General features: G+C 47.9%; 3 protein-coding genes across 4 annotated transcripts; 2 read left to right on the forward strand and 1 right to left on the reverse strand.

Moving 5' to 3' along the window:
* The first annotated feature begins 10,345 nt into the window (after positions 1–10,345).
* On the forward strand, positions 10,346–33,827 carry CMBL (carboxymethylenebutenolidase homolog). Its single transcript, XM_080803747.1, has 6 exons — positions 10,346–10,533; positions 23,131–23,364; positions 25,337–25,444; positions 29,642–29,784; positions 31,850–31,941; positions 33,224–33,827. Exons 2-6 carry the CDS (start codon positions 23,150–23,152, stop codon positions 33,401–33,403), a joined length of 738 nt encoding a protein of 245 aa, XP_080659873.1. The 5' UTR covers positions 10,346–10,533; positions 23,131–23,149; the 3' UTR covers positions 33,404–33,827.
* A 3,820-nt stretch (positions 33,828–37,647) lies between these two features.
* On the reverse strand, positions 37,648–51,453 carry CCT5 (chaperonin containing TCP1 subunit 5). Its single transcript, XM_080803748.1, has 11 exons — positions 50,924–51,453; positions 47,966–48,026; positions 47,295–47,459; positions 45,642–45,840; positions 43,867–44,059; positions 43,640–43,789; positions 41,284–41,403; positions 40,332–40,517; positions 39,600–39,737; positions 38,975–39,155; positions 37,648–37,914 (listed from the first exon to the last, which is right to left on the reverse strand). Exons 1-11 carry the CDS (start codon positions 51,026–51,028, stop codon positions 37,787–37,789), a joined length of 1,626 nt encoding a protein of 541 aa, XP_080659874.1. The 5' UTR covers positions 51,029–51,453; the 3' UTR covers positions 37,648–37,786.
* A 27-nt stretch (positions 51,454–51,480) lies between these two features.
* Positions 51,481–69,012, forward strand: ATPSCKMT (ATP synthase c subunit lysine N-methyltransferase). Of its 2 annotated transcripts, XM_080804788.1 has the most exons (6): positions 51,484–51,513; positions 55,245–55,531; positions 59,336–59,473; positions 60,722–60,772; positions 62,832–63,046; positions 63,152–63,456. In XM_080804788.1, exons 1-6 carry the CDS (start codon positions 51,498–51,500, stop codon positions 63,234–63,236), a joined length of 792 nt encoding a protein of 263 aa, XP_080660914.1. In that variant the 5' UTR covers positions 51,484–51,497; the 3' UTR covers positions 63,237–63,456. The 2 variants fall into 2 exon arrangements, with proteins under 2 accessions (XP_080660915.1, XP_080660914.1); XM_080804789.1 differs by lacking the exons at positions 62,832–63,046; positions 63,152–63,456 and adding an exon at positions 67,840–69,012 and having other exon boundaries at positions 51,481–51,513.
* Positions 69,013–142,055: the final 73,043 nt, after the last annotated feature.

Raw genomic sequence — 142,055 nt, forward strand, 5'->3', positions numbered from 1 at the left:
TGCTCCCTCTGCTAGACCAGATAGAGAAGCCGTGAGGAGGATATTAAAGACATAGGGGGAAAGCGGAACAAAGTAGAAATTGCTGTCTACGAGAAAAGTCAGTGTCGTTTATGAAAAACAGAAGTTGCCAGACCTTCAGTGACTCGCTGAGGTAAGGAATAAGGGTGGGGCAGAGGAGGCCTTTGAAACTTGCAGGCCAGGGTTTCAAGGACAACCACCAGGACGTCTCTATCTGTTAGGCACCAAGGACTCCTGGAGGAAATGGAAGCAGGTTCACGGTCAAGAGGAGACCCCAGGATTGTGCTTCTGAAACAAACCCACATTCACAATTTTTAGAGTACCCAATGGGAATCCGATGTGTTTGAATTTGAGGTAACAACAGAGAGAATAAATTAATAAAACATTAGCTCACCATCCTGAAATATTAACTCATTGGCACAAAAACCATCTCATGCATTCAGTGCCGTGTATTATCCTAACAATGAGGTGTTGATTTTAAAATCACAGTCGACTGAAGTACGCTTAGAAGGAAGCAGGTAAAATCAGAATGTGGGAACTTTCTACAGGGTAACAACCTAACGGGGGGACAATTCTAGATTAAAAGAGCATTAAGGAAAAAGGAAAACCTCAGGGCGCCTGGTGGCTCAGTCAGTCATCTGACTCTTGATCTCAGCTCAGGTCTTGATCTCAAGGTTGTGAGTTCAAGTCCCGAACTAGGCTCTATGCCGGACCCGGAGCCTACTTAAGGAAAAAAAATTAAAAAAAAAAAAAAGAAAGAAAAAAAATCTCAAAACTTGGAAATAGGAAATGTATGATTTGCTCTCCTTGCCTTTCAACAACATGCTGGAGCACTAACGCTCTAGGTGGGGGTGGTGGGGGGTGGGTACACCCTCATTTCAGACTGTTTAAGATTCATTAAGATAGTTGATAATTCTGTGAGGGGGAGGATAACATACACAAAACTGAAAGAGGCAAATGATTCTTATCTGACAGAAGTTGAAATTAATTTTGTCTCGTAAGGATGCAAATGGTTTCTTGTCTGGTTGCAAAGATAATCAAAAATGTTTTGATGATTGGTTTTATCTCCTGGGAGATTGTTAACCAGAATTTTAAACACCTATAAGCCATTCTCTGATGCTTTCATCTCTGAAAGTTTCTTTTAACCAGTTTAACCATCCTGCTGCTTCCCTCATTAATGAGTTAATTAAATATTTGGTACTAGTTACTTTGTGTTAATAAGAGACTTGTGGTTTTGTGTTTTTGAAAATTCTACTTTGAAAAGAGACTTGAAAGACTCAACATGGAATAGAATATGTAGACCTTATTCGGATCCTGTTCTCCAATAAACCTGTTGTAAAGGCATTTCTGGGAGATGGAGGACATTTACAAGTAGATCTAGGCATTAGCTGATACATAGATATACATATATACACACATATATGTATATGTATGTATATCTATGTATATATATGTATATGTACATATACATACATATACATATGTATATGTGTATATATATGTATATCTATATATATATATATATTAAGATTTTATTTATTTGTCAGAGAGACAGGCACAGCAAGAGAGGGAACACGAGCAGAGGGAGTGAGAGAGGGAGAAGCAGGCTTCCCACGGAGCAAGCAGCCCGATGTGGGGCTCGATCCCAGGACGATGGGACCATGACCTGAGCTGAAGGCAGACGCTTAACGACTGAGCCACCCAGGCGCCCCTATATATATTTTTAAGTATTTATTTATTTGAGAGAGAGAGAGAGAGAGCACACAAGCAGGCAGAGGGAGAAGCAGATTGTCCGCTGAGCAAGGAGCCCAATATGGGGCTCAACCCCAGGACCGTGGGATCATGACCTGAGCTGAAGGCAGACGCTTAGGCACCCCTAGGTGATATTAAGGTGATATTAAGGAATAATTTTCATTTTCCAAGATGTGAAGACAGCATTGTGGTATGCAGGAAAATGACAGGTGTGTTTAAGTGTATTACTTATCTAGCGTGTGTAACAAATTCCCTAAAACGCAGAATTTTGAATGTGAGTCACCAGATCAGGGGGGTGACTCCCACTGGTTTGTCACACATCCCCAAGAAGGGGAGTACACCGCCTGGGGTGGGGCACACCGGGAAGCACCAGGGTCATCCAGGAGGCAGAGGGAGTGCCGGGAAAATGTGAGCAGGAGCCTTTACTGTGCTTTTCAGGGAAGAATTGGCAAAGCAGGGAAAGCAAGTTTAAGATTGAAAAACTAGTGGGAATCGTTCCGGGGGCCCTAGGGCGTTGGGGCTATCTCCAGTTGCCTGGGACCTGGGTGACTGGTGCAGGTAGATGGGGTCCCAGGGTGGGAGAGCCCCAGGAGAGTCCCATAAGGAAGTGACTGGAGTGTAGGCTGTGGATGGCTTGGTTTGCCTATGAAAGGTCTGCGCTGTCTTGGCTTAGCCCTGCCAGGGACAATCTCTCAAGGTCAGCAAGCCTCCAGATGTCAAAGTATCAGGAACAGATGACTAATACACACAGTGATTTCAAATTATTTTTAGTATTTCATATAGTTTCTGGGGGTCGGGATCCGGGAGGGGCTTAGCCAGGTGGTTCGGGCTCCAGCCCTCTTCGGAGGTTTACTGTCAGGATGCTGGTCAGAACCGTGGTCCTCGAAACTTGCCTGGGGCTGAGGGTCTGTGCCCACGGTGGCCCAGGCCTAGGGCGCTGGAAGGAAGCCTTGGCCCCTTGCTGATTTGGGCCCCAGTCCCGGTTAGTCACCCTGTAGGCCTCTTGATGGGGCTGCTGGCTTCTCTCAGAGACAGAGAGAAACAGAGAAAGAGGGGATGAGGGAAAAGTTAGCCGCACTTACAAAAATAAGTTAACATCAGCGATGTCATCATTTCTGCTGTATGCTGTGGGTCACGCAGGACTAACTGTGGGGCGACTGTGGGGGCACATGAATACTGGAGGTGGGGGACGGTGCCAGCCAGCTTGCAGACCGCCACAGTCCACCAAAGACTCCTATCCTTCCCACGTGCAAATTAAGCCAACCCCTTCCGGAGTGCCGGGAAGTTTCATGCTACTACAGGGGCTGCTCTACGTCCAGAATCTCACGACGTATTTCCCGTCTGGGTGTGATTATACTTCCCTAAATACAGTTCCTCCAGCATGGTTCTTCCTGACGAGTTGTCGGCCCCCCACTCCCTCTGTATTAGTCAGCTCCAGCTGCTGTAACAAGATACCATAGACCGGGGCGGGGGGGGCTTCAACAACAATTCTGGGGCCGGGGGTGTCCCAGATCAGGGGACCGTGATGGTCAGGCGTTGGCGAGGACTCTCTTCCTGGCTTGGAGCTGGCCGCCTTCTTGGTGTATCTTCACGAGGCAGAGAGAGAGAAAGGGCCAGCTCTCGGTGTCTTTCCAATAAGGATACCAATGCTATCACGAAGACCCCATTTCCATGGCCTCATCTAAACCTAATTCCCCCGCAAGGCTCCATCTCCACATACCACCCCGTGGAAGCGTTAGGGTTTCAGTGTTTGAATGTTAAGGAGACACTTTTGGTCCCTAACACCCTTCCCCACTGAATATATAGTGGGACTGACATAGGAAAACCACCCCAGACGCTCTTGCTCAAAAAGGGAGAAAATGAGAGCAAGGGAGAAGTTGCTGCTCCGTGTAGATTCGAGAATCTAGTCCGGGGATACCGTCAACTCGTTAACTCTGTCTCAAGGTTTAGGAGCTGGACTCCCGAGGCTTTGGATTCGGCCCTCTGGGTGGTTGGTTCCTCCCTGTGAGTCATCCTTCCTTTTCTGTGAAAGGTATCCGGTGTTTGCCACTGAGTGACATTCTCAGCCAGCCGCCTGCCAGGAGAAGTTTGAGGGTCCGCAGGCCCCGTTGCATTTTGTACTGTCTCTGCCCCTTCGGTCTGAGCCGGCGATATTCCTGTGCGCGTCTTTCTCTTAAAAGCTATGAATTTTCTGTGACTTTCCTGAGCACGCGCTCCATTAGACAAAGACGACACCCTCAAGTCTCTCAGAGATGGGTCCCCTCTCCATCTCGGGCTCCTGCTCCCAGCTGAGGGTCCGTATGGGGACATGTTCCAGAAGTTCTGCCCTTTGCCAGGGCCTATGCGCGTCCTGGCGCATTCGGACTGCTCTAACAAAACATCGCACACTGTGCAGTTTATCTCGAGGTTCTGGAAGTCTGAGATCAGGGCGTCAGTGTGGCCGTGAGGGGCCTCGTCCAGGGTGTGGACTTCTCTTCACCAGGTGGCTGAGGCTGGGCAGCTCTGTGGGGTCTCTTTCCCAAGGACTCTAACCCCATTCTGAGGGCTCTACCCTCATGACCTCATCACCCCAGCGGCCTCCCCTCCTAACATCCCTGCCCTAGGGATTAGGATTTCCAAACATGGATTTGGAGGGGACACAGGCATTCTGACCGCAGTGCGAGGTACATCTTTAATCTCTTTAAAGGGCTCGTTGTCTGAGAAGGGCACTCTGGGGTCCCTCTGACTTTCCATCTTTCTGAAATCTCTTCAGAGTGGTTCGACAGGCTTGCTCTCGGGTTTCTCTCTGGACCACAGTGTTCCCGGCCGGGCCCTGCCTTGGAAGCCATTCTTTACTTCTAGCGTAATTCACCATCTGGGAAGGCTGAGAATTTTCAAAACCATCCAGTCGTAGCTCCTTTCGATTTTTATTTATCCCTCTTCTCTTGCGTCTTACTGGAAGCCATGAGAAGAGGCCAGAAAGCACTTTCAGTACTCGGGTGCGAAATCTCCTTAACTAGATTGTGAGTCCGCACGTGCGTTTCCTTCTGTCCGCATGTCTACAGGCAGCAGCAAAGCCAGGCCCTCTCTCTCCGGGTTCTAGAAACAGTTACCTCTCTCTCCTGCAAGCTCTTCCCTGAACCTTTAGGCACCATGGCTTTCCTAGGAACAGCCTCTTCAAGGCCCCTCAGGCTCCCTCTAGCACTCTCAGCAAAGCCCGCTGCCCCAGGCGGTTCCCACGTTGTAGGGTTTGGTAACAAGAGCTTCCTCCTTGCAGGTGTATGAATGATATAATGCAGGGAGTGTGCGGGCAAGGTGGCGGCAGAGCAGGAGGACCCCGGGCTCGCTGCTTCACACTACAACTAGATCACTCTGAAATCATCCCCAATACCCCAGAAATCGACCTGAAAACGGGCAGAACAAACCGCACAACTAAAGGTTGAGAAGAGGCCATTTCACAGAAAGGGTTTTAAGAGTTGCCGGGTTGCCTGGGTGGCTCAGTGGGTTAAAGCCTCTGCCTTCGGCTCAGGTCATGACCCCAGGGTCCTAGGATCGAGCCCCGCATCAGGCTCTCTGCTCAGCAGGGAGCCTGCTTCCTCCTCTCTCTCTGCCTGCCTCTCTGCCTACTTGTGATCTCTGTCTGTCAAATAAATAAATAAAATCTTTAAAAAAAAATTGCAACCAACCCATTAGACGGGGAAAGAAAAATTGGCCTGATTTCATCTCTGGCCCTGTCCGGCAAGGTTTCTCTTCTCTGGGGCACCTACCCCTGAACGGCCCTTTCACTGAGGCTCAACCTAGGCTGTGGACCCAGGACAAGCGTCTGTTCTGTACACGGGAAAACATTCAGGAATCATGCAAATCACTTATTAACATATCAGTGCCATTTTAACGAAAAGGTTAATTAAAATCCTGTTAGGTATTTTTCATGGAAGCTGACACTAAGATCCCAGAATTAATACAGCAAAGTAAAGGGTCAGAAAGAGCCAAGATGATTTTGAAGATGGAGAGAAGAACTTGAGTATCCACCAAAAAACTATGATAACTAAAGAACGTGATACGGGTACACCGAACAAAAAACGACGGAAGCTCCCAAAACGAATGTGGGGCAATAGTTTAAAAAAGTATGTATTAACTATTTACTGCTATGTAACAATTTAGCCTCAAGTTTATCAACTTGAAACAATAGAAATTATTATTCTGCTGTGTGTGAGGGTCAGGAGCCCGGGAGTGGCTCAGCCAGCTGGCTCTGGTCCGCGGTCTCTCGGGAGGGAGGTCACCCTCAAGATGCTGGCTGGGGATGTGGTCACCTGAAACTGGACAGGAGCTGGGGGACCCATGTTCTCAATGGTCCAGGCACGTGGCTATCGATCAGGGACCATCTTTGCTCTATGGGCCTCTCCACAGCGCTACCCATGACATGGCTGCCGATTTCCCCCAGAGAAAGTGATCTGAAAGTGCACGGGAGAGAATGCAACATGGAAGTCACCTTTTATAACCTAACACCGGAAGAGACACAGCATCATTGCTGCTGTGTTCTCTGCCCCGCCATCTGTGGGAGGAGCCTGCACGAGGGTGTGAATTCCCAGAAGAAGGAGCACATTATGGGTCATCTAGGAGGCTGACTACCACACATTTTTTTGAGGGACCAAATGTCACGTTGCCCGTAACTTACATACTTGGGCAAAAAAAAAAAAAAAAAGAGATTGATGAAACAAATTTAGCGAAATTTAGGCATTCTCTCTGGGGGTGACAAGATGGCTGACTGGCCGAAGAATCCTCCAGAAGCCAGTTGCTCTCTTTTCTACTCAGCTTTCTGACCCGTCTTCACCGGCAGGGCCTGCTTTCCCAGCCGGCTACCTCCAGCTGCATCGGAGGCTGCGGGGTCGGGGGTGGGAACTGAGTCAGCAGTGCGGCCCCGTAAGTGGTAACAGATGAGCTGGAATATGTTCTCCCTCAGGTATGATTTCGAGATGTTCCGAAACACACCAGCACTTTTTCTGATGGTGTTCCAACATTTCTTGGGAGGAAGAGTTCCACGGAATACTTTCCGTGACCTTGCCTTCAAGGTCAGTGTTAATCATGGGGTTTTAGCGGAGTCAGCGGTCTTGCTGGGCTTTGCCTTTGCCCCGTTTGTTAATTCAGCTTGGGCTCATTCGGTCCCTGGACTTTAGTTCCTCATTTCACAAGGAAAACGAAAACAACTTTGGAAAGATAACCTGCTGTGTGTGCTGAGTCATCGTTCTTCAGCTTATTAAGGAACTCCGTGAAATCCTAGTGTCCGCTTACACCGAGTATTTCTGTAAGAATGTAACTTCAAACACTTTTTTTAAGAGCCTGGGTTAAATGTTAACTTGTGTGATGAATTTTCCAGAGGAATTTGGAACTAAAATTGGGGAATCTGAAAAACTGCCATCTTGGGTGTTGTGGGAAATTTGCGCACTTCAGGATAGAACAAGAATTTATGTGTAAGGCTGCCCCTCCGTGTGTTCTTGGTGATAACATTTTGGTGGCTTCTTGGTGATAATTGAAAAATTACTCAGATATGGGGAAAAAAAAAACCCAAACACCTACCCATTATTTTGGAGAAATTCCAAGGCAGTAAAATAATTTGATTACAGACATTTCAGACCGGGATATAAAGGGATCTGTTTGATGATAAATAAGTGTATCTCCAGCGGATAACAATGGGGAGGACGGGAAGAGTACTCACCATGGTGAGATGGGCTGGCGGTGTGTCCTCTTGGCTAGACCCAGCCATTTTCCCCAGAAATCCCTTTTCTTGCATGTTTCCAGTTTGATTGAGCTACGGGGGATATTCTAGCCTGGGGCTTGCACCTGTCCTCCTTCCGCTGGGCTTTTCTTGCTGAACCCAGGATATAAAACCACGGAAGGTCGACAGCGACATGACTTGTATAGCTTATCTAGTACAATCAGGTCCTAAATTCTGTCCATTATAAGGGTCGTCAGGGAAGCTTTTTTGAAATACGAAATCTCCCTGTGTCACTTACGAAGTTCTGGCTTAGGAGGTCTGAGCCCAGGACATCCGGATTTCCTTTGCAAGTTTCCTAAGTGGTTTTGATGATCAGTTAAGTGGGTTCGCTAGTCCCTAATTCTGGTCTTGGTTCTCAAAGTGTGGTCTTTGGACCAGGAATGGCAGCGTCATCACCCAAAATCTTGTTGGACGGGCAAATTCTTAAAAGTCCATCCTGGACCCCTCTGGATCAGAGGCTCTGGTTGGGGCCCTGCCCTCTGGTTTCCCAAGCCCTCCAGGGGATTTGGAGGCTAAAATTTGAGAACCAGATCTGGTGTCTTCCCTCATTTTATAGTTAAGGAAACCAAATCCAAAGAGAAGGAACATGTCTGGGGGTTAAGGAAAATTGACAGGAATGGGAAGCATTCTTCATTGAGCTCTAGTGTTTTAAGAGTAGAATACTCATAGCATCTGCTCCGAGAAACCTCAGGTCACTACATTTGTGTAAACAAGGTTTTTTTTCCACGAGAACATGATACTTACCCAGTGACCGTGTTTATATAGTACAAAATGCCAAAGGAATAGTTCTTCAGGAATGTAGAGGAGGGAATTGCAAAAGAGTAGCGGGATGGCTCAGTGGGTTAAGTTCTGCCTTTGACTCAGATCATGATCTCATGGTCCTGGGATGGCGCCCACGACAAGCTCCCTGCTCAGTGGGGGGGCTGCTTCTCCCTCTCCCTCTGCTGCTCCTCCCTGGTCATGTTCTCTCTTGCTCACTCTCGCCTTCAAATAAATAAATAAAATAATCCAAAAAAAAAAAAAAAAAGAAGAAGAAGAAGAAGAGTTGTAGCACTCAAGCAAGCTTCATGGAGAAGAATTCTAAAAGCTGAAGATGATTTGTATAAATAGTAAAACAGAGGGCTGCCTTCTCCCCAAGGTGGGAAAGCCGCAGGAAGGAAAGGGCAGGGCAGGAAAGAGTCCAGTCGGGCTCTAGTGAGAGGTACAAGTTAAATGATGAGTAAAACCGTACGAAGGATCTGCTAGATCCTTTTAGGAAACAAGGTGGGAAAATGGTAGGAATTAATTGCTTTTGAATACTGTGGCAGAGGAGTATTTTGTAATAAAGGGCTGCCTTATAACATTTGAATCTATAGCACATTTTGCAAATTGAAACTGATGGGGAGGCAGCTTTCTTTTTTTTTTAAAGTACGTACATAAATTTAACACTGAGCTAGTAAATTGCAGCAAGGCATAGAGTCTTAAGATTATGAACTATTGCGTGTTAACCACTGTGTTATTAAATCAGAAGTTAGTAATAATGCTTAGGGAGCCACATTAGCAAGTAGAGAAAAATGACGTGTCATTAGTCATATCTAGTCTTTCTATGTCAATGGTACTTCCAAGATGCTGGAAGGTGCTTCAAAACAGTCTTATAGAAACAATTCTGTGTATTGATGGAAAACTAGGCTTGTCTAGAGGATGTCTTCCAGGCTGATTGTCATCTTTCAATGTCTTGGAGACACCTGACAATTGTGTAAGTTGTAGGTAAATGGTAGACACCGAGACTGTCCTGTGTCACCCGCCTTCCTTTCCCATCCCCTGGAAGAAAGCCAGTTTGCCTCCTTCTACACTTTCAACAATTTCTTACTCTTTATAAATGTAAATGTGTGATTTTTTTTTTAAATTTTTCTTTTGAGCTGTTCTTTTAAAACATTTCTTTTCTTCTTTTTTTTTTTTTTGAAGATTTTATTTATTTATTTATCTGAGAGAGAGAGAGAGAGAGAGTGCATGTGAGCCCGGGGAGGGGCAGAGGGAGAGAGACTCTCAAGCGGGCTCCAGGCTGAGTGGAACTGGTGGGGGGGCTTGATCTTCCAACCCTGAGATCATGACCTGAGCTGAAATCAAGAGCCCCATGAACTGACTGAGCCACCCCTGCGCCCCTGAACTCGTTCTAACATCTGCCTGGATCCCTCATTAATGAATGAGGAGTGTAAAATCTTTAACACGAGTCATTTTTACACGTGGGCGAGCAGCGTGATTCTACCTTTGCCCGAAGATAACCCTTGAACAGTCCTGCGGTCTATCTTACTGATTTGCCCTCTCTCTGCGTAAAAGATCCCTAGAGGAAAAAGTCATCCTCAGTCTGGATTCAGGCATTTTCCGATTAAAAGCAACTAAATTAACGAGGTTCCCTCTGGGATCCTAAGACCTGCGGCCTCAGAATGCAGCTGTTTTCTCCGCGGTCACTGATTTTCCTAATCCGTGGTTCTTCCTCTTTTCTTAACTTTTGCAGCCAACGGAATTGATTATGACAACTTTCCGTGACCAAAGCATGAAGCGGGGGACAACGATGAATATGGAACTATGTAACAATTTATTTTTAAAAAACGGCCTAATCCAGATTTACAACAGGGAAACCCCAGGTCTCAGGAGCCCCGCACTCATGCAAATTTCACGGGCGGGGCGTCTTCCTGCTTCGGGGCTTCCTCCCGCCTCCGCCTCCCTGCCGCCTCCCCTCCCCGCCCCTCCCTGCTCCCCTCCCCCCCCCCGCCCCGTGCCCTCCAGGCCTCTCCTCCCCTGCCCCTCCCCCTCCCTCCCTCCCTCCCGCCGGGCCTTCGCGGGAGGCTGGGAATCCGGGGCAGCCACTGGCCCGCAGGGATCCGCCGCCCTCCGTCAGCGCGTCCACTTCCGTCCCGGCGGGAGGCGCCTCCGCCCCGCCCGCCCCGACCGTCCCCGGGCTCGGCGGGCCGTCTCCGCGCTCGGCGGGCCGTCTCCGCGCGGGGAGAACGCAGGCTCCGGGCGGCGGACAGGTACGTGCACTGCGCGGGCCCAGGAACGCGCGCAGCCCGCTCTGCTCTCACGCGCGCGCGTTTGCAGGGGGTAGAGCGAGTCCGCCGTGCGCGCGGGTCACGAGCCGATCAAAGCCCTTGTTCGAAACCTGACTTTGTACCAAAGCGGTGCTGTACCTTGTCACCGCGGAAAAGCAGCCCCGGCCAGCCCGCCTTGGTGTGTTGTCCCGCATGGTTTAGCCACATTGTTGGAAAGCGTAGTTGAAATCATACTGTAGTACGGAACCTCGTGTTAAGTTTTTCCATTTATCTGGTGCCTTTCTTTCATGCCGCTGAATGCTCTGGAATTACTGACCTACAGCTGGACCTTTGGTTGTCTAGTTCTTACCGGCATAAGCCTGCGGGGAGAATGAGCGTATCTGCATCAAAATGTAGCCAAACCAAGGGAGAGTTTGCCCACCAGATCTGCAGCAAGCCGGTAAAAATGGACACCGAGCTTTTGCAGAGGAGAGAGCCAGCTGGTGTATTGGTGTGGCGCTACCCGGGAGGGCAGGTAGCCAATGCTCAGAAGTCCAGAATCCTCGATGGCTTGCACATGAGGGCTTTTAGGGGCAAAATTCGGGGAGGGGTTCTCCTGAGAAGGTGGACACTGCTGATTGGAGGCCCATGAGGTCATACCAGCAGGTGACCACTTTGTGCCCTGGAGGTCTTTTCCATCTCAGGAGGTCTGGAATCTGCAAAATATCTATATTCCTTACGTTAGTAATTTAAGCCAGCATTCTTACCCTTGACCCTAGGGCTGTGTGTCCCTTGACTGGGGTGGCTGTACCTGGGGCAAATACAACCTGTTGTTTTCAAAGCCCACTGAAAATAAGGTGGTCAGAAGTGAGCCCCGCAGGTGTGTGGGGGAAGGGCTATCCAGGCCTCAGGAGAACTTGAGAGAAGGCCAAAGGCGGCCACGTGACTGGCATGCGTGCAGGCGGGTGGGCACTCATCGGATCTGCCTTTCTAGTGCCTGCTGCCTAGACCTGTACCCTCCGGAAAATACAGGCAGGATTGCTGACAAATAAATATGTGGAGTTGTTGGCGTGTGTAGGATCCTCGACGAGTGCACAGAGGAGTGGGGCGGTGGTTGAGCCTTCCCAGCTCCAAGAGCGGGAATCAGTGGCCAGGCAAGTTTCTGCTTTGTTTACCCAGTGCTGGGAAAACAGCGAGCCTTCCCTCTCAGCCACGGCCTTCCTGGTACCTTTTAGCCTGTGTTTGGCTTGCTGATGGTTTCCAAATCCCTGAAGCTTCTGGCGATTTATTCCTTGATACCGTTGCTGGTTACAGTCCCATTGACGCCGGTTCCCTTTGCTCATCGAAATCTGTTTTCTCTGTTTCTGTTGGAGAACGTCATTGCATAGGGAAGTCTGACTTACGAATTTTGAAATCCTTGAGGGTATGAGAGCAGGAAAGCCAGACTCGCTGGACCACACTTTACCACCCGTTTCTTGCTTTTTGACTTCCAGTGAGAAAAAGGGAATGTTGTTCCATCGCGTTGTTAAAAGATAATTTTCGGCGAGAGGTAAAATCGTGACTCTCATACAGATATAAAAATGAGCACGTGTTGGGACACCCGGCTGCCTCCATCGGTAGAGACTGTGACTCTTGATCTTGGGGTTGTGAGTTTGAGCCCCATGTTGGGTGTAGAGATTACTTAAAAAAAATTTTTTTTTTAAATGAGCACATTTTAAAAGATTCTATTTCATTCATGAAAGAGGGAACCAGCGGATGTTATAACTGGTTCAAGAGAGGAGTCAGGAAGCATGGAGATATCTGGGGCAAAGGAATGCCTCAGAAAGGTTCCAGTTAGGAGAGGGGACAGGACATGTCAGCCCCTGGGAATTGGCAGATCAGACAGGCACCAGGGATCCCTGTGGGTCTTGACTTGTGATATCGTAGAAACCCTTGGTATGGGAAGCAGGGCTGTAGGGTATGGGAGAACAAATCATTCATTCATGGCATTTGCTAAAGAATGGAAAGCAGACCTTACTCAGGACCATCAGGATAGGGATAGGGACCAGTAAAGTGGGGTTTTACACTGGGGTTTTACAGTGGGGGAGAGAGATTGGGCTCAACTCCGGAAATAACAAAGAAAAGTGGGAATTTAGAGCCAAAGAGTGGAGCAGGAGCCAGTGGGTGGAAAATGGCTGAGAGGAAGGAAGCTTCACAGGGAATGGGTGTTCTGGAAAACTGACCAAATGGGTTCTTGCAGAAGACAAGCCAGCGTGATCAGACCTTACCCCAGGGGTGGGGTGTGGGTGTTGGCGGTGGAGGATGAGCAATCAGATTAGATTTGAAGAGTCAGGGATTCTGTGAAACTGACTTAGAGGGATTCTTACTGGAATGGAACGTGGCAGAGACGTCATCGGAAACCCCCAAATCAGGGTCTGTTTGAGAAGAGAGTTCAGAGGAGCTTGGTGAAGGAAGGAGTCTTGGTTAAGGGACTGTAAGTCACTTTGGGAGAGTGGGCCTTGAGGTCATTCACACTCTTGTTGCCTCTTGTGTGAAGGTCACTGGCGGATCCTGAGATGTTAGCGCTACTAGCCAGTGTGGCGTCGTAAAGAAGGTGCCAGTCAGGGTCTCCTCTGCAGGGGCGCGTCTTGGTTATCCTTGGTGCCATGAGGAGCGTTCTGACTTTCAGAGGCTTCACTAGTGGAGACCACAGATCCGATCTCGAGGTGGCCAGTGAGTGTCGCCAAGCCCACCTGCTAGGAAACAGAAGAGCCCTTCTTCTTCTATTTATTTATTTTTTTTTATAAAGATTTTAAGTAATTTCTGCACCTGACATGGGGCTCAAACTCACAACCCCAAGATCAAGAGTTGCATGCTCTACGGACCAAGCGAGCCAGGTGCTCCAGAAAAGCCCTCCTTGAGGCTTCTTATGAGGCTCCCACTGTCTGCGTCAGACCCACTGTCCCATCCCTGCGGGTTCCCCCAATAGGAGGAAACCTTTTGCTCACTGTGAGTGATCTCACGATGAATGTCACGCAGAAGAAACTTTGTGTTTTTTGGGGACAGCCTCTGTCATCGGTGGCACACCCTTCTGGGTCGTCTGATTCTGGCCCCTTGGTGCCACCACGACTCTTCGTAAAGTCGCTGGTAACTAGTGAGTTAGTAACTTCTGTCCCCTCTGGTGGAGGATCAGTTGGCTTCCTCCCACCTGTGGGAAAATCTGTTTTCTCTCCTTTTGTGATCTCAGTGTGCCTTTACTCTGCGTACGTTTGTGCTCTTTCCTTCTCCCTTCCAACAAGCTGTCACAGCTGCCTCATTCCCTCCTATTATATGAGTACAATAAAATCCTTAATGTGTTCATTTAAAAAAAAAATCTTATGAGAGTCATCTTTTTATTTTTTTCTGAAAAGTCTCCTTTAACCAATGTGTCATTTGGGGAGGGGCGGGGCAAAGCCAAAATCCTGAAAGGGATGCACAGACATTGCGTGTGTCCTCCAGTCAGTAGAGCTGCCCTGAGGCTCTTTCCCTGGGAGCCACAGTGGGGAGAGGTCCCTGGAAAATCTGCTTGACCTAGAACACAGACCAGTGTTGTGCCATTGACCGGTCTGGCTGGAGTCCAGCCTTCCATACCCAGGCTCTCCTGGGCACTGCCCCTTTGTGCAGATCAGTCCAGATGGTGGCTCTCCTGGCCATAAACTTCCCTTCTAGAAAGCGGGTATCAGTTGAAGATAAAAAAGATTCAGGCTCAAGGGCACTTTGAAATGGCCAGGATTTTTTGCAGTCTCCGCAGCCCCATAGGACGAGTCGGGTAAGAAATCAGCCTAAGGACTTGCAAATTGTCAAGGAAGAAGTCAAGCTTTCACGATTTGTAGGTGACATGATACTCTGTAGAAAACCCAAAAGACTCCACCAAAACATCGCTAGAACTGATACATGAATTCAGCAAATTGCAGGATATAAAATTGGTGAACAGAAATCTGTTGCATTCCTGGACACCAATAATGAAGCCACAGAAACTGAAATCAAGGAATCGATCCCATTCACAACTGCACCAAACCCATAAGATACCTAGGAATAAACTTAACCAAAGAGGTAAAAGATCTATACTCTGAAAATCATAAAATACTTAGGAAATTGGGGCACCTGGGTGGCTCAGTGGGTTAAGCCTCTGCCTTTGGCTCAGGTCATGATCTCAGGGTTCTGGGATGGAGCCCTGCATTGGGCGGGGCTCTCTGCTCGACAGGGAGCCTGTTTCCCCACTGTCTGCCTACTTGTGATCTCTCTCTCTGTCAAATAAATCAGATCTTAAAAAAAAAAAAACCAAAACTTAGAAAACAAATGGAAGAGGACTTAAAGAAATGGAAAAACATTCCATGCTCTTGGATTAGAAGAGCAAATGTTATTAAAACGTCTATATTACCCAAAGCAATTTACACTTTTAATACAATCCTTAACACAATACGACCAGCATTTTTTATAGAGCTAGGATAAGCGATCCCAAAATTTGTATGGAACCAAAAAAGACCCCAGATAGCCAAAGCAATCCTGAGAAAGAAAAGCAGAACTGGGTGCATCATGATTCTGGACTTCAAGCTCTATTACAAACCTGTCGTCATCAAGACAGTATGGTACTGGCACAAAAACAGACACATAGGTCAATGGAACAGAATAGAGAGCCCAGAAATGGAGCCTCAACTCTATGGTCAGCTAATCTTCAACAAAGCAGGAAAGAATGTCCAATGGAAAAAAGACAGTCTCTTCAACAAATGGTGTTGGGAAAATTGGACAGCCACATGCAGAAGAACGAACCTGGAGCATTTTCTTAACACCGCACACAAAATAAATTCGAAATGGATGAAAGACCTAAATGTGAGACAGGAAACCATCAAAATCCTAGAGGAGAACAGAGGCAGCAACCTCTTTGATCTTGGCTGTAGCAGTTTCTTCCTAGACATGTCAACAGGGGCAAGGGACACAAAAGCAAAAATGAACTATGGGGACTTCATCAAGATAAAAAGCTTCTGCGCAGCAAAGGAAACTGTCAACAAAACTAAAAGGCAGCTTATAGAATGGGAGAAGATATTTGCAAATGACATATCCGATAAAGGGTTAGTATCCAAAATCTATAAAGAACTTATTAAACTCAACACACTGAAAGCAAATAATCCACTTAAGAAATGAGCAGAAGACATAAATAGACATTTTTCCAAAGAGGACATCCAGATGGCTAACAGACACATGAAAAGATGCTCAACATCACTCATCATCAGGGAAATACAAATCAAAACCACCATGAGATACCACCTCACACCTGTCAGAACGGCTAAAATTAACAACACAGGGGACAACAGGTGTTGGCGAGGATGCAGAGAAAGGGAAACCCTCCTACACTGTTGATGGGAATGCAAACTGGGGCAGCCACTCTGGAAAACAGTATGGCAGTTCCTCAAAAAGTTAAAAATAGAGCTACCCTGCGACCCAGCAATTGCACTACTAGGGATTTAGCCAAAGGATTCTAAAATACACATTCAAAGGAGTACGTACCCCCTGCTGTTTATGAAGCATTATCAACAATCGCCAAAGTATGGAAATAGTTCAAGTGTCCATCGACTGATTAATGGATAAAGAAGTGGTATATATGTATGTGTGTGTGTACGTGTGCGCACACACACACGTGTGCGCACACACACAATGGACGACTACTCAGCCATCAAAAAGAATGAAATCTTGCTATTTGCATGATGCGGAAGGAGCTAGAGTGTATTATGCTAAGTGAAATACGTCAGAGAAAGACAAATACCGTATGATTTCACTCATATGTGGAATTTAAGAAACAAAACGACTATTTGGGAGGGGGGTGAGAGAGAGAGAAACAAATCATGAGAGACTCTTAACTGTGGAGAACAAACTGAGGGTTGCTAGGGGGAGATGGGTGAGGGATGGGCTGGATGGGTAATGGGCATTATGGAGGGCTTGTTGTGATGAGCCCTGGGTGTTGTGTATAAATGATGAACCACTCATCTCCACTCCTGGAACTGATGCTAAACCGTATGTCAACTAAATAGAATTTAAGTTTAAAAAAAAAAAAAAAAAGAAGAAAGAAAGACAGAAATCAGCCTAAGGAACCAGCTGTCCACAAAGAGTGCATTGGCCATAAGATTTGCCACTGTTGGTCCTGGATTGTTGTGACTTCTCTTACTAATAATAGTTTTATAATCGAGCTTGTGAAAACAAAACCATGAGGAATAGTTTCAGATTTTCTTTGCGTAAATGACTAGCTCTGAATTTGTGTTTCTTTTAAAATTTAGTTATTTTCTTTCTAAAGTATCCTGGGAGGTGCAGGAAAGAGTCTAACAGCCACCCATATTTGCATGACCCAAGCTTAAAAAATGTGAACATTTTGTTCTTGATTGGAACTTCCTGAGGTAATAAAATGTAACAAATGCAGCTAAAGCCAGCGGTCTCCACTCTCTCTCCCTCACCAGGAACCACTCTAATGATGGTGTGTTTATTCTCAGGCATTATACTTTTATGACAGTATATTTATTAGTAAAAGAAATGTTATTTCTCTTTTTAGTATTTACTTAGCATCAAAGAGGCTGTTGTCTTTATCTAGCATTCTGTTGCTAAGGTGTATCATATTGGTTCGTGTATATATATACGTGTTCTTTGTTTATGAGTGTATTTGTTTGCTGTTGCTGCCGTAACAAATACGAACCAGCTGGGGCACGTGAGACAACACAAGTGTGGTTCTGGGGGCCGGAGTCTGAAACGAGGATTGTCAGCAGGGCCCTGCTTTCTCTGAAGCCTGCAGAGGGGAATCCTTCCTTGCTTCTCCCCTCGTTTCTGATGGTTGCGAGCACTGCCCCGTCTTCCTCGGCTTGCAGGAGCCTCCCTCCAGTCTCTGCCTGTGTCTTTCCGGGGCCTTCCTCTCCGTGTGTCTCTGTATCTGAATTTCCCTCTTCCTACAAGGATACTAGCTGCCGGGGTAGTGGCCACTCTCATCCAGGGTGACCTCATCTTAACTTTTTTCTTTTCTTTAAGATTTATTTATTTATTTGAGGGGGGAGGGGCAGAGGGAGAGAGAGGGAGTCTCAAGCAGACTCCCCGCTGAGCGTGGAGCCTGATGTGGGGCTCGATCCCAGGACTACGCGAGATCATGACCTGAGCTGAAGTCAAGAGAGTCAGACCCTTAGCTGATTGAGCCACCCAGATGCTGCACCTTGACTTGATTACTTCTGTAAAGATCCTATTTCCAAGTAAGGACGCGTTTATAGGTTCTGGGAGTTAGGACGTGAACATGTCTTTCTGGGGATGTAAGTCAAACCACAGCAACGGATACATCACAGTTTATCCTGTTCTCCTCCTGAAAGTCAGATTGCTTCCTGTTACTGTCATCACATCTGTGCCACCGAAAACATCCCTTCTGTACTCACCACATACGGGAATGAGTGTGTGTGTTTGTGTGTGTGTGTGTGTGTGTGTGTGTGTGCAAGCATGCACACACACAGAGGTCTAAATTTCTCTAGGAAATAGAAGCCCCACACCCACCTGTGGGATTTCTGGGTTGCAGGGTGTCTACATCTTTGACTTTGCTAGACCTTGTCAGAGTACTTTCCAGAGTTTGTTGCTGTTCGTGTTCCCTCCCTTTTCCCTGTGTTGGTACTAACAGACATTTCCCAATCTGCAAGGTGAAAAATAGTATATCTGTGTCATGTACAAAGTAGTCAATTTCTTAAATGCCAGTGAGGTTGCATATCTTTTCATAAGTCTATGTGCCATTCAGGTGTACCCTTTTGTGAGTTGCCTGTTCATATATTTGAAGCATTTTTCTCTTGGGTTGTCTGTTTCTTGTTGATTTGTAAGAATTCTTCCTTTTTATTTACTTTTTTTTTTAAGATTTTATATATTTATTTGGCACAGAGAGAGACAGTGAGAGGGAACAGAAGCAGAGGGAGTGGGAGAGGGAGAAGCAGGTTTCCTGCTAAACAGGGAGTCCAATGCAGGGCTCGATCCCAGGACCCTGGGATCATGACCTGAGCCGAAGGCAGATGCTTAACGACTGAGCCACCGAGGTGCTCCAAGAATTCTTCCTTTTAAAAAAATTTTTAAAAAGATTTTATTTATTTGAGAGCAAGAGAGAGAGAGAGAGTGAGCACGCGAGCACACAGGCAAGGGGATTGGGAGGCAGAGAGAGAGGGAGAAGCAGACTCCCTGCTGAGTAGGGAGCCTGACATGGGGCTTGATCCTAGGATCCTGGGATCATGACCTGAGCTGAAGACAGACATTTAACTGACTGAGCCACCCAGGTGCCCCAAGAATTTTTCCTGTGTCTTATTTAGACATTAAATCTTCTGCTTTGAGAATGATATCTCAAATAATAACTCTTCCCCACCTCTACCACCCCTGGGCTATTTTGAAGCAAATTCCAGACATGTAGTTTTTTTGTCTGTATATACACTAGCATGTAGCCGTAAAAGGTTAAGGATTGTACACACACACACACACACACACACACACACCCATCTCTGTGATAGTATTATCCACCCCCCCAATAACAGTAATGCTCAGTGCCATCAAATATCTAGTCAGTTCGGTTCCCCCAGTTGTCTTACAAGTGGATTTTACAGTTGGCCACTGCTGTGCATGGACTTGTGTCCCCCGCTAAGTCCATAGGTGGGAGCTGTAACCCCCAACGTGTTGGTATTTGGAGGCGGGGCCTTTGCTGATTCTGTTTACAGGAGGTCCTGAGGGTGGAGCTCCAGGATGGGATTAGTGCTCTTGTAAGAAGAGCCGGAAAGCTTGTTCTCTCTGTGGGTGCCTGTGAGGACACAGCAAGAAGGCGGCTGTCACAAGCGAAGAGGAGAGTCCCTCTCAGCACCGAGCTTGTGGGCATCCCGATCTGGGATGTCCAGCCTCTGGAGTGGGGAGAAATACCTTTCTGTCATGTCAGCTGCCCTGCCTGTGCTATTTTGTTATGGAAGCTCGAGCAGCCTAATACACACTTTGTGAACTTTATTAACCCTTTTCCTTCTGGTTTGTGTTTTTTGGGTCTAGTGTAAGGAATGCTGCTTTTTTTTTTTTTTTTAAGATTTTATTTATTTAAAAAAAAAGATTTTTTTTATTTATTTGACAGACAGAGATCACAAGTAGGCAGAGAGGCAGGCAGAGAGAGAGGGGGAAGCAGGATCCCCGCTGAGCAGAGAGCCTGATGCGGGGCTCGATCCCAGGACCCCGAGATCATGACCCAAGCTGAAGGCAGAGGCTCAACCCACTAACCCACCCAGGCGCGCCAGGAATGCTGCTTTACGCCAAGAGTCAAGAAGACGGTGTTCTCTAACAGGTTCCTTCTGCTTTCCTCCTCGGGCTTCTCTCCGTCTGGCCGGGCTGCCCAGCGGTAGGTGGGGCTCCACTGGGACCCGTCCGCTCCCCTGGGTCCCTCAGGGTTGTCGCGTCTTATCTCCCATGTCCACCTTATGCCCGGGACCTCCAGAGCCCGGTCTTGCTCTGCTCCGTCTCTCTGCCCTCTTCGGGCCACCGTCCTGCTGCGGGGCGGGGCTGGAGGGACACAGCCTCAGGGACCGTGTACATTTCCCTGGTCCTTCATTTTCCCTCTTCTCCTGTCCCTTCCGACGTCCCCCGCTCTCCCCCTCACTGCTGACACGGCTCTCGGTTCTCCACGAAGAAGCAGGGAGGGGACATGCACACAGCCTCCTGCCTTCCCTCCCGGACCGTGGAGGACCCGCCCGAGCTTCCGGGGAAGCTGACCTTCTCCCTGGGCTGACCCTGTGCCCCTCGCGTCGTCAGTTTGGTCTGCTTGTGCTTTGTTTTCCGGTGTGAGCTACCATCCTCATCCACATGGAACTGTGCTGACATTTCTTCATTATAAAAACAGGGGCGCCTGGGTGGCTCAGTGGGTTAAGCGTCTGCCTTCGGCTCAGGTCATGATCCCAGGATCGAGCCCCGCATCAGGCTCCCTGCTCAGCGGGGAGTCTGCTTCTCTCTCTCTCTCTCCGCCTCTGCCTCTCCGCCTGCTCAGTTTCTCTCTCACTCCCTCTCTCTTTGAAATAAACACATAAAATCTTAAAAATAAAATATAAATGATAATTAGAATATAATAACAATAAATATAAATAGATATAAATATAAAGCATATAAATATATAATAAAAATATAAAAGTAAATAAAACGACTGTTGCCCTATCTTCCCTCCGTCTTCTGCTCACTCCTTTTGCTCCCGTTTCTGGCAAAAGTCATGACGAGCTTCTGTGTTCACCGGGTCTGGTTCTCTCCTGCCGTCCTCTGCAGCCTGCTGCCGTCTGGCCCACCCCGGCCCTCCAGACCTGTTTTCACGGAGGTCACCCTGACGTCCACCTTGCTTAGCCCTGTGCCTCTCTCAGGGTTTCTTGCAGAAGGTCTCGGTCTGTACTCTGCCTCCTGGAAACCCTGTCTTCACGTGGCTTCAGGCCCATGACTTCGGGTTCCTCCCCCTCACTCGCTGTTTCTTCTCAGACTCACTCGCTTGCACCTTCTTACTCCCTAAAGCCTTTAATGGTGAAGGTCCTAGGGCTGGATCTTCTAGATCCTTCTCTTCTTTATCTACTGTCGTTCCCTTCATGATGCCGTTCACTCTCAAGGTTCTAAATACGATGTGCAGCTGATTCTCATTATTTACACCGTAGCTGGACAACACCGGGGCTGGGAGTGCTGACCGCCGTGCAGTCAGAGATCTGCCTAGAACTTTTGACTCCTCAAAACCTAACTCCTAATAGCCTACTGTTGACCGGAAGCCTTGCGGGTACCATAGACAGATGACTGACACATAGTTTGCATGTTAACATGTGTTAAATACTGTATTCCTGCCATGAAGTAAGCTAGAGAAAAGAAAATGTTGAGAATGTTATAAAAAAGAAAATACATTTACGGTCCTAGAATGTATTTATGGAAAAAAAAGCCACGTGTACGTGGACCCGTGCAGTTAAAACCCGCGTTAAGGGCCAAATGTAGTCATGGTGGATAAAGTCAGGTGGATAGCAGACTAGCAAATCCCGAACCACCGCTCTGAGCCTCTGGTCCCATTTCTGTCCATTGGTCAGTGGGTCACCTTGTTTTATGTGTGTTTCTGCGTAGAGACACCTTACTTAATAATAGAGTTGATTCATTGACATTGAACCTGCCATCAGCGGGTTTGTCTACCGTCCGTATTATCTTTGGGGGCACGTGGAGCCCTTAGGATCACGAGACAGCTCTTCAGCACTACGCCTGGAGTCTGTTCATAAACAATGAAGTTGCCATCGAAAGCACAAAATGCAGAAGGTGTGGGACTCAACAGAAAGCCAGTGGATCCTCGTGTGCAGTGGGGGCTGAATGAGGAGGCAGAGCGTTGCCTTGTTCGACCTTGGCAGGGACCGTGCGTGTCAGTGACTCAGATCTGCCACTGCTCTACAGAAGTCTGTGGATGGTGGCGAAAGCACGACAAATACTGATTTTGGAGTTGCAGTAAATTTTGCAACGAGGCAAATTCGTGTGTATGGAATCTGCAAAAAAAAAAAAAAGAGGCTGGGCTGTGGATTGCTGACTCTTTCCAGCTTGTCGTTTCTGCTTGGACCCCGGCCCTCATCTTCTTGTTAGGAGCTGCCACTCACCTTGTCCGACAGACGTTTCCGACTTACCACCCCACTTTTAAGACCTGATCTCCTCGAACCTGCTCGTCCTGAGTCTCCCCCTTCTCGTTGAAAGACGCGCTACCCTTTTCCAGTTGCTCGGGGGGAAAAAATCCTCTTCGTCACCGACTCCTCTTTGCCTGGTCCTGCCCCTCCCCCTCATGCCGTCTGCCAACAAAACCAGTTGGCGGTCCCTGCACATGGCATCCAGACCCCAGCCACCCTCAGGCTGTCGCCTTTGCCGACCCTCTTCAGGGGTAGCGTCTTTTGTCCTAGATTGTGGAAGTCTTGCTCTAAGGAGGTTTGCATTTGCCTCTGCGGGGTGCCCAGGGATCTCGCTGCCCAGGGTCACTTGTTGGGTTCATTTCACTGTCTACGAATTCCTACTTTGAAGGGAGAGGGGAAATTTCGGGGGATTGGTTTCTTTTTTCCCCTCCCTGGGCTTTCTAACCTTCGTTCTAGTCCTTGTTGGTAGAGTTTTATTTATTTTTTTCTTTTGTTCTTTTTTTTGTTATTATTTTCCCCAATAAATATAAACCTTGGGAGTTCTGACACTGTGTGGGGTCTCAGTCACAAATCCCCATCTCAGGGGGTATTAGCGCTTGTTCCTGGGTCTAGGCTGCTCCCCAGGATCGCTAGGCTCACTTAATATCTGCTCGTTGCCACCGTGACCCTGGCTTCAAGTCTCCTCTCCAATCCTGGCTGGGGATTGTTTCCTTTTCGGGCTCCACCATTTTAATTTTTATCTGTTGGTTACATTCCCTCTGGTATTTCTAGTGTTTGTAATGGAAATGGATTCCTGTTAGCCCCACTCAGAATCACAAGTTACTAGCGATTTCCTCCATGAAATACACAATGCAAATAGTTTTTACACTCTCGATTCTCGTTTACTTACTGTTTATCATCTTTGGATTTGCACCATTCAGAATATAATGCATGTTTCTCTCTCTCTCTGTAGGCCACCTTCAATCTCTCCAATGGCTAATGAGGCTCATCCTTGTCCGTGTGACATTGGGCACAGGCTAGAGTATGGAGGGATGGGACAGGAAGTTCAAGTCGAGCACATCAAGGCTTACGTGACCAAGCCCCCCTTCCACACGGGCAAGGCTGTGATCGTCATTCAAGATATATTTGGCTGGCAGTTGCCCAATACCAGATACATGGCAGACCTGATTGCAGGAAATGGATACACGTACGTAGGAAGTTCTGTTCTTTTAATTAAATTCCTGGAGATTTCTGTGATCTGTTATGGTCCCTTCAGGGAAAACAAAACCAAAGCCAAAAAGCCCCACCTGCATTCTAAGTTAGGTTACTACTTCCTCATCTCATGGTGCCCACCCCACAAAATGGGGAATGTCACGTGAGCCGAACACCACCTGGCGTCCAGAGGCTGCCATTGCACCCAGACAACCCCCACTCCCCCCGCGGCCTCCCCTCCCCCCCCGACCCCCTCGGGGCTTCCGCTCCTCCTTGCCCTGCCTGGGCCTGTAGACCCCTTGGACTTGGAGGGAGTTACTGCCGGATGCGGGGCCTGCCTGGGCAGAGGTGCAGGGCACCTGGGGCAGGCCTCCCTTGCTGGCTCTGTAATGGATCTGCCCCTTGGCCTTGGACACGTCTCAGCTGGGTCAGATTTTACAAGCAGGGCACCCATGGTTAGCCTGGGCGAAACACACGCTAAACACAAGCGATCAGGGTCCTGTCCGAGTTCCCAGGGGTTCCGGAACGGTGCTGTGAGACCTCACTCCTCTCCTGAAGGTTAGGCCTTTGCCGGATTGAGTATTGAGAACACACCTGTCCGCTTCCCATCACGCCAGGTCCTGGCACAGTATCCGTAAACACGAAGGAGAGGGGCCGGTCCTTCCCTCCAGCCTCAGACAGCCTACCACCCACCAGCCCCGAGTGGGGCGCACCGCGATTTCCTTTGTTTTCTCAAAAAGCTGCAAATCCAGTGTGCACCGACCTTGTTTTCCTACCAGAGAAATCGATTTGAAGGTCACACGCCCACTGTTGTGTGACTCAGCGTTAGTGCAGACGGCAAAGAGGATTTGCGCTTGAGTTTTCATTTTTTTCATGCCCCCAGATGTCTGGAACAGGAGGCCACGTGACTTACTAGGGGCAAACCCAGTGAGATGCCCATGGCCAACCCCGGTTGTCCCGAGGCTAGGCTGGATGGATCCCGAGCAGAGGGCGTTACAGGGATGTGTCCTTCATCCTCCCAGTGACCCCGCAGGCTGGCCCTGGCGTGGTGGCTTCCGTTGTCCTACGGTGGGTCCTTAGCTGGAGACGGAACACAAACGATGAGCAAAGGCTCCCGTGACGTACAGAGCTCTCCCACTTATCCAGCCCGCTTTGCCGTCGGAATAACCCGCTGAGGTCGGCCAGGGCCATCTGTTCACCAGACCGAGAAAATGAGGCTAAAAGTGACTTGTTAATAAGGTCACGGTGCAGGCGGGCGCAGTACTGGGGCTTGAACTTGGGTTCTTCTGACCCGGATTCCAGGGTTCCTTCCACCTTGGCAGGAGGAGCCGGGTTCCTCCATCTGTGGCCACGGCCTGTATTCTGGGAAGCGAGTCTCGGGCCGGCGTGGCGTGGACCCAGCCTTGGGGCGGGGGGTGGGGGTGGGCATGACTCGCGTGGAGGAGGGTCACGGACTCGGGGGAACTGGCTTGTTTTCTCTCTGCTGCCTGTTTTAGAACCTGCAGGAGACCTTTCCCTCTGAGCAGGATGTTGTGCCCTGTCGGCATCCTGGGCGGAGGCTGGGGGAAAAGTGCTTGGTCATCGTGACTGGACGAGCGACCCAGGTGTACCCTCTGACCTGGGGCTAACGCAGAAGGCCAGCTGAGCCAGGCGGCGCCTCCCGGGGTGGGGGAGGGGGCTCTGGGGCTCCTTCCCGGGTCATCCGTCCCTTGGGGACTGTGCCCGCGGGATCGCCTTGTCATTTCAGATGGGCTGGGCTCCGAGGAGGCTGGCAGAGGCCGAGCACCTACGGTTGTGAAATCCCCAGTGGTCTGGCCTGGCGCCAGCTGGCCTCTTTGATGCGATCACACTTGGCCTTCGTGGTCCCCACTGTGAATCAGAATCACCATCGTAACAGGCTTCTTCATGAATGTCAGCAAAGCCCTGCAGCTCTGAAATGAAGAGCAATGAATGTCCCTGTTTGACAGGACCATCGTCCCGGACTTCTTCGTAGGTCAGGAGCCATGGCACCCGTCTGGGGACTGGTCCACCTTCCCGGAGTGGTTGAAAACAAGAGATGCCAGGAAGATCGATAAGTAAGTTATCGCCCATGTTTGTGTCTCCCCATCCCCCCTCTGCTCCCATCCCAGGACCCCCCGGGAGAGCGGAGGCTGCAGGGAGAAGCGGGTGCGGCTTCACTGTTCAGACACCCCCCACCCTCCCTCGTGTGGGACTTCCAGGGCCACAGCTAGTGCCTAAGGAAACGGGCTTTCATGGAGCTTGTGTGTGGCCTGGAAGGGGGGACGCCAGCAAGCTCGTCTGCTTCCCTCTCTGAGCAACTCTGTGGCGCTCATGCCAAGGGAACGTTGTGGAAGGGCCACTTTGTGGGTGGCCCGATTTCCCTTGACAAGGGTGCTTTCGAGGTGCATAGGGCCAACACTCCTTCCTTCCTGTCCAGGCTGCAGAACCAGTCGAGGCAGTGGGCAGAGAAAAGCAGCTGGGTCAGGGGCCAGCCCCTTTAGGGCTCAGCTGACAGGAAACCCAAAGGGCTGTCCCCTCCCCCAGCCTAGACCTGACCCCCCCCCCCACCTCCCCTGCTGAGAGACTTCAGGTCTTGACCCCAGGCCCATCAGGCCAGGACTGCCATCTTGCCAGGGTCCAGGGAGCAGTGAGAAGTAAAAGAGGGGGATCCCCCCAGGATTTCAGCTTTTTATTGAATTAGCTGCCGTGGCCCAGAAGCAAGGAACAGAGCACTTAGCTGCCGTCCAGACAGCTCCTTCCGTCTGGGCTAAGTGTGGAGGGGAAAAGGGGCCAGGAAAGTTCTCTGATGCCAAGCTTCTCCTGAACAAGTCAGTGTGAGCCCAGGGCAAGGGAGGTTCCCCCAACACTGGCCCTGAATCACCTTGGCCGTCTGTCCTTCTGAACCCTCTCCTTCCCTGTCACCGGACGTGAGCCTTGGGTTTGATAAGCTGCTCCCCCAGCTGAGGTTGGGGAAACTGCTAAGAATGTGGGGCCCTGCCCATGGGCATGTGGTCCCTGGAACTTTCTTTTCCTTCTCCCACCAGAATGCCCTTCAAGAGCTGCACCCAGGGCTGGTGGACCCCAGGCAGACCCCTGCCCATAGCCCAAAGGGGCCTGGGGCCCTGCTGAGTGCCCCTTTGGGGCTTCTCAGCCCCGTTTTCACGCCCCACACTCACTGGGAACCCCTTCTCGCAGGGGCCTGTGCTGCGGGCCGAGCTTATGGGCGGGAGACCAGGCCAGCAGTGGTCCAGGGGACTGGCTCTGGGACATCAGCTGCCTTGTCTTCCTCTGCCCCACCCTGAGGAGACTTCCTGCAGGGCTGTGTAGGCCTGGCTCCTCGCCTCAAGTCAGGAGGCCCCTCCGTGGCCACCCCGGCTCCAAGCCTCCCTGAGGAGCTGGTTGGGGCCTGTGTGGAGACTGTCACAGCCGGCTGCCCCCCCTGCCTGGCTCTGCGTCCTTCCCTCCCCTTCCTCAGCGTTGGCCCCGAGATTCCTGGGGATAAGCCTCCTGCACACTTAACCTTTTCCTAGTCCCTCCCAGGAGACCTGCACCCCTAACCTGCAACCCCAAGAAAAACAAAAGCCAGATGCGGAGAGAAAAATTAGAAACACAAGAGAACCACAGAGACCGGGATGCGACTGTGGAATTCAGTTTTCCATGCGGGGCTGGGGTCGGGGGAGAATAGTTAGAACCTTTGCGACTTTCTGAGGAAAAACTGTGGGGGGGGGGGTCTGCCTGCCGTTTGTGAGCACAAAGCAGAGTGATCATTTCTGGCAGATGTTGGAGCGGCCCCGCGGTACTGTTCCACAGGGGAAAGGGAGAGCCATGTATTTTAAACAAAAATGAGACAGAGAAACACTGGGGCACCTGGGAGGCTCACTGGGTTAAACGTGTGACTCTTGATTTCAGCTCAGGTCATGATCTCAGGATCGTGAGATCAAGCCCCATGTTGGGCTCCGTGCTTGCTTGAGATTCTCTCTCTCCCTCTTCCTCCGCCCCATCCCACTCCCTGCCCGTGTGTGCTCTCTCTCTCTCAAAAAACAAAGCAAAGCAAAACAAAACAAAAAAAGGCGGGGGGGGGGAGGGGAGATAGAAACACTTTGAAAGGAGACTGAAATCCTTGTATCTGGTCAAGTGTGTTCCTAAGTAACACAAAACCCATCTTGAATGCTTACTGCCTAAGCAGTCATGGGGTCTATTGGTTTATAGAGCTGAAAAGAGGTAGTTTCTGGCTTGAAGCAGGGGTTGGTTCCTAGTACAGAAACTGTCTCCGGGACTTGCCTTCCAATATTTCTCTACTAGGTTGCCTGTACACTGGCTCCATTCTCAGGCAGCCCTTGCCGCTGGGTGACAAGATGGCTGCAGCAGCTCCAGCCTTCCATTGGTCCCTTTTCCGGCAACCCAGCAAAATTCACATTTTGCCCTAATGGCTATGGCTCAGTCATAGGTCTGTCCTGGAATCAGTCATTGTGGCCAGGAAATGGCTATGCTTTCTGCTGGTCAGCCTGCACCACACACTTCACAACTGGTACCTAGTGCAGAATCCCCCAAGGTATATGAACCAAGCACTGGTGGGTGGGAGGAGAGCTTCATCCAAAGCTGAACCCTGGTGCTTCCAGAAAAGTAGGGAACACATGCAGAGCAGCACCAGCAAAGACATGTTCACACGAGCTCAAGTGTTTTTAAAGAAGTAACCTCTTCCTCCTCGTCTCCTCCAATTAAGGCAGTTACTCTTGAGATCAAAGCATCCGAGGAAAAATTAAAACCCCAAATGTCAAGAACTATTGCTCTTTCCATGTTATTTTGCGGAATTACTTAATTACCGCTCACATGAGGACTGTTAAGTGCCCTGTACTTAGCAGTAGAATCCATTTATTTAAAGGTGCTCCAGGATATGCTATGACCAAAAGGGAGAGGAAGTGCGAGAGAATGGCTTGCTCTCTCTTTTTTAAGCTGTAGCATTTCTTCCTTATCCGATCAAACCAGAACTTTCTGGCTGGCCTTACTTCCCTACCTCCGTTTGGGTGTATTGCTTCTAGCTGAAAATACACTGAGTTCCCAACAAGCAATTTGCAAATAAACCGTTTGCAAAGACAGGGCCACTCCTGGTGTTCTCCTGGCTTACATCGTGCTGGCAGCTTTCCAAGTCCCGCTCTGCTCTTTGGGCACGGGAGGAGACCGGCGGTCTGGAGTCGGGGTGTTAGCTGCGGGAGTGAAGTTTGGGGAGCTGCCCGGCTGGGGCTCGTGTTTGTCAGAGGCGAGCAGGCTGGGCTGCTCCGTGCGGGGATGGATCTTGGGCTCAGGTCGTAGGACGCTGTGCTTTGGCCTTTGGCCTTTACTGGGAGGCTGTGGAAGGCCAGGGCTCAGCTCTCAGCTGGGCTGTGGTATGGTGTGATTTGTGGTTTGCAAAGAACCCGCCCGCCGCTCTGTCAGGCGCTTGGAGGAGGCTGTGCTTGGTGGCGAGACCTGTGGGGAGAGCCGTGGGGCGATGTGCATCCCTGCGGCAGCCCCGGGGGAGGACAGAGCTCCAAAAGCAAGAATCGCAGACCGCGGAGGCAGAGCGGCCGCGGAAGCCCCGTGACTGCCCATGGGCCGAGCACCTGCTGTCCCGCGCTCGCCCCCTGCGGGGTGGGGGGTGGGGGGGCGAGAGACGGGGCTCACGGAATGCCTCTCGATTGTTTTTTTTTGCCCGCCCCCTGCCCCTGCTTCTTGAGATACAGTCGACCCGGAATGTTGTGTAAGTGTAAGGTGTACAGTGTTGATTCAACACGTTTATATATCGCACAATGACTGCCACCCTAGCCTTTGGCAACCCCGCTGCCCTGTCCCAGGGTTACTTTCTTTTTGGCGGCGGGAACACGCGCTCGGCGCTCTCCGCGGCCCGCGCGCACGGAGAGCAGCGGCCTCCCCCGTGTCCCTGACTCCGCCCCCGCGGCACGCTGCAGCCCGGGGCTCGCGGTCTCCGAACCGGAGTCCGTGCCCCTCGGCCGGCATCCCCGCGCCGGCGACCGCTCCGCGCCCGCGTGTCCGAGGCTGGCTCTTCAGAGTCCACCGACAAGGGGCCTCTGGCCGCCGTTCTTCTCTGTAGGATTTTCTTCGAGAGGGCGAGCCCGAGGCGGGGAGGGGCAGAGGGAGACGCGGGCTCCCCGCCGAGGGGGAGCCGATGTGGGGCTCGATCCCGGCCTCCGGGATCGCGACCTGAGCCGAAGGCGGTGGCTCCACCGACGGAGCCGCCCAGGCGCCCCCCCTGATTCTCGAACGTTCTGTTCCAGGGAGGTGGACGCCGTCCTGACGTACCTGCAGCGGCAGTGCGGCGCGCAGAGGATCGGCGTCGTGGGATTCTGCTGGGGGGGCGTGGCCGTCCACCACGTGATGATGACGTACCCCGAGCTCCGGGCGGGGGTGTCCGTCTACGGTAAATCCGCCTCGTGCGTCCGACGCGACGCGGTGGAAGCGGGAGGCCTGGGGGAGGGTCGGCCCGTCCGCAGGGGCTCGGCTCTGCCGCCCTGAGAGTGGAGGGGCGGGGGGGGGGGTGCCGGAGGCGGAGCTGTCCCTGGGACGCGGAGCCCCGGTCCCCGCGCTGTGCGGTCGGGACCGTCCCCGAGCCCGAGGGCGACGGGGGTAACGTGTATCTCCGGGATCGTGGGGCCTCGCCGGCCCCGTGCCTTCAGAGGGACACCGTGCACCGCTGCCCCAAGACGGGAGGGTCAGACTGCGCGGTGCAGGCGTAAGGAAGGAGGGGAGGGGAGGGACGAGCGGTGTAGCGGTGCGTGAACGCGCCGGCCGGCGGACCGCCGCTGTCATGGCAACGAAGCAAGAGCACGTGTGCGCGGGGACGTGGCGTATAGGTCCGTGCTGGAGAAGCGGACCATAAGCCTGTAAAAAAGAAAAGAAAAAAGACACAGAAGGGAATTCGGTTTTCTTTCATGATCGTATGTCCTACACTTACAGACCGAGGATTCCTATCTGCATCAGTGGTGGTTCGCTGTGGTAATTTTGCTTACTTTTAGCATTAAAAAAAAAATCCTTTAAATATACTCACTTACACCAAGGAGAATACGTTGTCCGTTGGCTTTGGGCACAACGGGGATGACTGTCACCTTGTGTGGAATGCGGGCTCTCCTGCGTGGGCGCCTCGCCGGCTCCCCCTTCCGGCCGCTGTTGCGCACTGCGTGCGTTGAGGGACTGGCAGGACTCAGGAGACGCCTGGGGGCGTCGAACCTTTGCTGTCCAGCGATGCATGGTGGCCCTAACAGAGGGGGTCAGGGGGCGTGGCCAGCCCTCCCGTGGCTCCCTGCCTCCTAGAGAGGGGCTACAGGGGAGGGGAGGCCCTCTGGGCTGCTTGGCTTTGCTGTGCTGCCTACCGGACACGGGAGCAGGAGGTGCCCATTGTTTTCTTCTTCCCACTGACTTGGACCCTGTCCCGACCACACCTGAGCCAGGCTCCTCTGTGAGTCCTCTTTCGGGGGGCGGGGGGGTCCGACCGGGCTCTGTCCGTGGCCCACTGGGTAAGCCTAGTGAGAATCCCCCAACTTTGGATGTCTGACCACATTCCTCACCCCCAACCCTCGGGATCGCGTGATCCGGAATCCCGTCACGTCGGTCGGAATCCGTCGTCCTCTGATGCTGGCTCTGAGTCATTTTCCACCCGCTGCCCCCGCGCCCTGCTCCTTGGCGCTAAATCCCCACTTGTCCTGGTTTTCGGGTTGAGCGATCGATCTCTGTCTCCTATAGCCAGACCTCATTCTGGTGGTCCTTCTTGAATAAAACTTCCTTCACAATGTCAGAATAACTTCCTTTAACACTAGTTCCCTTAAAATGGCTTCAGATCGCGGACAGATGGCGGACAGACCCCCAGCGGCGGTCTGAATGCCCAGGGCAGAGCAGGCTTTGGACCAAATACGCGCTAAAATTCTGAAACGAAGGATGAAAGGTAACTTGTACAGAGGGCCTGTGAGGACCGGGTACCACACCTGTGACGTCATACCCGTGATGTCACAACCGTGGTCTGGTCGGAGCGCACATAGCCTGGGGAACAGCCGCCCCACCTTATGTATGAAGCCACTTGGCAAACTGAGGTCCGACGCTGTGGGGCTTCTGTGGATTGTGAGAGACTTCTAGAACAGGAGGGGCCAGATGGTCCAGATTTGAAAGTTCGTCCGCTGTTTGTAAAGGAAGGCATCGTCGCACAAGGGAGCGTTTTTCAGGCTGCTCTTGTCTCTGGGCAGGAGACAGTGGTCTAATTCCACTATTTCTGGCCTGACTTCTCATGAAGTACAGAGCAGGAAGGTCTAGTGAGGTAAGTTTCTCTTTGAGACTGATTTTGTAGGCCAGGCCACTTCTGTGGAATCACCAAAAAAGGAAATAAACTGAACCCCCAAAGCACATATTTTACTTTGAAAAATCAAACCAAACCCACAGAGATTTCTGAGGCCCATGTTTGGAAATCCTACCCCACGCGTCTGTCCCCCATCTTCCAGGCATCGTCAAGGACTCTGAAGATGTGCACAGTTTAAAGAACCCCACGTTGTTCATTTTTGCTGAAAATGATGCTGTGATTCCCCTTGAGCAAGTAAGTTGGCATCTTTCCTCTTTTTTTTTTTGAAGATGGATTTATTTAGAGAGAGTGCATGCTCATGAGTGGGTGGAGGGGCAGAGGGAGAGGGAGAGAGAATCCTCGAGCAGATCACGGAACCTGCTGAGCACGGGCAGGACCCGGGGCTCAGTCTCATGACCCTGAGATCATGACCTGAACCAAAATCAAGAGTCTGACACTTAACTGACTGAGCCACCTACCCCTCTTCTCATTTCTATATTTAGTAACATGACTTGACCTTTCAAGGAAAATGTCCCAAAGGTTCATTTGTTGCTCCAAATATTTCTCAGTGTTAAAGTTATAAAGGTGATGGGGCGCCTGGGTGGCTCAGTGGGTTAAGAGTCGGCTCAGGTCATGATCCCAGGGTCCTGGAATTGAGCCCCTCATGGGGATCCCTGCTCAGTAGGGAGCCTACTTCTCCCTGTCCCTCTAATGCTCCCCCCACTTGTGTTCTCTCTCTCTCTCAAATAAATAAAATCTTAAAAAAAACCCATGAGGGGGTGCCTGGGTGGCTCAGTGGGTTAAAGTCTCTGCCTTCGGCTTGGGTCATGATCCCAGGGTCCTGGGATCGAGCCCCGCATTGGACTTCCTGCTCAGCAGGGAGCCTGCTTCCCTTCCTCTCTCTCTCTCTTTGCCTGCCAGTCTGCCTACTTGTGATCTCTGTCTGTCATATAAATAAATACAATCTTAAAAAAAAAAAACCACGAGTTAAGATAAGGTGTGTGTCCTTAAAGACGTGGGTGTGGGGCACTTGGTGGGCTCATTCCATGGAGTTTGCAACTCTTGACCTTGGGTCATAAGTTTGAGCCTGACATTGTTGGGGGGGTTTACTTAAAAAAAAAAGTTGGGTATGTTCAACCCAGTACGTTGATAAGAAAAAAGCAGAAGAAAACTGGTTCTAAAGCAGTTATTTAGAAATTATTATTATTCATAACTAATACATTATATTAATACAAATTTAAAATAATTTCTACTTGAATATATTGAATATTTTGTTACATATATTGAATGGTATACTAAAGATATCAATACAGTTTCAAATAACTGATATTGTATCATTTTTGTATTGCTGGGAGTCCTCTCCTTTGCCAGAGGTTATAAGGACTATTAGGTATAAAAGTAAAAAATTCATAATAGCTACAGAACTTAAGGCACTGATGTTAAATTTCTTTTCTGAGCATTCAGAGAGGATTTGGGGACTGGAAACCATGACTAGACTGTTAAAATCATACTATCATGAAATCCTTTTGTCTGTCAGGTCTCTTTGCTGACCCAGAAGTTGAAAAAACACTGCAAAGTGGAATATCAAATTAAAACATTTTCTGGGCAAACCCATGGCTTCGTGCATCGAAAGAGAGAAGATTGTTCAGCGGAAGACAAGCCCTATATTGATGAGGCAAGAAGAAATTTACTTGAGTGGCTGCACAAGTATGTTTAGCTGTGGCCAAGCGTAACTTCCTCAAAACAGCTTGCTTGCACCCAGAAACGTGCTTTGGGATATTGGATCATCTGATTTAATTTTTGCTTTATATAAATCAGGGAATCCTGAAACTCATTATTTTCTCTGTTAATGCATGATACAATTTAACTTTTAACATGTAAAAAAAGCCCCTAAACAAAGAATTTGAATGATAGGGTAATATCCTAACTGTAAGAACCTAGGGCTGCCGGGGCGCCTGGGGGGCTCAGTCTTCAGCTCGGGTCATGATCCCTGGGTCCTGGGATCAAGCCCTGCATGGGGCTCCCTGCTCAGCGGGAAGCCTGCTTCTCCATCTCCCACTGCCCCCTGCTCATGTTCCCTCTCTCGCTGTGTCTGTCCCTGTCAAATAAATAAAATCTTTACGGCTGTTTATGGACCTGCTGACAGCTCAGATGTGGACTTCTTGCGTTTTAATTAAGTACATCCTTTAAGATGATGAGCGCGGCATAGCCGTGAAGAACGTGAACTATAAACTCAGATTCAAAGCCCAGCTTCATGGGGCATTTGTCTGTCCTAATATGGATCGGTCTGTCATGTTTATACATTGCACTGTGAGAAATCCTGAAGTTGAAATAGGGTTTCATTGACCTAATTACATCAAGCCAATAAACTTACTTTTTGAATGTGTGGCTTTTTCTAAAAGCTAATAAAGAATGATGGATTACAGTGACTCTCTCCTAGGAAGTGATTTTCTAAAATGGCATTTTCCAGGCCCAGGGCCTGGAGCTGCATCACTGGGAAGGGGTACAGGGTCAAGTTTCAGTGTTTAGATTTGAATTACTTTAGATTAAATCCCACGAACCAGCCTAGCTCCTTGGGAGCCCCGGCCCTCATGCCAGGCGCTCAGCAGCCACACGTGGCCGGGAGGAGCCGTTTGGGACCGAGCCAGTCCGTGCCAGGAAAGGCTCTTCCTTCTTGCCGCGGCTGCCGACTTCCCATGAACCCTAGGCTGGACCGTGGTCACCCCCACTGGCCCCTCTGAGTCTGCAGATCCAGAAAGGCCACCTCGTTCCCCTCCCACCCAGGCCTGGGCCCTCCAGGATGTGCCCTCCATCAGGTGGGACCCTGGGGAGGGCCTTTCCACTTGGCTCCTGGGCTCAGGGTGGGACCTTGTTCACCACCGTGCACCGTGGCCAACTTGGAGCCATTTCCCATTGATCCTGGGCCTCCGGGAGGGAAGCCCACGAGCTTCCATTCTGGAAGACAGGAACGAGAAGGGTCCCCGCGATGTCGAGGATCCACACCCACCCCTTCGTTTCTTCCACAGCTGGGCTTGCAGAGTCCCACGTGACCGATGGTTTTAGGGACAAGATGGGTCCCTCCGGAGAGGGAGAGGAAAAGGAAGCAGCGATGTGGGCCTCAGCCAGGCGGGGAAATGGAGAGGAGGGATTCCAGAGCATCTGGGAGAGTCCTTGTGAACCGTCTGAGGCCTGCAGGTTAGGGAGAGAAGCAGGGCTGTGGGGGAAAGTTTGGTTTGGGTCCAGGCTGGAAGAGAAGGTTTTCCTGGGCTGCAAATACCCCAACTCACAGTGGCTCGACTAACAGTGGCTGAGAGGGTAACACCGAAGTCTCTCTCACGACACTCCTAATTGGGTTCCGGAGTGGTTTCGGGCCCTGCGTCAGTCAGGACACGGGTGGGTGCCCGCCATTCTGGGCACGGCTGCAGGCCTCGCCCTCACAGAACACCGGCCAGGGCGGGGAGGGGGCCAGGGGCTGTGGTTTTGTTAGGGGGTTACTCTTTCCCAAGACTCCCTCCATCCGTCTGGGACTCCCAGCCTCCAGAGCTGTGAGAGAGCAGCGTTCAAGCCACCGCCTGCGGCCCTTCTGTTCTAGAAGCCTGTTCTAGAAGCCTGAACCATCTGCCACAGTTCCAGGCTCACTGTATCCCTCTGGAGAAGTGTAAGCAGGTCGGCGTCCTTTCAAGTAACAGGGACACTCCGTGAGCTGCGAGCAGGCGTGCCACCCGCTGGGGACGTCGGGCGGCTGTGTGCCCCAGGCTGGGAGCAGAGGGCTCCGTGTGTTTGCGTAGCTTCGGCAAGGCCCCCCCTTCGGAGAGCGGCCTTCCCGGGCGGGGCCCGTCCGCGGACACGCTGGCCTCTTGGGCCTCCCAGAAGCAGCGGTACTTTGAGTGGTTTCTTGTCACGAGACCAGGCCACCTCGCAAACACCGAATAAACCCGCTAGCGTCAGAGGTGGCCGGTGTGCCGGCTGTGGTCTGGTGCGGGCGTCTGGCCCGGGGGTCCCCTGCCTCGGGTCACTCTTGCCGCGCACAGTGGGTGCTGGAGCACCGGGGGGACCCGGAACCGGGGAGCCAGCTCTCCGGGACCTGTCCGGTGGTCAGGATTAGGCAAGCAGGCCCGGCAGGAAGGCCCTACACTCGCGAAGTCTGCTCAAGCAGCAGGTGACTTCACAGCTGAAGGCAGCCCCGGCCAGTCCCCCGCACCCCCAGAGCCCAATCTCAGCTATTCAAGACTCCGGATGCTCTCCATCTCACAGAGACTGGCTTTTCTGGCCCGGTATCCTCATTCGAGCACGGAAATAAATGTCCTGTGTTATACATAAAAACAAAAAGGGACACATAACTTGGCAAGGATCGTAACTGGCAAGTAAGAAAGGTGACAAGTAAGAAAGGTGTTACCCTGAAGAGCCCCTCACACGGAGCACAATCAGGCTGGCGAGACGTCTCTGCAGGTTCTTCTGTTCAGAGGCTGAGTCGTTTCTTGGCCCCCAAACCCATTAGGGACGCGTGTGAGGCCCACGCTGTCAGGGAGGAGTGGTTCAGTGGCTCTTCTCAGACAACCGTGGACCCCTTCAGGCGAGACTGGTCCAAAGCAAGGTGCTGTGTTGTCTGCAGGCGGGAATCAGTCCCTGTGAGGTGGGTCTGACTCGACTCCAGACCCAGAGCCTAGTAGTACGGATCGTGATAGTGCTGCTGCACCGACGTTTGAAAATGAAACACATAACCAGGTTCTATGTGCAGTAGGTTTTTTTTTAAATTTCTTCTCTTCATCTGCTCATGTGTGTGTGTGCAAGCACGAGTAGGGGTGAGGGACAGAGGCAGAGGGAGAGGCAGACTCCAAACTGAGTGTGGAGCCCAGCTCGGGGCTCGATCCTAGGACCCTGGGATCATGACCTGAGCCGAAGGCAGACGCTTACCCGACTGAGCCACCCAGGTGCCCGTGTTCAGTTTTCAGAACCAGACTGTCCCACAACCTGCTGCTAGGACTACCAGCACTCACTCCCAAGCCTGCAGGCTACCTGCTCCGCCAAACCACCAGCGCAGTCCCAGAGAAGAAATAACCCAACAGCTTCCAGGCTCAGAGAGGCAACTCTGAACCTTCACTGAAGTCAGCGTAGACAAGTGACTTCGTGATTCTGGTTATCTGTCTGGTCCCATCAGGATTCTTCTCCCCCTGGTGGCTCCTAAGTAAATTTGATGATTCTCCAGAAAAATGGAATCTAGAGAACCACACGTGGGGCAAAATGGCACAGGGGAGGAGGGGCCCCCGGGGTCAGGCCACCTGGGCTCAACCCAGCTCTACTGCTCCCCAGCCAGGAGATGAGAGCAGCGCGAGGCTAGCCCCGACTCTCAGAAAAAGGACAGGCCTGTGCTATAGGCTAGGTCACGTCAGCCATTGCCACTTTAGGTAAGAGACACTGGTCTACCCGGGAATGGGAACCATGATGCCCTTCCTTCCACTCAACCCACTCTAACCTCCCTGAGTTCTGTCCCACTGGAGACCCTGGTGGGGCTCTGAATGGCTCTTCTGAGTTCCTGCAGGCGGCACGGGACCAGGGTCACATGATTCCCTGGGGACCACGGGAAGTCTCACCTACGCTCGCTGTGCGGCTCTGGGCTAAGAGCACTCAAGCCACCCTGCCATCTCGTGGTTTCCCACGCTCCTCTCCCACGGGTCTCTACTTCTGTTGAGGCCCTAAAACACATTTCACAGGATCGAGCCCACAGTCCACGACATCTGTAGCACAGGCTCGATGTTTAAGCTGTTAAATATACCTACAGATTGAAAAAAAGACCCACTCGAACCCCCTCATCCAGGCAGGATCTGAATGACACAGTCGGGAGTTTCCTGCAGAGGAAGGAGACAGCGGCGGGCCGGAGAGCCCGCTTTAATGGGACGAACACAGAAGCCCGCGCAACAGCGTGTCCGCTCGCACGAGTCTCTGAACAAGGAAAAGCGCAGGTACCAAACAGCTTTCGATTTATTACAGTAGCATCCGCAGTGTCTGGAAAGGACACAGTAATAACTGCAGATGCGCCACAAGACACCCCTTTATTCCGTCACAGCGGGGGGCTCACTGCATCGTAGTCTCCATTTTCCCCTTATTCTTCAGACTCTCCAGGCTTCCGGATGTCATCGATCTTCAAAATCATTCTCACCATTTGCGTTGCAAGAGAGATCTGCTGCTTTTTGCCAATCAAAGTTTCTATGACATGCTGCTGCTTCATATCTGAAAAATACAAACACACTATCCTAAATATATTTTATATTAATAACTTGTTCTCATTTTCAGACTCACAATAAAACTTAAAAAAAGTAAAAATCTGGAAGAAGCCCCCAGTCCTAGTTACATTTTCAGAGAAATAAGATCTCGTTAGTCCCAAGGACACTCTGGAACTTGAACCTGGGGGCCAGAAAGCTGCGGGTTGGGGGGGGGGGGAACCTCTCTCCAATGACAAGCCCAAGTGCTGGGTGCCCACATAAAACCTTTCAGACACATCTCGCCCCACAAAGTAGTCACTCAAAGTAGTCACTACCAACATAAATTAACAAGCTCGAAGTGAAAAATCAGACTATACCTGAAATGTAAAATAATTACAAGAAAGGCCTAAAAATCAAGAACGTCAACAGAACCAGGCATGCAAATTAAAAACAAATTTAATTATCTGACAAAGAATTGCCATGGTTATTAAAACCTGCTGGCTGTGAACATGAAAACCACAGCACAGCTGTCGTTCCAAGTAAAAGCACAAATCCTCAGATTCCAGGCTTGGGAGAACGTGGAACTGTGGACACGGCCCCGCTAGCCCCGGAACTATGAGCACCACCATTCCAACGAGCTTCCGCTAGTTCATGCTTGAAGCCCCAGCAGCGACCGCACGTCACAGGAAAACACTGGAATGTGCGGACACAACCCCAGAACACTCGGAGAACACCAAGTCCGCTTCAGAGCTGCTTCCCAGGACACCCAGAACCTACCTGACAGACACCTGTGTGAAAAAGAAAGCTGGGAACGGTTTTTGTGAAACCAGGGACTGAAATGGGAATCACCTTTGGTATAAAAACAGCACATTATACTCCGGTTATTAAAATCAGTCTTCTGTTGCCAGGACTAGCTGTGTAACCAACTGCTAAGTGATCGAATAAAACTTTCTGAAACTCGGGACCTACTGAGCCTCTTAAGTACTTGAGAAGATAAGCTCACGCTGTGCACGACATGCCTTGCAGTCCGCATGAAATCACTCGATTTCAACCCAATGCAGCCCCACTGGGTCAGGTGGGCTCCTCACCATTTGTGCCCTTGTGCAAACAGTCGATCCCCAGAGCGGGGTTCATCTCCTTCACTTGTCTGGCCCGGACTTCGGTCATCGTCTGGATGGGATTCATGCCGCTGTTTTCAGAAAGGGCCATGGGGATGACCTCCAGTGCGTCGGCGAAGGCCCGCATGGCATACTGCTCCAGGGTTGGGCACTGGAAGGGACGGGAATGCAGTTAGCAAGCTTGGCAATAAGAACAAATAGGCCAGTAATTTGGAAATGTAATTAAACCGCATACTTTGGAAACCTCACTCCCGCAGAGCTCTGCGAACAGGCAGTCCCATTTTTAATCTACCAGAATATGTAGCTGTCACTATGGAGGGAGGAAAAGGGATACACTGGAGAGAAGTCTCACATCAGCTCTCGCTACTTTATTTTTAGTTACGATGGTCAATTAACCTGGAGCTTTGGATAATATTACAAGACTGGAGAGCGACTGTCAAGGCCGGAATGGCCGCAGGAGACGGAGGATAGTGAGTTTTGGACACGAACATGGCAAGAATCACAAACCAGATGCTGGTCACCCATGGCTATGACGCTCTCTTCGCAGCACCGTGGCCGTCCCTGCCCGAGTCCAGAAGCCCCACTCAGGCTCTACCTTGTCGGCCTCCTGGCTCACTGCCAGCGCACACGCGATCTCGGCAGCGCCCCCGCCGTACACCACGCGGTTGTCGCGGATGAGATTCCGGATGACACACAGAGCGTCGTGAAGGGATCGCTTGGCTTCCTCGATGATCTAGGGAAGAAGTTTTGCCTCAGTTATTGCTACCACAATGTTATCTGTCTATCTAGAGCCAGCCACCTGGCACGACTGAGCTGATCTTGGTGTTTGCTGGGCACTGGAAATACTACCCCCCCAATTAAAATGGTCCAGGTTAAGAACAAATGGAGAGAACACTGGAATGTTCGTTACCGGGTGGTTTCTACCTCTACCCTCCCTTTCCTCTCCGTAATGTAGTTAAAACCACAGAGGCAGCCACAGACTCATTCTGAGACCCATGACTGAGGGGAGGGGTCAGAAAATCCAAAACTGACCTAGAAAAGCTTCACCGTCTAAATAATCACGATGCACTAAATATCCATTTTCGGAGAAGGGAGAGATTACCCATGGTTATTTAGCTGGGTCCCCTACTTTCACTTAAGTGACTCAAAAACCAGCGTGCCTTGTAGGTTAACAATGAAACAAGGTCTTTGATAATTTCATATCTTGGTAAGTCCTGGTAACTTTATATCCTGGTAAGCAATTGTATCTCAATTAAACACCTGACAGGCAAAGCCAAACCATATACCAGAAGCAGACAAAACGCAGGACAAGTAACTGGAGCCTCACCATCTTATTTCCTCCTCTGATGAAAATGGTCACCGCCCTGGAGTTCTTACACTGCTCGATGACCAGCATTTTGTCCTTAGTGGTCCCAAAGGAGATCTCTTTCACAAGCCCAGCAAAGCCCAGCTTCTCCGAGGTGAGCTCCGAGAACCGCGGCACGATGCGGCCTCCCGTCGCGATGGCGATCAGCTAGGCGGGGCGGGCCAGGAGGAGGAGAGAGATGAGCTGGTGAGCACTGAACTTCTCAAATTAGACCACACGTGAGCCAAGCTCTATCGAGGCTACTTTGTGCATCCAAGTCCTAACCCACACTCACCCAGAAAGTCAAGGCCAACCCAAAAAACCGTGCCAATCAGTGGTATTGAAGGGCTGGTGTCTTGGTCGGGCCCATCACCCTACACATACTCCCCAGAGCTCATGGCACATGTCCGGGCACAGACCACAAGTGGGGCGGGCATCAGCACGCAGCTGACACGGAAGTGGCTAAGACAGGGCTTCCTCCCTCAGAGCGCCAAGTTGGATGACAGATGGAAAGCATTTCTGAAAACCAAGGACACCAGAACTACCCAGCTCTGCTATTTTTGTAACAATTTATGTTTTTTTTTTTTTTAATTTATTTGACAGACAGAGATCACAAGCAGGCAGAGAGGCAGGCAGAGAGAGAGAGAGGGAAGCGGGCTCCCCGCTGAGCAGAGAGCCTGACGTGGGGCTCGATCCCAGGACCCTGGGACCGTGACCCGAGCCGAAGGCAGAAGCTTTAACCTACTGAGCCACCCAGGTGCCCCACAATTTATGTTTTTATAAATAAAAAAAGATTCCGGCACTTTTCTCCCCCCAGCTCCCCTCCCCTAATCTACGGAGCCTTGGCACAAGTGCTATCAAAGCAGCCCCAAGACACCGGGGACCGTGAGCTCAGCCCCTGCGTCCGCAGGAGTCTGCACACGGCGCGTCCTACCTCTATCTCGGGTCCTCCCACCCAGCGGACCGCAGGCAGGTTATTCTGAAGAAGCAGATGATTCGCTTCATCGTCGAAGCCCCACTGGCAAATAGCTAGGTTAGCCCCCGTTTCTTTTATCTGAGGGAAAAAATGCCACAGTCATGTCAGTAAAAGTGTTCCCTGTGCTTGAAGAAAGATGGGATACACAGCGGGGTGTGCAATGAAACAAAGCAGAGAAAAAAGAAGGAAACGCCCAAGTGTCTACCTTCTGTCAGGCCCAAGTTCCAAATGATGACTAGGTTATCAATGGGAATCACTTCAGGTTTTTTTTTTTTTAAGAATTATTAATTCGAGAGATGGAGAGTGCTCACGTGCACGCATGGGGGAGGGAGGGGGGGGAATCCCAAGTGGACTCTGAGCTGAGTGCGGAGCCCAACACGGGGCTTGATCCCACGACCCTGAGATCACGACCTGGGCCAAAATCAAGAGTTGGGTGCTCAACTGACTGAGCCCTCCTGGGGCCCCCAGAATCACCTGTTTGTAAACTATGCTTTAAGAATCAGGAATTCATGCGGAACCCCCCGGCTACAGTGAAATAAAACAAAGACGTGTCAACAAGGCTTGTGAGCACTGCCCCGGACCTGGGTGACAGCTGTCTTTCGCCACAGATACCGGTAAGGCAAGTTCACTCGTGTGTGTATGTAGGAGAAATAGCGCTTTTCTCACTCGAGTGCACCACCCTCTGTGGGTGAACACACTGCTTCAGGGGCGCACAGAGGTGATCCTGCCTCCCACCCCTGCAGATGGCTAAGCCATTCGTCCTGGGAAGGCAGCAGTGACCAGAACCGTCTGTGCATCCTGCCCTCGGCGGTCACCTGTGGTGGCTAGGCCGCGCTTCCCAGCCCGTCTGCACCCAAGCCTCCTGAATCTTCCAACACCAGCTCTCTGCTTCTAGTCCCTGACCCTCGGGAACTCAATCTGTTAATAGCCCTCTCGTTCTTGTACTGCTTCTAGCACATTCCTGCTGCGAACAAACCCTGGCTGTGCCCCGAGATCCAACGGCCTCAGTATCGCTCCTCAAACGGCTGGTTTTCCCTCCCATGTGCTCAAAATAGAAGGGGGTCATTCTTGGCCCCCACAACTAACGACAACATTCCTCTGTGGTCAACTCTCTTTAGAACGTTAGCCTCTAGTCCTGTCACATTCCTGGCAACCCGCACATGTACCAACACGCTCTGTCCAACTCCCCTGGTCCTAGTTCCTGCCACCTTTGTGCCCAATGCACCTTGGCTGGCCTTTCCACGGCAGTCCTGTAGCCCAGATAATGGGTCTTAATTTACAAACTCCCACGAGCATTCTCCCACCTCTCAGCCTTGCTGTTCCCTGAACATGCCAACCATGTTCCGACCTCAGGACCTCGGCACATGCTGCCCACGCCCACTTTACCTCAGGCTGGAATGTTCTCCACCCAGATACACAGCTCTCTCCCTTTGCTTAGGTCTCTGGCCACGTGTCACCTCCTGAGAGAAGCTTTCTCTGACTGGTGTCCTTCGCAGAGCCCCTACCCACCTTCCCCTTCTGTGCCTCAAGAGCCAGAACTCTGCTTTGTTCCCTGACAGATCTCAGGCACCTACAACAGTGCCTGGCGTATGGTAGACAGAGACACAAATCACCTAAGAAACGATGAATCCAGCTACTTCCATGAAGAAAGACATCACGACAGCTTCTAGGATGTCTGTGATGGTAAGTAACGTTCACGGGTTGCGGACTCTATACACTCCCAAGGACAGGATTCCGAAGAGGAGCCACTGTCAGGGTCACGCACACGTAAGACACTAACAGCCACAGAAGGGCTGGTTAAGGCGTTTACAGTACTCGGACTCACATGAGCCAAGTGCAGGAATCGTTATTCACTTCGCTCCAGGATAACTCCTGTTCCTCAGTAACCCTCCTCCCTCCCAGTCAGGGTCAGGCGCCTTGGATGTGTGCTAAGCTGAAGTCGTCGGGACCGTGCACGGACCAGCAAAGGCGTCCGGGAAGGCCGGCAGGGGACATGAAGAGCGCGGCTCCGAGCCGGCCGGCAGCTCTTCCACGCACCGCCCACGCTACGGTGCTACGACAGATGGGCTCGCTCTCCTCTGTGAGCCTTTCCGTGCCCGGTGCCCTCAGATTTCCTCTCAGCGTGGACGTTTGTTACTTTCCTGACTCAGAACTGAAGCACGGGGGCTCCCGCTGCCAACACGCTGCGGCCACACGGCGAGGGACCCAGGCCGTGCAGGCGAGCGCCCTGCGGCCTGTGCCGCGGACCATCCACAGCTCGCCGAGCCTGGCCCGCGGGGGCCCGAATGCTACTGACGGCCACGGCCACACCCACCTGCTGAATCATCTCCTCGAACTTCTCCTTCTCGTACTTCTGGAGGGCTTTGTAGTCCTCCACAGACGTCACGTCCAGCTTGTGCTTGGTCTTCGGCTTCGGCGGCTCGAACGGACACGTGAGGATGGCGATCTTGGCATTCTCCACTTGCTGCGGGGACAGAGAAGCCCTGAGGGCGCGGGCGCGGGCGTGACAATGCCGCGGGGGGCCGAGGGGTGCGGACTTACTTTGGGCATCTGCGGGTGACTGAAATCTTTGTCCACGATCACGCCCTTGATCAGTTTCGTGTCCTCCAGCCTGCCGCCCACTTTGCCTTCCACTTTGATGAGCTCGAAGTCCACGTCCCGGCGCTGCATGTCGGCCACGGTGAGGACGGCGTTCACGGCGATCTCGGCCATCTGCCGGTGACAGCTGTTCACCCTGGGGGGGAGCCCAAGAAACTGTCCACATTCGCCAGCAACGACTGTAACTGAACGTGGTCCCTCATGGACATCTCATAAAACTAGTGACGTTTCAGAGGCTGTAGCCAGCAAAGCCACCAGAACCCGTGCTTTCGGAAGTCTGGGGCAGGGCTTCCTTCTCTAGGCCCCACAGACCCCAGAGAAACCTGTAATAGGGACAGGGAAAGCCACGACATCCCTGTCTGAATGAGGGGCTGTGCTTGATAAGAAGCGAGAAAGCCTGACCCGGCTGCTATCCCTGCGGGAACTTCCGCCAACATCAGTTACGGACTTGGGGTGGGCAGTAGCGGTATCTTTTTTGAAACCCTTAAAATATCGGAACAGACTGCTCAATAAACTTACTTCTGGTTCTGGAGAAACTGCATGGAAATTTAGTACTTGAACACAGAGCCAGAAATCTCGAGTCATTTTTGAGAGACGCAGAACCATGAAGTTGTTTAAGCGTTTTCAGTATCCTAACTAGAGGGATCTACAGCATTTTGCTTTATACTGCATATATTTGGCCATTATTGGTTGTTTTGAACACCTTCAGTACTAAAGACTGACGTGTGCTCGACTTTACGAAGCCCTGCATAGAGCCAGGCCGGCTTATAAAGCCGTAACACGGGATCCGAGCGTTCTGGGTAAGGGTAACACCTGCCTTCCGGGGGGGGGGGGGTACTGTGCTGGGCTTGGGGCCGAGGCCATTCCTCCGGACAGCCAGTCTCAGCACTGGCACGACAGAGGCACCTAGCACAGCTGTGGTAGAGGCCTTTCCCTGGGGGCTAGAAGGAGCAACACTTTCTGTTGCACTCACCCTGACACCCAAGTCAAGACTAGAACTTCCTTCTTGCTGAAACTACCACATACACAAATTAATAATTAAATCATTTCTCACACTGACCTTGATTCAAAATAACCAGTGTAATAAAATACCTTGGGCTGGATTTTTATGCTACATCACGGCAAGAGCCAGTAAATCTCTATTACTGTGTAAATGAGTGTGTTCCTTGGCTGAGGCTGCTCTGAGTCTCCAGGGGGCAGGAACTGTGTCTCTGAGCCCCCAAGACACGGCAGCAGGCCTGGCAAACAGCAAGCTTTCGGCAAAGGTTGAGAACACCCAAAATAAGTCAATTTCAAGACTGTCCCTTCTTACTAAATTAAAATTCTGAACCAGTAACTTGCTTGTTGAATACATAAGAAGAGGAGCCCCTCCCCCTAAATGGCTTTTTAAAAGCCATTTTAAAAGCAAAGAAATGGTGAGTGTTTTGAAAACTAACACCGCCCAAGTAGGACCTATCCTGCTAAATTAAAGAGCATCGCTCACAAATACTGCGGACAGGATTTACCACCCAAGCCTGGAACTCCAGTTTCCAGCTACAACAGACACATGTGACTGCACCTGTATTACAAACGAAGCAAACCAAAATAAGAGAAACAGAATGCAGGACACGGAACGAGTACGAGGTTACCAGCGGCCTCAGAAGGACGTCTTTAGCAACAAGCCCACACGTTTGGCTTCTGCTACAAGTGCCAACGGCGGCACTCTACCGTAAACGTACACTTTGGAGCCCAGTGTGGTCTTGGCGGTCTGGATCAGGGGCTCAGTGTCCTTCATGTCCACGAGGACACTATCGCTGATCTTGTCCAGGTGCTCGATAGCAATGCGGGCGGCCTGCTCGTAGCCATCGGCGATCCTGATTGGGTGAATGCCTCGGTCCAGCAGCTGCTCGGCCTCCTCCAGCAGGGCACCGGCCAATACTGTGGACAGGACAGCGCATGACCAGTCAGGAAAACACCAAAGCTTCTAGGATCGATACTGATTAGATGCTAACCCTACAAGTAGGAAGGCTCCGGAATTAAAGTAAAAGTACCTTGGGGACAGAGGTATTTTAAGAGAGATTCTGGTTTTGATTTTAGGAAAGATCTACAGCTCTTCCCTTATAAATGGGCGTTAAGCTCTCGGTGATGGACAGAATGTAACTGAGAAACACAACCTAAAAACATTTTTGTAAGGGCAAAAACCTGTATTTCCTGGGTCAAGAATTTCTTTTTTTAGGATTTATTTTATTTATTTAAAGATTTTATTTGAGAGAGAGAAAGAGATCATGAGTAGGGGGGAGGAGTAGGAGGAGAAGCGAACTCCCCAAAGAGCAGGGAGCCTGATGCAGGGCTCAATCTCAGGACCCTGGGATCATGACCTGAGCTAAGGGAGACACATAACTGAGCCACCCAGGTGCCCCCGGATTTCTTAAAGTAATCCTCGCACCCAACATGGGCCGCTAACTTATTACTCCGAGATTAAGAACCGCACACTCTACCAAGTGAGCCAGCCAAGCACCCCTCCTAGGCCAGGGATTTCTATTCTGTAGAATTTGTTAGTGATAAGATGATTTAAAAATTTATGCTTTATCCTCCCCACCATCTTCCCTTCCTTTTGTTTTATGGTTACAAAAAGGAAGAATATCGTTTGTTTTACTACTCCAACATTAACGCTCCAAGCGTATCTATAACAGTGCTTCATACCCAATAAATATCTGTTGAATAAATGAATTCAAATCTCATCTGCAGAAAAGGTAACATAACAGCTATTTCCCTCTTAACCTTCCCCAACTTTTTATGTATTTCAGACCATCAGGAGAAAATGCAAGAATAGGAAAATGAATAGTTTACTTACTAACACCATTCTGCCACATTTCTCTACGAATACACACAAGTAATTCTGTTCAACTCTGTGACCGTTAGTTGGGAACATCACAATGTGTCACCCCTAAGTACCTGAGCATCGACTCCAGGTATAAGGGCATTCTCCCATAGCACTGTAATATAACTGCCACACTCAGGAAAGTTAACGGGGTACTATTCTACAATGCGCATTTCACAAGCCCCCCCCTGTATCCCCAACATCCCTCACAGTTAAACAAAACAAAAACAAAGAGAACAAAGCACCCACAGCCAATCACATGCTACGCACTCATCTGGGTGCCATTTCTCTCTGGCTCCCTTGATTTAGAACAGCTGTTTCATGCTGCCCCAACCCCTTCTTATTCTTCCAGGAAAAGGATTTTGGGCCTTGGATTGAGCATGTCCTTCAACTTGGATCTGCACAACTATCTCCTCACTTCTGATTCACAGTAAGTATTTTTGGCAGGTATGTGTGATTTTAACTAATATGTCTGAAATGGGGTGTTAGAAAGGCTACTGTGCTTTCTTACCAACCACTCCCGTGGTCCCATCTCCGATTTCATCATCCTGTGATTTGGACAGCTCCACCATCAGCTTGGCAATCTGGTGATCAACATCCATCATGCTCAGAATGGTGGCACCATCATTTGTGACCGTCACGTCGCCATCCTTGTCCACCATCATTTTATCAAGTCCTAGAAAAATAACAATGATTATAATGGCATTAGGCAAAAGAACAAAAACAAAATCTGTATGAAAATTATAAAAAAAAGTTAGGCTTCTCGGCAATCCCTATTTACAAAACTTATTCTAAAAATTTAACATCCTTGAAAGAGTATCTACATGCAGACACTCTTAGGTTGGCAAACACAAAGCAGGACACTAGAAGCAATCTAAAGGGCTAAAGCCAGAGAAATGGGAGGAAAAAAGGAAACATCACTAAATGTAGCATTAATCATCAAAAGGGACAACTACGATTTGGAAAATGCTAATGAAATGTGTGAAAAGGGAGAAGAAAACCCCTGACGTGAAACCATATGCACCTACGATTATATATACGTTGAAAGCCCAGAGCATACAGAACAAGTCTGTTAGTGTTGGGGACCCAGGATGCCCCCGGCTCCACGTCCCAACTATAAAAGGATTCTATCAACTGTGATTGATAGTATCTGTCAAAAAACACGGAATGATAGTCTCTTACCATTTGGTCCAAGTGATGTTCTCATGGTATTTGCTACAGCCTTTGCCGCCATGATATGAGACTAAAAAATGAAATAAACAGAAAAAACAAATGTTCAAGTTACCTACGATTTTAAGTTAAAAGCATACAACTAATGATTATAAAATCTAATTATACGTAGTTTCTAATCTCTAGAAGCTTCTACATTTAAAAGACAACACACAAGTGTAAGTGTGGTAAACTTCACCAACACCAGCGTAAGTAGACAGTTCTTACGTAAAAGAACCAGAAGCTAGTGCTTTAACTCAGCACGTCTAGGAGGCAGGTTCTCCCACCTGCCCCATTTCACAGCTGAGAGCACGGGCAGTCTGAATGGACAGGCCTTGTGAGACCACTCTGCCATGCTAACCTCACGCAGAGTCCAGATGTCCCCGTGCAGCACCCTGAACTATCACGTTACGGAGTACTGCACAACCGTACCATTCTCTTCCACAGCCAAGCCAGTACATGGCCTATGTGTGAAAAGCCACCCTTGTCATGTGCCACGATGATCCCTTTCCTGTTTGTACACATAATCGGGCTCATTTTCCCTCCAAAAGTTGTTTCCTTTGCTCCCAGTCTTGCTGTCGCCTCTGGATCCAGAGGACCCTACAGAAGCCCGGGGTCTCTCATCTTACTTCCGATCCTTTAGTCACCCAACATCCAGCTAACGCACCCATCTTTCTCAAACATGTTATTTGCTAGTCTGCCAACCTTAAATGACTTCCTAGTGCTTCAACACTGAAGTCTGAAAGCTTCAGCCTTTCCTCCAATGCCCTTCACAACCCGAGAGCTAGTTCCCCTTCCCGTAACGATGGTCCACTCTTATTCCTCACATATGCCCTCTGACCCTTGAAACAGTACAGCGCACAGAAGGCACTCTGCTCATCAAAACCCTGACCAACTTTCAAAGAAGTTCAAACGCACACGTTCTGTGAAGCCCTCCTGGCTCACTCCCTCAGACAGGTAAGAAAAAGAAAAGTCAAACTTCACAGATCCGCGAAAATCTAGGTCGTCATTAAAGTACACATTGACCGGGGCACTTGGGTGGCTCAGTGGGTTAAGCCTCTGCCTTCGGCTCAGGTCACGATCTCAGAGTCCTGGGATCGAGCCCCGCATTGGGCTCTCTGCTCAGCGGGGAACCTGCTTCTCCCTCTCTCTGTCTACTTGTGATCTCTGTCAAATAAATAAATAAAATCTTTAAAAAAAAATACACATTGACAGATCTGTCTGTGTAATGGAATTTTTAAAGGATAATCATCACAGGTAAGCAGTTTTTTTTTTTTTTAAAGATTTTATTTATTCATTTGACAGAGAAAGAGATCACAAGTAGGCAGAGAGAGGGGGAAGCAGGCTCCCCGCTGAGCAGAGCACTGCGGGGCTAGATCCCAGTACCTTGGGATCATGACCTGAGCCCAAGGCAGAGGCTTAACCCAGTGAGCCACCCAGGCACCCCAGGTAAGCAGTTCTTAAGTGGGGATGGTTTTGTCCCTCCAGAGACATCTGGCAACACCTGCAGACATCTTGGGTCATAACAAATGGGGTGGGGGCTGCTACTGGCATGGACTGAGTGCCGCTCAAGGAAGAATGATCCGGCCCCCCAAATATTAACAATGCCAATGCTGAGAACTCTGGCTTTAGACCACTGGCTTTGGCGTCAGCCAAAGATGAGTCTGAATCACAGCCCCATTCTTCAATGCTAAGCTGCACCACCTCCCTGAACCATGGCCCCTTCTGAAGTGACACCGTGTAACCCTCATCCTCAGCCTGAGGGAGGAGTACTACCCCCATTGAGAAACGAGGTTCGGAGACATTGTGCAACAGTCAGTGAGAGGACTGTATGGCTTCTTCACTTGTTTAAGATACAAAGACACCAAGTGAACAGACACACCTCAGGCCTGGTGATGAGATCTCACTTTTAATAAACCCTAAAGAAGTCTGTGTCCTCTCAAAGTTTTCCCTGCATTTTCTGTCAACGTCTTGTGTTCAGAGAACTTTCTCACCTGCACTCCGGCCCTTGGTTTAATTCGTCTGGTCCTTCCTGTTCCCTTTCCTTCACCAGACCCCACTTCCTAAAGTACAGTTCTACCTGAACTGAGGTTCTGCGGAAAACCCCCTTACTGGCTCCCCTCCCTTCGTGGATTAACATCTGGACTGTGAGGCCTTCAGGCTTCCACGTTGGGGAACTGCCGTTAACTTACCAGAGACTGGGCTCCACCAAAACCACGCTGCTGTCCCTCTACAATGCGTCGCGTTTTCCTGCCCAGCCTTTTGCCTTTGCTGTCCCCTCGCCAAATGCTACCTCTGTCCCATTCAAAACAGTGGCCCACCCACCCTCCGCCTTTCATCCACATCCACAAGGGTGATACTAGCCACACGCTGCCTCGTATTCTTTGCACGACGATCACGGGGGTGCATCCTCCACACGGCGGTGGTATTTTCTCATTTAAAGGGCACACGCGTTTCGTTTTTACGACACCACATCCCGCATCACGCCATGCAGAAAGGCGCTGAGCAATTTGGTACTTTGTAAACGACTACGCCTCTAAGTGACAAAAAAAGGGAGCCCCATCCTCTGGGGGCTGCTGCTTCTCCCCTGGCCAGGTGAGCAGAGAACACCCTCCCTGCGTCTTCCCATGGAAACGCGATGCGAAGGTCAAGACTGGACAGTCGACGGAGGCGGCTCGGTCTAGGCACCCAGCTGCCCCACCCAACGCCGAGGGGCGCCAGCGGCTCCGCCCCAACCCTCAAACCGGGATTAAAGGCTTCTACGCTGGCCTCGCCCCAGCTCAAGGAGCGGGGTGCAGGGCCGGAGACGAGACTGGGTTCCCCGACCCTCCCCGGGAGCACATGGCGGAGCCGCTCCTGGGCTGGCGCAGGCGCAGAGCCACGGGCTCAGGCCGCCTCCCCTTAAGACACCGCCCGCGTCCGTCCCGCTACCTTGAGAGCCTCAAGTCCCATAAGACGAGACTTGCGATCCTGATCCTTGATGATGAGGAAAGGGCGCCCATATTCATCGAAGGCGAGGGTCCCGACCGACGCCATGGTGCAGCAGCGGTGGTTCCTTTCCCCCAACCGGCGGCGACCGCTCCGGAACTGAGCACACGCCTTCCGCTCGCGGGAGGGCGCTAACGGTGCGCGCAGGCGCAATGCGGGTCGCCTGAGACTTATTTTTCACCCGAGACCACTCTGACGCCAGACAGTACCTTCTGGAATCAGAGGCCTTAGGAAACTTCAATCATCCAGGAAGCGTGGGGGGGGGGTTCGAAGACACGGGCGGGAAGTTAAAACCCACAAGCCGAGAGTAGATGGAACTCATTTGCCAGAGCTGTGCAATGGAGAGTTTCTGGGTAGTGGGTCCCCAACGAGGACTCGGTCCCTTATAGCGTCACTTTCTTCCTCCGTCCCACCCCGGCTCCGGGACGATGGTAGAGCCCACCCGGATTCCCACTCTCTTTCCCCTCCCCCCCGCCTCCGTCTCCGCCCCCCGCCCGGACACGCAGGAAGTCTCGCGATGGAGGGAGGAGGCGGTGAGCCGGCTGGGGCGGCGGGCTGCAGGGGTGGCGGCTGCGGGCCCCACGTGGGGCTGGCGGTCTGCAGAGCACCCCCCGGGCCGGGCCGGGCCGGGCGGGAGTGGGAGCCGGGGGTGCACTGGGCGCGGGTCGCTCGCTGGAACCCGCATGCCGCTGCCGGGAGCTGTCCCGAGCGGTGTGGGACGAGCAGCTCGCGGGCCGTGCCCCACGGTGTTCTGAGTTGTGCACCGGGGCCACGCTGGGTGCGAATCCTGCCGCGCGGCCGCTGACTGCTAGCTGGGGCTTCGGGGTGACAACCGCTTCGTGTCTCCGTTCCCTTGCGTGCAAAAAAGGCAGTAGTGACAAGAGCATCTACCCGGCACAGCTCCAGAAAGGGTTCAGGGAGAACAGTGCCTGGCCCTTAGCACGTTCTGTTTAGGCGTTTGTTGAAGAAATTACCATTTTTGCACGAAGAGTAACTCGGGCAACGTGAGACAGCCCGTAGGAAGCAAGTTTGCACAGCCCAGCGCTGAGGTCCCACTCTTGATTCTGTCTTGATAGTACTCTGTCCTCGAAATTTTCCGTTCTGCCCCGTTTGCTTCAGGGTACTGGCCATGACCTAGTACTTTATAGGGTTAGGTTTGGGCATAAAAAGTGATAAAAGTACAGTGACCCTGGAACAGTTGCGCTGGTTAGGGGCACCCGTGCGGTCTAAACCTGTAGAGTCAGACCCCATGTGCAGAAAATGCATGTACAAACTTTGGACTCCCCCAAAACTTTGTTGATACGTTGATGGGAAGCCAGTTTCCGTACTTTGTATGTTATACGTTATTACATACTGTATGCTTACTATAAAGTAACCTAGAGAAAAGATGTTATTAAGGTCACAAGAGAAAATGTTTACAATAGTGTGTCCAAAAAAATACATGCTTATGAGGATCTGTGCAGCTTAAACCTGTGTTTTTCAAGGGTCTGCTGTACTAATCCATGGATCCTGACAACACACTAAGTGAAAGTAGCCAGTCACAAAAGAGCACCTGCTATATGATTCCACTCCCGTGAAATTCCAGAAACTCTGTAGAGTCAGAAAGTAGATTAGTGGTTGCTTAGGGCTAAGCTGTGAAGGGGGTGGGGGCGGTGATAGCTAAGGGTTAAGGGGTTTCTTCTTGAGGTGATGAGAATGTTCTAGAATTGACTTTGGTGATGGTTACACATATCTGTGAATATACTAAAAGCCTTTGGAGTGTGTATGTTAAATGGGCACATTGTATGGTATATGAAGCTGTTAAAAATTACGGAGCTCCCCCGCACCTATAGTACTGACGCTAACAGTAACAGCAGCTAACAGTCATCTCTCTCACTTAGAGCATTAGGTGTCTTATATGCATTATTATTTAACTATTCCAATAATCCCATGAGGACACTCTTATTTCTGAATTTTACAGGTGAAGAACCTGAGCCTTGGCCAAAACTTATCTAATGTTACACACTAGTTAAGTTTTGTGACTCCAGAACTTTATGACTCAAACCCTTTTAACCACTGTGCTGTATGATCGGAATACTGACAGGATAATTTTGCAGAGGTCTGGCAGATGGTACTTACTTTTTAAGAAACAATCAAATGCATGACTACTTACTATAGCATGTAAACTCCTCCATATGATGCTGAAAAGTCTAACTGCAAATGTACTTCAAACTCTTGCTTTCTGGTAAACACCATCCCCTTCCTTATCTTAATTTTATCTTATCTCCAGCACCAGCAGGAGACTCTTGTTGTTCTTGTTTCCGAGTTGGCTTTCCTTTGTGAAACCAGTTTTAAACTCACTTTAGGGGACCTCAGGTGTCAAGAGCAAAGCTCCTCTGTGTTTGAGATGCTGGTGGTTGGTCAGTGGCCTTGAGCAGTGACTCTCTGCAGCAGGCCAGCTTTTTGTGTGTCACGTGTTCACCTCTGTACCTCACAAGTTGTAACACGTCACCATATTTCACGGGTATGGTAGGCAGAGACTCCCCCTCACCCCGCCCCCTCCAGGTCCATGTCCCAGTCTCTGGAACCTGTGAATATAGTACACAAGAGAATTTATAAATGGGATGTTGTTAGGGCTTGAGATGGGGAGATTATTCTGGCTTGTCTGGGTGGACCTAGTGTCCTCACAACGATCCCTATAAAGAAAAGGGAGGTGGGGGAGTCAGAGGTATCCCGATAGATGCAGAGGTTGGGGTGACGTGGGGCCACTGGCTAGGGAGTGTGGGTGGCTTCTAGATGCTGGAAAAGGCAACCAAATCCATCCCACCCTAGAGCCTCCAGAAGGAACCCAGTGCTGCCAACGTATTTCAGATATCCGATCTCCTGACCTGTATGATAATAAGTGCGGGTTACTTTAACTCTCTAAGATTTCTCACTGCAGCATTGGGAAACTAATCCAATGGGCCTTTAGAATTGCTTACTAATTCCTGAAACCATGGATGTTAAAGTCTTCAAATGACAAGAATCTGTTGTTCTCTCCCTTTTTACTGTCTTCTGTTTCCTATGATTCCTGTGTTTTGGGCCTTCTCTACTAGGTGGGCGGCTTTGTTCCCTGTAGGGTTCAGCACATACCCAGCGGTGGACACGGTCAGCATGTGCCAAGCCGTGTTCTAAGTGTGTCCTTTGCATCCATTCGCTTAATCTGCAGTGACCCTGTAATCCTCATGTTACAGATGAGAAAAGCAAAGTTCCCAGAGGTGAAGGGTCATACCAGTAGTCAGGTGCAGAGCCCAGATCCTCACTTGGGGGTCATGCTCTTACTTGCTCTGCTGGGCCCCTCTGTAATCAATTTCAAAATCACTTTCAAATCAGTTTCAGTCCTGGGAACTTGAGTTCCTCTTAAGACCTTATTTTAAAGGGTAAAACTCAGGAGGAGTATATTTCAGTTTTCATTCATTTCTGTTTTCAAGTGACTGGATGGAGCTTGCTTTATTCCACACTGGTGGATTGAGATGATTTTATCATTTGTTCTTTTTGGATCTTCTTCAAAAATCTTTCTATTACCATACTTATTTTTTTTTTTTTAGTGAAACCAGATTTTGGTCTCCTATTATTTGACTCTGGTATTAGTGCATCTGGACTGTAGACACCTAACCAAGTTGGGTGTGGAATCTGTGTATCTTATTGGAAATAGGGTGGTAATTAGACATTTTAATACTTATTTGTGAAGTTTTGTTCTAAACTATAAAAATATGGAGTTCATGGTTAACATCTGTATTAATGTGTGTTTTTATTGAATTCATAATATGTCAGAGAGGAATGAATACATTGTTTTCTTTTTGATTTTATTTATTTATGTGAGAGAGAGCGTGTGTGCACACAAGCAAGGGGAGGGGGAGAGGCTGAGCAGGGAGCCTGATGCAGGACTTGAACCCAGGACCCTGAGATCATGACCTGAGCCAAAGACAGCTGTTTAACCCACTGAGCCACCCAGACGCCCGGAATACATTTTTTTCAAAGAATGACTCAAAAAAAAAATTAGTAAGTTGGAAAGAAAAGATTTTAGTTAGTCTCCCATTAGAACTGAATCATTTTCTCTGAAACGCTTCAGTTTAGTTGATGGAATTTAGAACTCATGGAATCCTACCTCTGTAATTTAGATTGTGTTTAGCTAAATCATCCTTTAAACAGTATGAGTTTGTCAGGAAGAATTATAGAAGAAAAAAACTACCTTGGATTTCAGATTTGGTGTGATGTACCTGTTTCCCGCTTGCTTTTCATCTAGGTGCACCCCCAGAAGTCCTTGAAGAAAACAAGTCAGGATGCGTCCCACCTGCAAGTCTCGGAGCCAACGGTTTAAAGAGAAGCAGTTGGGGGTTCTTATTTACCGGGATTGTTGGCGGGACGCTGGTGGCTGTGTATGCCGTGGCCACACCATTTCTAACGCCAGCCCTCCGAAAAATTTGTCTGCCTTTTGTACCTGCAACTACGAAGCAGATTGAAAATGTTGTGAAAATGTTGCATTGCAGAACAGGATCCCTGGTCGACATTGGCAGTGGCGACGGGCGTATAGTGAGTTATGCTAAGACGCTTGAAGGTTTTGAACTAGAGGTTTTAAAATTCCTGCTTTGTTTCTCTCTGTTTTGTCTTGTCTTTTCTTTCTTTCTTTCTTGTATCTAGTTTTTATTTAAATTCTAGTTAGTTAACATAGATTGTAGTATTGGTTTCAGGAGTAGAATTTAGTGATTCATGCCCAGTACTCATCACACGTGCCCTCCATAATCCGCATCACCCATCTAGCCCGTCCCAGCTTCACCTCATTTACGAGGTTTATGCCAAGACCTGCTAAATCGGACAGTTTAGTAAAGTTGTCATTTATTTTGTGTGTTTGGCTGAACTCTCAAACCCTCCAGCATGAACTGGAATTTATTTTTCTCAGATTTAATTTTTCTGAAAGGTGGAAGTGCTCTGTAGATTTGCCAGGTAAAAAGGAGCAATTAATTGGTAATTACGAAATTTTCCAATAAAAACCCCGGGCCAGGAGAGGTGGTGTAATTAGAGGAAACATGGAGCCCTGTAGTTTAACATAGACATTTGCTTCTACACTTACCTTTGTTTATACATTGTAATAATTTCTGTGGGGTAGTGCAGAGTTAAAATGGGAAAGAGCCAGTGCATTAACCCTCACTAACCCAGAGGTCAGACTTTGAGTGATCTCAGCTTCCTGACTCCAGTGGAGAACCTATAAGTAAAGATTCAAGGTCACTGGCCAGCAGGTGTCCCCAGCATGTCCCTCCATGGGCACGGTGGCACCATTCTTAGGACCCCATCCAGGGATGACTCGGAAATTGAGGATAGCAGTAGTCAGGGCTCCTGTTCTGGAAACCTTTGGGTGGAGACCAGCAGGGGCGTGACTCCTTTTACCACCCCCTGGAGCGTGGAGCTTGCCATGCTATCCTGGTGACCCATAAGCATATTTAGAACATAAAAAACTTGTTTGTTTTTAGGAAATCAAGAGGTATATCTGTGAACCAGGAGGAAGTTTTAAAACCCAGTTATGGGGGCGCCTTGGTGGCTCAGTAGGTTAAAGCCTCTGCCTTCGGCTCAGGTCATGATCCCAGGGTACTGGGATTGAGCCCCACATCGGGCTCTCTGCTGGGCGGGGAGCCTGCTCCCCCCCTCCCCCCCGCTCTGCCTACTTGTGATCTCTGTCAAATAAATAAAATCTTAAAAAAAAAAACCAACCCAGTTATGAATGCTTTACCCTTCTGAGTATATCTTTGTGGTTTCCTTTTCTTAAGGGGGTAACACTATAGTTAACGAGGGAAATGACTGTGGGTGGGTGGATAGCTTCTTCGGGACGCTCCCTAGAGGAGTGGTGGGAAGACAGAATGAGCAGAGACCCCCAGGACCAGCCCACTGTCCTCAGCTTACAGAGGCCCGTAACCTTCTGCAGTCGACTGTATTGTGACTCCTTCCCTTTTACTTTTACCTGTTTTCAACTTGGGGTGAACAGTCTTTGAGTACTAAGGAAGTGTGTAAGTAGTTGCAGGTTCTCACTGACAGATCTTTTTTTTTTTTTTTTTTAAGATTTTATTTATTTATTTGACAGAGAGAGATCACAAGTAGGCAGAGAGGCAGGCAGAGAGAGGAGGGGAAGCAGGCTCCCTGCTGAGCAGAGAACCCTATGCGGGACTTGATCCCAGGACCCTGAGATCACGACCTGAGCTGAAGGCAGAGGCTTTAACCCACTGAGCCACCCAGGTGCCCTGAACAGTCTTGAAATACTAAGGAAATGTGTAAGTAATTGCAGGTTCTCATTGACAGGTCATTTTGATCGCAGATTAGAGCTAGTTCACAAAACATTCTCCCAGCTGATTTGTTTTGCCCGCTGCTCTGCTGTCACTGATGGAGAGGGATGCTGGGCTTTCAGGGACTGCTCGTCAGGCCAAGCCAGGGGTTGGCCAATCCAGAAATGCTCTATCCAGAGCAAACCTGACGGTTGTGGTGCTCCAGGTGAAATCTTCAACAAAAACATGAAAACTGAGTTTAAGTCAGCATTGTCTTGTCTACAAAGCTACATAGTTTCAGAGATCTATCTTTAAATGGCATTTTCAACAAAAGAAATGCCTTTTGATTAGACATTTTGTGATTATAGACCTTAAATAGGAAATAGTCCTATCATTGGGGCATGTTAAGTTGCTGTTTTTCTTTTTTTTTTAATTAAATTAATTAAAAAATTCCAAGTTTGTTCTTAAATTCCAGTGTAGTTAACATACAGTGTTATATTAGTTTTAGGTGTATGATACAGTGATTCAACAATTGTTCGCATGACTCTGTGCTCATCGTGATAGCGCACCATTAATCCCCGTCACCCAGTTCACCCACCCCCCTGCCTGTCTCCCCTCTGGGGGCCAGTAGTTTGTTCACTGTATTTAAGAGTTTGGTTTTTTTGTTTGTTTCTATATTTGTTCATTTGTTTTGTTTCTTAAATTCCACATATGAGTGAAATCATAGGATATTTGTCTTTCTCTGACTTATTTCACTTAGTATCGTACCATTCTAGATCCATCCATTTGTTGCAAATGGCAAGATTTCATTCTTTTTATGGCTGAGTAATATTCCATCATATATATGTACATACACCACATCATCTTTTTTTTTTTTTTTTTTTTTTTTTTTTTTTTAAAGATTTTGTTCATTTATTTGACAGAGAGATCACAAGTAGGCAAAGAGGCAGGCAGAGAGAGAGGGGGAAGCAGGCTCCCCACAGAGCAGAGAGCCCGACGTGGGGCTCGATCCCAGGACTCTGAGATCATGACCCGAGCTGAAGGCAGAGGCTTAACCCACTGAGCCACCCAGGCGCCCCCACCACATCATCTTTATCCATTCATCTATCACTGGACACTGGGGCTGCTTCCGTAATTTGGCAATTGTAAATAATGCTGCAGTAAACAAAGAGGTACGTGTATTTTTTCAAATTAGTGTTTTCATGTTCTTTGGGTGGAACCCAGTAGTGGAATTACTGGATCATGTGGCATTTCTATTTTTAATTTTTTTTTTTAATTTATTTGACAGACAGAGATCACAAGTAGGCAGAGAGGCAGGCAGAGAGAGAGAGGAGGAAGCAGGCTCCCCGCAGAGCAGAGAGCCCGATTCGGGACTCGATCCCAGGACCCTGAGATCATGACCTGAGCCAAAGGCAGAGGCTTAACCCACTGAGCCACCCAGGGGCCCTATTTTTAATTTTTTAACCCCCATACTTTTCCACAGTGGCTGCACCAAATTCACATTCCCACGCATAGTACATGCAGGTTCTTTTTTCTCCACGTTGTCACCGACACTTGTTTCTTGTGTATTTGATTTGATCCATCTTCACGAGTGTGAGGTGGTGTCTCATTGTAGTCCTGATTTGCGTTTCCCTGATGGTGAGTGATGTTGAACATCCTTTCATGTGTCTGTTGGCCATTCTTCATGTTTCTTTGGAGAAATGTCTCTCCATGTCTTCTGCCCATTTTTTTTTTTAAAGATTTTATTTATTTATTTGACAGAGATCACAAGTAGTCAGAGAGGCAGGCAGAGAGAGAGGAGGAAGCAGGCTCCCCGCTGAGCAGAGAGCCCGATGCAGGGCTTGATCCCAGGACCCTGGGATCATGACCTGAGCCGAAGGCAGAGGCTTTAACCCACTGAGCCACCCGGGTGCCCCCTTCTGCCCATTTTTAATTGGATTATTTGTTGGTTTTGGTGTTGAGTTGTCTAAATTCTTTACATATTGTGGATACCAACCCCTTATTGTTTGTCATTTGCAGAGATCTTCCATTCAGTAGGTTGATGTCTTTCTTCTTACCTTGAATAAACACTGGCCTCTTTTTGCAGGTGATAGCAGCTGCAAAAGCAGGATTCAGAGCCGTTGGTTATGAATTAAACCCATGGCTGGTTTGGTACTCCAGATACCGCGCTTGGCGAGAAGGGGTGCAGGACTCCGCCAAGTTTTATATTTCAGACCTGTGGAAGGTACGTAAGGCAGAGAACGGTCCGAGGAAATGCCAACCAGAACTTCGTGATTCGCAATTAGGATGATTAAAAACGGAGGATGTATTAAAAGAAAAACAGTTAAGATACAAGTGTATATCTCAGCATCATGAAATGTGAACACTTTTTAAATTGATAGATTTATATGTTAACACTTTCAGAGTAGAAGCTTAAGGTCTTAGACCCGATAGGTCACGTGAATTCCAAGAATTTGCTCAATTAAAAAAGTTCTCCTTTCTATTCATTATAAAATGATGAGATATCTATTTCATTTGGAAATCTTATAAATTATCATCCAGGAATTAACTTGTTAAATGGCCTTCTTGGTAAATGGTAGACCATGTGTGCAAGTGTGTGCGTACACAGAGGCGTGTTTTTGTGTGCGGCTGTATGTGTACATGTGTGTCTACAGAGAGAGTTGAGTGCAAAAGAGAGAATCCCCTGATTACGTTGTCATGGTTCTTTCTAGTCTTCATAATGTATAAGATACTTCAAGTTTATTTGTACTCTTAAAAAAATGTCCTGTAATTTTCCTTTAGAATTGCTCCATGAAATGCTTTTTCTTAAATAAGAATTTCCCATTGTAATGTTGTCATCAGTAGCTTATAAAAATTCACTTGAGTTTTGCTTGCATTGTTTTTTAGACTGTATATGCATAAACGATCTCTCTATAGAGTAGATAAGACTTTTATTGGGTAATAAGAATTTTGACTGGCAAAGCACTTTTCCCCCAGTTTTTCAACTAAAGATCATTTTACTCCATTTTTACTTAGTCTTTTAGAGAAGAGGAGGGGGCCTAGAATCTTAAGATGGCTCAGCGTCACAGACAGGTGCGTGTCCGGCATCACACGTTCCTGCTGAGCCTGTTTGGTGTATGGTGGAGCAGGGTAGGGAGTGTGCATCGGGGCACAGGTGGCCGAGGGCAACCGCACGGCCGCCAGCTGGTCACTGGACGAGTCACTGGTGTTTCGGACGGATGACTCCTGGTAGGCCCTGCCAGGAGCATCCCCGAGGATGACAGCAGTGACTTAGGGAGGTGTTTGGACAGCGGCAGTGGGTCGGATTAACAGAAGTATGAACGTGGGTTCTCCTCGTGAGATCTTACATGTAGCCACTCTCTGTGAACACCTGCTGTTGGACGAAATGGGGAATTGGTCCTTTAGAAACAAACGTTCAGCTTGATGTTGGCCTTTTAAAACTAATTTGCGCATCGCCCCCCCTCTCCTCTAGGTTACTTTCTCGCAGTACTCGAACGTCATTATTTTCGGAGTGCCTCAGATGGTGAGTGTGCGGCCCCCTGCCCCTGGTTGGTTGGCTTTAGGTCTTGAGCAGACTGGCCAGCGCTGACAGGCCACTTCCGTGTGGCCGCTGGCCCACCCGGGGGCCCGGCGGCGGACCCCCAGACTTTCGGGGTGGGGGACGTTGGATTTCACTTCACGGGCTTGACGAAGTGCCTCGGGGCCTTAAAAGTTTAATCGTAGAAGAGTCAGTCATGTCGTTAGAACTTTGGCCTCGGATAAAATTCTCAACGATCTCCCTAAGCCCTAAAAACTCCAATCTGGAAACTACTTTATGAGCTCCCAGTGTCTAATGTGGTTGCAGATTTCCGTGGTTGCTCACCTAACAGCCAGCTGAAGTCACTTGGGAGAGTTAATGGCACGTTCCTCCGAGCTGATCCTTCCTCTGATTTTGTAGGGAGGCCGTTTCCAGGGCCGGCCAGCGGCAGCTAGTTTCGGTTGGCCTCAGCTGACTGATTTGTAGTGAACTTAGATGACATCCTTTACAAAGTGGGAACACCGTGGCATCGCGCTGTAAATGGTTCCAAACTTAGCCTTTGGAAAGATGACTAGGATAGGACACTCTTATTGTAATTGTTGGTTCACAGACCACAGAGAGGAATCCCTTTTGACTTTTCAGGGTCTGTAATTGTCACCATAGTAATCGTGGCAAAATTGGGCGTTTGCTGAAATGCCACAATATGACTGGTATGTATAGTTTGTAATATTAAAAAAAAGGGGAATTTCGCTTTTTTTGTGTTTTTTTTCTCCTTAGTCACAGCTTTTTGTAGAAGATGGCTCAGTGCTTGGGAGAGTTATCCTAACGATCAGGAACTTCAGGACAATGCCACTTCTGTGTTTTTAAAGTTGATTTGGAAGTTCTGTTGTTACATGTGCTTGGAAGTAGCAGGATTCTATATGTTTGGAATTCTCAGTAAGCCTAAAATTAAGACAAAACGTGGGTGTTCACCCTTTGGTTACAGAAGCGCAAAGGGGCGTGATCCCTCGTCATTTTAAAGGAATTGTTTGGGACCCTAGCATTGCCCTGGCCTTTGATGGTTACCTGCTCCTGATGGTGTTTGGGCAGCATTTTGGGGCAAACAGATTTAATTTGAATTGCATTCTTTATGTGAAGGGAGTGGTGATGTTTACTGTGACTTCTGTGCCATCCTGTGAGGCTGGCCGGTGGTGGCCTGAGGTGTGGGCTTACGAGGCCACAGGAGCTCCACACCAGGGGGGGCGGGGCGGGCAGCAGTGGCCTGGGGGGGTGGTCACGTCATTGCCACACAGCCTGTAGGCTCCAGCTCTGTGTGCATCTTACCATGTTTGAGTGTGTAAGTTTTTGGAGCTGTTCACTCGGGACATAAGAGGCCTGTGTTTTTGATGAATGCTTTTGCAGTTACTGTCCATTTTCCTGTACGCAGAGGAAACCTTAAATAGACACCTTGTGGCATCTCACTGTTCCCAAGAAAAAGGGGAGCCGCTGAAAACGGGACAGCCATGTTCTGTGGGATGAGAGGGACTCAGCCAGTGGGCAGTTTCCCACCAGGGGGCAAATTCACAGGACCCGTGGGGACTCGTTCTTGGGTACAGGGCCCTGCTTTTAACCCCCACCGAGCCTTGCCTATGTGGAGGCAGTGGAGGAGGGGAGGGAAAGTGCCAGCTGGGGGGTTCAGGGGGCCAGCTCTGCTCTCCGGAGTCTGGGGAGCCCTGATGGGGCTGTCCCCAAGGAAGCGCACTTCCCTTGTCTGGGCAGTGGTTGGCATGGCGATGTGGCTCGATGGATCCCGTGTGGCACCCCTGTTCCCTGTGGCAGCCGAGTCACACGTAGGCTACGGGGGAGCCCGGAGGATGCTTAGGAAACTGGAGAGGCAGAAGCCTGCTATTACCGGTCCTCACCCTGCTCCCGATAGCACACCGACGGTTCCTACAGGCTCTGTGCTTTTGTGGCTCCCACCCAGCAGGGGTGAGGACTCTCATCTGGGCTTGGCAGATCCCCCGGGGGGCGTGGTAGATAGCCACAGGTAACTCTAGCCCTGCTCCTCTATTCAAATGTGAAACAGGTCGTGTCCTTGGGTGAAACGCACCTGGGACGTCTTAACTGCTTAAAAGCAGCAAGGATAAGGTGTGGTGGCTCTACCAGGCCTGGTGTGGAGTGGCCCCTGCTTCCTTCGGCTCTCTGCATGTCAGCGCTCTGTCCTTCTCTTGGCCCCTGGATCTGCAGTGTGAGTCGTGTTCTTCCCTCTGTCTTCAGTCCCCCCAGCTCTGGCCCTAGTTGGTGAGTACCTCCTGACCACTCACATGTCAGGTGTCCTTTCCTCCAGGAAGTCGTCCCTGATTGCCTTTTGAGACGAACCCCAGTGCCCCCATTTTCTATCCCCAGGCTGCCCGTTCCCTTCTCCGGGGTGAGTTATCACACATCTCTACATGGTGGCCTTGGCAGGTTTGCTGCGGGCACTGCAACGTAAGTTCAAGAGCGAGCTTACCCCCAGCGTGGCCGCACCAGCACAGAGCAGGGACTCAGGAAATACTTGTGACATGAGTGAAACGTACCCAGTAAGAACACTTGCTGGTGGGCTGTTGAATTTCATAACTTCAAGGACTAATTTTAGTTACGAATCAAGGTGTGAACTGATGAGCATAAATGTTATCATCATATTCTGATAAAATTAAATGATTCAGGACGGGATCATGTGTCCTTTGCTCATTCATTCGACAAGTATTTATTCGGTGGCACAAAGTGCCGTTCTCTGATCACTTGGGATCCTTTAGTGAGTGAGCAAGAGGGGCATCCCTGCCCCGAGGTGCCCAGATGCCCGTGGGGAGAGCAGACATTAAAAGAGGTCCCTGTGTAGAGGCGCCAGGCTGGCCCGGTTGGCAGAGCACGCGACTCTTGTCTCAGAGTTGTAAGTTCGAGCTCCGCAGTGGGCATGGAGCTTATTTAAAAAAAAAAGCAAACAAAACTTAAAAATGTCCAACAGGAGGGCTAAGTGCTGTGGGTGGAGTAAAGCAGGAGAAGGAGGGACAGAGACAAGTGTCCCTGGAAAGGTGACACATGGAGGTCTAGGGAACGTGCCGGGCAGAGCCACCCACAGAGGCGCCCAGGGCTGGGTGCCCCTTGGGTTCCGGCAGCAGCAGGGAGGTGGGTGTGGCGGGAGCAGGGAGAGGTGACGTCAGAGAGGAGCTCGGGCCGGGGCGGGAAGGACATTGTGCTGTTGGGATGCGGGAGCCCTGGCGGCTTTGAGCGGAGGAGCGGAGGACCTGCCTGGGGGCAAAGGGTCCCAGGCTGCTGTGTGGACACAGACGTGGGTGGGAGGCAGGTGACAGGTTAGGAGCTCCTGCGGGCGGCCGGGCGGGTGGTGTGATGGGCTCGTGCCAGGGTGCAGAAGCTGATAAAAGCAGGCAGGTTCTGCGTGCATCGGGAAGGTGGAGCCAAGAGGAAGCATTGGCGTGGTCAGTGTGGGGCGGGCGGTCAGTGTGGGGCGGGCGGGCCAGAGGAGCCATTCGCCCAGGAGGTGCAGGCAGATCCCTGAGGGGGAGGATCGGGGAGCCCGAGGTGTGTGTGGAGCTCCGAGGTGGGCAGTGGTGGGTAGAGGGGGGCCTGGGGCTCAGGAGGGAGGGGGCTGGAGATGGGCCTCAGCTTCCAGAAGTTGCTGAAGCCGGGAGTAGCCGAGGTTCCCCCGGGAAGGGGGCAGAGCTGGGCAAGGCCTGAGCTCCGGCCTCTGACACATGAGGGGTGCCCCGTAAAGACTGGAGAGGAGGAGTTGGGCAGGAGGAAGGCCCGGGGGGGGCGGTGTGGGGGTTACCCTAGAAGCCAAGCAAAGCCAGTGTTTGAGGGAGGAGGGAGCTGTGGCTTGGCTCAGGAGCTGCTCATGGGCACGGCTGTTTGGTCTTAACATTGTTGAGCTGGTTTCAACGGACGTTTAAAGTTTTGAAGTTGTAATTAGAATATGATGAGTTCGTGTCGCTTTGAAGCCTCTAATTGTACGAATAATTTTGAATTCCATTAGACAGACATGACACATCACTGCCTCTCTTTGTGCGTGATATCAAAACCCAGGTTCATTGCATATTTATGTGTGATTGACTCAGTTAATTTCTTACTGTTGAAAGAGCTCTTTTCATTTGTAGGTTTATCTTGACTTAGCATATGACAGTCACTGGGAAATAAAAGAAACTGTAAAAGAGAAAATAGTAACGATAACATGAATACGTTTACAATGATCCTTTTGATGAACAAAATTACCGTAAGAAACCCCTCTGATATTTTGGAAAAACACATATTGTCTCATTCTTTGCTTATTTCATTTTTCCCTTGAGGAACAAAACTTTTTTTTTTTTTTTTAAAGAAATCTTTTATTGGCTGTGAAAAGAGTAGAAATATCCCGTCCGTAATGGAATTTATTCTTGGTTATCTTGGTATTAATTGTCATGAAGAATCAGGAGTTTTGGCTCACTCTAGCCAGAGGTCACATGGAGGACTTTCCCGAAGCCACTTTTTAAAGATATGGGTCAGGAATAAAGTCTTTGTAGAAGGACTATTGATTTGTTTGTCTTGATTTATTTGGTTAGTTTTAAAGGGATTCGTTTTTGCTCAGATCTTGGCTTCAAGATACCATTTCCCATTTAGAGGAGCCAGGGATGTCTGAGAGGCGGCAGACCTGAGGGCTGAGGAGGGGGATTGATACAGAAGCCTGGGCATTTTGTGGCGCCCCAGTACGAGGAAGAGTTCAGAATGTTTGTTGGGGGGGCACCTGGGTGGCTCAGTGGGTTAAGCCTCTGCCTTCGGCTCAGGTCATGATCTCAGGGTCCTGGGATCAAGCCCCACATCGGGCTCTCTGCTCAGTGGGGAGCCTGCTTCTCCCTCTCTCTCTGCCTGCTGCTCTGCCTACTTGTGATTCTATCTCTCTCTCTGTCAAATAAATAAAATAAAATCTTTAAAAAAATTAAGAAGATTTAAAAAAAAAAAAAAAAAAGAATGTTTGTTGGGGCGCATCCAGGGGAGAGAGAGGCCAACCTGAGGCAGCTGCCCGGGGCCAGACTGGGACAGGCTGAGCATCGGAAGAAACAAGAATGATAGTAGATTAGAACCCATTGAACAGAACAGGCATCGAGGCGCTCATACATGATGGCAGTAGGCACACAGGTAGAAAGGAGGGAGAGTTCTTCCTCGTAGTAGAATGCCAACTGTCAGTCTAGAAGGAATGACGGAATCAGCAAATTGCCACTTTGCCACCATCTAGTGAAAATTAACGTGGGCCAGAATCATGACGAGGGCTACATCTACTGAGGGACAGTTCAGTGAGAAGCAGGATATTTACATCATCTCGAGCTACTTCCGACACATTATTCGTTATAAGGGGAAATTAGTAACCCCACTGTGGAGATAGCACCTTTCACCCTAACTGGGTGGTGACCGTCACTCTCAAAGCAGAAGGTCCCCATGGGCACTCGACAACAGGGCCCTGAGAAGCTCCCAGCCCCGCTTGTGGGGCATTGCCCAAGATGCATGTCTGAGTCATGGGCCGGAGGTGGGGAGACGACAGGAGAACCCGAGGTGAGGACCACCGGTGGCTCACTGGCCCGTCTTCCTAAAGATGTCGTCAGAGACAAAGGAAGATGGGGGAATTGTTCCAGGTGAAAGTAGACTAAAGAAGCGTGATAGCTAAACGCAGTGTGACCTCGGGGGGAAAGTGTCACAGAGGACATTATCGGGACATTTGGCAAAATAGGAAGGCTATTGCCATTATTACTGGAATATGACCTTAAATTTTCTAAATTTGGTAACTGAGCCGGGGCTGTGTCTTAGGAATATGGAAGTACTGAGGAATCGAGGGGCGTGTTGTATGCAGCCTCTTCGCAAATGGTTTAGGAAAAATATCCATAGAGGATGGGGGCGAATGTGATGAGCTGTTAAAAACCAGTGAGCCCGGGTCAAGACAGACGGGAATCCTTGTTCTAGTCTTGGGACTTTTCTGTAAATATGAAATTCTTTCACAATCGCAGAAGAAGTGGAAAAATAGTCTTAGGAGGTAAAGGTGGTAAGATTGGAAGATCAGTTTTTACTTGGTTGTTAATTTGCTGATGTAATTACAGGGTCAATACTTGTGGCAGGTAGATTGGTAATCAGAGGATACAAAAGTGGCACATCAGAGGGTTTTCCTTTTTATAAGTTGACGATGAAGAAGTTGTGCATTATAGATAAATTTTGAAGAATTATGAAATACTTCATTATATTTCAAGTTAGTAGAATGAGCATATTGTTTCATGGTCTAATTTAGCTGAACCATATTTCACTGAGTCTAGAGGCTGTTAATTTTAGGATGTACCATTGCCATTGAAAAAGAAAAAAAATACTGCCAGTTGTAATTCTTAGACGATGTCAGCTGTATGAGGTATCCTGATTTCCAAGATGTTAAAACATGTGGGAAAATGTGTTAAATAGTTGAGACGGGGTAGATTAAAATGTTAGATGGGCCGATAATTTAAAGCTGTTTTTCATTTTTTAATTTATTTTTAAATAAGGGTATTTTCTTTTATCTCCTGGGGTGGATGGGGCAGAGGGAGAGAGAAAATCTCAAGCGGACTCCCCGCTGAGGGTGGGGTTCAGTCTCATGACCCTGAGATTGTGACCTGAGCTGAAATCTAGTTGGACACTGACTGAGCCACCCATGTGCCCCTGTTGTTAATATGACTTCTGTGTTTTAATGGATCATTTGGTAATGTATTTATGCCCCGAAGGGATCTTATGTGCAGTTAATAATCTTTTTTAAAAGATTTTATTTGAGAGAGAGAGGGAGATTGAAAGAGCACGAGTAGGGGGCAGAGGCAGAGAGTGAGGGAGAAGTAGGCTCCCTGCTGACCAAGGAGCCTGATGCAGGGCTCGATCCCAGGACCCTGATGTCATGACCTGAGCCGAAGGTAGATGCTTCACCAACTGAGCCACCCAGGCGCCCCTACAGTTCCTAATTTTTGCACAGCTACTTTCAGGCACTCAGATCCAAAAGGATCTTTAGGAATCTTTTCCTCTGCCTCACCGCTTACTGAAATAACAGCTGTCGTTCTGCCCAGATGCTGCAGCTGGAGGAGAAACTTGCGCTGGAGCTTAAGGATGACGCCAGAGTCATTGCCTGCCGGTTCCCTTTCCCTCGCTGGACCCCAGACCACGTCACCGGGGAGGGGGTGGACACCGTGTGGGCCTACGACATGAGCACCATGAGAGGCAAGAGGCCCTGAAGACCCGTGCGTTCAGTCGATCCTGGAGATGTAGACGTTATGGAGCGCAATTTTCCGAGTGTTGGTGGTCTTTGATTTTACAGAGACTTCCAGCTGTGTCTTCAGCAAAGAGTGTACTTTTTCTTCAGTATGGAATGAAAAACTATCACTTTCCTTAACTTCTGCCAAACAAACGGAAGTTAGAACAGCAGGTAGATTTAAAGTCCGTTTTCATGGTGTACTTAAAAAAGTGGCCTCCTTCCCTTCCAGGCACTATGAAAACATGGATGAGTGAGTATCGCGTTCATGTGCAGGAACGTGTGAACAGCCCTCCCCATTATAAAAAATAAGATTTAATGCCACAGATGAAAAGAAACACTTTTTAAAGAGGATGTATGTGTTAGCAAATATTTGTAGTTTCCTCTAAGTTGATTCATACTTAAGATTTATGGATTTATGTCTTTCTTTTCTGTACTTCGTGGTAAAACTAATTTTGTAGAGGACGTAGGCCCTCCTATTTTATAACATTTACTAGGAATAATTTGTTCCAAGGCTAGCGGGTTACTGTATTTTATTGAGTCGGAGATGTGTACGTGTGTGTGCACGTGTGTGTGGAGACACACATTTGAACGTTTCTGAAACGGTGCTGTACCTTCCAGTCGATGGTGTTCTGTGTCTGTGACGGGCGGTGTCGTGCGTCGTGATATAGTCGGACATCAGCCGGCGTGGATGGGTCTCTGGTTTGAGGAGATGGGCTCAGAGAAGCTCATGGCAGAGGGGAGTCCTTGGTAGGAACATAATAGTAAAATAAGCGGGTGCAAGCTTGGGGCTCAGCCAGCCCTGGGAGCACATCCCTGCCTGGCCAGCAGCAGGAGGCCCTGGACCGCTGGCTTGCCCTTGTGGAGCCAAAGACCCACAGGGATAATGATACACTGAACAGGGGACATTTTTGGGTAAACTTACGACACAAAGTCTTTGGTCTATAAGTGATGTTTATTATTTTAGATATTAAAGGCAAGCTTATTCACAGAAGTTAGGGGTTATTTCTGCTAGTCACTTCTTGACTTTGTGAAAGCCGTCATTTATGTAATATTTCTCATTTATGAGAAGAGACTTGACTGATTAGATAAAACAGTGAAGGAAAACCTTTGAATGTGGGTAGACAAGCTTCGTGTATCTGATGTTCGTATTAAGCGGTGGTTCGAATAATCCCTGTGCGTCACGGGAAAGAACGGAGCTCCCGATCGCACACAACTATGACCCGAGTACCAAACGGGCTTCGTGGAGGTTTGCGAAAGTGAGACGGCTCGCGTTTTTAACTGAACTAAAACTGACCAGCTTGATAATCGTCATTAGATGAGCAGCGACCCAGCCACTCATTCATTCCTTCAGCAAATATTTACCAAGTGTCTACCATGTAATGAGCTTTTCCGACTCAGCGGTGAATAGACCGGCGAGGCCTCTGATCTTACGGCCTGTGTGTTCTAGAAGAGTGAGAGCGGCAGGTACGGCAGTGAATGTTAGTGTGTGTGACATGCTTGGAAAGAAGTCAGCGGCGTGGCTGTCCCGGGTATGTGTCAGGGTTTTGGCTGCTGCGGTCCATCCCTTCCCAGCGGCCCCCGGTTTCTTTCTGAGGAAGGAATTCTGCCCGATGGTGTGTAGTGTGGTCTGCACCTATCCTCCTTCTCACCGCGATCAGCCCTGTGACCGGCTGGGCGTGCCCGGAGAGGGACCCACCAGAGCTCCCTGCCCGGCCCGTGTTAACGTGCGGAGGCTGGGTTCTGCGGAACCCTGCGTGTATTCCTTAAGTTTCTAGACACGCTCCTGGCCGCCAGCTGGAGGCATCAGGCAGTTCTGCAGAGGCACGTGCAACTTGCTGTTCTTGGTTTCTCCTTTAGGTTCCCAAGAATTAGATGATGGCTGGTCCTACAACCTCAGGATGAAGTAGACCGTTTCACAGAAGGGTTGAGGTCCATGGAGTTTGTAAGATCTTTAACTGATTTTTTTCAGCTGTGCCTCGAAGTGACCCATAAGAATGTTCTCATGGAGGTCATCATGGCCTCTCTGGCTGGTTTCAATGATCGGTCGCTAGGTGGATGGTGTTGATTAAGCTGGCACACAACACGAAGCAGGGAGCGAGAGCTACTTTTTTGGATGTCAAAAGTCGGACTCAGAAATGTCTGGGAGACTGAAATCAGGCAGAAGTGCTACCTTGATAAAATGGGAAGTTCAGATAGACAACCAGACAAGAACAGAAGTGAGCTGAGTGGTGCCAGAGCCCGACAGGAGCCGCGTGACCAGTCCTGGATGTCGCGTCGGCGTTAGGCTCTATGGCCTGAGCACACTCCCATCTGCATCTTTCTCTAAGGGCTTGGCCTCGGTTGCAGGCCCTGCCCTCCTGGGTGTCCCAGGCGGGCTTTGTCAGACCCCCTGCCGGTTCCGACATCCGGGCCCCCGGGAACGCTGAGCTCCACCGAGAGGCTGCGCACCCAGGTGTGCACGGCCGAAGAGCGGACACTCTTGCAGGTACACGTGTTCCCCGCTGCCGAGCGACGGTGGACGCCGTGACAAGCCACAGCCGAACAGCACAGGAAAAGTGCAAGATTCCTGACGTTTCCGCCAGGCAGCTGATACCACGGCTCTGCCCACGTACCTGCCCTGATGGGCCGGGGTTGGGAAGGGGTCCCGTGAAGGGGTCCTGGGAGGGCACAGTTGGCACCGTGAGCCGTGTTCCTCGGCTGCCCACAGTCTGAGCGTTCCTCCCCGGTCCTGGGCTCCCAAATGTGCTGGTCTCTACCCCGGCCCTGTCCTGGCTGAAGGTGTGCAGGCGCTGCTCGCTCCGATCCCATGACCACGTCCCCTGTTTCTGGGTGACAGTGCCCGGTGCTTCTGCTGTCAGGCACTGGTGTGTTCAGGGACTGTGGGCCCGGCCAGTTGTCTGGCCCCATCCCCTGGGCGTCAGGGCAGCCAGTGGGCCGTGGGCATGTGATGGATCCACATCCTGCTGGGAGCTTTGGGAAAGGTTTCGTTGTCACAGAAGGAGGTGCTTGAGGAGTGAGCGTCCCTGCTCTCCTTGGGCAGGAACACTGGCCGTTGTGGCCCTTCTGCAGCTGCGGGGGTGGGGTGGGGGAGGGAAGCTAGGAGCCAGGGGATGGTGGAGCAGAAAGACGGACAGACTCGAGGTCCTCGACAAGACCCCAGAGTCGCTGACCTGACCCGGAGCCTCTGACTTCGGGACATCTTAGCTGAGGTGACACTGTCCCACTGGTGTGGTGCTTGTGCCCTGTGGCGGCCTGGCTGGGACAGGAGGCTCTGAGGCTCAGGTGGGGTGAGGGAGCCCGGCTGTGTGGAACGCGGGCATCCGGACGGCGCTGCAGGAGAGCGCACTCGCTGGCAAGGTCAGAAGCGCGGCTCGAGAGGGACCGGGAGCTCCTGTGGGGGGGAGGCCCCACTCCCAGAGGGGCGTTTGGGCAATTGGACCAAGTCAAGGGGGCTCTGAACGTGGACCCTGCCTTCCCCAGGAGCGGGAGTCCTAGGTGGGTTTCCTGTTCTTGGGGACATGGACAGGGACAAGTCACAGCAGAGCCCAGCCACAGCCCTGCTCCCACAGAGCTTTGTGGGGGGAAAAATGATTCCTCAGGATTAGAATTAATAAGAGGAAGGGAGGAAAACACTCAGACTGCTCAGGCGGGTGGGGCGGCCTAGGTGGGGAGCCACAATGCAGGAGCCACGATGCGGGCTGGGTGTTTGTGTCCTTAGGTTGGAATCCTGACACTCTGTGTGATCACACGAGGAGGCCTTGGAGAGGGCTTAGGTCCTGAGTGGGGAGCCCTCCCAAATGGGATTAGTGCCCTTATTAGGCGACCTCAGAGAGCTCCGTCCTCCCGCCATGTGAGTGGGGGGACAGGCGGCAGTGAACCGGAGGGGCTTCCCGCCAGACACCGAACGTGCCGCGGCCGTGATCTGAGACTTCTTAGCCTCCATAGGCGGGAGCAAGAGCTACTTGTTGTTTGAGCCCCCCAGGCCGCGGCGTTCTGTGCCAGCGGTCGGAGCTGGTAATCTGGATGGAGCCCACCCAGCACTATCCGACTTGTCCCCGCTTTAGCCATCATTTCCTGGGCCCGCACGAGGTACGGAGGTTGAAGGGAGCCGAGCTTCGGGGGATTCTCCCCAGTGCCGTCTGGGAAGAGCGGGAAACCATCCCCTGGCCGTGATGGTCAGGGCGGGTTGGCTGGGTGGGCTCCTGAAGTTCCACCGGGCCCCCATGTGGGTGACCATTGGGGGGGCGTGGTGGGCACCGTCATGGGGGCAGGGGTGGCTTCCCCGGGAGGGGTCTCTCCTGTGCCTCCCCGCTGACACGCTTTCGGCACAGTTTGTCCCTAAACCAGCGTGGACTCTGTGAAAAAACTAGAGCCGGAGGAACAGAAGCCGCCGCGTCGACCAACAGACGTGAATTCTCGGTGATAACGGGTCTGGAGAACCTGTCCTACCAGGCACAGCTCAGGAGGTTGTGGCTGTTGCCCTGAGATGAGAGGAGGCTTGGAGGAGACAGGACAGACGTTTCCCAGTGTGTGAAGGCTCACCAGGCAGAAGAGAGGAAAGGCGACCGTGAACATGATGGCCACGTACCGGAAGTCCCGTGTGCAGGAATACCCCGCGCTTGTCTTTAGGGGGGAGGCGCTGTCTACTGGCTTTTTTCATTCTTTTTTTTTTTTTTTTAAAGATTTTATTTATTTATTTGACAGACAGATCACAAGTAAGCAGAGAGGCAGGCAGAGTGAGAGGAGGAAGCAGGCTCCCTGTTGAGCAGAGAGCCCGATGCGGGGCTCGATCCCAGGACGCTGGGATCATGACCTGAGCCGAAGGCAGCGGCTTTAACCCACTGAGCCACCCAGGCGCCCCTGGCTTTTTTCATTCTTAAGCACAGGGACCTGTGGGCCGCTCGCTCGTCCCGACCAGACACAGGAGCCCAGAGTCTCACTATGCTCCGTTGCTTCCCTGCGGTCAGACCTGCTCTGACCGGCTCTGGGGGGTGGCCTGGCTCTTCAAGTGGCTGCGGGAGGGACGTGAAGCTGAAGCTCAGTGGGAAGTGCGGTTTGGATAAAGTCGTTGGAAGTTAGAATGTGTTGCCTCTGGACGTAGGGACTTTGTGGTCACTGGGGCTGCCGCCGCAGACGGCCGGACAGCCACATGGTGGAGATGTTGTAGCAGGGATCCATCAGCCGGCAGGCGCGGAGTCTAGAAATGACCTGAAATGACCACGAGTTTTCCAGCCTCAGTGGGTCTGCCAGAGCCCTTTGAGCAGAACCCAGTGGCTCTGGGAGGCATCGGCGCGGCGTGAGCAGTGAGGGCATTTCACACAACTCTGGGGGCGCTCAGCCTCCCCCAGCAGGAGGCCATGGGCTGCTTTTCACTCTGGTGTATGAGACAAAAGCAGCCGAAATCTTGAAATTCGGGGAAGCTGATGGATGACAGTAAGCTTTATCAGAGCTCCAGCCGAGAAGTGGTAATGCTGAGAAGAAGGTTGGACTCTCTAGGGCCCCAGAGGACTTAGCTGAAGTTGTGCTCTCCGCGTTCTGATGAGAAACAGGAGACTGTTCTTGAATCCGCTGGGAGGAACACGTCCCGAACGGCGCCTCGTCCCCCTCTAAGGGACACCGTCCCACCCATCACCGTGTCTTGTCTTACAAGGACCCAGGGCTTGCCGACCCTTCTCCTGTTGATCGGGCCAGAGTCTGGCATCAGAGCCAGAGGCGGTAGAGATGAGATGAGCTGCAGATTCCATAAAGTGGAGGACAGAAAGATCGGGGACATCCCAGTGGAAGTTAAGGTCTTGAAGTTGAGGCCAGAGGAGTTTGGAGGGCTGTGAGAGATGAGAGTAACAGGTTTCTCTCCGGGTGAGGGGCTCAGTCCCAAGGGGCGGACCACAGTCCTGTGGAGTGGGACCTGCCACAGGCCTGCCCTCCGCCACCCCAGAGGGCCCAAGAACCGGGGCAGGAGCAGAGCCAGACTGTGGCCCGCGGAGCCCTTGTGGTCCCGAACATCTCAGCCCCCCTCAGAGGATTCAGTGGAGTGTCGCGTTCTCTGAACAACTCCGTTTATGAGGTAGGTTATTTTATGACGAGTGAAAATCGCACTTGTCATGATGGATATTAAACACGAGGAACTTATTATCCCCAAAGATGGGGCAGGCCATATATTTAAGTAGAAAAATGGATACTTATATAAATGTAAGGAAATCTCCCATCTGAATAACACAATGATGTTTCCACGCTCCAATGGAAAACTTGAGTCTTCTGGATCCTCTCAGGTGGAGTGAAGTATTCCTGTAATAGTGACACATTATGGCTACATTGGAATTGTCACACTGGTGACCCAATGGACTGATGCAAATTGAACACGAACAAAAAAATCATAAAACTTTCATAGGTGAGGAAAATTCGATCTTATTTTTTCTAATTTAATATGATGGTGAGAATATTACCTCAGAACGACTGATAAAACAATAGCTCATTGATCACAAGGCTTAACTCAAGGATGGAAAGGAGGAATCAAGTGCATTTTCTTCTCTGGAATATTGTAGGGTGAAAAATTGGGCAACGAAATTACCATTTATGAGATCGAATCCAAACATCAGGAAAATCTGCAAGACCCCGCGAGTGTCCCAGACTTGGTGGAAACGTTCGAGGGGTGAGGTCTTGTGGGGTTTGCTGGGAAGATAGCTGGGCAGTGTCGCTCATGGGGAACGTGACAGCGACAGAGGCAGCCTGTCACAAAGCATTAGGTACGTGCTGGTGCACGTGGCGAACAGTCAGCACATTTAGGAGGCAGCGGGAGTTCTGCCCTTCCAGTGATCGTCCCTTCTTCCTGCCTCCCTGACATTTACTTGTCCCGGGCACCCACGCTTTATCCTTTGCCCCGTCACCTTTTTGCCATGTGTCCACTACTCTTTAAGAATTACGTTAGGTAGTCCCATTTTCAAGGGCATTTGCGTCTTGTTGAGGAGCGCTATGGTATGAATTTGAATTTTCAGTGAAAGATGGATTTGTAGTGGAGAAACGTCAGACTCTCAGGTCCCCCTGCCCTGCCCCAGCCCAAACCACCCAGCCGGCACATCCAAGACAGCTCAGAAAGGCAGGCCGTGGTCACTGCAAGTTTCTCTTGACCGGAACCTGTTAATTAGGAATAGAAATTCATAGCCCAGAAGCTAGGATAGCAAGGATAGCTCTCCAAGTGTTGATTGTCATAGGTCTTATAGCTGCATTATTTTTAATTCTCCTTCTGACTGCAGTGTAGGTATGACATTTCTCAGTGGGGGAAACTGAGGCATTTAGAGACTAATTGCTTTGTTAAGGCCCCTGCCCTTTTAGCAAAGAGTGGAGCTGGTATTCAAACCCAGTGTGACTGACCCCCCTCCCCCACTGTCAGTGCCTGGCCAGGGTGTGGGGAAGGCTCTGCTGTTTGGATTTCAATCAGTAGCTTAGATATTAGCAACATTTGAATAACTCTGAGGCTTGGGTCCCCTGTCTCTTTGAATCAAAATAAATCTTTGTTTTCGGAGGGACAGGGTTAGAAGGTCCTTGGGTTAGAAGCACAAGCCGGAGAAAAGGATAGAGCAGCCAGTTTCTCAGAACTGTCGCTCATTCTGAAGTAGGTAGAGGAGGTAATGTCTCCCAGGCAGAACTGACTTGTCACCTGCCTGGGAGGCCCACCTCCAAAGGTGGGTCATTGCAGACATCGCAGCCTGTCTGTGGCGAACAATGAGCAGCTTGTCGAAGCGCACACGTCTCCGTCACCCGCTGGCGCTGCCCTCAGAGCGGCGCAGCTGGGCACGGAGCCAGCAGATCTGTATTCCTGTACAGTTTTGGAGACTGGAAGTTCAAGACCAGAGGGTTGGCCTTGATTTCTCCCTAGCTTGCAGGTGGCCGCCTTCTCTGCTCACTGTGTCCTCATATGGCCCTGCCTCTGTGCACCGGCCTCCCCGATATCTTTTCCCCTTACAAGGACACTGGTCCTGTTGGGTCAGGACTCACCCCAACAGCCTGATTTTAGCTTCATCCCATCTTTAAAGGCTCTGTCTCCAAATACAGTCACATTCTGAATACTGGGGATTAGAACTTTAATACATGAGGATTTTTTGAGGGGGGGGGACACGAATCAGGCCACAAGAACATCTTACCAAGTCAACGATGGCCTCGTTTTTGTAAGCAAGTAATTGGACACGGCCTAAGCGTACGTGAGCTGAGACTAGTTGAGTACACGGTGTGTCTGTGCGGAGCAGCTGGGAGAAAGGCTGTGGCAGAGTGACACGGACTGATGCACGTGTGGTCCCCAGAAGAGGCCGGAATTTCTGCGAGAATGCACGTTGAGCCTCGCCGGTCTTACAGAAAAAGCAGGGTTAATGGGAGACCACTCGGGATGGCGGCAACCTTGAAGTGATGGCATTGACAGCAGCAGTCGTTGGTATGTGCGGAGAGAAACTGGCGGTCCAGCAGGCAGCTCAGTGTGCTAGAGCGGGGGTGATAATTTAAAAAAACAGCCTGGGAGGGGCACCTGGGTGGCTCAGTGGTTTAAGCCGCTGCCTTCGGCTCGGGTCATGATCTCAGGGTCCTGGGAACGAGCCCCGCATCGGGCTCTCTGCTCAGCAGGGAGCCTGCTTCACTCTCACTCTCTCTGCCTGCCTCTCTGCCTACTTGTGATCTCTCTCTGTCAAATAAATAAATAAAATCTTAAAAAAAAAAAAAAAAACAGCCTGGGAATGCTGCTCTGGGGAAACGACACAGATGAGCAGATGAGCCCTGGAGGCCTTGTCCCTGCCACAAGCCCAGGACTGCAAGGCTGGGGGGCCCCTCTCCGGGAGGGGCGGGCACCTGTGCATTTTCTAAAAATCCGACTGACAGTCTTCTGTGTTGAGGGTCACTTCTCTTCCTGCTGCAGTTTCCTGTTCTCGTAATTCAAAGCTAAGCTCCCCTTGCAGAAAGAACCCCCTGGAGAGTCCAGCGAAACTTCCAGGTCACTTTGGCCTCATCCCGCTGCGGCCGTGGCATGGGAGTTAACTGGTGTCACAGCGGTGGTGCTGCGGCAGAGCGGAGTGCTCTCTGTCCAGGGGGGCGGGGGTGGGTGGGGGAGACAAAGGGTGGGACACTGTGACATTTGCCTCCACTTACATAAGGGGCATTCACGTGCTGTCATATGTGTGCCCTCTCCTTCCTCGACTCTCCCACGCATACCCTGCTGGAATCATCCACGAGGGTACGAGAAACTGGTCATAGCCTCTGGGACTTGGGGTTTGGGATCTGAGATGAGGGCAAGACCCCTTTGATTATAGATTTTGAAATCTTTTTTTGCATTTTTTTTTTATCATATATAACTTCTCAGTGAAATGTTAATTCTTTAAAGCTTTCATGTATGGGTGGAAGATTGGCTCCATTCACACATGAGATGCCCCTTCTGAAAGCACATGTGGGAGAGAACTGGTCGTTGATGATGTGGGACTGAAATATGCGGAACGGGTGTGACTGTGCGGAGCGGGTGTGAGCGAGCTGAGCGGCTGTGACAGTGGTGAGTGGTTGTGATCGTGCTGACCCGGTGTAACCGTGATGGGCGGGTCTGACTGTGCTGAGCAGGTGTGACCTCACACAGTGGGGAGTCAGACTCTGGGTCACCTGGGTGCTAGTGTGTTTCAAGGCACACCCACTGGTATTCTGGGCTAAGCTTTTGTGAAGGTGGGAACTGAATTCCAGGGACTTGTATTAATGGTTAAATATTGTGCGCATGCGTGTGTTTTCCTCCAAGTCTTTTCTCCTTTGTTCCGTGATACACACTTTGTTGTAAAGTCGAAGAGAGAAACACATGATTTGCGAGGTTTAGGTCAGGAGGTTGCAGGACCCCAGAGTCAGAAGGGACTGCAGGATGGGGTAGTAGGGCTGAGGCTGTGGACTCGCGGGAATGGTGTGTGTGAGCAGTTCTCGGGGGGATCCTCTTCCCTGGGACGCCTTCCCCTCCGCCCTTCTCCCCTGGCCTCTGTAGGGCATGTCCAGCTCCTATCCCTGGCCTTGTCATGGATCTTTCTCACCTTCTCTGAGAGTTTGGCGTTAACTTTTACAACTGGTTGTGCCCAGCACCAAATTGTGATAGCAAGTTCCAAGCCAAGACGTGTTATTTTTTGCTTTTTGTATCATGTGTAAAGGACGAACCAGGTGGACTAGCAGGTGACACACACAGACAGTGATGAATGGAGTGTTTCTGTTGTTGATTCTAAAGGACCATCAGCTGTGGACCGAAACACTTCCTTTTCCGTTAGGGCGCCCCTGCGTCAGGCCTTTGGGAACTGGCCACGCTCCCCTAACTCTTAGGCAGCTCGTCTTACCTTAGGGCACCCCGTTCGAAATGCTCCCTGGCACTTCCCCCACTGGCCACCCGGGGACCACCCCGAACAAATCTGCTGCTCCCTCCGTGGGAAATCCCAAATCCACACACTCGGAGGGCTCCCTCCTGTCCTCGCTGACTCTTCTGTTGGTGGGTTTCTTCGTGTAAACCAACCCAACCCTCCCTCGTCTGCGAACTCTCCTGTTCACACAGCTGGTTCTCTCTCTGGAGTGTGGGTTCTGGAGTCAAATAGAGAGTCAGGTGTGGCCCCCCCCCGCCCAGTGCAGAGGTGAACAGACAGCCCCCTTCCTTTGTCTTTACACTGACACCTGATCCTTGACTCATGTGGAATTTCTCCTTATGCTTCTGATAAGTTGTCTGTCCTGTACTATGCAGTTGTATAAACCATGTCCGTGGAGTTGTTTTTTTTTTTTTTAAAAGATTTATTTATTTGAGAGAGAGAGAGAGAGAGAGAGCGCATACACGAGCAGGAGGGGCAGAAGGAAGGGAGAGAGAATTTCAAGCAGATTCCGTGCTGAGCATGGAGCCTGGTGCGGGGCTCGATCCCGTGACCCTGAGATCATGCCCTGAGTGGACACCATGTGTCGGACGCTTGTCATACTGTGCCCCCAGGTGTCCCTGAATTATTTTTCTTTTTTTAGACCCAAGTGCATGTTATGTTTTTGAAGCAAGTGAAAAATTTAAGTATTTTCCTTTTTAAGTTTTGTCATGTTAGATTTGTCCCACTGCCACAGGATTTTAAGGGATTTATTTGGGATCTTAATTTAATCGTCTAATTATTTGGTTGTCCCCGTGTACTTGATGCCACATACAACTTTAATAACCAGGAAATTAGTGTCCTTATCTACCCCATTTGAAAGAGAAGCCACAGGGGCAGCTGGGTGGCTCAGTCATTAAGAGTCTGCCTTTGGCTCAGGTCATGATCCCAGGGTCTTGGGATCGAGTCCCACATCCGGCTCCCTGCTCTGTGGGAAGCCTGCTTCTCCTCCCACTCCCCCTGCTTGTGTTCCCTCTCTTGCTGTGTCTCTGTCAAATAAATAAACAAAATCTTAAAAAAAAAAAAAAAAAGAAAGAAAAGCCACAAACTTCGAGTAAGACAGAGCCCTGGGATCCATCTGTCCTGTAAACTGTATCATATGCTCTGCGGGCCAGCACTGCCAGGAGGTGGTGGTTCATTCATGAATGCTCTACTCACTGATGCTCTTGAGTGGACCATGAGAACGTAGCCCGATGTCCCCTCCGTGTGGCTTCATCACTGTGTGCCTGGGTCTTAGGCCACAAATACTTGTTGAGTAAGTGTGTGTGTGAAGGATGTCGGGGAAGAGTGGACCTGTCTTACCAAAGTCTAGCTGCGTTATATTTTCTTTTTATTCCAACCTAGTCAGGTTGGTGCACTGGTTAGAAAAGAAGATCTCCAGAATTCATTCCTAGCAATCCATAATGTCTCCTGAAGTTTCCACTTTTTTTTTTTTGACTCATATTTTATTATTTGCTTTCCCACATTTTTCTTTCTTCTTTCTTAAAAAAAAGCTTTTTTGCAGTATAACTGAAAAGCAAAAACAAAAAAACCAAAAACAAAACCAAAACAAACAAAACCCCGTAACAAACCTGAGCATGTTAAATGTGTACAATTTGATGAATTTGGACATATGTACACTCCCATGAAGCCATCACCACAATCATGGTAATAAACATATCCATCACCTCCAACAGGTTCCTTCTGCTCTTTTGTTTTTTGTGTTTGGTTTTGGGGATAAGAACACAATGTGAGATCTGTCCTCTTAAAAATTTAGAAGTTGGGGCGCCTGGGTGGCTCAGTCGTTAAGCATCTCCCTTCGTCTCAGGTCATGATCTCAGGTCCTGGGATCGAGCCCTGCGTTGGGCTCCCTGCTCCATGGGAAGCCTGCTTCCCCTTCTCCCTCTCCCACTCCCCCTGCTTGTGTTCCCTCTCTTGCCCTGTGTCTCTCTCTCTGTCTAATAAATAAATAAAATCTTAAAAAAAAAATTGTAAAGTGTACAACACTGAACTTTTTTTTTTTTTTTTTTTTTAAAGATTTTATTTATTTATTTGTCAGAGAGAGAGAGAACCGGAGGCAGAGAAACAGGGAGAAGCAGGCCCTCCGCTGAGCTGGGAGCCCGATGCGGGACTCGATCCCAGGACCCTGGGAGCCCCCAGGCGCCCCTACAACACGGGATTGTTAACCACAGACACGGTGTCGTTGGCAGAGCTCTCAGACTTCATCCTGCATAACTGAAACCTCGGCCCCGGATCGGCAGCTCCCATGTCCCGCGCCCCCAGCGCTTCCGACCCCCATTCTATTCTCTGCTCCTCGGAGCCTGGCTCTTTCCCATTCCTCGTGCAGGTGGGGTCGCGCAGCATTTGGCCCGTGTGACTCGCTCCTTTCTCTCTGCGCCGCCGCCTCCAGGCCCAGCCGTGCCGTCACAGGCATCTGGAACCTTCCCTTCCGTCCTGCGGGCGCGCGCAGACCTTCAAGGCCGGTCTTTCCGAGCCTAACTAACACCCACGCTTGTGTGTCTGTCGGTCCCAGAGTTGACCTTCCTCCCCTTTTGGGATGTCACGGATGTTGGTGTCCACCTGGATCTCTGGCGCTTTCGTTCCCTGCCATCTCTCCAACGTCCCCAATAGTAATTTCGGTGTCTCATGTGCACAACGTCTCCGTTTTCTGGACACTGTTTCATTCTAATTCGGATTCATTTAGAGCAGTTAACTGACGAGGCTGTCTCTCTGGAGACTGAAAAAGCCCGAGTTAGAATATGTCTTGCTATCCACCCCCGTTTTTATTTTTTTTTTAAAAAACTTCCTTTTGCTTTTTGAGACTGGAATTCGCACAGTGCTAGTCTCTTCCTGAGTAAATCAGTCTAAATTTGGAATTTCTAATGAAAAAGTTTCCTCTTAGCCTAAGTACTAATTGGGAGAACATTTCTTTGTACTCACAATTTTTCATTTTTAATATGTCAGTTAAAATCCAAGTATTTCGGGGGTGGTGGGTTGCCAAAATAGAACAGTGAATTTCACTTTTACTGCACATTTCTGCTTTTATTTACAATTCACAAAGTACTTTCCATTTAATAGTTCTTTTTTTTTTTTTTCCCATCCACCAGCTCAGCTGAGCTGGCTACGGTCTTCCTCCCTCTGACCTTCACCTTCATGTTTTTCCCGCCCACTCTCTGCTGCATCTTGGACCCTGTGCTCCTCTGTCCTTGTGTCCTTGAGTAAGTGTGTGAGTGAAAGACATCAGGGAAGAGGGAAACACGTCCTTCCACATTTTTCTATTTCTTTTTCTTTTTTTAAAAGACTTTATTTATTAGAGAGAGAAAGGGAGAGAGAGAGCATGAGCACAGGGAGGGGCAGAGGAAGAAGCAGGCTCCCCGCTGAGCAAGGAGCCCATCACGGGGCTCAATCCCAGGACCCTGGAATCATGACCTGAGCTGAAGGCAGACACGCTTAATTGACGGAGCCATCCAGGCGTCCCTACATTTTAATTTTTCTGAATATAATTTTTTTAAAAGATTTCATTTATTGATTTGACAGAAGCAGGCAGAGAGGGGGGTGGGAAGCATGTTCCCCGCTGAGCAGAGAGCCCAGTGCGGGGCTCGATCCTAGGACCCTGGGATCATGACCTGAGCCGAAGGCAGAAGCTTAACCCACCGAGTCACCCAAGCGCCCCTGAATATAATTTTTGATTGCAAAACTTGCGCCCTAATGAAGCCTCTTGTCGTTTCGTTTTGTTCACATTTAACTAGGCATCATCTTGCTTTTTTATGTTTCATTCTGTTGCCTATCTGCTGATGTAGCATCACTTTTGTTTCCAGTAAATGAAAGGAAAACATTTCCACCCACTTAGTAGTTAGGCAAAGGGAAGAAAAAAAATTTTGCTCGAGTGTTCAGCAGTTCTCTGAGACGAGATAAGTACGTGATGGATTTGCATTTTAATCTGCTTCACGGTTTGGTTCACTTGTCGGCACTTTGTATCTTCAATAGTTTGGTGATTATTTGTCCAGGCTTTTACTTGATGCCTTTTAAGACATGAATTTTGATCCTATATAAAGAAAGTTGCCGTAAAAACAGAAGGTTTTGATTTTTTTTTCCAGGCATAAAGAATTACTTTGCTGCACAACACAGTGAATTGCGTGGAGTTGGATATGAACAAACAAATATTTCAAATTATCCATATGACTGTTGGTCAAATCCTACAGACGGCTAGGAGACATGAAAATAACTCAGACTGATGATGATGAATGCTTTCCCAGAAGCAAATGAACTATTGCTGGAATTAAAACGAGAAAGAGGATTTTACTGCTCAATTTGTATGTGGAGGAAAATGAGGAAGGACAGTGATTTGCTATTTACAATTTTTTTCCCCCACAGTGGGAGAAAGTTTCCAAGTGGGTTTGATATTTATTTTTGTCAGACAAACCTTTGTCCAGAAAAACCAATATTTTGGCCTAAGAAAATGAAAGTCTCCTCCAAGTATCAGCTGGTAACGATGACGTATGTTAGTACGATACAGGAAGGTTTTTTTTTTTTTTAAATTTATTTTTTATTTTTTATTTTTTTTATTTTAATAGACATATAATGTATTTTTATCCCCAGGGGTACAGGTCTGTGAATCGCTAGGTTTACACATTTCACAGCACTCATCATAGCACATACCCTCCCCAATGCCCATTTCCCCCCACCACCCTCTCCCGTCCCCCCTCCCCCCCGCAACCCTCAGTCTGTTTCTTGAGATTGAGTCTTTTATGGTTTGTCTCCCTCCCAATCCCATCTTTTCATTTTTTCTTTTCCTACCTCCCCCCAACCCCCCCCGCCTTGCATCTCCACTTCCTCATATCAAAGAGATCGTATGATAGTTGTCTTTCTCCAATTGACTTATTTCGCTAAGCATGATACCCTCTAGTTCCATCCACATCGTCGCAAATGGCAAGGTTTCATGTCTTTTGATGGCTGCATAGTATTCCATTGTGTGTGTGTGTGTGTACCACATCTTCTTTATCCATTCATCTGTTGATGGACATCTAGGCTCTTTCCACAGTTTGGCTATTGTGGACATTGCTGCTATAAACATTCGGGTGCACGTGCCCCTTCGGAGCACCAGTATCTTTGTATCTTTAGGATATATACCCAGTAGTGCAATTGCTGGGTCGTAGGGTAGCTCTATTTTCAGTTTTTTGAGGAACCTCCACACTGTTTTCCAGAGTGGTTGCACCAGCTTGCATTCCCACCATCAGTGTAGGAGGGTTCCCCTCTCTCCGCATCCTCGCCAGCATCTGTCATTTCTTGACTTGTTAATTTTAGCCATTCTGACTGGTATGAGGTGGTATCTCATTGTGGTTTTGATTTGTATTTCCCTGATACCAAGCGATGTGGAGCATTTTTTCATGTGTCTGTTGGCCATCTGGATGTCTTCTTTGCAGAAATGTCTGTTCATGTCCTCTGCCCATTTCTTGACTGGATTATTTGTTCTTTGGGTATTGAGTTTGATAAGCTCTTTATAGATTTTGGATACTAGCCCTTTATCTGATATGTCGTTTGCAAATATCTTCTCCCATTCTGTCAGTTGTCTTTTGGTTTTGTTCACTGTTTCCTTTGCTGTGCAAAAGCTTTTGATCTTGATGAAATCCCAATAGTTCATTTTTGCCCTTGCTTCTGTTGCCTTTGGCGATGTTCCTAGGAAGAAGTTGCTGCGGTTGAGGTCAAAGAGGTTGCTGCCTGCATTCTCCTCAAGGATTTTGATAGATTCCTTTCTCACATTGAGGTCCTTCATCCATTTTGAGTCTATTTTCATGTGCGGTGTAAGGAAATGGTCCAATTTCATTTTTCTGCATGTGGCTGTCCAATTTTCCCAGCACCATTTGTTGAAGAGGCTGTCTTTTTTCCATTGGATATTCTTTCCTGCTTTGTTGAAGATTAGTTGACCATAGAGTTGAGGGTCTATTTCTGGGCTCTCTATTCTGTTCCATTGGTCTATATGTCTGTTTTTGTGCCAGTACCATACTGTCTTGATGATGACAGCTTTGTAATAGAGCTTGAAGTCTGGAATTGTGATGCCACCGACTTTGGCTTTCTTTTTCAATATTCCTTTGGCTATTCGAGGTCTTTTCTGGTTCCATATAAATTTTAGGATTATTTGTTCTATTTCTTTAAAAAAAATGGGTGGGATTTTGATAGGGATTGCATTAAATGTGTAGATTGCTTTAGGTAGAATAGACATTTTCACAATATTTGTTCTTCCAATCCATGAGCATGGAATATTTTTCCATTTCTTTGTGTCTTCCTCAATTTCTTTCATGAGTACTTTATAGTTTTCTGAGTATAGATTCTTTGCCTCTTTGGTTAGATTTATTCCTAGGTATCTTACGGTTTTGGGTGCGATTGTAAATGGGACTGACTCCTCAATTTCTCTTTATTCTGTCTTGTTGTTAGTGTAAAGAAATGCAACTGATTTCTGTGCATTGACTTTATATCCTGACACTTTACTGAATTCCTGTATAAGTTCTAGCAGTTTTGGAGTGGAGCCTTTTGGGTTTTCCACATATAGTATCATATCATCTGCAAAGAGTGATAGTTTGACTTCTTCTTTGCCTATTTGGATGCCTTTAATTTCTTTTTGTTGTCTGATTGCTGAGGCTAGGACTTCTAGTACTATGTTGAACAGCAGTGGTGATAACGGACATCCCTGCCGTGTTCCTGACCTTAGTGGAAAAGCTTTCAGTTTTTCTCCATTGAGAATGATATTTGCGGTGGGTTTTTCATAGATGGCTTTGATAATATTGAGGTATGTGCCTTCTATCCCTACACTTTGAAGAGTTTTAATCAGGAAGGGATGCTGCACTTTGTCAAACGCTTTTTCAGCATCTATTGAGTATCATATGGTTCTTACTCTTTCTTTTATTAATGTATTGTATCACATTGATGGATTTGTGGATGTTGAACCAACCTTGCAGCCCTAGAATAAATCCCACTTGGTTGTGGTGAATAATCCTTTTAATGTACTGTTGGATCCTATTGGCCAGTATTTTGGTGAGAATTTTCGCATCTGTGTTCATCAAAGATATTGGTCTGTAATTCTCTTTTTTGGTGGGATCCTTGTCTGGTTTTGGGATCAAGGTGATGCTGGCCTCATAGAATGAGTTTGGAAGTTTTCCTTCCACTTCTATTTTTTGGAACAGTTTCAGGAGAATAGGAATTAATTCTTTAAATGTTTGGTAGAATTCCCCTGGAAAGCCGTCTGGTCCTGGACTTTTGTTTGTTTGGGGATTTTTGATGACTGTTTCGATCTCCTTACTGGTTATGGGTTTGTTCAGGTTATCTATTTCTTCCTGGTTCAATTGTGGTAGTTTATACGTCTCTAGAAATGTATCCATTTCTTCCAGATTGTCAAATTTGTTGGCGTAGAGTTGCTCGTAGTATGTTCTTATAATTGTATTTCTTTGGTGTTGGTTGTGATCTCTCCTCTTTCATTCATGATTTTATTTATTTGCGTCCTTTCTCTTTTCTTTTTGATAAGTCTGGCCAGAGGCTTATCAATCTTATTAATTCTTTCAAAGAACCAGCTCCTAGTTTTGTTGATTTGTTCTATTGTTTTTTTAGTTTCTATTTCATTGATTTCTGCTCTGATCTTTATGATTTCTCTTCCCCTGCTGGGTTTAGGCTTTCTTTGTTGTTCTCTCTCCAGCTCCTTTAGGTGTAGCGTTAGGTTTTGTATTTGAGACCTTTCTTGTTTCTTGAGAAAGGCTTACACTGCTATATATTTTCCTCTCAGGACTGCCTTTGTTGTGTCCCACAGATTTTATCTGTTTCCATGATTTTTTTCCATGATTTTTTTTATCATTTGTTTCCATGATTTTTTTCAATTCTTCTTTAATTTCCTGGTTGACCCATTCATTTTTTAGAAGGATGCTGTTTAGTCTCCATGTATTTGCATTCTTTCCAAAGTTCCTCTTGTGATTGAGTTCTAGCTTCAGAGCATTGTGGTCTGAAAATATGCAGGGAATGATCTCAATCTTTTGGTACCGATTGAGACCTGATTTATGACCCAGGATGTGGTCTATTCTGGAGAATGTTCCATGTGCACTAGAGAAGAATGTATATTCTGTTGCTTTGGGATGGAATGTTCTGAATATATCTGTGATGTCCATCTGGTCCAGTGTGTCATTTAAGGCCTTTATTTCCTTGTTGATCTTTTGCTTAGATGATCTGTCCATTTCAGTGAGGGGAGTGTTAAAGTCCCCTGCTATTATTGTATTACTGTCGATGTATTTCTTTGATTTTGTTATTAATTGGTTTATATAGTTGGCTGCTCCCATGTTAGGGGCATAGATATTTAAGATTGTTAGGTCTTCTTGTTGGACAGACCCTTTGAGTATGATATAGTGTCCTTCCTCATCTCTTATTATAGTCTTTGGCTTAAAATCTAATTGATCTGATATAAGGATTGCCACCCCAGCTTTTTTCTGATGTCCATTAGCATGGTACATCGTTTTCCACCCCCTCACTTTAAATCTGGAGGTGTCTTCGGATCTAAAATGAGTTTCTTGTAGGCAGCATATTGATGGGTTTTGTTTTTTTATCCATTCTGATACCCTGTGTCTTTTGATTGGGGCATTGAGCCCATTAACATTCAGGGTAACTATTGAGAGATATGAATTTAGTGCCATTGTATTGCCTGTAAGGTGACTGTTACTGTATATTGTCTCTGTTTCTTTCTGATCTACTCCTTTTAGGGTCTCTCTTTGCTTAGAGGACCCCTTTCAATATTTCCTGTAGAGCTAGTTTGGTGTTTGCAAATTCTTTCAGCTTTTGTTTGTCCTGGAAGCTCTTTATCTCTCCTTCTATTTTCAATGATAGCCTAGCCGGATATAGTATTCTAGGCTGCATGTTTTTCTCGTTTAGTGCTCTGAATATATCATGCCAGTTCTTTCTGGCCTGCCAGGTCTCTGTGGATAGGTCCACTGCCAATCTAATGTTTTTACCCTTGTATGTTACAGACTTCTTTTCCTGGGCTGCTTTCAGGATTTTCTCTTTGTCGCTAAGACTTGTAAATTTTACTATCAGGTGACGAGGTGTGGACCTATTTTTATTGATTTTGAGGGGCGTTCTTAGCATCTCCTGGATTTTGATGTTTGTTCCCTTTGCCATATTAGGGAAATTCTCTCCAATAATTGTCTCCAATATACCTTCTGCTCCCCTCTCTCTTTCTTCTTCTTCTGGAATCCCAATTATTCTAATGTTGTGTCGTCTTATGGTGTCGCTTATCTCTCGAATTCTCTCCTCATGGTCCAGTATTTGTTTGTCTCTCTTTTGCTCAGCTTCTTTATTCTCTGTCATTTGGTCTTCTATGTCACTAATTCTTTCTTCTGCCTCATTTATCCTAGCAGTGAGAGCTTCCATTTTTGATTGCACCTCATGAATAGCTTTTTTGATTTCAACTTGGTTAGATTTTAGTTCTTTTATTTCTCCAGAAAGGGCTTTTATCTCTCCGGAGAGGGTTTCTCTAATATCTTCTATGCCTTTTTCGAGCCCGGCTAGAACCTTGAGAATCGTCATTCTGAACTCTATATCTGTCATGTTACCAATGTCCGTATTGATTAGGTCTCCAGCCTTCGGTACGGCCTCTTGTTCTTTTTTTTGAGGTGAGTTTTTCCACCTTGTCATTTTGTCCAGATAAGATTTGCTTTTTCCTGCTGTGGAATTCCGCTGTTCTTGGTGACTGAAGTTGGTTTTGGATGGGTTTCTTGTTGATCTTCTGGGGGAGGGGCCTGTTGTAGTGATTCTCAAGTGTCTTTGCTGCAGGCGGAATTGCACTGCCCTTGCCAGGGGCCGGGCTAAGTAATCCGCTCGGGTTCGCTTTTGGGAGCTTTTGTTCCCTGATCGCTTTCCGTAGAGTTCCGGAGGACGGGAATGAAGATGGCGGCCTCCAGTCTCTGGCCCGGAGAAGCCGAGAGCTTGGGGTTCCGCTCCTCGGTGCGCTCTCAGAGCAAAGCGCCCAACCGCCCCGCCGCCCTGGCCTGCAGTCGCGCCTTGAGGAAAGCAGTCAATTGCTGGCGCTGGAGAAAAGCGCTGGGTCGCTTCAGTCTCCGCAGCCTCCGGCCGCGCTCCGAGCCCACCCAGCCTGCGACCGGCACAAGGTAACCCCGGGCTTAGAGCTCACTCCTCGGCTTTGTCACTGTAGCCTGCTTCCCTGCTCTAAAACCTGCGAACTCTGCAGCACTCAGACACCCCCGGTCCTTCTGTGACCCCACGGGACCTGGGGTTATGCTGACCCCGCCTGGGTTTCCCCCCGGTTTAGCCTCTGGAGCGATGTCTCCCAGTGGAGCCGACTTTTAAAAGTCCCGATTTTGTGCTCCCGTTGCTCCACCGCTTGCCGGGAGCCGGCCCCTCCCCCCGGGGGTCTGTCTTCCCGTCGCTTTGGATTCATTTCTCCGCAGGTCCTAACTTTCAGAAAGTGATCGGTTCTCTGTTTCTAGAATTGTTGCTCTTCTTCTCTTCGATTTCCTGTTGGATTTGTAGGTGTTCACAATGGTTAGATAAGCTGTCTAGCTGATCTCCTGCTACCCGATGCCGTCTCAGCCTGCTACTTCTCCACCATCTTGACTCCTCCCCTGATACAGGAAGGTTTTAATATTACTTTAAGGTGTTAATGGTAGAGGAGGAAAGCTAGAAACTTAAGAAAAATTGAGGTAGGATTCGCATACAGAAAAATTCACCCTTTTTGGTCTCGAGTGCTGTGTTTTGACAGATGTATGTACCATCCTGTACTATGACACGATCAAGCTAGAGAATACAGAGATAGAATCCCACTACCCACAAAATTCCCACCTGCCGCACTGTGGTAAGTGCCTCGTCCCACTTCCATTCCCTGGCAACCACTGACCTCTTTCCTGTCCCTATAGTGTGCCTTTTCCAGAACGTCACGGAGACAGAATCATACAGAACATAACCTCTGTGTCTGACTTCCTCACCTCGTGTAATGCACTTAAAAATCCATCCCTGTTTTTGGGTGTTTATTACTTTTCCTTGCTAAGTAGAGCTCCGCTGGATGAACGTACCTGACGTCATCATACACCAGTAGAGAAATATTCATTTTTTTTCCCAGTTTTTGGTGATTATGAATAGAGTCACTATACACAGTTGTGTACAGGCTTTCTTTTGTGAACACAAATTTTCTTGAAGTGGGCCAAGTCCCTCGGAGTAGGATTGCTGCCTTGGACGTTAGCTTTATGACGCTGTGGTCTATGAGATTTCCCATGGCCGCGCGTTCTCCTCAGCATCTGCTTTTCTCAGTTTTCTTCCCTCCTTTTTAATAGATTTGTCCTGGTTTCTTATTAGGATCTCGGTTTGCATTTTGTGAAGTGTCTCTTTGTCATCTTATTTGCTACCCGTCTATCTTCTCTGGTGAAGTGTCTGTTCAAATCTTTTGCCTCTTTTCAGAACTGGGTTGCTTGTTTACTTACTATTGGATTTTGACAGTTCTGTATGTATTTAGGGTCCGAATCCTTAATCGTACATGTGTTTTGCCAGTATTTTCTCTCCGTTTGTGGCTTTTCTTTTTCATTCAAGTAAGAGCGTCCTTTGCAATGTAGAAGGTTTTAATTTTGACGAAGTCCAATTTAATCTTTACTGAATTGGTGGCTTTGGTATCGTAGCTAAGCAATCTTTGCTAAGGTCGCAAAAATTTTCCCTTATGTTTACTTTGACGAGTTTTATACTTTCAGATGTATATTTAGGTCTGTGATCCATTTTAGGTTAAGTTTTGTTTACGAGGTAAAGTGTAGGTGAAGGCTTATTTAATTGCCTGTGGCTGTGAGTGTTCAAGTAGCCTCTGTTGAAAAGACCGTCCTTTCTTCATGGATTTGCCATTGCATCTGTGTTGAAAATCATTTGACAAAATACGTGACTCTATTTCTGTTTTTAATGAAAAAATTTAAATTCCAGGACAGTTAACACACAGTGTTACAGTAGTTTCAGGTGCGCAGTACAGTGATTCAGCAGTTCTGTGCCTTACTCAGAGCTCAGTCTTGGCAGCTGCGGTCCTAAATCCCCATCACCTGTTCCCCCCATCCCCCCTCCTCCCCACTGGTAACCATCAGTGTGTTCTCTGTAGTTCAGAATTTGTTTCTTGGTTTGTCTTTCTTTTTTCTTCTCTGCTCATTTGTTTCTTAAATTCCACATGTGAGTGAAATCATGTGGTATTTTTGTTCTCTGACTGGCTTATTTCCCTTAGAATTACATTATACTCTCTAGATCTACCCATGTCATTGCAAATCGCAAGATTTCATTTTTAATCTATTTTTAATTTTTAATTTTTTAAAAAGATTTTGTTTATTTGACAGACAGAGATCACAAGTAGGCAGAGAGGGAGGCACAGGGTGGTGGGGGGAAGCAGGCTCCCTGCTGAGCAGAGAGCCCAATGCAGGGCTTGATCCCAGGACCCAGAGATCATGACCTGAGCTGAAGGCAGAGGCTTAACCCACTGAGCCACCCAGGTGCCTCAAGGTTTCATTTTTAGAAAAGATTTTAGGGGTGCTTGGGTGACTCAGTGGGTTAAGCCTCTGCCTTCAGCTCAAGTCATGGTTTCAGGGTCTTGGGATCAGCCCACATTGGGCTCCCTGCTCAGCAGGGAGTCTGCTTCTCCCTCTCCCTCTGCCCTTCACCACCCCTCCCGTCCTGGCTTGTGCTCTTGCTCTCTCTCTCTCAAATAAATAAGTTGAATCTTTTTAATTTTTTTAGATTTTATTTATTTATTTGAGAGAGAGAGAGAGAGAGAGAGAAAACAAGATGGGGGGAGGGGCAGAATTTGAGAGAGAAGCAGGCTCCCTGTGAGCAGGGAGCCCGATGCAGGGCTGGATCCCAGGACCCTGGGATCATGACCTGAGCTGAAGGCCACTTAACCGACTGAGCCACACAGGTGTCTGAAGACTTCATTTGTTTTTATGGCTGAGTGATAGTCCATTGTATATATACCACATGTTTCTTACCCATTCATTGATCAGTGGACACTTGGACTGCTTCCATAATTTCACTATTATAAATAATAATGCAGTAAACATATGGGTGCATATATTTTTTGAATTAGTGTTTTCCTATTTTTTGAGTAAATACTGAGTGGTGGAATTACTAGATCTTAGGTAACACTACTTCTCATTTTTTTGATGAGCCTCCTACTGTTTCCCACAGTGGCTGCACCCGTTTGCATTCCCACCAACAGCGCATGAACGGTTCCTTTTTCTCCATGCCTTTGCCAACACTTGTTTCTTGTGCTTTTGATTTTAGCCATTCTGAAAGGTGTGAATTAATAACTCATTATAGTTTTGATTTGCCCTGAGTGATTTTGAGCATCTTTTCATTTGTTCTTGGCCATCTACATGTATGTGAGTCTATTTCTTGACTATATATTCTGTTCCTCAGGTCTATATGTCTATCTTTTCTTCAGTACCATACAGTCTTATGTACTAGTTTATGATAAGTCTGAAAAGTGGATGGTGAGTGCTTCACCTTCAATCTTTTAAAAATTATTTTGGCTATTCAGTTCCTTTGCCTTTCCATGTAAATTTTCGAGTCAGCTTGTCCATTTCAACAAAAAACTCTATGGGGGTTTTTAAAGGGTTTGCACTAAATCTAAGAATATGTAAAAATATATATGTATAAGATAATAACTAATACAACAAATATAGCATCCTTTATAAATACCAAAAGAAATTTAAAAAGTGCCAAAGTAGTGTCATTACTGAGTCTTAAACCTATATTCTTACAAAATTCTCTCTAGTTGTAGGGACACTAGATAGATCCTAGATGGCTCTAAGGGTTTTTTTTCTTCTACTACCTTTATCTTCAAAACATCCTCTCCTTTGGACAATTTGAAATCCTTACGAATACCTTTTTAAAAGAGCTTTGTGGGAATCTTTACCTTTTGTTTTTTAAGATTTTATTTATTTATTTGAGAGAGAGAGCATGAGAGGGGAGAAGGTCAGAGGGAGAAGCAGACTCCCTGTGGAGCTGGGAGCCCGATGTGGGACTCGATCCTGGGACTCCAGGATCATGACCTGAGCTGAAGGCAGTTGCTTAACCAACTGAGCCACCAAGGTGCCCCCATTACCTTTTTTTTTTTTTTTTAAAGATTTTATTTAAGTTGACAGACAGAGATCACAGGCAGGCAGAGAGGCAGGCAGAGAGAGAGGAAGGGAAGCAGGCTCGCGGCTGAGCAGAGAGCCCGATGTGGGATTCGATCCCAGGACCCTGGGATCATGACCTGAGCTGAAACCAGAGGCTTTAACCCACTGAGCCACCCAGGCGCTCCCCATTACCTTTTTTAAAAAAAAAAAAACATTTATTTATTTGTTTTAGAGAGGGAACGTGGAAGGGAGGACAGCGAGAGAGGGAGAGAGAATCCCAAGCAGATTCCTTGCTGAACATAGAGCTTGACGCAGGGCTGGATCCTAGGACCCCGAGATCATGACCTGAGCCAAAATCAAGAGTCGGATGCTCAACCAACTGAGCCACCCAGGGGCCCCTGTTATCTTTCTCCTTGTTTTAAGAGAGCATTTCCAACCTTTCTTTACCTTGTTGGAATTAGTCATGTAGAAATGTGATTCCAATATGCAGTGACTGCATCAGTTTCAGTACTGCTGTGTTCATACACACCCAGTGTGTTTGGAAAATCTTTGATTTAGAGCAGGAAGTTTTAGTTCCTGAATGATAGGGGCCACATGGCTTAATTTGCTCCTTCGGCTTGTTTCCTCTCTCACCTGGCCTACTCTTAAAAGTGTTTGTAATGTATGCTGACATCATGCAAGACGTTTCTCATTTTCTCTTACTGAAAATATGAAATGGAGATGTTAGTATCCGGTTTCTTCTTCCCTTTTCATGACTAGTGAAAGAACTCTAAAGAGCTGGCTTCTCACACGAAAGGTGTCCCAGAGGCACTTGGGTGGCTCAGTTGGTTAAGCAACTGCCTTCGGCTCGGGTTATGATCGCAGGGTCTGGGATCGAGCCCCATGTCCGGCTTTGGCTCAGCAGGGAGCCTGCTTCTCCCTCTCCCTCTGCCTGCTACTCTCTCTGCTTGTGCTCTCTCTCTGTCAAATAAATAAATTAAATTAAATAAAAAACGAACCCCAAAGGTGTCATAAACATGATAGTTGTAATGCATTTTAATTAAGAAACCTATTATAATAACAATGCATAGATTTGACCATTATAATTCAAGTCCAATATAATCCTTACCCTCTCAAATTTATTGCATATCTACAGTGTCAGTGCTGGAATGATGTTGAACATAATGGGGATTTTATATTCCTGTGTTTTAAGCCTTCGGGAGCCTCTCTGGTGGTTTCCATTCCCGTCTTATAAAGAAGCAGATTGATCTTTAGATAAAGATTTCTTTAGGTAAAGAAAGATTGGAAATGCTTATACCGTCGGACATCATGAGATAATTAAGTCCTATCTTTATAATTATCTTTTAAGATTGACCCTTGTTTTAATGAACATGAGATTATAGTTATTTCCTTGGCATGACTGCAATGGTTTTTCCAATATGAAACACACATACACAGTATTTTTGAAAGGGGCCATGTGCGATTTTTGATGGATCAATGAGTACTAGATGCAAGGTGCAGAAACTGAAGAATTCTCCGTACTTGGCATGCATCAGTCTTAACTGTGGCTGGTGCTTTATTTAAATTTAATTGATCAACTACTTGGTAAAATGGCAAAACATGTTCAGGAAAGGGAGAAGTTGGAGCATAGTCAATGAATGGGTGTGATTTACCTTCTGAAAAAAATCATTGCTGAGCATTTTATTATAATTATCCCAATGAAAAGGAAGACAGTGAATTTTGATCATTTTATTAGCCATTGCTCTACAGGAATGATGTGTATCAACAATATATGATACACGAAAGTAGAGATAAAATTTTTTCTCTATTTAGGGAGAACAGATGTGACAGAGCAAAATATGATTTTTAGTATTTTCATCTTAATTGCTGTAACTTTTTTTATCCTCCTACTTCTATGTTTATTAACATTTACATCTTTTACTCCCCCCAAGTTTTTATTTTAATTCCACCTAGTTAACCTAAATGCAATATTAATTTCGGGTATAGAGCTATAACTTTTTATATAATTTTTTTGAACATAGTCATATTTTCATGTATCTTAATACTTCATTTTATTTTTATAAAAGATTATTTGTGGGGGTGTCAAGAGCACGGAGGAGGAGCAGAGAGAGAGGGAGAAGCAGATTCCCCACTGAGCAGGGAGCCCGATGCAGAACTCGATCCCAGGACCCTGAGATCATGACCTGAGCCGAAGGCAGAGGCTTAACCGACAGAGCAACCCAGGTGCCCTTCACATACCTTAATATTTTATGTGAAGCGTTTTAAAAAAGATTTTATTTATTCATTTGAGAGAGATGGAGACAGAGACAGAAAGAGGACAACTAGGGGGAGAGGCAGAGAGATAGGGAGAAGCAGACACTCCACTGAGCCACCCAGGCACCCCTCGGATGCTTTCTTTAAATGAACGTGTATTTTACTGTTAAAGCATTGATTTTTTTTTTTAAATTAAGTGTACAATTGAGTGGTTTTTAGTATATTCACAAAGTTGTGCAATCGTCCCCACTATCTAATGTCATGATATTTTCTACACCCCAGAAATTACCCACTTGGTGTGACCGCCATACCCCACTTCCTTAGCCCTTGGAAACCACTAATCTATTCTTTGTCTCCACGGATTTGTCAGTTCCAAAGATTTCATCTACCTGGAACCATAGCATGTGGGCTTCTGTGCCTGCCTTCTTTCACTCAGCATCACGTCTTCAGTGTTCATCCATGTTGTAGGATGTAACAACTCTCCGTTACTTTTAGTGGCTGAGTAATGTTCCACTGTCCAGATATGTCCAATTTTGTTATCTAGTAATTAGTTGATGGACATTGGGGTTGTTTCCATTTTGGGCTATTATAAATAATGCTGCTGTGGACATTGATGTACTCGTGCTTGTAGAACATGTGTTTTCAGTTCTCTTGCTGGGTCATACAGTAATGCTGTGTTTAACTTTTTGAGGAACTGCCAAACTGTATTCCAAAATGGCTGCACCATTTTACGTTCTCACGTGTGTGAGCGTTCCGATTCCTCTGTGTCCTCACCCACATTTGTTATTGTTCATCTTTTTGATTTTCGCCATCCTAGTGTGTGTGTGTGTGTGTGTGTGTGTGTGTGTGTGTGAAGTGGTATCACATTGTGGCATCGATTGGCATTTCTCTGCTGATGAATGATGCTGAATATCTTTTCATGTACTTAATGGCCACTTACATATATTCTTGGAAGACATCTGTATTCAACTCCTTTGCCCATTTAATACATTGAGTTATATATCCTTTTCTTGTTGAATTGTAAGAGTTCTTTAAGTATTTGGAAAATAAGCTTTTATCAGATACATGATTTTGTAGGTATTTCCTCCCATTCTGTGGGTTGTCTTTTCACTTTCTTGACAGTATCAAAAGCACAAAAGTGAAGCACAAGAGTTTTTAGTTTTGATGAAATCCAATTTATCTTCTCACTGCTTGTGCTTTTGGTCTCACATCTAAGAACCATTGCCTCCTTCATGGTTGTGCATACTTACTCCTGTGTTTTCTTCGGAGTGTAATAGATTTAGCTCTTACATTGGGTCTTTGATCCATTTGGAATTAAGTTCTGTATGGCATAGAGTTGCAGCTTCATTCTTTTGCACGTGAACGTCCAGTTGTCCCAGTGCCATTTGGTGACTGCTCTTTCCCCATTGAATGGTTGTGGCACCCTTGTCAAAACTCAGTTGACTGGAAATGTACAATTTCATTTCAGGACTCTCAATTTTATTATTGATCCATAAGTCTGTTCTTCTGCCAGGACCACAGTCTTGATTGCTGTAGGTTTTAGTAAGTTCTGAAATCAAGAAGTGTGAGTCTTCCCACTTCCTTCTTTTTCAAGACTGTTTTGGCTAATCAGGGTCCCTTGAATTTCCAAGTGAATTTTAGGATCAGCACATCAGTTTCTGTTAGAAAAAAAAGTCAGCTGGGATTTTGATAGATTTTGCATTTGATAGATTTTGAATCTGAAGACCAGTTTGTGGAATATTGTCAGTGTAACAATACTACATTCTCCTTCATGAAAATGGGATGTTATTCCATTTATTTAGATCTTTAATTTCTTTCAACAATGTTGTGTAGTTTCCTGCATTCAAATCTTGCATTTCTTTTGTTAAGCTTATTCCTAAGCATTTTATTTTTTATGCTATTACAAGTGGAATTTCCTTAATTTCCTTTTCAGATTATTCACTGCAAGTGTATGGAAATGCACTTGATTCTTGTATATTGACCTTGTGCCCTGCAACCATTCTGAGCTTGTCTATTAGCTCTAATAGTGCATTTGTGAATCTCCCTTAGGATTTTTCTGCACAAGATCATATCATCTAATCTGGATGCTTGTATTTCTTTTTCTTGTCTAATTGCCCTGGCTAAATCCTCTAGTAGAATGTTGAATAGAAGTGGTGAGAATAGACATCCTTGTCTTGTTTCTGATCTTTGGGGGGAAGTTTTCAGTCTTTGAGCATTGGCCATAATGTTATCTGTGGGGTTTTTTTTGTAACTACCCTTTATCAGATGAGAAAATCTTCTATGCTTAGTTTATTGAGTGTTGTGATAAAAGGTGTTGGATTTTGTCAGGTGTGTTTTCTGTATCTTTTGAGATGATGACATGGTCTTTTTAAAAAAAATTCTATCAGTAGTATGTGTTGCATTGATTGATTTTCATAAATTGAATCAAACTTGTATCCCTAGAATAAATCCATTATGGTGGATACTTTTTTTTTTATATGTTACTGGATTCAGTTTGCTAGCGTTTTGTTGAGGACTTTTGTACCTGTGGTCACAAGGGATATTGGTCTGTAATTTTCTTTCCTTACAATGTCTGTCTGGTTTTTGTACCAGGATAGTACTGAACTCATAGAATGAGTTATGAAAATGTTGCTTCCTCTTCTAGTTTCTGTAGAGTTCGTGAAAGATTGATGTTATATATTCTTCAAATATTCAATAGAACTCACCAGTGAAGCCATCTGGTTACCTAATGCTTTTGCGGGAAATGAAATCCATACTTAGTCTTATATACATCAAAGACCAATATATTAATAGTTTGTGTCACAGCTTGGTTATCACCTTAATAGTTTGCTTATTTAAATATCTTTGGAAGTAACTCACCTTCCCAAATGAATTGTTAAAAATCAGGTCCATTATTAATTGACTAATTTCAAGACTTACAGCTTAGACTAAGGAATCATGTTGGATGGACTCAGGTATCTTTTTTTTCCCCCCTTAAGAATTATTTATTTATTTGTCAGAGAGAGAGAGAGAGAGAGAGAGAGCACGCGCACACACACCAGCATGAGCAGGGGAAGCAGGAGGCAGAGGGAGAAGCTGGCTGTCTGCCCAGTAAGGAGCCCGATGTGGACTTGATCCCAGGACCCTGGGATCATGACCAGAGTTGAAGGCTGACGCTCAGCCAGCCACAGGCACCCCAACTCAGCTATCTTTTAACTGATTAAAACCATCAGCAGAACAAGCCCATTTATTCAGTAGACATTTATTGCATATCTATTATGAATTAGATTTAGAAGAGAAATTTTGACATGAAGATGATGTTCAAATTTGCTGTTGTGGAGAGACTTTGTTGGAATGTACGTAGGCAGTTGTATATTGGTGAGAGGGAAAGTTTCTGGTCATCCAGAATATTTATTCATTTGCCAGTGACTCGTTTTTGATAATGAGTTTATAAACTGATTTTAATTTGCCCAACTCTTATTCTTATTCTGGAGCATTTAGTTATTTATTCCTTTTTGAAAGCCTGGCTACTGATTTCCTCTTGAGTGTCTCATTGTTTGCTAAAATCTAAGACAAAACATGATTTAAAATTTCTGTTCTTTCTGAGCCTGTTATATCTGGCATTTTGTCGTTTTAATATTAATTTATGTTAATTAATTATAATTTAACAAAGGTGATTTGACCTCAGGACTTTAATTAATAGCCATTTATTTTTAAAAGAGTTGCTACTACCATGGATCAAGGAAGATGAACGTGGAAATAAGGCCTAAAGAAAACTTGCTAATCTGATACTTTCTTCTAGTTCACCTTATTGTCATCTCTCCTTTAAACCGAGCCAACTATAAAAAAAGTATCTTTAGGTGAAGAAAAGATGTCGTTTCATATACTTTAAAAAAGTCAACTGATCTCTAAAAAGTTTCACTTTAATAAACCTCAGTTCAGAGAAATCCAAAGCATTCCTCCGTCTGAAGGGTGTTCTTAGAGGTGGAAAGGGAGGAAATTGTGTTACTGTTCGCAAATGAAAGTCCCCGAGTGAAAAATCTGTAGCAAGATGAATGGTCATTCACTCTTCAAGGTCTAATTCTTCCTACTGAGTTTTCTTCTTTGGGCCCAGTGACACATTCAGTGAAGGATCGTGGTTTTATACAATTAATTCCATGACTATAAGTACTGAAAAAAGGGAGGTTATTAAAACTCGGGAGACTTCTGAGTTCTAGTAAAACCATTAAGAAGGAACTAATGTGATAATAAAATGGAAAGCAATTCAAAACTTATCAACCTAATAAAGAATATTACCAAATATCTTACCATAATAAAGATCTTTGAAAATGAAACAAAGGAAAAAAAAACCCCACCAGCTCAGATTTACAATCTGTTATGATGGGTTTGGCCCTCATTAAATCAGCCATGATATCTTGAAGCGGATATTTAATTACTGAGTGATTTGTGACCACATTCAGGGGAGAGTTGTAGGGGGAATTGCAGGCATCTTGAGTTCAAGACGGCGGTGCACGCAGGATCTGGCCATAAACACCGTCTACCCTTTGGTGCTCACCTGTCTTTTCTGTGATCCAGTTAGAAGCAGTTTTCCCCCTGCATGGCAGTGAGTTACACGTCGCACTGAAATAACACCATTCTGCCAAGAAGCACAAAGTATTTCACCCATACAAAGGGTGTCTGATGTCAAGAAATGCTCGGTGGCAGATGGCCATGCGTCCAGGTCCCCCACCTCCCATTCTCCCAGTCCTGGAGGGAAGAGGGATGAGGTGTTCCACCTTGGACGCTCATTCCTCACTTCAGAGGAAAGGCTGGCCTCCCCCCGAGTGGACTTGTGCTTGCCCGTTCCGTCTTGTCCGCACACAGATCATCGCACACACTTGCATTTCACAACCAGCGGAAGTCATGAGATGAGCCACCCAGAATCGCAGAGTGGCAGGTGCTCTCCCCGCTCTGCCTCTTTGCTCTTACCTTAATGCCCCTGACGGGTTTCTGTCCAGCGCTCTGCCATTCCTGTGGTGTTTCTTTCTCTCTCATCCCCTTCCTTCAATGCCCTCCTCCTCCCAGTGCCCTGAAGTTACTTCTGGGTGCCCGGTAGAGTTTTAGGAGTCTCACCGTGTTTGGACTCCTCTCTCTGCAGAAAGCAGGCGTCTAAAAGGCGGGCTTATCCCATAATAATCTCCAGTGATTATAAAACTGGAATGGACTTCAAGAAAATGAATCAAGTCTTAGATGAGAGGTCACCAAGAAAGTGATGTGTGTCAAGGCAAAAAAATGTGGCTGGACTGGAATGCACATGCCGGTGTCCTTGAACCTGGCTGAGCGCCTGCTAAGTTCATGCACACCCGGCTGGTGGTAACCAGTGCTCACGCATTGCTTGGGATTTGCGGGGCTCTAGAAAGCCATCGGGTGAGTCAGTATGGCGCATCTCCTTGGAGCATCAGTGCAAGGAGGACTTTCATTGGGAAAGAATGGAGTGCTGTGTCTCGCAGCTCCCTCTGCCCTTCCGTGTTCAGCGTGGGGTGTTGGGACCGACACTGCACATTTCTGCGTTGTCAGCTGCTCCTTTTCAGGCGCTGTCAAGGGTGGGGGGCTGGAGGGTGGCTGCAAGGCAGGAGAAGTGATGCAGTTCCGCTGTTCCCCGTGCCTGACCTCCCAGGGACAGTTCGGGTCCTCACCGCGCAGCCTCGCAGGTTCCAGCAGCGGTGGCTGCCTGCCGTTTGCAGCCTTTCCACGTGCTCGGGACCGGTGTCCTGGGTCTCCCTAGAAACACAGCCCTGGCCATTCGTGTCCCCTTCTCGGAGACCCGGATCCCTCCCGGGGCTCCTCCTCTCCCCTTCCCGAGCTTCGTAATCCCAGCCTCTTCTCTCTATTCCCCAGCCTCAGCGTGGTCGCTGCCTTCTGCATCACGACCTCTGGGAACCTCCGTGTCCCGTCTCTGTGTTTTTAGGTCACCAATGCTTGGTTGTCAACTTTTGTGTTAAATTCTCTGTTAAAATAGTAGGGCATGGTTTCTGTCCTGACCAGACCCTGACTGACCCAAGTACTTCAGTCAGTATTTACTATGATATTAAAATAACCATCACATCTTTGGAGTAGAACCGAAAATTTATATACATTTAACAGATAAAACAGAAACAACCTCAAAGGAATTTCACACCTCTTTAGAAATGCCTCTTGCATTCCTTTCAAAACACCTTTATTGTCTTCTGTGAGGGGTACCTTGGTGGGGAAGTTTGAGAAGCATAAGCTTAATGAGTTCTTCCCAAGTACCTATCAGTGCTAGGAGGGAGACTTCCAGAGACTCGTGACTCCATTTACTTTTTTAATTTTTTTAGAGAGGGAGCGGGGAGGGGCTGAGGGAGAGAGAAAATCTTAAGCAGGCTCCATGCCCAGCTTGGAGCCCAGCATGGGGCTCGATTTCACAACCCCGAGATCATGACCTGAGCTGGAATCAAGAGTCAGACACTTAACTGACTGAGCCACCCAGGCGCCCCTCATGTCTTCATTTAGAGAGACGGAGATGGTAGTTTGGTTGGGAGGGTGACTGTTCGCAGCTCTCCACAAATTTTACCTGTGGGCAGATCCGATTGCTTCTTCGGAGATTAAAAGCACGTGGCTTTAAATGATGCCATTCAATTAATCATCATTCAATAAAACTGGCAATGGATTGGTGTGAGAGTCCTGTTTTCCTGAACTCTGTTAAATTCTAGTGGAAAGTTTTAGCTCAAGCTGAGTCACCTACCGCATATGGACTAGGAAGTTCATGCATGAATCAGAGCCTTAACCAGCCTTTGGAGATGGCGTAAGTCACACCTTCTGACTGGAGCCAGAACTAAGCTAGCAGCTGTGGGTTGTTCTGTTCACTGAGCAGTGAAGCTTCTGTTGCACGTTGGAATACTGTGCATATGCTTGGCAGACTGATGGAGTCTTGTTTGCAACTCCCAGAGAAGACATAACCAACGGAGCAGTATCTTTCTTGAGTAAGCTCCCAGTGTTCTTCTCGGAATAAATAAGGCAAGAGAACAGGAAGAGAGGAAACTCATGCCTGAGAGTGTATCACACATTAAATTGTTCATAATGCAGTTTAGTATCAGGAGATAAATCAGTCTTGCATTTGTAAAGTCGTAAACACAATGGTAACTAGACATAAACAGGTATATGTTTATGACCTTCTCATAGACCCAAAGAGAAAATGAGGACCTGAAAGTTACACTCTGGTCGAAAGCAAAGAAGTCTCCAGTAATAGTTGGGTGAGAGATGTGGAATAGGTTGGGATCAATGAGATGGTCCCTGGGAGTTTGGACCAGACCCACGGAGGTCCTGAAATCTAGGTGTGGCTTTCCTCTAGTGTTGGATGAGTAGAATTGTATTCATAGGAGTGTCAAGGTGGTCTTTATGGGAGAGGAACGCCTGAAGGGCAAGTCGAGTGTTGTGGAGAAGAGAAGACCAACCCCAAACCTTTGCCTGCTCAATGGCCGGAAGTAGAGAGCAGAAGAAGCTGTGACAAGAGAATTATCTACACGAAACTGAAGTCACCCTAAGTGATGGGCACTCAGAATACGAAGGTGACATTCTAGAGGTATCTCTGTGACACACAGATACCCTCTCTAGTTGATCTCAGCAGATTCTTGGGACTCATAGCTCGTATCCTTTGGGATAGCCAAGCCTAGAGGTAACTCACCTGAGAAATGAAAACTTAGCAAAATACAGGACAAGTTCACCAACTAAATTTATTTTTAGAAGCAAAAGCCATTTTCCCCAAAGTTTATGTCCAGGGACACCAGTTCCATGAGCTGTTCCTGAGGTCTTTTTGGATGTAACCTTTTGTCAACTTTCTTGAAACTTACTCTCACACATCTCCACCTAAAAAAAAAATGAATGTGATAATCGTAAGGACATTTTACTATTATTTTGGTACCCTGCTTTGGTACATGGTAGGATTGAACTAAGTTCGGTCATGGCCACATGACTTGACTTGGTTAATAAAAGGCGAGCAGAAGTCTTTAAGGGCTCCTGCACCAGGTGCTACGTTTATTTCTTCCTGTCATAATAGTTCCAAGGTGGCGGAGTTGTCAGACTGTGTCCCTTCGCAGTGACGCTAAGGGGCAGAGCCTCACCCGCTGAGGCATAAGGGACGCGTAACACGAGAAAGAATGATTTTTTTCTAGCCGTGGAAACTGTGGGGTGGTTTCTTCCTGCAGCATAATTTAGCTTATTCTGACTGATACAGAAATTGCTACTAGGAGTGGGGCGCTGTCGTAGCGAGAGAATTGTAATTTGTCATCGGCTTGAACATCAAGTTATAGACGGCGAAGGTGCTGTTATAAAGTTGGAAGGAGGACAGCCCATGTTACAGAGTGGCAAAAAACTTGGTGAAACTAAGGTCCAGCTAACTTGGAAGGCAGATTATATGCCTAATGGATTTGTAGTTCTGGAGAAAAGGCAGGAAAACAGAATATTAATGATGTGTGTTGTTTTCTCTTGGCTGCCTTTGACCATGTGGTAGAGGACACAAGGTCAGAAGAGAATCCGCTGGATTTTCGTCAGGAGTTCAGGGGAGATTTGAGGCTTTGCAATGTTGGGAAGACTGACTCCAAACAGCAGAAGGTATAATTGAGAGAGCCTTTGCTCATAGAGGAACGTTACATCTGAGTCTTGCAGCGACCTCTTTGCCTCCCGTTGAAAACCATTCAGCTGATTGTATTTCCTTGGCTATCCCTACATTATTCAAACCTCTGCATTATTAAAACTTCTTTACTAGAGTAAAGATCCAAATAAGATATGTTTTTCAGATAACTGCGGGCATGACTGTTGGCAGATGGAAGTGTTCTGGGATCCGAGAGATAAGAGGCCGATGTGATTGCAGAAGCTGTGCTTCCAAAAGGATCACCAGGTTGAACCACAGGAGTTTGGAACTGCCAGTGACCGAAAATGATCCTCTGGCCCCAAATATTCGGGGCAGGAAGTGGGCCGACCGAGCTCAGCCCTCGAGCCAAGCGTGTTCCCTAATGTCTGCTTCCGAGTCCGCAGGAGCACGACAGCGTGCTGTACGAGGGACCCGGGGCCGTGGAGGATTTCCGATCGTGAGGCTGCTCGCAGAGAGCACCCTGAGGGGCTAACAGTCCTCAGGCCCAGGGTAGGCCTCTGTGTACTTGTGCGGGGGATTGCAGCATTGCTAAAGACCGGGGTCTCCGCGACTCTTCCCGAGCAGACGACAGAATGGTCTGCTTCCCGTTTCGTCTCTGTAGTTTAGGTGTGAGACGTGGATAATTTGTCTTTTCCTTTCTATGGCTCCGGAATGAGAAGTTTAGTCACACAGTGACCAAACTGTGTATCCTCAGGGCGCCTGGGTGGCTCAGTGGGTTAAAGCCTCTGCCTTCGGCTCAGGTCATGATCTCAGGGTCCTGGGATCAAGCCCCGCATCGGGCTCTCCGCTCAGCGGGGAGCCTGCTTCCTCCTCTCTCTCTGCCTGCCTCTCTGCCTACTTGTGATCTCTGTCAAATAAATAAATAAAATCTTAAAAAAAAACCCCAAACTGTGTATCCTCTGTTAGGGACCGAATTGTGTCCCTTGTAGTCAAATGTTGTAGCCTTAGCCCAGCCACCCCCTACCCCTATGGGACGACACTTGGAGGCAGGGCCTTTAAGGAGCTGATTAAGGATGACTGGGTCTTAAGAGTGGCCCCAGTGTGCTGGGACAGACCATCAGGAGGAACCAGCCCCGCTGGGCCTTGGCCTTGGCCTTCTAGCCTCCAGAGCCACACAGAGCAAACTCTGGTTGTTTCAGCCCCACGGTCTGTGGTATTTTGTTCTGCCAGCTCGAGCCGACTGATCCACTCCCGAGGAAGGGCCTGCCCGGCGTCCCCCGGAAATAACTGATCCACGGGAAGGGAATTCGGAGTCGTCTCTCCTGGGGAGGGGAGTCAGTGGATTGTGTGGAAGGGAAGAAAGAGAACTGAGCTCTTTCGTGACCAGAGAGGGGCGTGGCAGTTACCATGAGGACCCTTCAGCCGCCAGGACTGTGTTTCCAGGACCCCTTGAAGATAGGCTTTGTCACGTGGCTCACTTGGCCAATGAAATGTGACCAGAAGCGACAGGTGTTTCGTCTAGGCAGACTCACTTAAGAGCTAATGTGCCATTTGCCACCCCCACCCCCGCCCCTACTTCCCTGTGCCGCAGCATCTGTGCCGTCCCAGATGGTCGACTGTTTGTCAGCCTGTGTCCCCGAATGCAGATGACACGGAGCAGAGTCCCAGCCAGACGGCGGTAGTCATGAGCGAGGGCGAGAAATAATGTTTACAGCTGTTGAGGTTTGGGGATTGTTATGATGGTGGCGTGGCCTATAGTCTGGCCCAACTGATTTAATCACTATAAGAGAAGGAAAATTTCCAAAATTTTCGCAGAGTTTGTGTAATATGACCAGTATATTGGAGTTTGTCCTTCGTTACATAGTGAAGTCGAGCTGACATCAGGACGCCTATCAGTCACTGAGCTCTCCTTTGTAGTTAAAGGTGATGCTCTTGAATCAGCGAGGGAAGAACAGGTTTGAAGGTAATTTGTCAGTAGTGGTCATGGATTCTCTTAAAACCACTCAGTCTTCTCCCCTCAGCAGCCTCTAGTAGGACAAGGGTGATGTGTAACCATTGATCAGAGCAAGCCTGGGCCTCCAACACACACTGTCAGTCCCATTCACTTTGAGTTGCAAGAAATGGGCATGAACCGTTAGTTGACAGCAAGAAGGCAGCGTCCTCAGTGAACCTTCAGATCATGGTTAGCCTCCTCGTGAACCACAAACCACGAACAAGGAACGGCGACTCACAAATTGCTGACATTTGTAAAATCAGGGTATAATGATGGAGGAAGAGCCATTGTATACCTTTTTGCATGATGAGGTTTACAAGGACTTTAACCCCATTATGAGTCCAATGGCTCCTTGATAAAGCTCTATGGCCATAGTCTGGTATGTTGTTATAATAGGGAATTGAGACTAGCTTAACACATTCTGTAGAATAGAACGCGCTGCTGAACGCGCTGTTGTCTGTTGATGGTTGTTGATGGTTGATGATTGTTCTCCAATGATACTTCCCAAAGCAGAGACTCTCAAGGGTGTGTGTGATGTGTGTGTGGTGGGGGGAGCCATGTTGGATCAGGGCCCACCCTGATGACATCATCTTAACTTGATCGTATCTGCAAAGACCCTGTTTCCAAATAAGGTTTCATTTATGAGGGTTGAGGTTCAGACTTGGACGTATCCTTTGAGGGGACAAAATTCAACCCATAGAACCTTGTGATATGTCTTTTTCCTGAAGCTTCTTGGAACTTACTTCTGTCTCTTGCAATGTCACTTGGAGAAGCAGGGTAGGCCCCCGAGGCAGAACTCCGGGGCCTAAAACAGAGTGGGGGTGAGGGGAGGAGCACCGATGTGAGCTGTGGGGAGGAATATTTGATCGGTGCTGGGAGGACTGTTTGATTAGGAGCCGAGTTAGCAAAGTGGCTCAGAGGACCGGCATGCACAGCCGCGTATGCTGCCGACCCCACAGTAAGACGGGATGAGAGCTCTTGGGATTCTTGCCTTTGGAAGACAGAGACCCAGCTCAAAACTGCCTAAGTGAGAAAAGGATTACTGACTCATGTAGCTGGGAAGACGGGAGGGATTACACAAAAAGCAATAACCATTGGTCATTATGTGGAAATATCAGAAAGGGCCAGGATATTTCTCATTAGTACTGTCTAGAAATTAATAATAGCAGTAATAATACTTAAAAAAAAACCGGCACCCAAATGTATTTGAGTATATTGGTGAATGGCCAGTTTTTAAACTCAGGTGACACTAATTACTTAAATTATATGCAGTATGACAGGGGTCTAAAGAAGGAAGGAAGGATTTTTTGCTGGAATAGGAAAGGTTTCAGGGAAGAGTTAAAATATCAGCTAAGTTTGTCTGATGAATCAGGTAAGATGTTTATCAAGGGTCTGGGGGGACTTGAAGCTGGAAGTGTTTGGGCTCATGATGTTGAACTCGAGTTTCAGTAGTGTTAGTGGGATTCCAGTAGTCACCATTCTGTGGAGGGCATCCATTTGGATACCCGTTTCTACACAAGGGTTGTCCCCTTTGCATTTATTCTTTTTCAGTTAGAGAGAAGATACAAAACAGTCAAATCAATCTCTAGAATTTATCAACCAAAAGTAGGCAATTTAGCTCAGTAAGATCAAGTACGTGGATTTGCAATTTAAGTAATTCATTGTTAGAATAAGACAAGGAGGCACGTAAATCCCCACCCAGTTCCTGCTTCGTCTTTGGGGTGTGAGCAACGAGTGTTAGGTCCCGTAAATGAGCATAGGAAGCTCATCTGCAAAAAGGCAAGGAGACACTATTCCCACCGTTCCCTATCTCCAGTTCATTTCACATTTCAGGAAGAAATAAAGAACAGAAAGAGAGCAAAAGGGAAGAAAGCTCGGTGTTCTGTTGATGTCCTGCCGTTTTGCAAGGGTTATGTAATCTTACTAACTACTAATTAGTAGTTTCGCGTTTGAACTATATGCACATGTTAGATCATTCAGGAGTTTCTAGAAAGGGTGGCTGCAGTAACATAGCTCCACCTCCCACTCCTGATTGGCTAAGTTTTCCCCAGAGGCACTCAAGCTCACTGGTTCCTTATGTATACTCCTGGTGATAGTCTTTTTTTTTTTTTTTTTAATTATACAAGTGGGAACATACAATATAAACGAATTATTTTTCATCTTGGCGATCAGTCTGTCTGAAGACACGAAGCATGGTGCTTTTTGGTGGGAAATAGCACTCTGTCATACGGCTGTTGGTTAAGTTGTTCACGACCTTTTGCTATTAGAAACAATGAATTTGGGGGATATAGACATGGTTTCATATTCGAGTGAGTCTACCTCTAGGATAAATTCCTCAAAGATCTCCCCAGACCCCTGTGTGACAGGGGTCAGTCAGGGAAACAGAAGCCAGTCTTTGTAAAAGTTCTGGCTAGAGGTTTTCAGGGGAGCAAGGGCACGTGCGTCTTTAACACATGTGGGCAGTGAAGGTCAGGGGGGATGCAGCCGGCAGTCCAGCCGCAAGCCGCTGAGTGGGTGGTCCTTGCGGGCTTAGCGAGATGGTGGCGGTTTCCAGCAATCTCTGCGGCTCTCACCGGGGATCTCTGGGTGCGCGCCACGTGGGTGGTCCTCAGGAGCTTGCCTGGACCACCAGTCTCCCGCTTTCCAGCGTGTCCTTCATCTGCAAGGGGGGGACTAACTCAGGACCACCCTGGGAAGCGGGTGCTGGGGAGGGAGCCCCCTACTTTTCTTTTAATGATGCCGGAGTGGGTGCTGGCGGTGAAGAGCCAACAATAGACAATCCAGAGCAAGCAACGTGTGGGCGAGGGCTGGGTCCGCCGGCACGTGAATTTGAGATCCTGACAGCTACTCCTAGAGCTCCTACTGACTTACCTCTCAGCCTTGAGACCTCGGTCAGGTTGCCTTCTTCCTTACACTTGAGATAGCACAGTGGGTGACACAAAAACTTTATCTTCGCTAAACTCATCGTGGAAACGGATATCCTCTTGTAGTTTCCGGTTTGTATTTTGAAATAAAATGGAGGAATTTATCCTAGAGGTAGACTCACTCAAATATGAAACCATGTCTATATCCCCCAAATTCATTGTAACGAGACTGAAGCAGTGATCAAAAACCTCCCAAAAAACAAGAGTCCAGGACCTGATGCATTCCCTGGAGAATTCTACCAAACATTCAAAGAAGAAATAATACCTATTCTCCTAAAGCTATTTCAAAAAAACAGAAACAGAAGAAAAAGTTCCAGACTCTTTTAATGAAGCCAGCATTACCCTGATCCCCAAAGCAGGCAAAGATTCCCCCAAAAAGGAGAATTTCAGGCCAATATCCCTGATGAATAAGGATGAATATGAATATGAATATGAATATGGCTGAGATTCTCAACAAGATCCTAGCTAATAGGATCCAACAGCACGTTAAAAAGATTCTCCACCGAATGCAAGCTTGTGCAACCACTCTGGAAAACAGCATGGAGGTTCCTCAAAAAGTTGAAAATAGAGCTACCCTATGACCCAGCAACTGTTACTACTGGGTATTTACCCTAAAGATACAAGGGAGATCTGAAGGGACACATGCACCCGAATGTTTATAGCAGCAATGTCCACAATAGCCAAACTATGGAAAGAACCTAGATGTCCATCAACAGATGAATGGATAAAGAAGATGTGGTATACACACACACACACACACACACACACACACACACACACACACACACACAATGGAATACTATGCAGCCATCAAAAGGAATGAAATGTTGCCATTTGCGACGACATGGATGGAACTAGAGGGTATTATGCTGAGCAAAATAAGTCAATAGGAGAAAGACAACTATCATATGATCTCCCTGATATGAGGAAGTTGAGATGCAACATGGGGGGCTTGGGGGGTAGGAAAAGAATAAATGAAACAAGATGGGATGGGGGGGAGACAAACTATAAGTGACTCTTAATCTCAACAAAGCAAACTGAGGGTTGCTGGGAGGAGGGGAGTCGGGAGAGGGGGGTGGGGTAATGGACATTGGGGAGGGTATGTGCTATGGTGAGTGCTGTGAAGTGTGCAAACCTGGCGATTCACAGACCTGCACCCCTGGGGATAAAAATACATTATATGTTTATAAAAAAATAAAAAAATTTAATAAAAAAAAGGCAAAAAAAAAAAAAAGAAAAATATTCTCCACCATGACCAGGTGGGATTTATCCATGGGTTGCAAGGGTGGTTCAACATTCGAAAATCAATCAATGTGATAGAACAAATCAATAAGAGAAGAGAGAAGAACCACATGGTCCTCTCAACTGATGCAGAAAAAGCATTTGACAAGATACAGCATCCATTCCTGATTAAAACGCTTCAAAGTATAGGGATGGAGGGAACATTCCTTAACTTCATAAAACCTATCTATGAAAAACTCACAGTGAATATCATCTTCAATGGGGAAAAGCTGACAGCCTTCCCGTTGAGATCAGGAACACGACAAGGATGTCCACTCTTGCCACTGTTGTTTAGCATAGTCCTAGAAGTCCTAGCAACAGCAATCAGATAATGAAGAGAAATAAAAGGTATTCAAATTGGCAATGACGAAGTCAAACTCTCTCTCTTCACAGATGACATGATTCTTTATATGGAAAACCCCAAAGACTCCACCCCCAAACTACTAGAACTCATACAACAATTCAGTAGCGTGGCAGGATACAAAGCCAATGTACAGAAATCAGTGGCTTTCTTATACACTAACAGTGAAAATACAGAAAGGGGAAATGAGAGAATCGATTCCATTTACTATAGCATCAAGAACCATAAGATACCTGGGAATAAACAACCGAAGAGATAAAGGATCTGTACTCGAGGAACCACAGAACATTCATGAAAGAAATTGAAGAAGACACAAAAAGATGGAAGACCATTCCATGCTCTTGGATCGGAAGAATAAACATTGTCAAAATGTCTGTACTGCCTAGAGCAATCTATACTTTCAGTGACAGAGGTTCGGGTATCCCCAGGTCAGGTTGGGCAGGTGGAGGACTGGTAAAGACTTTCCAGGCTGGGGCGGTGCTGGAGGCAGCCGTGGGCTTGGGCATCTTCACAGCAGGGAGTAACACTGGCTGCCAAGAAGAGGTTGAGGATGTGGAGCAGAGGGAGAAATGAGAAGCTTGTCGATATCAGGCCAAGGTGGTGAGGAATAAGGGTTTGAGCGGAGAACTGTAATCATTGTGTTTGGGTAAGTTTGGCCTGGTAGTGGGTTGGGGAAGGCAGACGACAGACTCAGGGAGACTGCATGGAGGTCACTGTCATAGCCGCAGCCTGGGCCGAGCTCAGGGCTCCTTCCTCAAGGCTGGTGGGGCGGTGGGTGGGGCGTGTCTGCCAGGGACAGGTGTCAGACCAGGACTTTCAGTAGCATCCCTGGACTTAGAACAGGACCTCTCCAGGAGATCTGGGGACCAGGTGCCCCATTTCTCCTGAGTTGACCCCCGAGAACTTCACATCAGACCACGTTTCCTTGTGGGAGTCATGGCTCAGTGATGAAACTGAACATTTGTTGAGTTGACAACGTGCCTTGTTGCAGGTGAGTTCTACATGTAGATCTCATGGAATCCTTGTCTGCTCTCACCCCCATTTTGTAGATTAGGAAATTGAGGCTGATAGAAATTAGCTAGCTTACTCGGGGTCACAGGGATTGAGAACGGTAGAGCTGGCTCGGGAAAGGTGTCTGTCCCCAGAGCTGGAGCGCATAACCACTCACTAGCTGTGCCTCTGTGACTCAGGCTCAGGACATTTTCCCCTCTGCTGGGGCTTATGAGTCAAGGGCAAAGATTTATGTGCGTATATAAACTGTCCACTTACCATTCAAAATGTACCCAGGCGTGGGGATCTACAAACAAGTGATTTTAGGGATGCCCAGGGGGCTTAGTCAGTGAAGAATCCACCTTCGGCTCAGGTCATGATCTTGGGGTCCTGGGATAGAGACCCGCGTCGGGCTCCCTGCTCAGTGGGGAGCCTGCTTCTCCCTTTCCCTCTCCCCCTCCCTCTGCTCATGTGCACACCCTCTCTCTCTCAAATAAATAAAATATTTTTAAAAATATGAAACAATATGGGACTGGGTAGGGAGACAAACCACAAGAGACTCTTAATCTCACAAAACAAACTGAGGGTTGCTGGAGGGTGGGGTGGGGGTAGGGATAGGGTGGCTGGGTGATGGACACTGGGGAGGGTATGTGCTATGGTGAGTGTTGTGAAATGTGTAAGCCTGATGATTCACAGACCTGTACCCCTGGGGCTAATAATACATTTTATGTTAATAAAAATATAAGTGATTCTGAATTGTTGACGTACATTCTGGTCTAAGCAGGTCACTGTCTACAGAGAAAGATTCTAAGAGCTTCTTTGGGGAAAATGCTCCTCTCCCAAAATACTTCTTCCAGGTGCTCGCTTCGGCAGCACATATACCAAAATACTTCTTCCAGATTCATACAGATGCCCAAGGTTCCTTTAAGGGAGACCAAGGCTTTCTTCAGAGATAAGGTTTAAAACTAAAGGCTGGGGCCACTGTTTGCTCCTCTTTGTTTTTCACGTCCTTTGCAAGACCCGCAGCAGATATGTGATGATTTTTTTTCTAGACCGCAGCAGGAGAAAAGGTGGCCTCTCTTAGAAATGTTTACCCTTCCCGTTCACTTGCTGTTTTTGTGCAATTATTTGATAAGAAAACAGAGGTTATAGGACTGGCCGGCCATGCTTATGTGAAAGGGAGGGAACCAGCTGTCTGTAAGCACTTTCTCACCCTTCACCGGCAGTGGTCTTCCCCAGGGTCTGGAAATCAGGACTGGCTACCTGGGCTCGCCCCCCCTCCCCCGGGCGGTCATACGGAGTCCCACACTTTGGAGGGCTCTGTGCTTGCTTTAACATGCTGCTGTCGCTGGCTGTCCTCAGAGTCTTATGGTTTTTTGAACAAGGAATGTTGCCTCTTCATTTTGCCCTGAGTCCCACAGATCCCATCGCTGTCCCTGCCTGAGATGACGTGGCAAGTGACACTTGTGCAGACCTGGGATAGGACACTTTGTTGCCCTATAGTTACATGCCTGTGTCTTAGGGCTCAGAGATGCAGTACTGCGGCCCCGGGACGAGGGGCAGACTTGGATAAGGTTGCATATAGGTTGGCCCCCCTCCCCCCATCTTTTTACAGGCACCTCTCTGACCTCTCGGCTCTCTTCCTTGCTAGAACCATCCACAACCATAGTTAAAGCAGTGGCACAGTTACGGAGAGAGAAGGGGGAGCTAAGCTTGCAGTGAGAGTCTTGGCTCCAGATTTGCATTGTTTATCCTCCAAGATTCTGTGAGCCTATCTCCTCGGGGCTCTCAGTGTCCTGTCCTGCACAGCCCCTGCTCAGTGACATCGGTCGGAGGGTCCACGGGAGGGTCCTGTTTCTCCCGACAGCCTGGCACTAAAGACAGTACTTAGAGGAGTGGGTTTCAAACTGGGTTCACATTAAATCATTTGCAGCAGTCCGGGAGCCAAAACGTAAGACAAACCTGCACTCAAAACAGAGGGGTCTCAACCACTGTACCCACTTCCCTCCTGCCCACCCTCCCTCTGACTTCTGGGGCTGTAGGGTGCAAAACTTGAGAACTCCTGCCTTAGGTCCCCGTATAGTCCTCCTGGTGTTTGTCCAACTGTAAGCCTACTTAAATCTGAAGCATTCTAGCTCAAAGACAACTGAGCGAGGCCAGAGCAGGCTGGCTGTGTCCCTTGGGTATCTGAGCTCAGATACCCGTCACGGAGTCCTCTGTTCTTGAGTACTACCTTTCCAGTCCTGTTATGGTAGCTTCATTCTGGTCTTGCAACAAACTCACGAAGCGGGACAGTGGGTGGGTAGGTCACACGAATGGCCCACGAATGGCCCCACCTGCCCCTGCTGAACGGCCCCACCTGCCCCCCCCCCATAACTTTTTACCTTCTTCCCACCCTGAAGCTGGGCTTGGTCATTGACTTGTTTTGACCAATGGGATGGAGAGGATGGGAGGTCAGCAGAAGCTTGCTAGAGTTTTGCTTGTGGCTTTAGTCAGGGTTCTCCAGAGAGAGAGAATCAGTGGGATATATAGAGATCTGTAAGACGAAGTTTCTCATAGGAATTGGCTCACATTTATGGAGAAGTTCCACTATCTGCCATCAGCAAGCTGAAGGACCAGGAAGGCCAGTGGTGGTGTTCTGTTGAAGTCAGAGGGTCTGAGTGTGGGGGGGGGGGGTTGGGAGGGTGTACGTCCCAATCTGAGTCTGAAAGGCCCAGAACCAAGAGTACCCTTGTCTGGGGCAGGGAAGATGGATGTCTTAGCTCACAGACAACGAGAGAACGTGCTCCTCCGTCCTCTGCCTTTTTGTTCCATTCAGGCTCCCAACAGGTTGGGTGACACCCACGGCTATGGTGGGGATGATCTTTCCTTAGCCTGCTGATTCACATGCTAATCTCTTCTCGAGATGCCCTCATACGAACTAGAAGGAATGTTTTTCTAGCTATCTGGGTAGCTCTTAGCCCGGTCAAGTTGACACATACAGTTAACCAAAATAATCTCTAATGAAGAAGAGTATCCCTTTTCCTATCCTTCCCCAACCCCCATTGGCAGATGCTTTCCACGTTTTTCTTTTTTTGCTGTTTCCTTATGTTTCTTACCGCCATAATTCTAAAGATAATGCTTATACTGCTATTTCTTGATTTTTAGTTTTGAGTACCATTTTATTACAGTTCAATTTATATTAAGAAAACTCAGAATTAAGCTTTGTTACACTATCACATAATCCACTAGTGTACGTATTTCCTTTCCCCACCTTTAGGGATGGAGAGGTTAGGTAGTGTTTTCATTACTTTAGCTGTGTTGATCTTGTTTACAGATGAGCCAAATTTCCTTTCCTGTGCATTTTCGATTCCTTCAGTTGGGAACTGCAATTTTTCTTCTCCCTTTTCTGTCTTCCTTCATCTCCCCGGCATTATCTTTCTACACACTCAACCAGCTCTTTCCTCCAACCTTTATTCCAACTTTCCTCAAGGTGAGACCTCTCAGATGTTAGTCCTATTTACTTATTTTTGTTTTTGTAGCTTGCGCTCTTGGTGTCCTATCCAAGAATCATTGCCAAGACCAATGTCAATGGATTTTCTCTTCTGTTTTCTTCTAGAAGTTTTATAGTTTTAGTTCTTGTGTTTGAATCTTTAACCCATTTTGAGTTAATTTTTGTGAGTGTTATAAGAAGGGATTATCTGGTTTTCTCAATACTGTTTATTGAAGAGATTATTTTTTCCCCACTGGGTGTTCTTGGCTCCCTTGTCAAGTATTAGCTGACTAAATACCTGCGGGTTTATTTCTGGGCTCTGGATTCCGTTCCACTGGTCTATATGTATATTTTTATGCCAGTACTGAAACATATTTTTTTTTACCATATTATTTTGATTACTATAACCTTATAATAAAGTTGGAAGTCAGGAGGTGTGATGTCTCTGGCATTATTCTTCTTTCTTGAGATTGTTTTGGCTATTCAAGGTGTTTTGTGGTTTCTTTCTCTTTTTTTTTTATAATTTAAATTCAGTTAGCCAAAGGAGGGAAGTCTTCTGTGGTTTCATATGAATTTTAGGATTGTTTTTTTTTCTCTTTCTGTGAAAAATCCTATTGGAATTTTGATGGAGATTGCACTGAATCTGGGAATCCCTATGGGCAGTACGGATATTTTAACAATATTAATTCTTCCAGTCCATGAACACAGGGTATCTTCCTTTTATTTGTGTCTTCTTCAATTCTTTCACCAAAGCCTTATAGTTTTCAGTGTACAGATCTCTACCACCTTGGCTACGTTTCCTAGGTACTTGATTGTTTTCGATGCTCTCATAAATGGGATTGTTTTATTTTTCAACTATCTTATTGTTAGTGTGTAGAAATGCAACTGATTTCTATATGTTGATTTTGTATCCTGCAACTTTATTGAATTTATTAGTTCTCTCCGTTTTTTGCTGGAGTCTCTAGGGTTACCTGTGTATGAGATCATATCGTCTGCAAACAGCTGTAGTTGAGTCATAAAGAAGCTTTTCTCATGCATCTAGAGATCCTGGGCTGGTGACTAATTTTTAAGAATGGAACACTTAAAAGGGATCAGGGCTCTGTGTGCCTTGAAGGGCCGTGTGTGCGTCCGTTGACCAGATGGTGAAGGTGTAGGGATACCGCCATTTTGTGGAGAGCCTGTAGATCCTGCCATGTGCTGCCACTTTTTCTGGGGTGCACTGATGCTTTCATTGGGGTTTAGGAATCTTACTTCCAAGAGTTTCATGGATGTCTTCTGATTATATCCTTACATGGGAGAGCAAAGGAGAGCCAGTTGGGAGTAGGGTAGAGACAGGGGAAGCTCTGTTTCTCTTCTTGTAAGGGTGCTAGTCCCATTCTTGAGGGCTCCACCCTCATGACCAAATCTCCTCCCAAAGGCCCCACCTCCTAATACCATCACAGTGGGAGTGAGGAGTCGACCTGTGATGTTGGGGGGACACAATTCATAATACACCATGAGACAAAGGGTCAGATGTGGGCACTCGCTGAACCCCAAGAGCACTATGCTACTTGCCTCCCCTACTAGTCAGTAAGAGCTTTCCTCTGCTTTCTGCATTTTCTTCTTTCCCGTTTGGCTGCAGGGGTCAGAAGCAGGGATAGAAACCCAAGCCTGGAGAGAAAGCAGAGGCCGAGGCAGCCCCTCTCCTAACTGCAGTGCCTCACATGTGGGGGAAACAGAGAAACCTCAGCTTGGAGCAGCGGTTTGAATTTCGACACTTACCCGGAAATGGATATTTAAAATATGGAATTGATCTTTTGTGATTTATCCCTTTTTGGATTTTTATAATCTGATTATGACCAGGACATTGATGGGGCTGAGTTTTTATCCAGGAGTAGAAGAAGAACTTGTTCACTGGCACTTTCAAAGCAAAAATGAGATGAAACTGGATGTTAGTAAGTTTCCATTGCTTTATGAGTATATCCCAGAATTTGGGGAAATTCATCCTAAAGGTTACATTTCTCGGAGAAGATGTGTATTTTGCTTTTACTTTTGAGGGGATAAAATTCTTGACTATTTGTTTTTTAGATCATTTCTGAGATGTCATTCCATTGTCTCCCTACATGGAATGCTGTTGGAGAGAAGTCTGCGTCATTGTAAATATCATTTGTGCTTCTGAATGTCATGCAAAGAAGGCACTGACAGCCCTTGTTTAGGATTGTCCTTCCTATGGAGGTTTTTAGAGCAAACAGCCTGGCAAGGTGGAGATGATATTTCCTTCCAGAACAAGTGGTAGCTTTGCTCAGCGCCGTGGAAGAGAGAGATGTGCCTCCCTTGGGGTTTTCAGCGCGCCATCCTCAGAGCACTGAGACTGCTTTTCCTGTTTGTGCTGGGAGGTGTTTGGAGCACAGCTTTGTCTTTTTCTGGCCTGGAACACAGGAAGTACCATTTGGACAGGAAGTTGAGCAAATTCAAGCAAATCATCGTTTCATGAACTTCTCTTGAGTACTGAACCACTCTTAACGTGGTAGTGTGAACGATCCTGGGCTCACGCTTCTTCCCCCACCAGTGTGCTGTTGATAATTCCCACTGACAACCCTGAGCCTGGTTTTAGCTGACATTGTTTGTACTGATCTCCTCCACATTTATTTCAGAGTACCTATTCTGTTTATCCTGTTTTTTTTTTTTTTTTTTTTTTTTTTAACTTAACTGATCCAGCCTTCCCTTGTTGTACACTATCTTGGGATTTTCAGATCAGAGCATTGCTATTCCTAAAATTTCACAGTGATCCCAGTCCCATTTAATACTCCACACACTTCTCTTTCCCCCTTGTTCATGCTCGAGGTGCTACATTTCCCATTTTATGACTTTTCACTTCTTCAAACTGCCCTTTATTGCTGAAAGTTCCACATTGTAATTTGAAAAGTAGAACACTAAAATATCCATTTCTGAGTGATCTGCTAACTACTGGGCTGTAATTGTATTCCAAATTGATAGTTCAGCCGAAACTAACTATTTTATTCAACTTGAGAGAGATCTTTGTAGCCGATTTTTCTTGCTTATGGCTTTAATAGAGCTTTCATGTCACACTTGTATTTTGTGCCACGTTAGATATTTTTCCATCTATTTGCAGAAAACTAGATAAAAAATGTTATCAAAGACATAAAAGTCCTATGTTAAACGAAGAATCCTGTTGGAACCAGAAGTGATACACCGCATCATCTTGCTTTTATTTTTTTCCTGAGGTTTATTGTTATGGAGAAGATTCAACCCAAGAATATGATAGCTGATACAGGTGTATCAAAATTTTGAACCCCATCAATTACGGAGCTAAAACTTCTCTCTTACTCTGGCTGGAAATGAAAAGGACTCCATGTTTGGATAAATGACCTGAGGCAGAAAAATAAATACCAACCACAGAGATGAGACATGTCTTGCTTGTTGTGGGTGCCGGATTGGGTGTTCTCCTAGTGAGGGCTGGCCCATCATTTCAGTTCCTCTTCCTTCAGTGATTTCCCACAGTACACTTTAATCTAAGGGAGGTTGAGAAACTCTGGGTAGCATGACAGAGAGTTACTGCACCTCTGTCTTTTCCCCACAATGGAAGGGCAGGGCTTCTTAATCTGGGGTCCATGGAGCCCCCAGGGTTTCCAGACAGGCTTTGTGTACAAGGTGGGGCAAGGGTTGTGGTGTATTGATGCAAAGAATGTCCCCATCTTTCTTCACATCCTCGGAGGGGCCCATGATCTTCCAAATGCTAAGAATAGCCTGCGACATCTCTCTTTGTTATGTAAGGGCTGACGGGTTTAGTAAGCACTTATGTGTGAGGCCTATTTTAAGAACTTCGTTGCAAATTATTAGGGATGGTTTCAAATGCACACAAAGTAGGGAGTATAGTAAGAGCCTCCTCCCTGGGCTTATCCAGCTTCAGCAATCCTCAGCATTTTGCAAATTAGCCATTGAAATGCATGGCCTGATGTCATTGTCCTAACTACCCTGCAAGGAGGGTCCTGTTAATAATCCTCTTCCCGATGAGGGTACTGAGGCTTGCAGGGACTTAGTCACTTGCCGATGGGTGCACGGCTAGCGAGGGGAGGAGTGGGGAGCTGGGATTTGAACCCAGGGCCGGCCAGCTCTGCTGGTCCCCCCAGGCATATGCCACTAGGTTGTCTCCTCTGGAGAATCTTCAGTCCACGCTCTGCATTCCTCTCCTGAGTGCTGTGCCTGCCTTCCCTGCACTTGCTTTTATTTGGGAAGAAGCTGCCCTTTACAGCGGGTCTCCTCTGCTTTACACAGGGTTTTATTATATTTTTTTCCTGCCTGTTTAAAAGAAAAATTATTCTGCTTGCTTTCGTTCTAATAAGGACTCTCGAAGAGAAGTATTTTTAGTCCCATGTTACTGGTGAGGGAGCCTCAGATGTGAGCAGCTTGACCAAAGTTAGGCTTAAGAAGTGACGGAGTTGGCCCTGGAATCCAGACACTCCGTGCCCTTGCCTGTCCGGCCCAGACTGGGCTCGAGGCTCAGTGAGACGCGGCATGAGCTTGTGTACAGTGTATTTTCTCGAAGAGGGTTTGTGTTCACGTGGTCAGTTTATGGTAGCGAGAACTGGCCATGTGGCCGGACATCGTAGCTACTTCAGCAAAGGGGAGAGTGTGGGGCTTAGCAAGTGAGCATCTCGCCTGACCTTGGGGCGCGGGGTTTTCTGATCGGCCTCTGGATACCCACTGCGGGCTCTCGATCCCAGCACTAGGCTGGGCCCATCACAGCACGTGCTCCCCCCCAGCTTTGCGAGCCTTTTGATAGGGGAGGGAGAGACCTGTTGAACTTGGGCGTTTTACAGCTTTCGGTCACCACCTTAGCCAGATCTGTTTTCTGGAACCGGGAGCGCCCTCAGCCACCCTCGACCAGAAGGCATGGTGGCTGCCCTCCTGCGAAGGAAAGCATCCAGGCGAGTGACTTCCCAGCGTTGAGAAGATGTTCCTGTCCTCCAGGGAGCGACTGGCCCAGCTTGATCATGTCATCTGACCGCTTCATCCAACCATATTACCTTTACGCACAGAGATGGGTGAACAGGGAGAATTCTGCTCCACGTGGAGGTCGGGAGGAAAGAAAAAACTGTAAGGAAAATACCAGAAGCCAGAACATTATTGTGAAGAACTGACCTACCCTTAAATATATAGTAAATGATTAGTTTGCCTTTTTGGTATCTTATTAGCCCAAATTACTGCTGGAACATTAGGACACAATGATGGCTCGGCTAAGTGGTTGATTAGAAATCATCTGATCTAATAATAATCTAATACATACACCAATATACTCATACAGGTATAGAAATCCCTATGGGGTACACATCCCGTATTACCTTTTTTATGAGGGAGTTTTTTGTGAGGGAGGGACAGATTTTGGATGCTTTCCACTTTCTGCCTCCCTTACTTTTTTTTTTAATTAAATTTTTTTATAAACATATAATGTATTTTTAGTCCCAGGGGTACAGGTCTGTGAATCGCCAGGTTTACACACTTCACAGCACTCACCATAGCACATACCCTCCCCAATGCCCATAACCCCACCCCCCTCTCCCTTCCCCCCTCCCCCCCAGCAACCCTCAGTTTGTTTTGTGAGATTGAGAGTCTCTTATGGTTTGTCTCCCTCCCGATCCCATCTTTTTTTTTTTTTTAATTAAATTTTTTATTTATTTTCAGCGTAACAGTATTCATTGTTTTTTCACCACACCCAGTGCTCCATGCAATCTGTGCCCTCCCTAATACCCACCACCTGGTTCCCCCACCCTCCCACCCCGCCCCTTCAAAACCCTCAGGTTGTTTTTCAGAGTCCACAGTCTCTCATGGTTCACCTCCCCTTCCAATTTCCCTCAACTCCCTTCTCCTCTCCATCTACCCTTGTCCTCTATATTATTTGTTATGCTCCACCAATAAGTGAAACCATATGATACTTGACTTTTTCTGTTTGACTTATTTCACTCAGCATAATCTCTTCCAGTCCTGTCCATGTTGCTACAAAAGTTGGGTATTCGTCCTTTCTGATGGAGACATAATACTCCATAGTGTATATGGACCACATCTTCCTTATCCATTCATCCGTTGAAGGGCATCTTGGTTCTTTCCACAGTTTGGCGACCGTGGCCATTGCTGCTATAAACATTGGGGTACAGATGGCCCTTCTTTTCACTACATCTGTATCTTTGGGGTAAATACCCAGCAGTGCAATTGCAGGGTCATAGGGAAGATCTATTTTTAATTTCCTGAGGAATCTCCACACTGTTCTCCAAAGTGGCTGCACCAGTTTGCATTCCCACCAACAGTGTAAGAGGGTTCCCCTTTCTCCACATCCTCTCCAACACACGTTGTTTCCTGTCTTGCTAATTTTGGCCATTCTAACTGGTGTAAGGTGGTATCTCAATGTGGTTTTGATTTGAATCTCCCTGATGGCTAGTGATGATGAACATTTTTTCATGTGTCTGGTAGCCATTTGTATGTCTTCATTGGAGAAGTGTCTGTTCATATCTTCTGCCCATTTTTAAATATGATTATCTGTTTTGTGTGTGTTGAGTTTGAGGAGTTCTTTATAGATCTTGGATATCAACCTTTTATCTGTACTGTCATTTGCAAATATCTTCTCCCATTCCGTGGGTTGCCTCTTTGTTTTGATGACTGTTTCTTTTGCTATGCAGAAGCTTTTGATCTTGATGAAGTCCCAAAAGTTCATCTTTGCCTTTGTTTCCTTTGCCTTTGGAGACATATCTTGAAAGAAGTTGCTGTGGCTGATATCAAAGAGGTTACTCCCTATGTTCTCCTCGAGGATTCTGATGGATTCCTGTCTCACGTTGAGGTCTTTTATCCATTTCGAGTTTATCTTTGTGTACGGTGTAAGAGAATGGTCAAGTTTCATTCTTCTACATATAGCTGTCCAGTTTTCCCAGCACCATTTATTGAAGAGACTGTCTTTTTTCCACTGGATATTTTTTCCTGTTTTGTCAAAGATTATTTGACCATAGAGTTGAGGGTCCATATCTGGGCTCTCTACTCTGTTCCACTGGTCCATGTGTCTGTTTTTATGCCAGTACCATGCTGTCTTGGTGATCACAGCTTTGTAGTAAAGCTTGAAATCAGGTAACGTGATGCCACCAGTTTTATTTTTGTTTTTCAACATTTCCTTAGCAACTCGGGGTCTCTTCTGATTCCATACAAATTTTAGTATTATTTGCTCCAGCTCTTTGAAAAATACTGGTGGAATTTTGATCGGAATGGCATTAAAAGTATAGATTGCTCTGGGCAGTATAGACATTTTAACGATGTTTATTCTTCCCATCCAAGAGCATGGAATGGTCTTCCATCTTTTTGTGTCTTGTTTCATTTAGTCTTTTCCTACCCCCCAAGCCCCCCACGTTGCATCTCCACTTCCTCATATCACTCCCTTACTTTTTAAAAAATTTGTAACGAGCTTGTGGTATTTCCTGTCATCAGAAAAAAACGCAAATACGAAGCATGGATCTGGAGGTGAGATTTCACTCTTTGTCCCTGGAGCTCACCTGGGAGAGGGTTGCTGTCCAAATCCCCCGGGGGATGTTTCAGCAAGGGCGAGCTTGTCTCCGCCCTCACCACAGGCCCTGTGTGGCTGCTCGCGTAGTCCCTGGAAGGTTCGGAAGCCTTGCTGGGCCTGGCAGCCACCTTCTGCCCGTCTCTGATGGGGGCTCTGTAGGGGTCTCGTCAGGGAACGTGACGACGCTGGAGAATCCCCCTGAGAAGGGTCATCAGAGCGGTCTAGGGAGAGGCAAACCCAGTCTTCCTTTAGGGGAGAGAGCGTTTGTGGAATTAAGCACCCCTGCTTGTACTCCCAGGAGGGAAAGAGTGTTGAATGTGACTTCCTAATGTTTCAGGACACTTCTGGAACATGAGGATGGAACGCTCTCCTTGAACCAGAACATTTCTGAAGACAGGATACTGGAGGGACGCTCCAGACCAACAGGGACAGATCTGGGGGACCCGTGTGTCCCCATCTTTCATGTCTAAGGAGAGTTGGAAAAGGCCGGTTGCTCAGCTGCCCTGTGCCTCGGTGGAAAAGTAGGGTAATAATGACCGCTGTGATGACGGCCTCCGTGCGCACGTGTGTGTGCGGGCTTCTCCTAAATGTTAGGCATCACTTCTGTTGAGTCACGGGGGTCATTTGGGCCTATGGTGGGAGCACGAATGTTGGTGGTACAACTACTCCTTCCCTAAACCCTGGAGGGTCGACGTGCCCCGTCTGCCGGCCTTGCGGTGTGAAGCAAGTGAGCCCAGAGCTCTGAGCTCTCGGGGCCTGGTAGAAGCTCACTCGGTGTGGGAGTTGTTGGCATTTAGGTCCCTTCATGAGAAGTTGGGAGGCCGTGGGGGGGCCTCCTGACTCCCTTTGTGTCCGTCTCTCACACATGCCCTCGGCGCTGCTCAGTGGCTGGCTTCCCGATAAGCCGTGATGAAGGCCGTGATGAAGGCCGTCTCAAATAAGGCCCTGTCCTTACTCTCACCTGAGCACAAACCCGGGGTGGATGGTGTGGGTCACGACGAGCTTTTGGCGTAGTTAACAGGACGGCAAAGGATGACTGCAGGCTTGACCGGGAGATGAGAAAGGAGGGACGTCAAGACAAGAGCCTCATGTCCTGGGACGGCCTCCGGGAGCCAAGGCATTTGGTGGCTGTGTCCTGCCCTGCGAGGATACTCCGTTGAGGTATTGGGGATGTGGGGGCGGGTGGGCTGCCAAGTAGGGGAGCCAGCACTGGGACACCCAGCCTGTTATCCTCCAGCCCTCACTGGAGGCAGGTGAGTTTAATCTTGAAGACGTCCCAGAGATGGGGGGCCCTTGACCGCTAGCTAAGTGGGGATGGAGGCCTGTGTCATTGTGTCCTCTCCTCTTCTTATGAGGCCATTGAATGTAGGGTAGGGATTGCCCCCAAACCCGGGATGATTTCATCTTGGGATCCTTAGCTAATGACTTCTACAAAGAGCCCTTTTTCCCGAAATAAGGTCACCTTCTGAGTTTTGGGGTACACATGAATTTTTTCACTATTTAACCTACGACATCCTGGATGGCAGAGAGAGGGCAAGGCCGTGTAGTAGAGTTCTCGTGGGAGACTTACTGTCACCGGGATCGCTAGTGATTCCCACCAGCCAGTTTCTCAGGGGACAGATGATGTTGGGGTGGACATATTGCAGTTCCCCGGGCTGGTGGCCTCAAGAACACATTTCTGAACGTGGGTTCCACTGAGATGAGTCTGGCTGGGAAAACCTGATGAGCTGCCCTGCAGGTGAGGCCACAGAACCGCGACTTCTTTGTCGGTGAAGTTCACACCTTCCAGGGGGCTTAGGAGTCCAAGTACTCACTGCTGGAATTGGGTCATTTACCCGCTCAGAGCAGGGGTTTACACTGTAGTAGCACGTGCTCATTTAGTTTTGGGTTCTTATTATATTTTTGCAACGCCCTGTCGTGTCCTGGCAACACTTGTTTGTGTTGCTGGGCACAACGGGACGCGGCAGGGTCCGAGAGTGTCCATCTCCATCTTCACAAAGGGGTGGGTTGTGGTAAGCCATGGCCAGGCCTATGGTAGGCTCAGTGACTCGCAGGACGTGGACACAGGACACGAAGCTGACTGTGCTGTAGCCTCTCTATTGCAGCGCTTAGGGCCTTGTCCCCTGACGTGGCCCGTGAATGATGAGTTCAGGCTCCAAGCCCCGCGACCTGGGGGATGGCTCACTCCACGAAGGATGCACTGACTAAGGAATTTTGGAGGCCGCAGGAAAGTCACAGCGGGTCTCGTTCGCACCCGGGGGGACCGTAGCTCCGTCCCTTCGGCATGCTGGCCATCTCGGTAGGTAGACTGAAGTGGCCTGACCTCATGCTTTCCATTCTAGTTCATCTTAATACCCTGACGGCGTGGTCTGACCTAGCTCCCCCGACCGGGCCTAGATCAATCTCCATGGCTCGGGGGACGGAATCACCTGTCGGACTTGGGCCAGCGGGCCAGTGTGGGGGTGGGGCGGGGAGGGCAGAGGGGTCTGTGTCGACCACGGAGCTGAGTGGCGGAGGGGGGGTTTGGAAAGACTTTTGGCATTTTGTACCTCGGATAGAGAGGGAGAATGGCAGATGACTAATTTCATGGGTTGAGATTTTCCAGGTTACTCGTGCACTCCAGATGGCTCGGCCCAGTACTTGCCGACTCCAGTGTTTTCCTTGCTTTATGACCTTTCTTCCTCATCACGGGGAGTAAAATCTCACTTTGTTTTTCCGAGCACTGAGAGCAGTTCTGGAAAGCTCTGCTTTACAGGTAGAGACATTGCGTTTCGATTATTCAACGAATAACAGAGCCACGCTCTGTTGTAGGCACTGGGGATGCAAAGATGGGCAGGTCTGTATTGCTTCGGGTGACACTAGCTGCTGTAACAAAGAGACGGCAAACTGCAGAACTTTAATGTATTAGTGACTTTGGAACAGTGCGGGTTGGTGGTGGCTCTGTTCCCTGTGGTCACGCGGGGACTTCCGCGGACCGTGGCTCTGTAGTTCTCAACACGTGGCTTTCAGGGTCGCCCTAATCCTTGGCACTTCTGCCAGCAGGAAAGGGAAAGAGTGTGGGGGACACATGCAGGGTTTCAGGAAGCAGACCCACAAGTGACAAGCATCACTTCTGCTCACGGGCCTTTCTTCCAGAAAGTTCTTGGCTGCCCTCTTAGGATGTGCTGTTTTATGGGGAAGAACAGCGTGTGAACCGAAGGCAGAGGAGGAGTAGGGCTTAGGCAGTAGTTTTCGGCCTGACGTCCTGCACGTCACCATTCCAAATCGCCCGGCACGAAGAACTGCTCAGAGGGAGAGAACTTTTAGATGGAAGCATGTGCCTCCCGTTACGTGGAAGAAAACGGTATTTAAAATGTTTTATTTCCCTCCTTATATCTGTTTCCAGTAAGCTCTTTCCTTTTCTTTTCTTTCTTTCTTTCTTTCTTCTTTCTTTCTTTTTGAGAGAGAATCTTAAACAGGCTTCATACCCATTGTGGAGCCTGACACGGGGCTCGATCTCACAACCCGAGATCATCACCTGATGATCAACAGTCGGACGCTTCACCAACTGAGCCACGCAGGCCCTCCTCCAGTAAGCTCTTTCTTGCTACTAGTGATGCTCTTTTTTTTTTTTAAAGATTTATTTATTTATTTATTTATTTATTTATTTATTTATTTGCTAGAGAGAGAGAGAGAGTGCGCACGCACACATGATCAGGGGGCAGGGGAGGGGTGGACAGAGAAGCAGGCTCCCCACTGAGCAAGGAGCCGGAGGCGGTACTCGATCCCAGGGCCCTGGGATCACGACCTGAGCCAAAGGCAGACGCCCAACCGACTGAGCCACCCGGGCGCCCTTCTAGTGATGCTCTAAAGTTTTATTTGCCTCATTGCATCTCCTGCCCATTCTTAGTCTCTGTTCCTTGGGAAAAAACAAGTAAATCCAAACTTTTATTGAGGGCTTACAGCGTTCCAGGTTCATACCCTACTCCCTTCTCAGTCTGATGCCGCAGCACACCCGTGAAGGAGCGGTGCGATTTCATCTTGCAGATACGGACTTAGAGGCCCAGAGAACTTAGGACACCGTTAAGATCACACCCCGGTAGGCACAGAGCTGGTGTTCACCAGGGTCACACTCGTTGCTGAATAAGTAAACCTCTACGTTTCAGGGCTCACCATGTAGACCTTCGTTTCTTGCTCAAATGACAACCCAGTCAGGGGTTCCTACTTGGTGGGTGGCTTTTGTCCCCAAGTACTTTCTTATGGTTCTTCTATTTCTAGGACCTCTGATTACTCAGTCTCCAGTTGGCTTCTACCCAAGCTAATGTCTTTTTATGATTCCAGAATCCCACTTCTTCCTATGGCTATGGTGTGGTTTTTGTGTTTTATAAAATACATGCCTTGATACACGGGGCCATCAATTGCTTTTCCAAAACAAAATTTATAAAACTTTGTATAGGTTTTTGTCTCTTAATTTTTTATTTTCAAAAAAACAAAGTGTCAGGGAGCAGTGCATTTTCCAGGCTCTCCAACGTTAGCCTTGCATTTTCCTTCGGCTTCTTCGCAGTAAAACTGCGCCTCCTGACGATGTCTGGTTCCTGCACTGCTCCCCTTCTTATTTCCCAGCTGTGAGCTGGCTTCTGTGGGTGTTTGGGCCGATGCCTGGCTCGCACCGGCTCCTGTGGAGAAGGGAGAGTTCTTGGCGCCCCGTGTTACCGCTCAGACTATTAGCAGTTCCTTCAACGGACGCCCCAGACCTCAGCTCTCAAGTCACCCCTGGACTCCTCAGGTTTGTCGGCCACAGCTGGTGATGCTTCTAGCACTTCCTAACAACACAAAGCAACTTCTAACTAGTTCTGGGATCAAGACATTGGAAAGGAACGTCTCCTGTTTACCGTTACCCGTTCTTTCTTGGTGAGCCCCTTTGGGGCCCAAGGTGAGGGGCCTGAGTTCAAGAGCCACGAAGGATGAGCCCGGAGAGTGTACGAGGTAGAAGTAGACCCACCACATGGCGGGCGACTCGCCACCCGTTGGCTCCATCTCGGGACCAGGTCGTCTCTGATACTTCCTCCCCAAGACCGACATGGTCAAGCACTTGCTTCCAAGCAATGCATTGTCCCTGGATGCTGGTGGAGCTTGGCTGCTGCATGGGCTTCCTGCAGCACTGACACAGGCTAGGTCTCGCACATCTAATGCAGGACCCCTGTGCCCCAGCCCCATCAGAGGCAGACGTCAGTGTGGCCAGGACCCCATCTTTCTAAAGATGGAAGATTGAACATGGGCTGAGCTCCGGGGGTGTGACTCCAGCCTTCCGACCTGGCTTGCTCTGCGAGTGTACCCCAAGCCCACCGAGAGCCTGGTCGCTCCCGCCTGGGGAGAGCTTGACAGGCCTCTCTCCCTTGTGGAGCCTTAGGTGTGACAGAGGTTCCCTGGGAAGGCTCAGCTCCCAGGGGATTCCAAAAGCTGAACCGCCGGGTGGCCCAGGTATGACCCAAAGACATCCGATAACATGGGTGTGAGTGGGAAGCCACGCTTAGCTTCCCAGTTTAGCTTCTGTTTCTAGTTGTTCTACGGAATACATTTTAGATCATGGTAATAGCTGAATTTCCAAATCCTAAGAGGTTACTAATTGCAAAACACATGATCGATTTACTAATAGTACTTGCGTGTGCATGTGCGACGAGGAGAGTGAAATACCAGTTAAAACGGATAATTTGACCGCGGAACATTCCAGATTTCAGAAATGATCAAATGTGATGGAATGGCAGAATGTTTTAGCTCAAGGAAATATGTTAGAAAAGATTTCCTGCTCAGTGGGGAGTTGGGGAGGCCTTTCCTCTTGCAGTAGTTTTGGGTCTGGAATTACGGGAGGCGGCACAAGCCGGCAGCCCTAGCACCCAGGCTCCCACAGGGCAATTTGTGGCTGTAATTTCCTGCTTTTGTCCATTCAGCTGCCCATCGAGCTAGCACTGGACCCACCATGAGCCAGAGGAGCCCTAGGGACTGAATTCACAGGAAGATGAATTCCTCCTTCCCTGCCTACATTTGACTGCTATTGTGGAAACTGAATAGAATACAGATCACCCCCAAATTGAATTCTGCGTACCTGCTTTGCTAAGTAGAAAATTGGATATCATATGCGGTTCCTAGACAGGGCTCTGTCTAGACACAAAACCTGCTTCCCGTTTCTGATGTTCTTGGTCATTCAGGCATATGAAACCTGTTTGCCCCAGTCATTTCCGGGCCTCAGGCATTTTAGTTGGGAGGAAGTTTTTACTGCCTCCTGCCAGTCCTGTCCCTTTGGAACCCCCAGGTTCTCGAAGATGCCGTAGTTGCCTCCTACATCCTGACTTGGAACTGCTTGGGCGAAGGGATGGGGTCTCGTCTTCGGGGTCTAGCGAGGACGCCGGCATGTACCTCGTCCAGTGCGTGAGCGCGGGGGGATCTGGCCGGCAGGAAAGCCTCTAGAGATCCTTCTGACGTGGTCTTGACCCTGGAAGGGAGCCTGTCGCCCCCTTATTGTATGTAGGGCATGTGGCCCAGATGTTAACAAGTGTCGGATTGGCGTTTGAGCCCCATTTTCTCCTTGAAGTAATTCCTCGTTAGGCCCTTTGCCTCTGTCTCCAACAAGCCCTGGTTCAGGCTGTGGCCCGCGGAGCCGGGAGAGGCTGGGGGTGCCGTCGGGGCTGGGGTTGTTCGGCCCAGCAGGAAGGGCGAGGCCCTCGCCGCGTGGAGATGCAGGGACATGGGTGGTCCATCCAGGAGCACCCCCGTTGCTGGCCGGGTGGGTGGCCCCAGGCCTTTGAGGCTGAAGCCTTTGAGGCTGAAGCCTTTTATTTTCACGAGTCTAAGTCAATAAAATCCCCTGACGGGGACCCGCGTTGGGGAGGGCCTAAACCCAGTATCAAAGAAATGAAATCAGAAAATCTAAGGTTTGTCCCCAGAGAGCTTTGCCAAGAGGGGCCTTTTGCTTGCGTCCTGAGACATCTGAAAGTCTCCCCTGGTCAAGGGCCTGGCGGTGAGGCCTGAGCTTGTGTGGCTGGCAGGGGGCGGGACAGAACCCCAAATAAGAGGCCCTGCCCTTTGATTTTTCTCTCTGGGTCTCATGGGTGAGTTGTCAGTACTCACTGTTTCCCCTAGGGGCGGCATTCCCCTGGGGGTTCTACATGCTGGAGCTCGGAGAGGGCGTTTTTGGTTACGAGTGACTGGGGGGCTCTGCCAGCATTGAGTGACTAAAGTGTAGGAGCACTTAGCCTCCGGGGCGCCTGGGTGGCTCAGTGGGTTGAGTGTTTGCCTTTAGCTCAGGTCATGATCTCAGGGTCCTGGGGTAGAGCCCTGAGTTGGGCTCCCTGCTCAGTGGGGAGTCTGCTTCTGCCTCTGCCCCCCTACCCCCGCCTGGTGTGCTTTCTCTCTCAAATAAACAAATAAAATTAAATTAAAAAAAAAACAACAACAACAACAGAGGAACACTTAGCATCCTGCCATGTGTGGTTCAGTACTGTCCAGTGAAGACTGCTGTGTCCTGTCAGTTTCAGATGTCCCATGGGACTTTCACGTGGTGAAAATACTCTGTTTTCCATACGTCCCAGTGTGATGTGCCCTAAATTTTCCAGGAAGGCAGCCGTCAGGTAAATCATTTTGCTTGCAGCTTTGCTGAGAGTTACCGCCTCTGTCCACCTGCTGCTGTGGCTATTGTGTCCTTGAAGATGCTCGGGTAGCAGCAAGCACTGACTCCTGCATTACATCCTCTAGGGTTGTGTTCTGTGAACATAGCTGTCTCAGAGTGTATGGACATTTGTCACAAATTTATTTTCTCCCTTTTTTTTTTACCATTAGGACATTGTGTTGAGTATTTTAAAAATTGTTTTGTTATGTTACACATACACACACACACATTTTAGCCATCTTAACCATTTTGTTTTTATTTTTTAAAAAAGATTTTATGTATTTATTTGAGAGAGAGTAGGGGGAGGAGCAAAAAGAGAGGGACAAGCAGACTCCGTGCTGAGTGTGGAGCCCGATATGAGGCTCAATCCCATGACCTGAGCCTAAAATTCCATATTTAATTTTTTAGGAACCTCCATACTGTTTTCCTCAGTGGGTGCGTGATACATTTTCACCAGCAATGCAGGAGGGTTGCGGTTTCTCCATATCCTCGCCAACACTTGTTATTTTCTTTTTCTCTTTTCTTTTTGAGAGAAGTTATCCCAGTGAGTGTTGTTTTTAGGTTATATTTTGCACGAACTCTATCTCCAGATAGAAAGTGTTACACATAAAGTATTTGTTATTATAACGGGTTGATGACAGCAGCTCTCGTGTCTTTATGGTCTTAACAGTCATGTCAACATACTGTCTTTTTCTTAAATTTTATTTTATTATCTTTTTGTTGAAATATAGTTGACATACGATGTTGCCCTAGTTTTGAGTGTACTACACAGTGATTTGACAAGTCTATACGACCTGCCGTGGTCAAAGGTAGCATAGCTATCTTCTGCCACCGTACAACACAGTTATAATACCATTGACTATATTCCCTGGTCATACCTTTTATTTCCATGACTTATTCATCCCGTAACTGGAAACCTGTATCTCCCACTCTTCTTCACGCACTTTGCCCATTCTTTACGCTCTTGCCCTCTAGCAACCATCATTTTGTTCTCTGCACTTATGGGTCTGTTTATGCTTTTTTGTTTGTTTTGTCTTTTAGATTCCACATACAAATGAAATCATGTTATTTATCTTTGTTACTTACTTCACTTGGTGTAATACCCTCTAGGACCATCCATTTGTTGCGAATGGCATTCTTTTTTATGGCTGAGTAACAGTCCATGGTGTATATATAGATCGTCACTTCTTCTTTATCCATTTGTCTATCAGTGGACACTTGGGTTGCTTTCATATCTTTACTATTGCAAATAATGCTACAGTAAACATATGGCTACATATCTTTTTGATTTACTGTTTTTGGGTTTTTTTGGGGGGGTAAATACCCAGAAGTGGAATTACTGGATCGTATGGTATTTCTGGTTTTTTTTTTTTTTTTTTAATGTTTTGAGGACCCTCCATGTTGTTTCCTACAGTGGCTGCACCAAATTTACATTCACACCAACAGTGCACAAGGGTTCCCTTTCCTCTACATCCTTGCCAACACTTACTATTTCTTGTCTTTCTGATACTGGTCATTCTGACCCCTGTGAGGTGGTTTCTCATTGTGGTTTTGATTTGCATTTCCCTGTTGATTAATCATGTTGAACATCTTTTCATGTGCCTATTGGCCATCTGTAGTTTTCTTCATCAATATATTATTTTTAGAAAATTGTTAGAAAGCAACCTCTCCCTTCTTTCTCTTTAGCAATGCTCTGCTTTTCCCACACCTGGTCCTTGGAGCCAGCTTTATTTACCCAGTTCTGTCTCCATGATTTTCCTTTGTTCTGCGTGGACTTTTCTTTTTTTAGTATATATTTTTCCCCTTTGCAGTAATTAGTGATCTCTTTCTATTAAGCAGGAGACTAGGCATCGAGCACATGAACATTATATATATAGTGAATGTTAATGAGTAATATTTCCATGACTGAGCTGGAGTGGATTTCCTGGTGGACAGGAATAAATCTGGACCCCTTGAAACCATGGTTGGGGTTGTGGGGATTTCCCTGTTTTAGATTTGTTGGCTGTATAAGTCAGGACAACACAGTACCAACACAGAGCTTTCTGCAAATGTCTAAAGGAATGTCATCATTTGGTGAGTTAAGAAGGCTGAAAATGCACTGTTGGGTCACCTGGCCGGATCAGTCATTGGAGCTCGTGGCTCTTGATCTTGGGGGTATGGGTTTGAGCCCCATGTTGAGTGTGGAGATTACTTAAAAAAAAAATCTTAAAAAAAACCCAAAACGGTAGGGCATTGTGGGTGAGGATGGGAAGTGACCGGATTTTTTGTTGTTGGGCAGACATAGAAGCAAGCCTGCTTGACCCGTGTGTCCCAGGACCGTCGTCCTGGGGTGCGCCCAGGGAAATCCCTTTTGCATTGGCTGTGGGGATCTTTCTGAAGTTTTCTCTTCTCCCTTGGATGTCTCCTCTGTGTGCTCAAACATGGAAAGCCATTATAGGAAACCGGCCTGGGATGCATTTAGTAGCTGATGTTTCCTTAATAACCTTCAGTATCGGTCCCCAAAAGAAATTTTTCTTTAACGTGCCAGGGACCAAAAATATATATAAAAGAAAATCATTACAGTATTTCACTTGAGATTGTGCAGATAATGACAAGTTCCTTTTTTTTTTTTTTTAGTAGTATTTATAGCTATTCAATTAAACTGCCACCAAACAACAGTGAACCCACCACCATTTCTGAGCACACTATCTCGGTGTTTGTAGCTCACCATATGTTTGAAGTATGACATAATCCTTATGGAACACATTCAATTTGTTGCTTCCCAACTTCAATGGAAGCAGTTAAGTCTGTCTCCTTTTAGACAAATGGTTAATGAAAAGGTAGCTGAACAATCATTTTCTTGTAATATGCAATTCCGTCTCCTTAAATACAGGAGCCTGACAGACCCATTCAGCAGTTAGTACTTTCTCTATACAACTGAACTTTCTCTGACCCTCTGAAACTAACAATTGGAGCAAAAAAGAAAAAGAGGGAGGAAAGGCAGCTAAAAATAAATACTCACCTGCAGTATGTGTAACCCTAAAAATTGAGTGGATGGTATATTTTACTTTATTGTTTTCCGATAATGTATGAATAATTGCCTTCTGCTGCCAAGTTCATTTTTATTGATTTTAAAGTGTTTCGTGACGTTGGTGTGATGTTTGGAAAACGGTGGGACTGTCTGAGAGATTCAGAATTTAGAGTCTGAGCTTTCCTTTCTTTTAGCAGTGAGGGAATGCTGCTGCTGCAGACGTGCCATGGCTCCCTTCTTCCCAGAGAGCGATGAAGGCAGAAACAAAGAACTGACCATTTGTCCAAGCTAGCACATGTTTTTATCTTATTTTATAATTGATTTTACTTGTTAGCAATTTCCCCAAGAATTCCTTAAATAGAATGGAAAAAAAGACAGCGCACATCTCATTTCTAAATACGGATGAAATACCCTGGCAGTGTCCGTAGGGTATGGTGCAGAACGGTAATGGCTGTGTTTTTTGAGAGTTCGATCTATGCCATCTGATAACCCGGATTATGTGTGTACAGCACCCCTGGAGGGGGGATGGGCTAGGATGATCACTCCCATTTGATAGATGTAGAAATGTGGGTCGGAGAGTTAATTAACTTGCCTAAAACCACCCAGTAAGGTTGTGATAGAGCCAACGTTTGCACTCAGGAAAGCACACTCTAGAGTCGAGACGTTTAACTTCTACATGATGCCGCATGTCAGCTGAAGATTGCTTTTTACAGTAAAGCCTCATCAATTCAGACTAATTTGGGAATTTGGGGGAGAAGCAGTCTGAACGACAGGATGTTTGAAAAAAAATGCAATCTTGTACCTCCAGAGAGATGGTAGATGGAGGAAATTACATGAGGGTTTTATAATTAGGAATGCAGTCTTGAAGATCTCCTTTTACAATGAAGGAAAATGGTCTTTAAAATAACAGAGTATTTCAGGGGGTGCCTGGGTGGTGCAGTTGGTTAAGCGTCTGATTCTAGATTTCGGCTCAGGTCATGATTTCAGGGTGGAGAGATGGAGCCCTGCGACGGGGCTCTGCATTTGGTGCAGAGTCTGCTTGAGATTCTCTCCCTCCCGCCTCTCCCTGCTCATGCTCTCTTTTTCTCACATAAATAAATAAATAAATCTTTTAAAAAAGCAATAAATTATTTTAAGGCCTTGCTTTCATGATTATAATCCCCATTTTTTCACACTACAAATGTAAACTATTTACGAATTGATTAAACAGACATCTGCAGTGCAGGCCATGTCAGTGCCTTGAGCAGGTGGCAACTCTGAGAGTGTAGACTCCAAGCTCAGGGCTGGGTTCCCAGGCTTATTCCATTGCTTGATAACTGTTTGGCCTCGGGCATATTTCTTTATCTCTCGAGTCTCTGTTCCCCATCTATAAACAAATCTGATGGTCAAACCAACTCTCTAGAGCCTAGGACTAGACACACCAGATGTGGATTAGATGGACAGACAGGTACTCAGACCTTCGCTCAGTGCATGGAGCAGAGAAGGAGCTCAGCTGGTGTGAACTGCCATCACTAGCACACAGAAGTGAGGGCCCAGGGCTTACAGATCAGGTGGGAGACAAAGATGCATCGACCACCTTCCCTAGTGAATCAGATGTGTGTGATGGTGTGGGAGGTCGGGAGTCTGGAAGGGTGGGGGTGTAGCAATCCCAGATAGCCCTATTAAAGCGCTGGGCTCCATTGTGTTGGCACGAGGGAACATGGAAGATTCTCGAAACTGGGGAGATCAGGTAGGATTTAGGGAGTATATGATTTGGTGGAGAGAGACCTTGGCGGGAGGAGAACAGAGAGAAAGGAGAGAGGAGGAGATAGGAAAGGCTCACTGGGCCTCGTCCAGCATGCCGGGTGGGGGTCTGGTGGACCCCCAGCCTGTTCTCACTGCATCAGGAGACCACAGAGCTCATGGGGGTTGCCTCCCTGTCACCAGGCAACAAGGTCCTGCTAAGCTGTCACTAAACAAGAGCTTCAGGCCACATGACATCTATATTTCTCATTGCAAATTGGTAAGTCTGGATCTAGTTTTTTTTTTTTTTAATGTGACTAAATGACTTTATTGATTAATCAACCCATGTTTCCCTTTTTGAGTTCCTTTGTTATTATTATTTTTTATTATTATCCATGTTCCGTTAGCCAGCATATATTGTTGCCTTGTTAGCAAGGGTCAGCTTCGCAGCTCCACACCCTCCGATACTAGGTGCAGACAAGCCTCTGGGCTGCCCGGCCTGAGGCCGGCCCAGACCACCAGGAATTCACCAGGGTGGGTGGAGACTTTCCTGCTGGCCAAGCTGGGCTTCCCTTGGCCATACCCCATTGTGTCCAGCAAGCCTTTTCTTCAAGTACTGTGCAAGTTACCGAAGGCATCCCTGGGCCTCAGACTTCTCTGGGATTTCAGTCTGCTGCTTCCTCTGGCCCTTTCGGTGCCTGTCCTCAGTTGAGCTCATTCTACTCATACCCTGTTTGATAAAGTGAACCTCAGGTCCTTCCTCTCCCGGCGACAGGCCCTGGCACCTCCTCTCCTCACTTGCGACCTGGCTTGGGGCCTTTGGGGAAGGCCTGTGGCCATGATGTGTTCTCCTGGCTTTAGTCCTTTGTCAATGACACGTGACTCTTGTTGGCTTTACCTCTTGGCCTTCCTTAAGATCTCTACCCTGGTCTCCCTTTCTGAGGTCTCAGCTTTGGCGTTCTCTGGCAAGGCCATTACTCCAGGGTTGTGTTCTCCTCACCCCTTCCCTGGGACCCATGCTGATTCCACACCTGCAGCCTCGTCTGCCACAGTTTGACTTTGGGAGCTCTCCAGTGGATGTTCAAAATCATGTTTTTTAAAGTAAAATTACTCTGACCCTCTCCCCCCAGTCCTGGTTTTCTTTGACATTCTGGAATTTTAAAAAATGGCATGACCTTTTGTCTCTTGGCTCAAGGTCGAAACCTTGTGGGCATTTGTTTCTCTCACCTTCCTCACATTTGGATGCCAAGCCCTTGGTGAGTCCTCTCCGTAAATGTCACTCAAAGCCAGCCACTGGTCTGTCAGTGCCTTCATTCAGAACTTGGGGTGTGTGGCTCAGTACTGTCATGGACTTTTAGCTGATTTTCTTGCCTCTACTCTTTCTTTTTTTTGCCTCTTTTCTTTGTTCCTGCAGAGAAACAAGAGCAACAACCAACCAGTCAACAAAACCAATTCGACATCTTTGGTGGCCCTCAGTTGCTTGTACGATGGCCTCTTGGCTTCACATTAAAGAACGTTCATCATTTGGCCTTGGCTTTTCGGCTTCTTGCCCTGCCTCACAGTTCAACCACCTGTTCCCTAGGAAAGTTGTGTCTTTGTGTTTGTTTTGTTTTCAAATGCACTTTCATACTTTTACACCAATTGGAGATGCATTTCTCACGCCCCATCCCAGTGTCTGTCCATTGAACTCATGTTCACAAAGGTGTGGTTTCCATGGGCGATGGCACATGTTGCAGTCCCTGTGTGCTCATGGGGACCGTACTGTGCTTGTTTGTCTTCCCATCAGCCTAAGGTAGGCTCTGCACTGCTGGAGGGTAGGGCCTGTGCATTCCTGTCTCTGCACTGGTGTGTGGGGTTGTGCATGGCCCCTGCAGCCGTTTGTGTGTGTGTGAGCAAGCAGCGGGGAAGGAAGGAAGTCAGGAAGGAGGGTTGAAAGGAAGGAAGGAGCAGTGTCACGGAAATGGAATGGGTGGCAGTTTACCGTGGCTGGGACATTAAGAAATCGAAAGAACAGCTACAATCAATGAGCTGTAACAGCTCAGAACTTTGTGTTCGGCTTTTATGTGCCATAGAACTCTGCCCTGTTGCCAACAGTTTTTGGAAAAGCCACAGCCCTAATGCTTAAACACATTGCTGTAATTCGACTCTCCATAAAGTGGTCATTAAATTGTGTTTTGAGGCTGGGAAGTGCGCATCAGTGACATGCTTAACTGTACAGCCGCAGCGAAACAGGAATCCAGACCTATCTGTATGCAAATACAATGCTTCAAGTTCATTATTGTTATTAGGGAATGGAAATACAGCCAGAGCAGAAATAACAGTATATTTCCCTCTGCCTATGCTGTGTTTTTGTCAATGGGCTTCTGAAGGACTATGCATTTACTAACCCATTAGAATGAGCGATTTTATATCCTAATGAAAATTAAAGGAATTTAAGGATCTGCCTAGGAGATACACTTGTTTAAACCTATATTAATGTCTCTATTGGTTATGTTGGCTAGGTTGGTGGTATATTATTAGAAAAGAAAATGTCCCAGCCGTGTGTATACTTTCTAAATCTCAATGTACTTATTTTCTGACAACCAACAGAGCCGATTTTCTTCTTTCCCATCCAAAATATAAGACGTGGGGACAACATAACTACTCTCAAATGCAAAGCATACCATCAACCCTTTGTTATCTGGAAAGGAATCTCACTCCTATTATGTCATTCTGACTTTTCCTTCTGATGTACATTCTTGGCTTCTCCTAGCGCTCATGTTTGAGGCCATTAGTTTCTTTTTAAAAATTTTTTTAGTGAATTTTTGATTTTAATTCCAGTAAGTGTTCTGTTAATCTCCATCACCTGTTTCCCCCATCCCCCCCTTCTGGTAACCATGAATGTGTTCTCTATAGTTAAGAGTCTGTTTCTTGGTTTCTCTCTCTCTTTTTCCCTTTGTTCATTTGTCTTGTTTAATGCCACACATGAGTGAAATCATATGGTATTTGTCTTTCTGTGATTGACTTATTTCACTTAACATAATATTCTCTAGCTCCATCCGTGTCACTGCAAATGGCAAGATTTCATTCTTTTTTATGACTAATATTCCTGTGTATATCTATCTATCTATATAGATATAGATATAGATATATGTATATATACACACCACATCTTTTTTTAAAGATTATTTTATTTGGGAGAGAGAAAGAGACCGATAGCACAAGTGAGGAGAGGGAGAAGCAGACTCCTGAGCAAGGAGCCCAACATGGGGCTCGATCCTGGGACCCTGGGAACATGACCTGAGCAGAAGGCAGAAGCTTAACTGAGTCACCCAGGTGTCCCCACACCACATCTTCTTTATCCATTCGTCTGTCAGTGGACACTTGGGTTACTTCCATAGTTTGGTTATTGTAAATAATGTTGGAATAAGCATAGGGGCGCATGTATCCTTTTGAATTAGTGTTTTTGTATTCTTTGGGTAAATGTCCAGAAGTAGAATTATGGGATCATATGGTAATTCTATTTTTACCTTCTTGAGGAACCCCCACAGTGGCTGTGCCAGTTTGCAATCCTGCTAACAGAGCACGAGAAAGCCCGTTCATTTATTTTCCGCACCCCCACGGTATCTGCTGCGGTACTTACCAGGGTTTCCCCAGGTTGCGTGGGATCCCAGGCAAATATTCCTTTGTGGCTCTTGTCCATTTTACCTATGTGATTGAAAAATGTATTATAAAATGTATGGGCCCACTGAGCTGTACTGATTTGTCAATGAAGACTTAGAATAATGGTAGAAAAGAGATACTCACACACTTATTTATTTCCCAGTCAGTGTACCTAATGGTTCTTCCCTCCAGGCACCATCTCTCCCTGATTGTCTTTATTGCCAAAGGCACCAGTCCCTGAAAATTCCTGGTCTCCCTCCCTGTTACTCGCAACAGTATGGCTCTCCAGAACCGATGTGTGTTGAAACAGCGCAGGCCATCCTGCCTCCGCCGCTGCCCGGTCCACGGACCGCAGGCCGGCTCGCTGTCCCTCGTGACGCTGTGTCATCAATGATGCCATCCGGGACCCCTGTCTTCCAGGGGCCCTCTCACAAAGGTGGTCATTGTGCTTCGTCGGTGATGACCACAGATACGAAACTTACCCAGAGGATGCAGTAAAACTTGAATGGTCATTTGCTTCCGGTCATATTAAATGTAGGAATCTTCTAGCAGGTGGCTAGAATAGCATGTCTTCCAACCATGTCCTGGACTCTTCAGACACTCCTTACCACACTCCTAGGACGGGATCCCTCCGTGTCTGTTATACCCAGGGCTGGGGCGAGAAGAGTGGCCCGTTGGTGTGGAGGGCCCATCCCCCATCCTGCGGGGCTTACATGGACGCAGGAAAGTAGAACTATCGAGGGTTCTCCCTCTGTTTACTGTCACTTCCGTAAAAATGTCAACCTCAAGTTTTGTAGATCTCGTTGCGTTACCCCAGAGACAACCCAGTAGGTACTCTCAGAGAACCAAGAACCTTGACAAATCCGGAATTGTCCAAGTACCTAATAGTTTGTAAAAATAGCTCACGTGAGTCCCAGCCGTGGTGCATGTGCATGCGTGTGTATGTGAATTATTGTAAGTGCTCGGCTCCACTCGTGAATTTCTTTTTTTTTTTTTTTTTAAAGATTTTATTTATTTATTTGTCAGAGAGAGAGGGAGAGAGAGAGAGAGAGCAAGCACAGGCAGAGGCAGAGGGAGAAGCAGGCTCCCCGCCAAGCAAGGAGCCCGATGTGGGACTCGATCCCAGGACGCTGGGATCATGACCTGAACCGAAGGCAGCTGCTTAACCAACTGAGCCACCCAGGCGTCCCCGCTTGTGATTTTCTGCACCCATTTGTGAAGTGTATCTTCCCGTTGATTTTACTTCTCCTTCGTGAAAAAGTGCTGGTAAGAGACTTACACATTTTAAAAAGGGCTGTTGATGGTAGGGGAAGCCGTGCATGTGGGGGTTTATGGGAACCTCTGTACTTGGTGCTCAGTTTTGCTGTGAACCTGACAGTGCCCCCCAAAATCTACTTAACAGGAAAAAAAAAGTAACATAAAGAAAAGAGACCGACCCAGAAGAGTACTATGTCACCACACTGATTGGAGGTGGGCGGGGACTTTGAAAAACTCCGTGGTATTATGGGGCAACAGTCTGGAGGGTCCTAGGAGGAGATGGGGGTAGCCGGCCCTTAGGACAGCCCGACTTGTCATGGAGCCTGCAGAGGAGTTGGTGTGGGCCTTCTCCGTGCCAGGGTAAAGGGCACCTGCCTCCACCCGCAGCTGCCCCAGGTGGTACGGACTAGAGGCTGCACTGTGGTGGGAACACAGGTGGATAAGAGTCAATTCATAGACTTGCACAGTCGGTTCAAGTTCAGACAGACAACCTTAAAGTTGCTGCTTTCTCTATGACTCTCTTGTACTTGTTTCTGAGACTCGGGGTTCATGTGTGGACTCTGAAGGTGGGCCCTGCTCCCGCGGGCAGCTAGAGAGCCGCGTGCAGGGGGCAGGTCTGCTTCACATGCTCCCGGCGTGCCGTCTTTCAGACCACAGCGTCTACGAAAGGGATGTGTTTGCTTGTGCCCCCACTTCACTTCACTCTTCTTCACCAGCAGTTAAAATGCCAGAGGCTGATACCAGCCCCATTCGGTCTATCCAGAGGCCCCCTCTTACCCTTGGATCCCGCTTTTTGGATTGGCCTGGCCTCTGTTGCCCCTCTGGCCTCATCGTCAACACAGAGCTGCTCTGTACAGTTGTGCAAGTTGTGCATTGCACAACGGTACTCATTCGCAGGGGGCACCACTCACATCACAGACATTGCGGGTTTTGTGTATTTTACTGAAGTTTTCCAGCAGGTGGCAGTAAATGTCTTGTTCTAACAAAGATTGGTATATTATGATGATTTTTTTTTGGATGAAAGTCTTGAAGAAGGGGTCCTTTTTTTTTTTTTTTTTTAAAGATTTTATTTATTTATTTGACAGAGAGAGATCACAAGTAGGCAGAGAGGCAGGCAGAGAGAGAGGAGGAAGCAGACTCCCCGCTGAGCAGAGAGCCCGATGCGGGGCTTGATCCCAGGACCCTGAGATCATGACCTGAGCCAAAGGCAGAGGCTTTAACCCACTGAGCCACCCAGGAGCCCAAGAAGGGGTCCTTTTGAATAATTTGCAGGAAAGTGCCATGTGGGCTAGCAATGCCTTGGACTACAACTGCCCACTGTCTCTGCTGACCAACCCTTGCAGGCACCTTCATTTTTCCTCACTTAACTTTGGAGACAATAGTCCCTTCTTCATCAATATGTTATGAGGCTGAGCTTAGCATGGGAACAGTGCCTGGCACAGAGCAAACACTCCGTGTAGTGGGCTGAATGGGGGCCCCCAAAAGATATGTCCATATTGTAACCCCAGGAATGTGTGAATATGACCTTATTTGGAAAAAGGGTCCTCACAGATGTTATCAAGTTGAAGATCTTGAGATGAGATCATCTTGGGTGATACTGATGAATCCTAAATTCAATGCCCATCTAAGAGACAGAAGAGGAAAAAATAGACACACAGAGAAGACGGCGGTGAGAAGACGAGGCAGAGTTTGGAGTGATGTGGCCAGAAGCTAGGGATTGCAGGGAGCCCCAGGAAGCTGGGTTTAGGGGGACAGGAAGGATCCTCCCCAGAGGAGGGAGCATGGCCCTGCCAACACTTCGATTTTAGCCTTCTGGCCTCCAGATCCAGGAGAGAAGAAATTCTGTCCCTGTAAGCCACAGTGCGTGGTCATTAGTTCCGGCAGCCTGGGGAGAGGGTACACTTGTGCACGTGATCTCGTTGTTGCTGCCAATGTAACATTCTCACTGTCCCTGGAGGGGGGAGCAGCCACGGCATCGAGGAGACCGAACAGGTTGGGATGGGTGGACAGTGTCCCCTGAGGTAGTCCAGGCCGAGATAGGCAACACCTTCTGTAAAGGGCCAGAGAGGAAATGCTCGTCTTAGCCACTCAGCTCTGTGGTCCATGAGAGCGGCCGCAGAGGACAAATGGGCGAGGGGACCATGAACCTGTCTGCCCTGGGTCTGGGACAGCACCTCCCCGAGGGCTCCAGAACTATTTGTTACACTTTCTGTAGTGAGATAGATAGGCTCAGAACCAAGAGTGTTTAGAAATGTCTGCGGCGGTTCGATAGAGTAACGTTATGTCTATTGAGGCTAATCATAAAAAAATTTAGGTGTGTGTTTTGCATGTCTTTCTTTCCCTTTCACTTTTCTAGGAATTTGTTATTGTTAATTTCATGTAAGTATCCCAGTGTGGCAGTTAGACGTAAATGCCGGGATTGAGAAACGTGGACGTGTGCAGGACACTCTTCTACGTAGGAAGATGTTGCTTACCCACAGGGTGCCGGGAAAACCGAGCAGGTCTAGGGGGGACTTCCTGGGGGCAGCCCAGGAAGTGGAAAGGCCCTTCTCTGCAGTGTCTCCAGCCTGGGGACATGGAGGCCTCATCCACAGACCCTGGCCAAGGATGTCGTCGTGTCACACTGAGGAGGGGTATTGCACCACACAAGTCAGCAGAGGGCTGACCGGCCTGGGCACCTTGAGCAGGACCTGGGGACTAGCTGTGTATGTGGGGAGTCTTGGGGCTCCCCTTGAGCTGTAGTCACCCTGTCCCAGCCCTTTCCTTGCCTGTGTGAGGCCTCGATGGGGCTCGTGCTATAACTACTTCCCCAGGGGCCTTTGCGACTGTGGTTCTTGGGAGCAGGGACGTGGGTGCCTCCCTGTCCTTGGGGCTGGGGCGCCTGCACTCCCCTT

Source organism: Martes martes (assembly GCF_963455335.1).
Source record: "Martes martes genome assembly, chromosome: 5".
NCBI classification, from domain to species: domain Eukaryota; kingdom Metazoa; phylum Chordata; class Mammalia; order Carnivora; family Mustelidae; genus Martes; species Martes martes.

What these genes read in the sequence shown, in the direction of transcription:
- ATPSCKMT (XM_080804788.1), top strand. An exon ending in ATATTTCAGACCTGTGGAAG is followed by an intron (nt 59,474 to 60,721) that starts GTACGTAAGGCA and finishes CCTCTCCTCTAG; the next exon opens with GTTACTTTCTCGCAGTACTC. An exon ending in TTTTCGGAGTGCCTCAGATG is followed by an intron (nt 60,773 to 62,831) that starts GTGAGTGTGCGG and finishes AATGTGAAACAG; the next exon opens with GTCGTGTCCTTGGGTGAAAC.
- CMBL (XM_080803747.1), top strand. Translation starts at nt 23,150, where the DNA reads ATGGCTAATGAGGCTCATCCTTGTCCGTGTGACATTGGGCACAGGCTA. An exon ending in ATTGCAGGAAATGGATACAC is followed by an intron (nt 23,365 to 25,336) that starts GTACGTAGGAAG and finishes CCTGTTTGACAG; the next exon opens with GACCATCGTCCCGGACTTCT. An exon ending in GATGCCAGGAAGATCGATAA is followed by an intron (nt 25,445 to 29,641) that starts GTAAGTTATCGC and finishes GTTCTGTTCCAG; the next exon opens with GGAGGTGGACGCCGTCCTGA.
- CCT5 (XM_080803748.1), bottom strand. Translation starts at nt 51,028, where the DNA reads ATGGCGTCGGTCGGGACCCTCGCCTTCGATGAATATGGGCGCCCTTTC. An exon ending in AACATCACTTGGACCAAATG is followed by an intron (nt 47,460 to 47,965) that starts GTAAGAGACTAT and finishes TTATTTTTCTAG; the next exon opens with GACTTGATAAAATGATGGTG. An exon ending in TGGGACCACGGGAGTGGTTG is followed by an intron (nt 45,841 to 47,294) that starts GTAAGAAAGCAC and finishes TCCTGTCCACAG; the next exon opens with TATTGGCCGGTGCCCTGCTG.